Source organism: Physella acuta, unplaced genomic scaffold (genome assembly GCF_028476545.2).
Source record: "Physella acuta isolate Inbredline_101_S28 unplaced genomic scaffold, ASM2847654v3 ptg000058l, whole genome shotgun sequence".
In the NCBI taxonomy this organism is placed as follows: Eukaryota; Metazoa; Mollusca; class Gastropoda; family Physidae; genus Physella; species Physella acuta.
In genome coordinates this window covers 1340936-1484715 of record NW_026731578.1, presented here as the reverse complement: position 1 = coordinate 1484715, position 143780 = coordinate 1340936, and the positions used below count along the sequence as shown (strand labels likewise).

The window sequence follows — 143780 nt, the reverse complement described above, 5'->3', positions numbered from 1 at the left end:
TTATTTAGACCAACTGTTTATATTTAACATTATTTATTATTGATAAGGCTTAACTTCTATAACATTATGAGTTGTGAATATAATTATAACTTATGTACTAAACATCATCAGAGAAAAGATACCATTTTAAAAGAGCTGTATCACATGAAAAAAGCTAACACCTTGCTTGACAAACGCTTTGGAGAAAGTGATTCAACCCTCACTGCAGATGAGAAAATGGTACAGAGATTTGCCCTGGAGAAAAAGGTATGTACTCTCTTTTTCACTTTGCTTTATTAAATGCTCACAGAATTTTTATCCTATTCGCATTTTTTTTTGTGTTGATCAAGTAGCCAGCTGACAGAATATTAGTGTTTTTCTAGTGTTGACATTTGAAATTAATGAAATTGTGTTTTTTATTTAAAGAAACAAATTAGAAAGAGTGATTTTAACTTGAATGAAGAGGAAGAAGTTCTCACTCATTATGGCCAATCTCTTGCTGAAAACCTACAAGACACAATTGGGAGTGATTCTGATGAAGAGGATGACAGAAACCAAATTAAAACAGGTTAGTGGTTTTACCAACATCACTTAAAAATAGTTAAGTGGTCTCACTCACGAAAACATGACTGGTTTTAATTTGTTTGACATTTTTATAGGAGATTTTCAGTTTGGAGGGTTTTCTAAAGATGGAGAAGTGTCTTGGAAAGACAAAATGAAAGAAGTCATAGCTGAATCAAAAAAGCACAAGGTATGTTGTTTACAGTTTTTAAAAATTGGGTTTTGGAGTCAAGATAAAATATGTATCTGGTAGTGTAACAAACATTGAAGTTGATATTCTGACTTCTATAAAAATATTTTTTAAATTTTAGTTTAGTCTTAAAAGTATTGTCATGTATGTATTTCTTTGTTTACAATTTTTTTAGTATGAAAGACAAGCAGAAAAAGAAAAGACATTAGAAACAACCAACGAGCTGGACATGAAGTGGAAAGCTATTGTCCCCAGTTTGAACACATCTGTATGTTATTATTAGATTTTTCAATCAAAGACTTAGCCAGTATTTTACAGCCAGAGTTATGGTTTATAATCACAAAGTAATTTTGTTTTACATTTCAGAGAGATAATTTGTCACAAAGGAAGGTTACAAATTTTATGCAGCTGTTCCGTACATTGGTTTTGGATCAGAAGTCATCAGGTGTAAGTATTTTAAGTAGAAGTTATCAGGTATTTAATTTAAAAAGTCATTGAGTTAAGTATTTTAATTAGAAGTTATCAGGTATTTAATTTAAAAAGTCATTGAATTAAGTATTTTAATTAGATTTTATCAGGTATTTAATTAAAAGTTATTGAGTTAAGTATTTTGAATAGAAATCATCCTAAGAATTTAAAATACAAATTATTTGATCTAGACTGATTGTATTAGTATGATAATTTATTGATATTATTTTCATTCAAAAGAATGCAGAAATATTTTTCAATTTCTTTTATTCATAGGCTTCTGATAAGCTTAAAACAGAAGAAGAAAAAGCTAAGGAGGAAGCTGAGAAATTACAGATTCTCGAGGTTTGTAGTTTATAACATTATATTGGTGTTTTTTAAACATCTTAGGTAACATTATATTTTAAAATTTTCTCTAAAACTGTATGAAAAGTAAATATTTGACTTTTTATCTCTAGGCTGAGAGATTGTCTAGAATGGCAGCTAATTCCAACAGCTCAGGCAACAAACATGTCTCTGCAGATGACCTGTGTGACGGGTAGATAATTCATACTGTTCTCTTTGTAATCTTAACTAAGTTACGTCCATTTGTGTGATGGGTGGATTGTTCATACTGTTCTCTTTGTAATCCTGAGTTATGTTCATTTTAAAATTATATATTTTCTTTGTTTGACAAGCTCCTGTACTAAACTTTATGCATACTTTGTTTTAGATTTACATTCGACAATGAAAAGGATAAATCATCTCTTAAAAAGGCAAAACAGGCAGAAGTTGAAGAAGAGGATGAAGATAAAGAAAAGGTAGATGAAACTGAGGACAATGATGATCAAGAAGAGGGAAGTGATGAAGAGGAGGAGGAAGAAGATGATGATGAGAGCAGTGAAGCATCAGATGACTACTCTGATCTGGCATCAGATGACAACAGTGGAAGTGATGAAGAAATAGAAAATGAACCAAACAAGAATAAAAATTCTCCCACCCAGAAAGCTGTTCAACAAAAAGTCATTGTAAGTCCTTTTAAAAAGAATTTGCTTTTTTTTAAGTATATATTGCCTACTGAACTTAACTGCCAATTTTATGATCATTGTCACTACTATTTGCAAAGTTGGTGTTTATTGATATATTTAAAAATGTATATAATATACAACATTAAGGTGGAAATATCCTAAACATTTCTTATTATGTTTTACCAGAAAGACACAGCTCCATTGAGGGATGATCTGCCTTTTGTGTTTGCAGGTAAAATAAATCCTTACATTTTATATAACTTCCGCCTACATAGTAATGAAGTTTTCCTGCCGTTATCATAGAATTTTTTTTCCAACATGTTACACGATTATAAAGAAGAAATATTTTATATTGCTGAAATTTGATAACATTTTCAGCCCCTGGAAGCTATGAAGAGCTGAAAGCACTTTTACATGGTCACAGTGCTGATGAACAAGTTGTCATCATTTCCCGCCTTAGGAAATGTCATCACCCAAGTCTGGCAGAAGGAAATAAAGATAAATTGGAGGTAGGAAAATTAGATCATTAAGACTTTGCGTTAGAACATTTAAATTTAAAAAAAAAAATCTGTGTAATACTAGTACTTGATTCCACATACCACAAACATACCACTACTTGATTCCACATACCACTAAATTTTTCTGCTGATCATTTGGTAGAATTTTTATATTACTTACAATCAGTTTGTAACAATAGAGTAAAAAACTATCTAGTTTGGTAACTGAAAAAAAAACATTTTTGTTTTTTTCTTCCTCAGAAGAAACTATAATTATTTGATTTAGTTTATCTTCTGCCAACTTCATAGTAGGAATTATTTTAAGGAAAATGTAATGAACGTGACTGAAACTGCACTAAACTTGTATTTAATTTTTATGTATGGTGTATTGAAAGTTATAATAATTCCGCAGAAAATTCATCTATACCTGCTTCAATACTTTGGAGAGTTGATGAAACAAGAAATATTAGAAACCAGATTGATAGATAATGTTACAGCCAGTCTCTGGGAAATGAGCCAGACTTTTCCAGCTTCAACTGCCAAACAACTTCAGGAAATAGTAACTGAAAGGCAAAAAGATTATTCATCAAAGACGATAGCTAAAGGTGGCAAAGGAACATTTGTCGGATTGGATACTGTAATTTAATTTATTTTCTGTTATATGTTTAAATATCTGTATGTGCTAAACATCTAAGTTAATATAGGTTCAACATAGTTTAAACTAGACTGTTTATATGTAGAAATTGAAAGTATGTTGAATTTATTGAGTACATTTTCTTCATTTACTAGTAAATTTAACTTAGACCAGGATATTTTCTAAATTAGGCTATACTTTCTACACTTGTAATGGTCAAATTGTTCCCCTCTCATCCATTTAGCTGATGTATTTGAAGCTGATAGAGAGCCTGTTCCCTACATCTGACTTCAAACACCCAGTGACAACTCCTGCTATACATTTTATTACACAAATGCTTTCTGAGGTTAGCTGGTGTTAACTGTTTAATCCCAGTCATTTTATCCAACATATTGTGTATAAGCTGAACCTGTCATAGATAGTATAAACAGCTGACTCTAATAACAAAGGATGACCCTAGTAATACTTTTATTGACAATAAAAATAGCTCTTAAATTTATTTTTAGTGTTCAGTCAAGAGAGGCCAAGATGTTGTTGTTGACTTGTTTTTGATTTCCCTTGCTTTAAAGGTTGGTTCATTCTAAAATTAGTTATATTATAGATACATTCGGATAACTTTAATATTCTACAAATACTTCCGGCTTTAAATGTATACCTCACTAAACTTTTTGACCTGTAGTACTGAAACGTGCAAGAAGGCATAACACCAAAGTAATAAAAAAAAATATTGATTTTTCTAAATTCTAACTGCAGTATGTGAGCTTGTCCAAACGTTACATCCCCGAAGTTGTGACATCTCTGCATGGGTTACTGTTCTTGGCATCTGGAAACAAATCAGGTAACTTTGTGTTACTTGAGTGAGCGCAAGTGTTCTCTGTGATTGTTGGTTTACTCCAGTTGATGTTCTCTGTGATTGTTGATTTACTCCAGTTGATGTTCTCTGTGATTGTTGATTTACTCCAGTTTATTCCCTGACCCTTGATTGACATCAGTTGTTATCTTGTTTTCCAGACTTGCCAGTTTACCCACCCTTCAGGGCCACTCTTAGACCTTCCTATCATTTAAAACTTCAGCAGAAAAGGTAAAAAACTAACACACTTTTTCCCCCAATAATTCTTAACTCCAGCCCAAAAGGTAAATATTTTTACACAATTTTTTCAAATTATTTAAAACTTTAGCACAACTTTTGTTAGGTTATGCTTCACCATTGATTGTAAATATCACTTTATGTATATGTTTTTTTAGTCTTTCTATAACAAAAGAATGGTCAATTTCTGCCATGTTAAACAAGGAAGCAAGTGATTTAGACAATGACCAGTTCAGGTAAACAAGATTTATATTTTGATGTGCTGGTGTCAATATATTTTTCTGTTAGAAATTATTCATATATTGATTTATTGTGAACTCCATTTTTTTTAATGCTCTTTCAAAGGTGTGATGCTGTTTATAAATGCCTTGTTCTCCTTGAAAATTGCTTGAATCTGTGGGAGGAAATTCCTTGTCTTAGCCTGGTCTTACAGCCCCTAAAAGCTTCCTTATTGGCACTACCTAAAGACTTGTATCCAGACCAAGTTCAGGTTTGTTTCATGGTTTTTAAAAAAGTAAAGGAGTGATCTCCCATAAACTCTAATTCTTACATTACAGTAAGGGGGGGGGGAAGGGTTTTGCAGAGCAAATTGGTTAAGGTTATGATACTTTCAGTGCGGTTGGAAGTAAACACTACTTCAGTTTATCGAAAATCACTCAAAAATTGGTGTAAAACTATAAATTTGACATAATACTTGTATATGAAATTTCATCAATCTATTCTAACACGCACACAAGAATAGACAAAATTGCCAAACTAAATTTTTCTGGCTCTGGTTGTAAGAAGTCAAAATCTCTATTTGAGTGATTATAATACATCTTTTATATTCCGTATAAAAATAAAGTAGAGAGGTGGAAATCTGCCATAATATCTGTTAATTATTCTCGCTTTGTTCACAAGAAAGTAATAATTGACTGATTACATTTTTTCAGGAGAAAGTTCAATTAATTTTGTTGAAAATGAATGAGGCTGAATCCAAGAAACTTAAAGTGATGCAGAAGCTTACAGCTAAACCAGTTCCCCTCAAACTATTTGAACCACAAATAGAAGAGTTGTAAGTTTTATTGTTTACTATAAAGTTTGATAAGCTTTTCTATGCAGCGTACCCTTAAAATTAAATAAAAATTTTGTGGTAGCTGCAGCTATATTTTAACTGTTTAATATTTTAGCTGGGCTGGTAAAAATAACAAGTGTTTATTATTTTAGCTGGGCTGGTAAAAAGAAGAAAAAAGGCCCCAACAAAGAGGAGAATGAGCGCAAGAGATTGATCCACAAGTACAAGCGTGAGATGAAAGCTGCTGTCAGAGAAATCAAGCGTGACAATGAAGTGTTATCTAAACACCAGCTTGATGTAGTCATACAAAAGTGAGTACCCCTTGTTTGTTAAGTCTTTACTATTTTAAAGGTTCTACTTGTTCAGACCTTATAATAGAGGAAAAATATTTCACTGACATATAGCACACTTCTCAAATTTACTGACATATAGGTTACTGCCCTAATTTTCTAACTGATAGTACACTGCACTAATTTGATAAAAATGCAAGGCACTAAATTTTGAGTCGACTTTCTTTTATTTTATAGAATACATATCTCCTTAAGTAAATTTACATCATATTTTTTAAATATTTTAAAACAAGTTCAAATATTAGATACAAAACAAATTATTTTTAAAATATTTTAAAACAAGTTCAAATATACAAAACAAATTAGCATGTGGTAAACAGGAGTATATTTTTTAAAATATATACTTAGTCATCATACACTTAGTTTTATCTGTCATAATTAAGTTCTTTTTAGTTTTATTTAGTGTTTTTCTCACAAAAGTATGAACAGTACTGCTATATATTTGTTTAAATAAGTATGGAGCATGTTGCACCCCTATTGTGTATTTTATCATCTGACCATATCCTCTAAGTTTAAAAAGTATAGGCTGCCAGTGCATATACTTCACCCTCCTATCATGGCAACAATTTGACTGTTGATTCAAATATTTTAAATAATTTATTTTTGCAGGGACATTGAGAGAAAGAGAAAGACAAAGGAATTGATGAGCAGTTTAGCCAGTCAAGAAGGAGACTTCAAGGCTCTTAAGAAGACAAAAAAAGAATAAATAAGTCATAATTGATATTTAAAAATTGTAAAATACAAAAAAAAAATTATTAAAAATCACATTTTTGCTGTTTGACTTATTGTTAGCTACTTTTTTTCTATTCCATATTTCAAATTTTCCTAAGCAATAGCAACATGTTCTCCCATCCAGTTTTCACCACATACATGATAGTGTTAGAGATCTCAAATAAACTGCCTTGATAGTAATAAGCTTTTAAGTGCACTGAAAATAAGAAGATAAACTTGCTTTCTTTAATAAGAGCATTGGTTTAAAAACAAGTGTAAAGATTACATGAGTGCTCTTAAAAAGTTTTTTTGTTTTTTACTTTTCAGGTATTTGTTCTGAATTAAGTTATTGGCACATATACTAAAAATATTTAGCCAATCTCAGTAGCTTTCTATCTCTAAAAACAATTATCCACCCTTGTTAGTATATGGTTTTCTGTGACCAACAGTACACCCTGGTAGATTTCTAGTACTTGATCTTGTTCTCTCCACCTTTATTACTAAATTTGGTAATCTTTTGAATGCACTTTAATGACTAATTAGATTTTTAAAAATCAGATATTCTTGTATTGTCAAGGAAGACCAGTGTTTCTGGAAAGTTTGAACTGCATCAGAAGTGGGTTTTAAATGAGTTACAAAATTTAACACAAACTCACACCATGAACTAGAAATAAAAGCTTATCATTATCAAAACAGAAAACTTATACCTGAGTATCTAAATTTAAGAGACTGTTAGACACTAAACTTTAGGAAGGCTTGTATTACATGGTATTTAAAAAGAATTTTGAACAAAATATTACAATTTATACTTTAAAAATTGAACTAATAATACTAACATTTTTTAGGTACTAGAAATAATACACCAATAAATATACAAATAATGCTAACTATGGTACTATTCATATGAAACCTACTGTATTTGATGTAAAAAAAAAACTGTAAACTACTAGTACACTTCTTATACTCAGTATAGTTGGTTACAAAAATGAGTTTTGAACAAAGATATAAAGTAATGCTCAATGTTTAGTTACATAAGTATTTAATGCCAGCTTTTGCAAAAAAAATAATCCTTTTCTAAATAAAAATATTTAGAATAACTAAAAAGGAACTCCAATAGTGTCTTAAACTCACAAATACTGCAGGTAATCTCTTACAGTAATTGAATTATACATTAGTGTCTTCAAAGGCTCATTTGTTTAAACTACAGTGGTTCCCACAAAAGATATTATCTACAACCAGCGATCATCTGCCAGAACTCTTTGGCACTTGTTGATGTTTGAATCAAATGTTAATGTAAAAAAATTTAAATATCATACTGGCATAAAAGTCTTGTCTAAATCATTATTATTTATACCACGCAATACCACTGGTAATTCATTTCACAAGTACATTCCCTACAAAATTTCCTTTACTGCCATGACATGAAACACATTATTTACTTTAGCTGGTCTGGTTGATTAGAAACTCCAGTTATAAACTTTAATTAGAAACTCCAGTTATAAACTTTAATTAAAAATCCAACCACTGAAGGCAGGAGCCGTTCTCCAGTGTCATTAGCACTTTGGGTTTCGTGTTGTCTCTGTTCATTTGGGACAACAGCATGTGAATTAATTGAATTGTCTCGTGGGACAACAGCGTGTGAATTATTTGAATTGTCAGTTGAAGTTTTGGTGAGGTGGATATCTTGAAAAGATTCTTCAAGAGTGTTTGATGCACTTGCAGAATCGTGTGCTGACTCTTGGGAAACCTCCATGCTAGTTCCTTGACCGGCAACGTTAGAAATGGCTTTACTGACCTTTGGAATGGGTTCACCATGGTCAGGAATTGACTTGGTGACCTCATGTAGTGGTTCATCTGTTTCAATATCTGAAACTGTTGTAGGATTTCTAACAATTGTTTTGACTAAAGTCTCATCGGAAAGAGGGTCGTTTGTTTCTCTATCCTTGGTGCTTGTTTCCTGGTTCTGTAAATCTTCTTCACACTGAATAGCTTGATTAAAATTAACATGATAGAATGCTGTGTTTTGATTGATTTCTGTCAGGTGTAACTCTTTTCTAGGACTTGAATTGCCCATCGCTAGCAAATTGCTAGCCCCTCTAGCTAAATGCAGGGATCCCACTTTAAGAAGTTCAATTTCATGTTCAAAAGATTCACTGCTTAGTTCTGATATTTGTAAAGTAGGTAGATAACTCGTGCTTTGGTCTATTTCAATTCTGTTTACCATGTCTTTAGTTTCTGCTTTGAGAATATCAGTGTTTGCACTATTACTGGAGGATAGCTTGAGATTATCAATGAAATGGGCACCATCTTTTCTGATGTTATCAGGAAATGTTGAGGCAATCTCTGGCGTATCCAAAGCAAATGAGCTATCTGAGTCAGAATCATGGGACTCTGAAGTCTGCGCTGGTACATAATTCACGCCTTTATTCACATCTGTATTTTTTATTTTTCCATCCAGATTATTAGAGTAGCATTTTAAAGTAAGCTTGAATGGGGTCTCAGGAATGCTAGAAGGTTCTCCCTCAGCTGGGTATTTGCCACCTACCTCAGCAGTGTTGTTGGCAGGACCTGGTCTAGCTTCAGCTTTAATCTCACCAACACCATCAGCGGTGTTGTTGGCATGATGTTGTCTAGCTTCAGCTTTAATCTCACCAACACCATCAGCTGTTTTCCTCTCACATAAACCACCAGCTGCTCTAGGATCACCATGGTTACAGTCACCAGAAACACTAGCCTCATCATAGCAGCCGTTGTCAGATACACTGGCATCACTATGGTTACTATTATTTTCGTGGATCCAATAATGTTCATCAGGTCTTTCTCCAGTAGTTGTGATGCCATCAACATTTATTAATCTACTAGCTATAGACACCGACCTGCTGTCTACAGATAATGGGCTACCACCCACAGCTACTGTGCTACCAGCTGCAGTTTTACAATCTTCATCCTTAGAGCTACCACCAAGAGCCACTGTGCTGCCACCTCCGTCCTTTGAGCTACCACCCACATCTACATCCTTGCTAGCAGCAACAGCCATTGTGCTACCTCCTACAGCCTTTGAGCTACCACCAAGAGCCATTGTGCTACCTACAACATCCTTTGAGCTACCACCTATAGCCACTGTGCCACCTACTACATCCTTTGAGCTACCACCAAGAGCCACTGTGCTACCTACAACATCCTTTGAGCTACCATCTACAGCCACTGTGCTACCTACAACATCCTTTGAGCTACCACCTACAGCTATTGTGCTACCTACAACATCCTTTGAGCTACCACCTAAAGCCACTGTTCCACCTACTACATCCTTTAAGCTAACAGTTGTACTACTGCTGACAGTCGGTGGACTTCCATGTACAGCCATTGAATTAGCACCAACAGCAGTAAGACTCCCATCAACAGTTACTGTGGTATTGCCTGAGCTACCATCCCTTACAACCACAGGTTGGGCACTTATATCCATTGTTGTATCACCACCAACAGCTGGGCTGTAATCTGCCCCCCTCGGCTTAGATGGACGCCGTCCTGGATTAATAAAAAATAATTTGTGTTGGTATTTTATCTGCTCAATGTTTTATTAGATTAGCTAAAGCAAGTATCATTGGACATTTACTTTTTTAAAATGTAAGTTTTAAGAAGTAGTTTAAAAAATTTAAATGTTAAAATATAGGCTACATGATATATAAAAAGTGCTTTAAAACATTCACAACATTTAAATGGTGGTTATAAGTGGTTGTTTTTTGGCATTAACAAAATTAAAACATAGACTATAGATAACACTTAATAGTAGAGAGGTACAGCCGACTCACAAATTTGTTGTCCATATGAAATGTTAAAAATTTGACACAGAAAATTTCCTATCTGTAACATTGGCTACAGCTATAGCTATAACACAGGCTATAGCTATAAATCAAGGTCATTTCAATATTCCTAGCTACAACACTGACTAGAACCACACAATTTATGGGGCTCCTAAATTCTAAGTTCTAGAGAATAAAAGTTGTGTAAAGATTGATAAAGATTAGGATAAAAAAATTAGACAGAAACAAGTAAATAAGAGAGATAGATAATAGAAATGTATACGCATAACTAATAGGAAGATGAAAACAACCGTACAAAGCTTTCCTACAAAGCCTGTACGTAATTCTTGAAATCAAATTTTTCAAATGTATGCTATTCATAAAGGCATAAGTCATCTTACCAATTTGGCTTTCTATGAGTTCAACAAGGCTTTGGCAGATTTCTCTTTTGTTACAAAAATCAATAAACTTTCTCTCAAAGCCATCTATTTTCACCATTGCATCTATAAGGTCTGAATTTGCTTCATACTCCCCAAGGTTATCCAGTCGGCGTTTTAATTTCTCCTAAAAAGAAGGAAAATAAATTTCTGTTAGAAAAAAGTGCAGATTAGACATAAAATACTAATAAATATTTTTAAGACGTTGGTAGTTGTTTTAGAAATTAGTTCTAACCAACATATTTTTCTTTTTTTTATGCTCATAATTAATTTCAGATGATCTTCTAAAATCATAGAACTGAAGGTGCAAGCAACCCATTGAAATAATGAAATGAAATGAATGTAGTCATCGAATATTAATTAGAATATATGTTTAGTAGTAAAGGTTACAACTGATATATTTATAGATCTTTAATAGGCCTATATCTTGTCTAATACATTATATTGTATAAGTTATTAAACTATTAGCATGTATACCTTTAATTAAATTTTTAATTTAATACTTACTCTCTGATAAGCTAATAGGCCAGGAAAATCTTCAATAAATATTAATGTAGGCATTTTTTGGATGAATGACATTCTGTTGTTGTTTATCAGTCTTCTAATTCTTTCTCTATTTTCCATGTTTGTCCAACCTATATTTCAACCTAATGTCAAGATCTACAAAACTGTAACAAAAAAAATAAAATAAAGACAGTCGTAGATCTATAGTCATCATAAGTAACAGAATTATAGCAGGCTTTACTAAATAGAATAGTCTTATATATATATGTATATATATATATATATATATATATATATATATATATATATATATATATATATATATATATATATATATATATATATATATATATATATATATATATATTTATATATATACATATACATATAAGACTATATGTAATATATGGTAATATATACAATATACATACATAAAAAGATATACATTTACATACATAATAATACATTTACATATATATGTATTTAAATATAAATTTTTGTTATAGATCTATAAATTATTATAAATTCTATTTCTATAGGCCTAATCATTTAATCTATGTTTTTACTATGTAGTATGTAGATCTAGTACTATGTACTGTAGGCCCTATTAATTATTAGCTATAAATAAAGTCACAAAATCACAATGTGTGTCCAAATAGTTAAAAAATAATTGAAAAATTATTGTACAATGTATGTCCAAGTAATTAAAAAGTAATTGAAAAATAATTGTTAGTTTGTTAGAGTTTATAATAATTAATTAGGCATAGGCCATAGGGCGGTATAGGGCCTATTAATAAATTATTAAATGCTGATCTATTAAACTAATAATTAGCAGATTTCTTCCAGGCATCTACCCCTCCCCCCCCCCCCCCCAATAAAATGGAATCACTGATAATTAGTATTAATTACAATTAGTATTTAGTAATCTAGATCTATGTAAAGAAAATTCTTTTATTTTATAATCTTGATCTAGATTTCTAGGACAAGATCTAGACTAGAATATATTAATTATTAATTATAGGCCTAACGTCTAAGCCTATTTAAATTACTTACTCAATATTATTAGAGTACTTAATTAACTTATTATTGCCTGAGAGTTACGCATCTCAAAAGTCTAAATTCTGAAATAAAATGAAAGTACAAAGTAAGACGCTAGCGGCTAGAGTAGGCCAGCCTACTTTCAAGTATTTAGATCTAGTACTTACACACTCCAGACACTCCAGTATGAGTAAGAATACTAGGACTAGACTTAATGCTTAAATAGATCTAGATATCTACATGGTTGATATCTAAGGTAATTTCGATATAGATCTACTTACTATTTAGAAATGTAAGTATCAAGAGTCTTTTGCTTTAAAAAATTGATTGTCATGTGTAAAATTTAAATCTAGAAACCATGCGATTTTATTGGGGAAGGGGAATCCCAATAACTGTACCTTTTTCCAAGAAAAGAAAATTTCCCCAACTTTCAATTCTTAATTTAGATAAATAAAAAAGTAATCGATAAATCAAATGTATGTTTGTGGACAGAGGGAGGGGTAATTGGTCAACCAGCCGAGCATCATCGTTGTTGGGCTAAGGAGGTTTACCAAACCCGAGCAATTAGGCCTACATACTAGTACATACATTAACAATCTACATTTACTAGGCGTTTACAATAAAAGTTCTATAATTACCGTAGAGGAATTCTCAGTATATCCATTACACAGTTTCACCACTCACATACAACCCAACCAGACATACAGCGGCAGGTAGTGTGATTTCTGGCCGACAGGTAAAGATGTAGGCCTATCTGGTGACAGGTAGAGATATATCCAGTGTTTCTTCCAGACTTTTTTCTCCGGGGGGCACTTGAAATTTTCGGGGGGGGGGGGGCGGTAAACTTTCTTCGGGGGGGGGGGGGGGTGGGGGCGCTGTTAAAAGTATATATTTTCTATATAAATTATACAAATTTCATTTCGTTCGGGGGGGGGGGGAAGGGCGGTAAAAAAATTTCGGGGGGGGGGGGGGGGGGGGGGGGGGGCAGAGATGCCTGAAAGAAACTCTGGATATATCTGGCTGAAATGTGACATCTGGCCAACAGGTAGAGAGATATCTGCAGAGTTTCTTCCAGCATCTCGGGGGAGAGAGTGCGAAGAAAGTCTACCGCCCCCCTCCCCCAACGAAATGGAATTAATATAGAAAATATACAATTTTAACAGTGTTTGCCCCTCCCCCCCACCGGAGATTTAGTCGTCGTCGTCGTCCCCCCCCCCCCCCCCCGAAAATTTCAAGTGCCCCCCCCCCCCCCCCCCCCCCCCGAAAAGAAAGTCTGGAAGAAACACTAAATATCTGGCCGACAGATAGAGAGATCTGGGAGGTAGTGTCACATCTGGCCAACAGGTTGTGTGACATCTGGCCGACGAATACAGTGACATCTGGCAGACAGGTAGTGTCACATCTGGCAGACAGGTTGTGTGATATCTGGCAGACAGGTAGTGTGACACTACGTGCCTCCAACATAAAATACTGTCCACTGTAGGCCTGGCTAGCTTTCGCCGTTTTACTACTTTTTACACCTCAGTACTTCACCATATAGGGGACTTATTTTAATCGGGCAAACAATTCTATATCGAAATCTCGGCATTTTACGCGTAATCGAGTCGGAAAAACTGGACTTTGCAATTCTGTCCGTGAGTCTCTGTGTGTGTCTGTCTGCGAACACGATAACTTGAGTACCGTTACTGCTTGGTTGACGAAATTTCTTTTAGTATCATATCTAATTCGTAGTTCTGTATAAACTTTTCAGCGATTTCCGGTAACCGGAAGTGGAACTTATTCTATTTTCGGTTTTTCAATAGCTTTTGACTTGAGTACTGTTTCAGTTAGACGAAAATTCACATATAAATAAATATATTTCTCTATTTTCTATCAAATTTTGAGTAATTTCGGGTTACCCGTAGTGGTACTTTACGCTATTTTTAATTCCTCAAAACTGCTCTCCGGCAGTTCCACATCCACTTCTTGCTATCAGTTTCCTAAAGAATTTTTGAGCTTAAGAAATACTTTTGCTTTTTTGCTTTTTAAAAAAAAAGTTTAGTATTAAAACAAATGTAATTTAAAACATCGTTTAAGAAATGTCTTGCCCTGTTGATTCTGTCTAACGACATCATCGGTTTTCTTTACTTTCGATTTACTCTCCACATCAGCAGTTTGCCCTCAATTAATTCAAGAATAGCATATTAATCAAGCAGTCAAACTATTTCTGCCATTATGTAAATGAGACCGTTTTTTTTTTTAATACAATGAGGGAATAAAGTCTTACAAATTTTGAAAATAGTTGGAATTTATTTTTTATACTTTCTCAAATACTAGCGTTCCATTCACAAAGGAAGTCTAAAATAATTATCATTTAAAAAGTTTTTAAAAAACCCACGTTTTCTGATTGAACTAAAAAGTAGAAAATAAATGCTATACATCACAATAATGCAAGCGATCACTCTACTATAAGCGATGAAAAAACGTGGGGCGCCGAAGTAAAAGTTTTTTATCGGTCATTGTTAATTAATATAAGATGTAAAAGTTATATTACTATTGATTAGATAATATTGACTTTTATTTGGGAGCTTGTAGAGAGTCAACAGTATTAGAAACTGTAAGAAAATCACGGCGCCCCACGTTTTTCATCGCTTATAGTAGAGTGAATTCAGTGTTTATTCCAGACTTTTTTCTCCGGGGGGGGGGGGGGCACTTGAAATCTTCGGGGGGGGGGGGGGGGGGCGGTAAACTTTCTTCGGGGGGGGGGGGGCGGACACTGTTAAAAGTATATATTTTCTATATAAATTATATAAATTTCATTTCGTTCGGGGGGGGGGGGGGGCGGTGAAAAAATTTCGGGGTGCTTCGCCCCCCCCCCCCGAAGAGATGCCTGGAAGAAACTCTGAGAGTGATCGCTTGCATTATTGTGATGTATAGCATTTATTTTCTACTTTTTAGTTCAATCAGAAAACGTGGGGTTTTTTAAACTTTTTAAATGATAATTATTTTCTACTTTTTAGTCTTTGTCTGTTTATTTGCATTCAAATCTTGCTATCGATTTTATCTTCTCGCATTCACTTTTTTTTTTTGATAAACGAAGACAACTCGTAAAAAACACCTGCCTTTTCAAATCGACATTTCTTCTGTGTTGCCGTTGCTTTCACCACTTTGCCCTCGCGTGCAAACCATTCGACCATCAACTTTCTACTCCCTGATAAGTCAGATTTGCTTAGGTTTGTACACAAACACCGCGTGACCACTACTCAGCCAATCGCGTGCTCGCTTCAGTAAGCCACAAGAGGGAAAGTACCGAACCTTGTTTTCATCAAATAACAATTACTAGGTTATGTCCCTTTTTTGTACAAATATATAGGGGTCTAAAATAAATAATCAATAAAATTTTTCCATGGATCAATTTAGTAATAATAACAATTGAATATTGTATTGTCATCGGAAACAAAGCTTCCCTGAAAATTTCAGCGCGCTAGCTAACTGGGAAGTGCCCGAAATTTTCGATCGCAAGATTTGATTGGAAAAAACAAACAAACAAACAGACGCGAAAGCAAGTTAAAGAAGACGTGGGAAAATGGTGTGTAGTGTTCAGATAATGACAGAACCGCAGCTACCAGATTCTACAAACAAACAACAAAAAATACAGCTCACTTTATAATTGTTTACTTTTCACATTTGTTAAATACACAATTTTATGAAACTGTACCCATTTCAGCTTGAATTAACCTCACAAGATCTGAACACACTTCATGTTTTGTGCAGAACTGGATAAATTTGCCATAAAAGTCATTCACTCTCAAAATAGCATCAAGAAGGTAAGAATTAGCTATCGTGTTACCAGAATTCCGAAGTTTGCATCTTAACTCCTCCTAATGAAGAAAAATGTTTTAAAATATTTATAAGTTAAAATACTTCATTATTGATGAAGCCAACTTAAATAGGAATAATATACACTTTCCTTATCTTACATTGATCGGTATTTATCTTCAGAACATTTTGTAAACATTTAAATTACGTAGACTAAATAATTGACAATAATTCAAGATGTCTTATTGTATTACATCTTTGTTTTTAAGTTCAAGCAGATGCTGGCCACGAGCCATATTCTCTGCTCAACACAACGTTTTATAGTTTTACCGTTTAGGCTTATAACTTTTAATCATATAATAAGATAGTTCATCAAATAACTTTAATCATATAATAAGAGAGTTCATCAAATAACTTTAATCATATAATAAGATAGTTCATCAACTACTTACTCGTTTAGTAGCTTGAAGTCCAGGAAATCCTTCAATAAAAAGAACGCATCCATCTGATCAATAAACTTTGTTCTATTGTTGTTAACCAATTTTTTTATTCGACTTCTAACATCCATTGTGTTACTTATAGGCTACATGTAATGACTGAGGTGTTCGGTGACCTGTTAACTGAAAACACAAAATAGATCGAATTCAAAATATTGTCAAAAACAGTTTTAATTCTTGCTGATATAGTATGGAGTCTATTTTTAAAAAAGTAATGAGTAAATTATTTTAATGACTAATCAATGTGGCCTTTTCAGCACAAAGCATTATGAATGGGTAGGTTAGAAGTAGGGCCTGCTGTTTATTTATTGGTATTTTAACTTTATAAGTAATTTAACCGCCATGATTTCTTTCAGATATTTTTGCTCCGGGGGAGGGGAGAAATCGGACAATGGTTAAAATGTTGTTGTTTTTTTTAAAATTGGAACGTAATATTTTTTAAATGTTTATCTGGTGGGGTGAACTTTCTCCTCACCCCCCCCCCCCCCCCCACACACACACACCAGCGGAGAGATGACTGAAAGCAACGCCGCTCACCAATCAATAAGGATTTCGTCCATGAATGATGTCTTGGGGGGGGGGGGGGGAGTGAGTCAGGTCATGTGACAATGTGTGTTGAAAGAAATGGGTGTTTAAAAAAAAAACACTTCATGTTTGAGGGGTGTTTAATGGTAAGGTGTTATACCAATAATCAAATTTTAGACTATACACCGTCAAGCAAGACACATATGCGATTTTTAACAAAATGACGCCTGAGGTGATGTGTCAGGTGTATGTGCAGCCTAGTAGTCAGAGTTTCTTCCAGGCATCTCTTCGGGGTTGCAGAGCCTCCCTCCCCCTCCACCCCCCCCCCCCCCCCCCGAAGAAAGTCTACCCGCCCCCCCTCCGAACGAAATGAAATTTATATAGAAAATATATACTTTTAACAGTGTCCCGCCCCCCCCCCCCCCCCCGAAGAAAGTCTACCGACCCCCCCCCCCCCCCGAAAATTTTCAAGTGCCCCCCCCCCCCCCCCGGAGAAAAAAGTCTGGAAGAACACACTGCTAGTTGTGTCAATAGTGTGTCCTGCAGCGAGACCGTGGGACAGATGTTGAAGTTGTCACGAGTGAACGTCTTAGTGAAACAGCAGTGAGTGTGTTGTGGAGCGAGAATCTAAGGACCCAGATGAAAGGACACGGGGGAGAAAGAGTTTGAATGTGAAAGCGGGCTGTGAATGGAGAAAAAGTTGATTTAAAAGGCAGTTTGTTACTTCAAGCACAGCTTTGCTGTTACTGTTGAGAGACCAGCCTCAACCTTTTACAACAACCCTTCCAACACGTATTATAGTGTATTACTATGAAAGTAGTTTGGGATCGTCCATAAATGACATCACATTCCTAGGAGGGGAGGGGGGGGGGATTATTTCTGACTACGTGTGATCAGGGGATGAAGGGTTGGGTTTCAGAAAGTGGGACGTTACACTGTTGCATTTTTATAGTAATGTTAAAAGCTGAATTTTAGCCGTTCTGTCGCGTTTATTTTAAAGCTTTTTTTTTTTGTAAATTGTATTAGAAATTGATTAATATATCTATGCTGACCGAGCTCAGGCAATAATATAGAAAGAATTGATGTTCAAAAATAATTGAACTGCAGTTTTGAGGGGGGGGGGATGTAGGCTGACATGTGACGTCATTCTAGGGGGGGAGGACTTTTTTGTGATATTGACATGTATAAGCGTGAGAGGAGGAGCCAAAATTTAAAATTTATAAAAAAAAAAGCAAAAAACAAAATTGTGATTTCTTTAATGGATGACCCCCTTAAGTCCCTAAGTACAACTATATGCCAATGTAAGCACGTGAACTCATTTGCCTCATGGATTGCTTGACTACAATATCATATTAGTCTAATTATTTTAATTAATAATTAAAACTGCAAATGAAATTCAAATAATTGAATGACTGCATAACTGAGTAATTTAATACTGGATGGATAATACAATTAATGTTAATACTATTATCATTATCACAATATTAATAAGCAATACTTTTTTTTTTTTACATTTTGACTAGTATCCTAATAAAGGTAAAGATAGAAGTAGATCTAGATCTAACAATTATTTTTATAGCTTAGTATACTGACTACTTTTTTTTCAGTTGTGTTCATTATAAACGTCATACCGTATTATTAACATTATAAAACTTATTATATAAAGCCTTATTAACTTAAAGCCTATTTTAAGTAGGCATACTAAAGTAATAATAAATTAAAATTTAATTAATTTTAAAGACAGTTTCAGTTTTATTTTACTCTTTTCACGAGACTAGAGCAAAAATTTAGTACACTAGGCATTAGTGTAACATTAGTATTATTTACTTTACATTTAATTTTCTTATATATTTAGCCTACCTTTCTTAACTTTTTAATAAGCAATTTCTTTTATAAAATTCTTAGACTATTAATACTATTATGGATAACTTTATTCCTAGTAAACGAGAAAATCCGATCTGACTATACTTTTACATGGAAACTCCGATGTTCTACTTTTAGAAAACGATTATTATGATCCCAGGATGAATATGAACTTTACTTTGAAGATAAGGTTTACGAATGAAATGTTTGTAGTATTTTTGTCAATTTGTTTTTTTTTTTAAATGACTGCTTGGTATCGGGAATTATGGCTTGCGCCATGCAGTGTTTCTTCCAGACTTTTTTCTCCAATGGGGTGGGTGGGGGGGAAGGGTGACTAAAATTCCAGTTTGAATACTGGTAAAAGTATATATGTTCTATACAAATTTTATTTCGCTCGGGGGGGGGGGATAGACGTTTTTTGAGAGATGCCTGGAAGAAACTCTGGTGTCGAGTCTCGCTCTTTTGGTTGTGCTGTCGGTTCCAGTATTTAGAGTAGACTACATGTTCGAGATTTATTCACTTTATTTGGTCTTACTGAAAATCACGACCCCCACCAGAATAACACTAAAACCAACATACCTTCACTGTCACAGGTCCATACACGGATTCACTCATCTCTCAAATTCTACTGAAACTGTGTTCTCATCAATCATGTCGGTTTCTCGTTAACCCTAGATGTGGAATTATGGACAACACCACAGTCTTCTCTGGTTAAAGGCAGTTTCGTAATGTTAGTAATTGTTGTTGTGTGATACAGTTACAAAATTGTACATTATGTCCTCCATTACAATACCCTTCACCAGGCCCTCCCACACAATACCACCAGGCCCTCCCACACAATACCCTTCACCAGGCCCTCCCACACAATACCCTTCACCAGGCCCTCCCACACAATACCCTTCACCAACCCCTCCCACACAATACCACCAGGCCCTCCCACACAATACCCTTCATCAACCCCTCCCACACAATACCCTTCACCAGGCCCTCCCACACAATACCCTTCACCAGGCCCTCCCACACAATACCCTTCACCAGGCCCTCCCACACAATACCCTTCACCAACCTCTCCCACACAATAGCCTTCACCAGGCCCTCCCACACAATACCCTTCACCAGGCCCTCCCACACAATACCCTTCACCAGGCCCTCCCACACAATACCCTTCACCAGGCCCTCCCACACAATACCCTTCACCAACCTCTCCCACACAATACCCTTCACCAGGCCCTCCCACACAATACCCTTCACCAACCTCTCCCACACAATACCCTTCACCAGGCCCTCCCACACAATACCCTTCACCAGGCCCTCCCACACAATACCCTTCACCAGGCCCTCCCACACAATACCCTTCACCAACCTCTCCCACACAATACCCTTCACCAGGCCCTCCCACACAATACCCTTCACCAACCTCTCCCACACAATACCCTTCACCAGGCCCTCCCACACAATACTCTTCACCAACCTCTCCCACACAATACCCTTCACCAGGCCCTCCCACACAATACCCTTCACCAAGCCCTCCCACACAATACCCTTCACCAGGCCCTCCCACACAATACCCTTCACCAGGCCCTCCCACACAATACCCTTCACCGGGCCCTCCCACACAATACCCTTCACCAGGCCCTCCCACACAATACCACCAGGCCCTCCCACACAATACCCTTCACCAACCTCTCCCACACAATACCACCAGGCCCTCCCACACAATACCCTTCACCAACCTCTCCCACACAATAGCCTTCACCAAGCCCTCCCACACAATACCCTTCACCAGGCCCTCCCACACAATACCCTTCACCAACCTCTCCCACACAATACCACCAAGCCCTCCCACACAATACCCTTCACCAGGCCCTCCACCACAATACCCTTCACCAGGCCCTCCCACACAATACCCTTCACCAGGCCCTCCCACACAATACCCTTCACCAGGCCCTCCCACACAATACTCTTCACCAACCTCTCCCACACAATACCCTTCACCAACACCTCCCACACAATACCCTTCACCAACACCTCCCACACAATACCCTTCACCAGGCCCTCCCACACAATACCCTTCACCAGGCCGTCCCACACAATAGCCTTCACCAGGCCCTCCCACACAATACCCTTCACCAGGCCGTCCCACACAATAGCCTTCACCAGGCCCTCCCACACAATACTCTTCACCAGGCCGTCCCACACAATAACCTTCACCAGGCCCTCCCACACAATACTCTTCACCAACCTCTCCCACACAATAACCTTCACCAGGCCCTCCCACACAATAGCCTTCACCAAGCCCTCCCACACAATACCCTTCACCAAGCCCTCCCACACAATACCCTTCACCAAGCCCTCCCACACAATACTCTTCACCAACCTCTCCCACACAATAACCTTCACCAGGCCCTCCCACACAATACTCTTCACCAACACCTCCCACACAATACCCTTCACCAAGCCCTCCCACACAATACTCTTCACCAGGCCCTCCCACACAATACCCTTCACCAGGCCCTCCCACACAATACTCTTCACCAGGCCCTCCCACACAATACCACCAGGCCCTCCCACACAATACCACCAGGCCCTCCCACACAATACTCTTCACCAGGCCCTCCCACACAATAACCTTCACCAACACCTCCCACACAATACCCTTCACCAAGCCCTCCCACACAATACTCTTCACCAGGCCCTCCCACACAATACCACCAGGCCCTCCCACACAATACTCTTCACCAGGCCCTCCCACACAATAACCTTCACCAAGCCCTCCCACACAATACCCTTCACCAAGCCCTCCCACACAATACCCTTCACCAAGCCCTCCCACACAATACCCTTCACCAAGCCCTCCCACACAATACTCTTCACCAACCTCTCCCACACAATAACCTTCACCAGGCCCTCCCACACAATACTCTTCACCAACACCTCCCACACAATACCCTTCACCAAGCCCTCCCACACAATACTCTTCACCAGGCCCTCCCACACAATACCCTTCACCAAGCACTCCCACACAATACCCTTCACCAAGCCCTCCCACACAATACTCTTCACCAACCTCTCCCACACAATAACCTTCACCAGGCCCTCCCACACAATACTCTTCACCAACACCTCCCACACAATACCCTTCACCAAGCCCTCCCACACAATACTCTTCACCAGGCCCTCCCACACAATACCACCAACACCTCCCACACAATACCCTTCACCAAGCCCTCCCACACAATACTCTTCACCAACCTCTCCCACACAATAACCTTCACCAAGCCCTCCCACACAATACCCTTCACCAGGCCCTCCCACACAATAGCCTTCACCAAGCCCTCCCACACAATACCCTTCACCAAGCCCTCCCACACAATACTCTTCACCAACCTCTCCCACACAATAACCTTCACCAGGCCCTCCCACACAATACTCTTCACCAACCTCTCCCACACAATAACCTTCACCAAGCCCTCCCACACAATACCCTTCACCAACCTCTCCCACACAATAACCTTCACCAGGCCCTCCCACACAATACTCTTCACCAACCTCTCCCACACAATAACCTTCACCAAGCCCTCCCACACAATACCCTTCACCAACCTCTCCCACACAATACCCTTCACCAAGCCCTCCCACACAATACTCTTCACCAACCTCTCCCACACAATACCCTTCACCAGGCCCTCCCACACAATACCCTTCACCAAGCCCTCCCACACAATACTCTTCACCAACCTCTCCCACACAATAACCTTCACCAGGCCCTCCCACACAATACTCTTCACCAACCTCTCCCACACAATAACCTTCACCAGGCCCTCCCACACAATACTCTTCACCAACCTCTCCCACACAATACCCTTCACCAACCTCTCCCACACAATACCCTTCACCAGGCCCTCCCACACAATACCCTTCACCAAGCCCTCCCACACAATACCCTTCACCAACCTCTCCCACACAATACCCTTCACCAAGCCCTCCCACACAATACTCTTCACCAACCTCTCCCACACAATACCCTTCACCAGGCCCTCCCACACAATACCCTTCACCAACACCTCCCACACAATACCCTTCACCAACACCTCCCACACAATACCCTTCACCAGGCCCTCCCACACAATACCCTTCACCAACACCTCCCACACAATACCCTTCACCAACCTCTCCCACACAATACCCTTCACCAGGCCCTCCCACACAATACCCTTCACCAGGCCCTCCCACACAATACCCTTCACCAACCTCTCCCACACAATAACCTTCACCAGGCCCTCCCACACAATACTCTTCACCAACCTCTCCCACACAATACCCTTCACCAACCTCTCCCACACAATACCCTTCACCAACACCTCCCACACAATAACCTTCACCAAGCCCTCCCACACAATACCCTTCACCAGGCCGTCCCACACAATACCCTTCACCAGGCCCTCCCACACAATAACCTTCACCAACCTCTCCCACACAATACCCTTCACCAGGCCCTCCCACACAATACCCTTCACCAAGCCCTCCCACACAATACCCTTCACCAGGCCCTCCCACACAATACCACCAGGCCCTCCCACACAATACTCTTCACCAGGCCCTCCCACACAATAACCTTCACCAGGCCCTCCCACACAATACCCTTCACCAACCTCTCCCACACAATACCCTTCACCAGGCCCTCCCACACAATACCCTTCACCAACCTCTCCCACACAATACCCTTCACCAGGCCCTCCCACACAATACCCTTCACCAACCTCTCCCACACAATACCCTTCACCAACCTCTCCCACACAATACCCTTCACCAGGCCCTCCCACACAATACCCTTCACCAGGCCCTCCCACACAATAACCTTCACCAAGCCCTCCCACACAATACCCTTCACCAGGCCGTCCCACACAATACCCTTCACCAGGCCCTCCCACACAATAACCTTCACCAACCTCTCCCACACAATACCCTTCACCAGGCCCTCCCACACAATACCCTTCACCAGGCCGTCCCACACAATAGCCTTCACCAGGCCCTCCCACACAATACCCTTCACCAGGCCCTCCCACACAATACCCTTCACCAACCTCTCCCACACAATACCCTTCACCAGGCCCTCCCACACAATACCCTTCACCAGGCCCTCCCACACAATACCCTTCACCAGGCCGTCCCACACAATACCCTTCACCAGGCCCTCCCACACAATACCCTTCACCAGGCCCTCCCACACAATACCCTTCACCAACCCCTCCCACACAATACCCTTCACCAGGCCCTCCCACACAATACCCTTCACCAACCTCTCCCACACAATACCCTTCACCGGGCCCTCCCACACAATAACCTTCACCAACCTCTCCCACACAATACCCTTCACCAGGCCCTCCCACACAATACCCTTCACCGGGCCCTCCCACACAATAACCTTCACCAACCTCTCCCACACAATACCCTTCACCAGGCCCTCCCACACAATACCCTTCACCAACCTCTCCCACACAATACCCTTCACCGGGCCCTCCCACACAATAACCTTCACCAACCTCTCCCACACAATACCCTTCACCAGGCCCTCCCACACAATACCCTTCACCAACCTCTCCCACACAATACCCTTCACCGGGCCCTCCCACACAATAACCTTCACCAACCTCTCCCACACAATACCCTTCACCGGGCCCTCCCACACAATACCCTTCACCAGGCCCTCCCACACAATACCCTTCACCAACCTCTCCCACACAATAGCCTTCACCAGGCCCTCCCACACAATACCCTTCACCAGGCCCTCCCACACAATACCCTTCACCAGGCCCTCCCACACAATACCCTTCACCAGGCCCTCCCACACAATACCCTTCACCAGGCCCTCCCACACAATACCCTTAACCAGGCCCTCCCACACAATACCCTTCACCAACCTCTCCCACACAATACCCTTCACCAACCTCTCCCACACAATACCCTTCACCAACCTCTCCCACACAATAACCTTCACCAGGCCCTCCCACACAATACCCTTCACCAGGCCCTCCCACACAATACCCTTCACCAACCTCTCCCACACAATACCCTTCACCAGGCCCTCCCACACAATACCCTTCACCAACCTCTCCCACACAATACCACCAGGCCCTCCCACACAATACCCTTCACCAACCTCTCCCACACAATAACCTTCACCAGGCCCTCCCACACAATACCCTTCACCAGGCCCTCCCACACAATACCCTTCACCAGGCCCTCCCACACAATACCCTTCACCAGGCCCTCCCACACAATACCCTTCACCAACCTCTCCCACACAATACCCTTCACCAACCTCTCCCACACAATACCACCAGGCCCTCCCACACAATACCCTTCACCAGGCCCTCCCACACAATACCCTTCACCAGGCCCTCCCACACAATACCCTTCACCAACCTCTCCCACACAATACCACCAACACCTCCCACACAATAACCTTCACCGGGCCCTCCCACACAATACCCTTCACCAACCTCTCCCACACAATAACCTTCACCAGGCCCTCCCACACAATACCCTTCACCAGGCCCTCCCACACAATACCCTTCACCAACCTCTCCCACACAATACCACCAACACCTCCCACACAATAACCTTCACCGGGCCCTCCCACACAATACCCTTCACCAACCTCTCCCACACAATAACCTTCACCGGGCCCTCCCACACAATACCCTTGTCTTGGTACAACCCGTCCTACTTGATATACTATTCACTAGGTCCTCACATACCACAATAAGCAGTGGCGTCGCCAGGTCGGGTGTCACCCGGTGCAGCACCTAATGGTGTCTTTCCCCTCCCCCCAATTAAAAAAAGTATCAGTATATATATATATATATATATATATATATATATATATATATATATATATATATATATATATATATATATATATATATATATATATATATATATATATAAAGAGAGTGAGAGAGATATATTTAAAGTTGTAATATAAAAGTAAAACTATTTGAAAATCCCTTAACTTATTTTAAACTCATTTTTTACTTGATCGTATATAGAGTATAGAGAAAATGTTGTATCGTGCAAAAAATCGAAATCAAGATTTTGACGTTTTGCACCTCGTGGAATGGTTTGCAATTTTGTCTATATCACTCTCTGTGTGTATCTGTATGTGTGTCTTTGAACATGATAATTTGAGTACCATTTACGAAATGTCAAATTAAGTTTTATATTAAATCTGTAGTTCTGTATCAACTTTTGAGCGATTTTCGATAAACGGAAGTGATACTTAGTCAACGTTCGATTATATAGGCCTACATATTGCGTTTATTTGGTAATTCTTTTTCCTACTCTATTCTATTCATTTCTTAAATGTAACTATTTTAAAAAATAATAATTTTAAAACTTTTTTTTTAATTTCTATATCCCGATTGCATAAGAAGTGTCTTCCCCCTTACTACATACCAAAACGTTTAGGGGAGGTCAATCACGCTATAGTTTTAATCAAATGTATAATTCTTTTTCATTGAACAGCAGAAGGTTCAATCATGCATATTTTCAACAGATCGTTTATTGTACTTGAATAAAAGACAATGTGCACTTAAGAATCAGTGTTAAACACAAAATGTAATGAAAACTTGTATTACATGGAGTTTAACAATACGATGAATTTGGATCAATATTGCAATTTCTAAACACAAATAGTATAGCTAGTCTCAAGATTTAAATAGAACAAACATTAAATATTTTATAAGTATTACAAATTTAAAAAAAAACTACTAGTATACATATCAAAATATTACTAGCTATATCACTAATTAATAAGCAATCTACTAAAAATTATTTGTAAAATACTAACACACTACTACTGCAGTAAGCGTAAGGGCACAGTAAATAGCTTGGTACACATTTTGAGCTTTGAATCAAGATACACAATAGTGCTCAAGGTAAATAATAGCTAAAACTCAAAACGAGAATTCAATGACACAACCGGGTAAAATACCAGCACATATGATGCCAGCAAATAATATGATGACGCCAGCACATATGATGATGCCAGTACATATTAGAGGCTCCAGTTATAAAGCGTTAAAAATCTAATCACGGATAGAATTAACCGTTCTCCAGTGTCATTAGCACTTTGGGTTTCTGTCTGTCTCTGTTCAGGTGGGACAACAGCATGTGAATTATTTGAATTGTCACGTGGGACAACAGCTTGTGAATTATTTGAATTGTTAGTTGAAGTATTTGTGAGGCGGACATCTTGAAAAGATTCTTCAAGAGTGTTTGATGCACTTGCAGAATCGTGTGCTGACTCTTGTGAAACCTCCACGCTAATTCCTTGACCGGCAACTGGTACGGCAACATTAGGAACAGGTTCACTGACCTTAGAAACGGGTTCAGCGTCTGTAGGAATTATTTCGGTGACCTCATGTAGGGGCTCATCTGCCTCACTATCTGAAACTGTTGTAGAATCGCTATAGCTTGTCTTGACTAAAGTTTCGTCAGAAAGACAGTCGTTTGTTTCTCTATCCTTATGCCTAGTTACCTGGAGCTGTAAATTGTCAAAGAGCATTGTTGTTTTTAAGGATTCCCCTTCAAAGGACCCCATTTCAAGGTCGGGAAATTCACTCAATACCGTTGACACTTGTAAAGTAGAATGATTGCTCATGGTTTGGTCTAATTCATTTCTGTTTACGTCACCTATTGTTCCAGCTTTTAGAACATCGGTGTTTTCGCTGATACTGTGTGAGCGATTGAGATTATTGATAAAATAGGCACCCACCGAGTTACCACCCCTTACAACAATAGGTTGGGAGCTTCGATCCATTGTTCTATAACCACCAACAGGCTGATCCATTGTTCTATAACCACCAACAGGTTGATCCATTGTTCTATAACCACCAACAGGTTGATCCATTGTTCTATAACCACCAACAGGTTGATCCATTGTTCTATAACCACCAACAGCTGGGCTGTAATCTGCCCCCCTCGGCTTAGATGTACGCCTTCCTGGATTAAAAAAAAATTCTATTGGTATTTTATGTACTCAGACGCTGTATTAGAGTGAGTAAATAGAAATTTTGGAAATTTTATTTTAAGAAGTTGATAAATGATAAAATAGTTGGTAAAAATGTAGGCTATAAATAGTAGAGACACCGCTCACTCCCAGTAGTGTTGGCCCTATTTAATGCTACAATTTTGAGCTAGAAAATTCCCTAGCTTTAATATATCGTCTCAACACTTTCAACTCCATTTTTCAGGTAAATACAATTTCAGTTAGTTTTTAATTTTTAACTTAGATGGCATAAAGGCAGTAGTTTTGTTCTACATATACACATTATATATATATATATATATATATATATATATATATATATATATATATATATATATATATATATATATATATATATATATATATATATAATGTATGCATATATTTATATATATTTCAAGCTTAACCCGCACTTGTAAATGCATGCCCTATTACAAAATATCATCTTACCTAACTCTCTTTCAATACGCCGAATAGGGATTTGGCAGATGTCTCTTTCATTGCAAAATTCAATAAACTTCCACACAAAATCATCTAGTCTCATCATAGCATCTAAAAGGTAAGAATTGGCTATAGTGTCACCACTATTAACATGCTTGCATCTTGCCTCTTCCTGTTTTAGAAAAAATATTTTAAAAATTAAAATACATAATTGATTAGGTGTACTTAAAATGACCGATACTTTTTTCTTTTTACTTTCTCGTATACAAAGTGTTGAGTAATTTAAAGATATTTTGAAAGTTTCCGTAGTTTTACACCTCCTTCCTTTATCAAATAAGCAGTTTTTTGTTTGTTTTTTTTTTTTTTTTTTTTTTTTTTTTTTTTTTTTTTTTAAAAGATGTATTGGTATCGTGCAAAGAATCGAAATAGAGATTTTGACAAATTTGGAAGTTTACATCCTTCCAGATCCGGAAAAAGTTAGTTTGTAATTTGCTCTGTCTGTCTGTGTGTATGTAAACATGATAACTAAGTACCGTCCCATTCAGGTTGAATAAAATTTCAAATATAAGTATTAGATCAAATTTGTAGTTTCATTTCAGTTTTTTTTTATTAATGTCCATTATCCGTTATTTGTACTCGCTCTACTTCCGATATAAGAATCTACGAGAAAGATTGGTGGAGATCACTCTCGCTTTTTTTTTTCTCGAAGTATTTACAAATTTTGAAGCCACGCATTTTTTGGGCTAAGCTACAACCTCTATTTTTAATATATAGGAAAATGAGTTCCAAAGCGACAAAAAAGATTTTTCCCAGCGTTTGAATGCCCTAGAAGCTTTTTAAGGGTATACTAAAATTTAATCAGATTATTACAAATTTAGCTTTTTACATTGCAAAAAGAAGAAAAATTGAAGGAACAAACTGATTTAGTGCTTGAAATTGTTTCTAAACAATTCTCTTTTTTTTTAAGCTAGGGCTGAAATGACTTTGCAAAAACAAATGTTAAAAACTGATACCATGATTACTTTTTCCGACAAGGAAACTGCGTCAAAGTACACAAACATATTATCTCCCCCGCCCCCCCCCCCCCCCCCCGGTCTAACACTGAACGTATTTGCATTCTGGTATAACTTGGAAAACATTAACACAGAAAGATAAAAAGAATAAGTCGCAGAAATAGTCTTACACACAAAAAGTAATGTAAGATTATCAACATAAGTCGACGTGCACAATCAGGTTTACAAATATTATTTTACTCGTGTCCGACCCCATCCCATACAGACACACACACACACACACACACACACACACACACACACACACACACACACACACACACTTTCACACTCGGAGGTTATTTATGAGTAATTTAGCATTGATACAGTGCTTATCAGTCAGGTCCGAGAACTGAATGAGATGTTGATTTGCAATTTTCTGTGCCACCCTAATCTACTTAAATGGACGGGGTATTTCGTATCTGTAAATTGTGCGTGAAAGTTACGATTGGTGTCAACCCCCTCATCAGGCGTAGCGGAGGGGGGGGGGGGGGCGGGGGGCGGACCGCACCGGGTGACACCATTTAGGGGGGGGGTCAGGCAAAAAATAGCAAAATATATAGAGAAAAACTTGAGGAGGGGGGTGCAAATCGAAAGTTTGAGGGGGGGGGGGGAAGGGTGCAAATAAAAAAAAATGAAAGTTTGTCCCCGGGAAGGGTCGCTACGCCTCTGGGGGGTGACACCATTAAGTGCCGCACCGGGTGACACCCGACCTCGCTACGCCACTGACCCCTCCTCTGTATAATGACGTCAATTTTTATACACGTAATATAAATCCACCTATTAATTCAAGTGGAACAAAGTCAATTATTTTCAAAGTAAATCATAAGAAGTGGTGTCCCCAACCCCAGTCGTTGAATGTTCAACCCACTTTTTAATCATATGTAAATTTTGCAGGTGGTGTCAACACCCCCCCCCACCCCGTGATATCTTCTGTCAGTTATTTATCATTGTTTTTCTATTATCAAGTTTACATTATGGCGTCGACCCCCCCCCCCCCCCCCCCCCCCGCCACACACACACACACTAGTCGGGATCGCCAATGTGTACTTATAACACTATTTAACTTTAATTACATTAATTCATTTTACTGGCTTTAATCTTCTGTGCACTTTGCATTTTTTTTTGCTTTGGTCTCACCCGGAGCTGTCCTCACCCCCCCCCCCCCCCCCATCCCGCCCCGCTCGATGCCTCTTTATTTATGCAATATCCTTATCATAGTACCATTTAAACTTGTATAGGAAACTTTAAATTTATACTCACTCTTTGATAAGGTTCAAGTCCGGGAAACTCTTCAATAAATGTCAGGGCTGGCATTTCTTCCATAAACAACGATCTGTTGTTGTTTATAAATTTTTTAATGTATGTTCTATCTTCCATGTTTGTTGCAAATATACTTCAACTCAATGTGAAGATCTACACAAATGTAACAAAATAAATAAATTAAAGACAATCTGGTATTACTCATAATTAATTAAATACTAAATAAATACATATAGATTTTTATATTTTATATGTAAGACTATATAATTTGTTATTTTCATATGTAAGAATACCAACGTTTTAATAATAAGCTTTTACATAATTAAAAGCCGTACCGGGCAGGCCTTGCACTGGCGTTTGAGGTAAAAGTTATTTGTAACATGTCTTCATTAAGAAACATATAACTTCGGAATTTATAAAATCATCAATTAAAGGTCTATATGTAAGTATGGGCGTTTGTGAAAATATAAACGCAAACACAAACACAAAAATAAACGCAAACATAATCACAAACGTAAACATAATTATAAACGCAAACTCGAACATAATCGCAAACACAAATTTAATCGGAAACATAAACACGAATTTAAACGGAAACATAAGCACTAAAATAAACGCCAACATAACCATACACGCAAACACAAGCGGAAACATAAACACAAACTTTAACGCAAACATAGATGCAAACGCAAACAATAACCCAAAAACTAATGCAAAAACAAACATAAACACAAACATAAACGCAAAAAAGACGCAAACGAAAGCATAAAGCAAACATAGACTCAAACTATGACACAAACGGAAGTGTAAACGCAAAAATAAAAGCAAACACCGCAAAAACAAACTTAAACGCAAACAATAACGCAGAAAATAATGTAAACAATTTTAACCCACTGTGAATGCAGCGATTTCATTTAAACTTCACAGAAAATATAATGACTAGCTTACTAATGAAACTTAGTAAAGCTAGCTACAAATAGCAATAACCTACATATAAATTAGGCCTAATGTACCCTATACAGAAATTAGGTCTAATTTATGCCTATAATCATAACGAGATTCTGTTTTTAAAAAAATAGTAAATAGCAGGCTCAAGGGTCCTAAATGAAGAGAAGCCTAATAATTTTATGAAATACATAGATATGTATAAAAGTAAAGGGCCTAATATAATTAATAATTTATATTTTTAAGTTATAAATGTCAAAATTTAAAGTATAAGATATCGCTTGTCAAAAGGATTGCTGAAAGTAGACCATACCTGGGTGATAGATCTCGATCAGATTAAAAAGTTTTGCTCAACTAAAAAAAAACTTTTTGATTTGCATGTTTTAAAATAAAATTAGATCTCTACTGGAATTTATTTAGCGGGTATGGAAATTCCAACATCTGTATCATTTTCCAAATATTGAAAATTTCCCTAGCTTTCAATTCTAAATTTAGTTATAAATGATGAGATACCCGACAAACTTGAAATATTTGTCACGACTGGTTGGTCTTTGCGTTAGTCACGAGAGCGACCACGTAATGAGGGCGGATCCTTTAGGATCGCAAGCTAGTGATCGGGTTTTAAAGTTAATATATTTAGATGTATGCAATGTGGACTTTTCTCGGAACTCGTAAAAAGTGAGAAATAAATAAAATGTTAATAATAAGTCCTTTATAATAATAAGCATTTAAACTCACCGAAATTTTCTCATATACGGATTGAAATCGTGCAAAAAATTGAGATTTTCTTAGTAGGTCAAACATCAAGGTCAAACACAAAGACATACTAGCTGTCCCGGCCCTGCACTGGCTTCTATGAAAATCCTATCTGTAAAGGACTGTTACTTGTGTGTTTATTGAGCAGTATATACCCTTCGTTGCCCGGGTATAGGAAATACATTACTTTTAAAATTAAATGTCTCTATTCAAATTTGGACGTTTGAGAAAAAAACGCAAACACAAACGAAAAGACAAACGCAAAACAAAAACAAAAAACCGTCACATAAAAAGTCACATTATAGTATACTTTATAGTTATAAATGAAAGACTAACTTTGTGCATTGTTTATAACAAGGATGTATATAATAGTATATAATTTAAAGCTATAAAGACTAAAATCATCTTAATATTTATTTTATAATACACAACATATATAATACAAAGCTTAAATTCATATAATTATATTATTGGATTTGAACACATAATTGATAATTAATTGAAAAGTTAGTTATTATAGTTTATTTAATACTAGCGTACCCGTCCCCCGCGCGTTGCCGCGGGGATAGAAGTAAGTTTGACGAAATGTATTAGAAGGATTTCACCAACGCGTTACCAATCATATGTTCTTAGACGCGTGACCGTCTTTTCTAAAAGTGAGTTATTTAAATGTAAACAATGCCTGCGCTTGGATCATAAATAGCGGGACACAGGTTTACCTACACTACCGCATGAAAACATTGAATGTACATTAATCACTCACCGAAATAATATGGTAGAACACACTTCGGTGACCGCCCACGTGTCAGAGACGTAGAGGGGCGCTCTCAGGGCCCCCACCCCCCGATTACACTACCGCAAAGGCGCGGCGTACGACCCCTAACTCCTTAAAACTAACAGGCGCCATCGTGCCCAATAGCATCCTGTTAATAATGATGCTGATTTCGTCATTCGCTAAGGTGACACAAATGAACAGGATTTTTTTCTTTAACACGTAAAAAAAATATTTGACGACTGGATTGTCTAATAATGGATGCTTATTGCATCATTCGCAAAGTGACGAAACTCTACAGTAGGCTCCTCATATTCAAAAAGTTATTTTTTCATCTTTGGCAAGGTGACGAAACTGTACAGAAGGACTTCCACGCGTTACAAAGTTATTTTTATAAGCCTGTTGTAGTTTTACCGCTGAATATAGTAGTGCCCCTTACTCGCTATGCAGGACGCTCGATTAACGGATGCCAAGCGCCAACATCGTCGCTCTATAACTCTGGGCGCCAAACCGTGTATTGACGAAAGTTGTACCCTATATGGCGCTGCCCATAAGAAACTTTAGTTTTCTTTTTTGCAGAAATATTCTCGGGAGTATTCTCATCTACTCCCTAAAGTTTCATGACACTCGGATGAACCGCATCCGAGTTTTATTTTTTATATACCGTGTATAGAGAAAAAAAATCGCTCCCCCCCCCCCCACGGGGGCGCCGCCCTTGCAATATTAAACAATATTTTTTTTCAGAACCCTACCATTGAGTGATATAATCATCTCCCCAAAGTTTCATGGTACACGGGTGAACGGTGTGAAACCGAAATAGACTTTTATTTTTATAAACCGTATAAAGAGAAAAATCGCAGCCTCCCGTGGCGCCGCCCTTGCGAAATTAAAAAAAGGATTTTTTTTTACAGAACCCTTTCCCTGAATTGTTCTAATCAACTCCCCCAAAGTCTCATGGCTATCGGATAACGGTGTCACACCAAAATCGATTTTTATTTGTATATACCGTATATAGAGAAAAATCGCACCCTCCCGTGGCGCCGCCCTTGTGAAATTATAAATGATTTTTTACAGAACCCTTCCCTAGAGTTTTATAATGAACTCCCCAAAGAATCATGCCTATTGGCTGAACGGTGTCACTGCAACTCACTTTTATTATTTTTATATACTGTATACAGGGGCGGAACTACAGTGCCGCCAGACCCCGCAATGCGGGGGGGCCCACGCCATTTAGGGACCCACGGCCGACCCTAATAGTTTAAAAAAATCTAATTTTCTTGCAATTTTTTACTTGATGTTTGTTTTGTAAAACGATTACTATAGCTGCGGTTTGATTAGCTTTATTCTATAGACGCCATCCCCACGCTCTTGTATATTCTTTTTCCCTTTCTTTTTAAACCACTGTGAGAGCCAAGTCCTCTCTCTTCTACAATTAAACCTAACAAAGATAAGCAAACGTTAAAACCACTTCCATGACTTATTTCCCCTTTTTTAAATAGTCAAATTGGTGTGCTCATAAGCTCCTTTTAATAGATTTGTACTAAACAAATTAAAAAGCAATTAATTCTGTTACTAAATATTTTTTCATAAAGTACTTACTAAAGAATGACCTTGTATAAAAAGGAAATATATTTAAAATTAATAATATAAATACAAAAAAAAAACAAAAATAATCATAACACGAGACACCATTACTTCTACAAAGATTTCATGTTTTATATTCATTTGACCAAATAGATGTTAAGAGAACCCAAAGCAAATAAAATAAAACTGTTTTTCTAAAAACACACCAACGCACTTACACATGAAAATATGTAACAATTTGGTTTATTTGAAAAAAAAAACATTTTTATTTTCAAAACCCGAACAGGCCAGCAATGTGTAACCTATGCTGTGTTCGTATTTTGTATATATATATATATATATATATATATATATATATATATATATATATATATATATATATATGGGGGGGGCCTAAAAAATTTTTTTGCGGGGTGGCCTTTTTTTTCTAGTTCCGCCACTGACTGTATATAGAGAAAAATCGGACCCTCCCGTGGCGCCGCCCTTGCGAAATTAAAAATTATTTTTTTACAGAACCCTTCCCTAGCGTGGTATAATGAACTCCCCAAAGTCTCATGGCTATCGGATGAACGATGCCAAACCAAAATCGACTTTTATTTTTATATACGGTATATAGAGAAAAACAAATCGCGCCCTGCCGGCGCCACCCCTGCGAATTTGAAATTTTTTTTTTCGCAGAAACCTCCCCAGGACTATTCTCAACAACTTCCCAAAGTTTCACGGCGATGTGATGAGAGGTGTAGTAATGCATAAAGGACAAACACACATACATTGCTTTTTATATATATAGATAGATATGTTTTATTTGAATCAAAAGTATTTATGAAGTGAATCACACCTCTCTAACAATCTGTGAGGGAGGTAAAACAGTTGATGAAAGGTCAGCAACCTTGACTAACAGGCTACATTTTTTCCCGAACCAATTTTACAAAACTATAATAATTTGATTAATTCCTATTACAACTATATATTAAAAACCTTAACAATAATTATTTTAATAACTCCAATTGTAACTATTTATTAAAAACCTAAACAATAACAGAAAATTTTCTTGGGTATTTCTAGCTCTTTTAAAATGTTTTGTAACAGATGAAGGCACATTTTGTTTAGTGTTTTTGCTAGATGTGTTGTAGATGTCTGGTATTTTCTTAGTGCTGTGGACATCTTGAAGATCTTTGTGTGTGTGTGAAACGAATCTTGATGATTCCTGAACATCCAGGGTCATTTCTTGACCTGTGGCTGCTGCATCTGTTTGTTGCTTGTTTTTTACAATCATGTTGCTACCTTCATCTGCTGGTTGCTCAGTTGATACATCTTTGTTGCCAGCTGATTGATTCATGGCTACCATGTTGCTACCTGCATCTGTTGGTTCACTTATAGTTGCTACAGTTATAGTGCTACCTGCATCTGTTGGTTCATTTATAGTTGCTACAGTTATAGTGCTACCTGCATCTGTTGGTTCATTTATAGTTGCTACAGTCATAGTACTACCTGCATCTGTTGGTTCATTTATAGTTGCTACAGTTATAGTGCTACCTGCATCTGTTGGTTCATTTATAGTTGCTACAGTTATAGTGCTACCTGCATCTGTAGGTTTTTTAGTTGCTACAGATATGTTGCTACCAGCAGATATGTTGTTGCTACCAGTAGATACCATGTTGCTACCAGTAGATACCATGCTGCTATCAGTAGATACCATGTTGCTACCAGCAGATATGTTGTTGCTACTTGAATCTGTTTGACCATCAGTTCCTACAGACATGTTGCTGAATGTAGTTGTTTGTTGTTTAGGAACACTTAGGCCACCTGGATTACCTGAAGAGCTCCCATCATTTGTTCCAGAATTTTCTCTGGCAGTTCCATCACCATCTCTTGCTACAACATAGTTCTCTCCAGCAATTCTTGAGCTACCACCTAATATGAAATTTATTTTAAATAACTTTAGACATTTTTTTAATAAATCTACTTTTTTAAATGTTTTAAAACTATTTAACTTTAAAGATCTTTTTAATTAAAACATCTTTTAAGAAATGACTAGCCCAGCTGATTGTGTCTTAAGACAAAGTCTATTTTCTTTACTTTCTATTTACGCTCCACATCAGTAGTTTACTTTAATAAATTCAAGAATTAAATTAGTCTAATAGGCATTATTACCTCTGCCACTGTGGGAATGGATACACTCTGTAATAAAATAATAAGGCAATTAAAAATTAGTCTCACAAATTTTGCACATGGTAATAATTCATTAAAGTTTTACAAACACTAACTTTCCATTCATAAAGGAAGTATAACAATTATAGTGTAGTGTTAAAATAATGATAGAGCTGTAGCTACTATATTCTACACACAAAATACAGCTAAGAGATTATCACTGTTTACTTAAAGCATTTGTTAAATACACAATTTATAAAACTGTACCCATTTCAGCTTGAATTAACCTCACAAGATCTGAACACACTTCATGTTTTGTGCAGAACTGGATAAATTTGCCATAAAAGTCATCCAGTCTCAAAATAGCATCTAGAAGGTAAGAATTAGCTGTAGTGTCACCAGAATTCCGAAGTTTGCATCGTAACTCCTCCTGTAAGAAAGGTTGTAAAAAAAAGTTTTAAAAACTAAAATACTTAATTGTTGATTAGGCCTACTAAAAAATTAATAATATACACTTTCTTTATATTTATAAGTATTTTTTATCAGAACATTTTGTATTCAGTTAAATTACATAGACTAAATAATTTACAATAATTTGAGATGTAGGCACATTATTATATTACTATTTTTTTTTTTATGAGTTTGTGCAGATGCTGGCTACATGCTATACTTTATGTTCAGCTGTCAACAGCACATTTTAGAGTTTTACTTTAACATTAAAAAAAGATAGCTCATCAACTACTTACTCGTTTATTAGGTTGAAGTCCTGGAAATCCTTCAATAAAAAGAAATGCTGGTATCTCTTTAATAAACTTTGTTCTATTTTTGTTGACCAATTTTTTTATCTGACTTCTAGCATACATGGTGTTACATACGGCTACATATACAAATTGAGTTGTTTGGTAAGTGATATGTTTGCTGAAAACATAAAAAATACAAAATATTGTGTAAAAAATATTTTCAATTCTTACTGACATGACAGGGGCTGGGATGGACGACAACAAAGGTTAAAGTGGGAATTTTAAATTTGAATTTAATATTTTCAATATTTTGTCTAGGAGGAGTCGACCTACTCCATGCAGGTAATATCTGTGTGTGTAGTTATCCCCTCTGGACACCTAACATACTAACATGGTTAACCAAACATTAAGTAGTTGTCCATGAAGGCCTAGGAGAGGGGTTTTAGAAACTGAATTTTAGCAATTTAAAAAGGCTATTTTTGTTAAGTTTAATACAAATTTATTAATATATTCAATGTTGACGTAGCTATTTAAAATAAACATTTTAATAAACATAAAAGGCAATTTTATAGAGGGGGGAGTCAGTTGTAGGTAGGTAGGCTTGTGATATGGAGGGGATCAGTAAGAACAGTTTCTAAAATATGTGACGAATTTTGTAATGGATGACCCCTCCCCCCCCCCTTCTTATCCATACTTACTTATTATTTATAATACTTAATACTATAGTTTAATACTTTTAAATTTTAATTTTAACCATTTGTAAAATTAACTTTCTCGGCATATTCGTAATCAGTACTGTCAGTGTAGTTAAAGATTATTTTTAACAAAATGACACCTGTACCCACACTTATTTTAGTCAATTTTAGTGTATTAGTATATTAATATATAATAGATCTTGGTAATCTATCGTTTTGGGTACGTAAAATCGCCCGCGACTAGTAATGTGAAAAACAGGTGACTCCTTAAATTTTAATAATTATTTCACATTTTGAGGAGGATTTATGTTTTGAAAAATACAAAAATGTTTCCTTCTTTCATTTATGTACCTGTTTTTAAACAATTGAATTAAAACTTTTCAGTAATAAATGAAGACTAGCGATGTTTCCAACAGATGCAACCATGCTCATTTACTATAGCAGCCATCTTGTTTAAGTTTTTTTTTATAGCGGATATAGCGCGAGACAGGCGGAAGTCACTCTATTTTACAAATGGCTGCTGTTTATATAGCAAATCTTGCTTGCAAACACTGCTGTTTAAAGTTAATTTCTGGCATATATTGATATATTTAGCCATTGATTTAGGTTTATTATTCATTTATCTATAATATTTGACACAAATATATCACAATATACTTCTACTAAAGCCTTGACAATGAGGTAACTTTTTCGTACATTAATAGCCGCGGGCGATTTTACGTACCCAAAACGATAGATTACCTAGATCTTGAAAGAACCTTTAAAAAATGTTTAAGTGTTAGACTATAATATATGAAAGGAAAGTAATAATTTCTTTAATAGTACTCCTAGACTTTAGAATGTTTTAATTTTTAATATTATGGATTACTTTGTGTCGCTCAAACGGGAAATCCAGTTCAGTAAGTCTAGCGCTTTTTTTTCTTTATGGAAATTCCGATATTCTATTTTTAGAAACTGATTTTTTTTTTAATGATCGCAAACCAAAGGTTCAACTTTTAAAAAAATTAAAAGTAGTTACCGACTCTAGGGTCTTCGGTGAAATCCTGTTGATGTTATTTTTCAAAGTGTTCTTTGATGAATGGGTTGTTCCGGGTCGGTGAATATGACTAGTGCTACGTCTTAATCTTGGGGTTTTGGCTTTCGGTTCCGATATATTTTGGATGATCAGTTTCTTTCACTTTCAGGCATCTCTTTGAGGTGGCACCTCCCCCCCCCCCCCCCCAGAAGCACACCTACCGCCCCACCGAACCAAATAGGCCTTGAATGTGTATACAAAATATATACTTTAACCAGTGTCTCTCCCCCTCCACCCACGAAACTCCCCCCCCCCCCCCCAGGAAAAAAAATGTCTCAAAGAAACACGAGCGCCAACCCACCCCTCCCCATATACCGTGTATTTTTACCAATGGCCTTGTTAATATGCCGGCGCTATATTTTTTGGATCTTAGTTGTTATGGTGCGTGTTTGTCCACGCTCCTGCACAGACGCCACAGAGCATGATGTACTGTATACAAATTTTGAGTGTAGGTTAGAGTCACCCCTCGTGGTAGATAACCGGAGACCGCTCATGTTTCACTACCGCAAGTACGCCAGGTACGGCCTCTGGTTCGTTTAAATCATTGAATGCTGTGTGCCACCGTGTTCCTATTGTATGGTTTCTCTAAAACGAACGTAGGGGGGGGGGGGGTGTTGGCGGACACTGGTAAAAGTATATGCTTTCTAATCTACATAAATTCTGGCACCATGGGATAATGAAGAGAAAGAAAGTGGGGATGTATAGGGCTCACCCTCAGAAAGACAGTGCCATCACTAGACAGGCGTCTGAGTGAAATGTAACAGGAAAGAGGAACAGTGGTGAGACTAAAAATGTCAGGGTTGGTTATATTGAATCAAAAGAAGTTTAGATGTTAGTTAGCTGCAATATTCAAGTCATATCTCAATAACATTCTAGAATACAGAATATTTTATTATTATACAGTTGGATTATGAGTTGGACTGGTTGTTCAACAAGATATGTAATGGTCCCTCGAGTTTCACCTGTTCACAACTGATCAGAGCTACTTTCAGACATTCTTTCTCAGGTGGGGGGAGGCACTTAAAACTTTGGTTGCAGCGGGGGTGGACATTGGCTGAAGTTGCCTATATAATGTGTATAAAAATTCTATATTGTTTGATGCCTGAAAGAAACAGCGAGCGATGTAGAAGACAGGCAAATAAGTTTTTAAAACAGTGTTAGTATTTTTCCCCACCCCTTTTGCCATCTCCTAGCTACGCCTCTGATTCTAACCTGTAATTTGTCCCAATTCTAACTAAGCGAACTCTTTCATACCTTGTAATGTTCCTAGGGTAAGTCCATGTTTTCAGATTATTGTTAATGGTGTGTACCCAAAAGTGTCAACTTATACACAGGTATAGATGTATATAGTATTGCACCTAGTTTTTTTTTACGCAAATTAGAAAATTGGACAATATGCACTTCAAAAGCATAGCAGTCATTGTAAATGAATTAAAACGGTTTTAAAAGCCACAACATATCACTTTTGGAAGCTGATAACCTAAAAATACAATACCCAATCAAGAGCTTCTACATCTGTAATATCATGTAAAGTCACAAACAGTTACAAAACTATTGCATAACAACATTTAAATGAGAAGCGGTAGAGAGCTAGACTGGTAACCCGAGAGTCTCGAGTTCAAATCCAAGTCAGTGTTACGGCCCCAAGTCCACCCAGCTCTGATGGGAACATAACTAGTGTTAGGCAAAGTAAAGGTGGCTGGGCATAGTGCTGACCACGTTATCCCTTCATATGCAGAGGTCAAGAAACAAATGAACTCCATCTGCACAATGGGTAGCTAGGTCTAAAGAGGAATCTTTACTTAATATTATAAAAACATCCTGCATTCTCTTTTGTTTCATTTTCAGCTTTGACTGAAGACTCACACCAGTGACAACACAAATACCAATGGCCATATGATGGAGAAACTTTATGCTTTATTATACAACAATGCTAGTTTTTATTTTTACAACTTTTGTATTTATTTAATTAAAATAATTATACCACTGCATCTCCCGCACATTAGTGAACTGTCATTGGTGGACAAAGTTAAAGCTACTATTGTCATCAATCAGCAGATGAAACACTTGGCTGTGTTATCTCTGAAGATGACACAGTGTGAGCACCCACCCACCCTGTAGGGCCAACACTCAAGCCTTGATCACATAGATCACATATAAACATAATCACACACACAACAATTTATCATATCAAACAATAATAAGATTGCTATTCTATTTGTTAACTTCGATAAAAACTAGTTTTACATGAATACACTATATTTTTAAATAATAACTCTACTGCAATAATTTATAAATATCAGTAAAAATGTAAGATGTATCTTAATGAAATCTGCAACTGATTGACACATATATAGTGGTGATGCCTTATTTCATATACTTATTAAATTACTTCCATACACAAACCAACAAGGTCATATAATATAAAAAAAATAATTCTAGACAACTTAAAATGAAGTCTCCATTGATAGGAATAAAATTCTGTCCAGACAACAAAAAAACATCAAATTTAGAGACTAGCCAACACACTAGAGTGTAGTTACACAATCTGTGATCCTTAGAACTAATTAGTTATGAAAATAATCAAAAGCATAATGAGTATCTCTAAAATCAATAGCTGGAAGGATTTTTTTTTAGATATATAAAAAAAAAACTGAAAGAAAAAAACCAATGAATCACATTTAAGGTTACCACACAAAATGTGTTTTGAGCAATTTGAACCCCCACCACTAATGCATCATGTCACATAAAGCCAACAGCCTACTGCAAATAATATCTTAAATAAATCTTATACAAAAACATGCTCTAGAAACATTTTTATATTTTTATTCTTTAAAATCAAAGTGTAGGCTATGTCACATCACAGAATGAAAATCAGCCAATGAGGAGTGACATGGCATTTATTGACCAATCACTTACACCCTCAAGTGATACTTTACTGTTATATAATGTAATAAAGGATCCACAATGGCATTTATAGACCAATGATGTACACCTTCAAGTGATACTTTACTGTTATTTAATGTAATAAAGGATCCACAATGGCATTTATTGACCAATCATTTACACCCTGAAGTGATACTTTACTGTTATATAATGTAATAACGGAGCCACAACGGCATTTATAGACCAATGATGTACACCTTCAAGTGATACTGTACAGTTCTATTAATTAATGTAATAACATTGCCACTAGGTCCAGTGCTGTTGTTGGCAGCAATGAGTCATTAAAAATCAATTTTCTTCAAAATTCTTAACATTTTTAAATTTTACCTAACAATTTTATAGAAATAATCTTTTACTCACTTTAAGGTGAAATTAATAAAGTTATTAAAATTAGAAAAAGAATATTTAAGCAAAAAAAAATTCTAAAAAGATAAAAAAATAAGGTCTGGTTGTTCCACGTAAAATAAAATAATTTTTTTTAAAAATTTCTTTCGACAAGGTCAGCCTTCCTCCGCCTGAATTTTGCAAACATCTAAGACACAGAAGCGAGCTCTGCATGTTGGACATGGTGATTTACTGGACAGCCACGTCTCAGGCCTCTGCTGGTCTTGTCTGCTTGCAAACCACTTGCCCATGCACTCTAAGCACCACATCGGCCTGCAGAAACACTGGACACATGCAGTGTCCCCTTCATCAGGACCCTCGCAAAGCTTTTGCAGCTTGACGTCTGAGTTTTTCTGCATACATCCAATACACTGTTCTATTTCCTAAAAATTATTTATAAAAAAAAATATTTTACATTGCATTCCCCAATTATTATAGTTCAACAAATCTAGAAATGCCTTACATTAACATTTTTATATGTTATCTATGAAAAGTTAAACACCAAACTTTTGTGATTAGCTTTGTGTGAAAGAGAAGTAAAAAAAGTTTAAACATATATGATAATCTATTTTAAAATCATTTAGATTTAAAGTTGATACAGATCAAAATGACTAACATTTATACTCCGCTCTACTTATTCAACACAGATACATGAGCAAAATTTACTTTAAGGTTAAAAAGAACAACAAATAGCCAATTTTTTTTTTTACAAATGCTTTAAGTAAGGCACACAATATTGCATACAAATTAATAAAATGGTACATTCCTGAGTTCACCTATGATGAGCTCTACTTCATCTCCCCCATTAAGTCTGAAACAGTGCTTTACTTATTTAAGTTCAGTCCAGATGACTGTATTGCCTCAAACACATTAGTGTCTAATTACTAAATACATCAAGAACATGACCAATACTCACCATATTGGGAGGTGGAATGTAAACTGCATTTTTATCAACTAACTCTTTGAAAGCTTTTAAAAACATATCACTGAGCGACTGATGAATAACAATGTTCCTAGCGTTGCGGATTGGTGCCTGCAATTTTTCTTTCAGATCTCCCAATTCTAAAGAATTAAGCCTTTAAAGAGAAAGAAATTACTAGTGAAACACAAATTTTCTAAATGCTAAAAATTGTCATGATTATTAAAAGTAGAAGCTTGAGACTTCAGTGTTCATAATTTGTATTAATGGAGAGATTTCCTCCTACAATAAAGTTATAGGAGCTAACATGTCATGTATCATATTTTAGCCTGCATTTGTTTCTGGATTTTTCTTCCATAGTCTTTGTCCTCTTAAGAACAATCTTCAAGGCACCAGTTGTTTGATTTAAGAGTTTTCTCTCCAAGATGGGTTGATGTCCCCAGCTAATGAACCTCAGCTAGTCAGACCTCAGGACCACTCTCACCCGATCATGACATCCCTGTACTGTAATTTGTAACAAAAATGTATTTAAAAATGAGAATTGAAAAAATAATTGTTATACAATACCGTATACTGAATGGCTTCAATCCAGGCTGAATGCTTGCTACACTAATGTTAAGATATTGAACAGCCATTTGGTTCTGGTAGGACAAAGAGTGTTCTTCAGCATCTGACAGAGTCAAGTGAATGTCATTTTGATGAGCAATGTACACATAATAAGTTGAGGTCTTTATGATCCAAGAGTCCGTCACAGCCACCAAACGACTGTGGATACCGCTGGTGAATTTATCTATTCGCCTAAATTCTATGTTGATTGAAGATGCTACAGAACGCCATCCATTGTTCTCTCCCCCAAGCAGGGCTAGTTCTTTAGCCAGGGGATGATTATCACAATTCCAACGATGCCAGTATATAGCCAACATCATTGCTATACCAGGCAGAATTAAACTGACGATCAAAAAAGATGACCAGACAACACTTAGCTGGTCAATGTTGAAAAGGTTTAGTTCTGGAGCAAACAAGCCAAGTCCAACATAATAACCTGCAGAGAACAAAAAACATTTTGTGTGTAAACAGTAAATAAATAATAATGACAACAAGTAGGGCCTATTCATTCTTGTTTGACATGTTGTCCCTAGTTTTAAAAAAATAATTTCTACTGCTATACCAACTAGGATATACAATATGACCAATATATAATATAGTATTGATTAGTACTTAGGCTAAACTAGTTTTTAATGGGAATGGGATATAACTAATACAATGAATAATGCAACTATTTAAGGTTTTTAAAATTGAAGATAATTAAATTATTAGCAGTTAACTACACTTTGCTATTATATCTAGCTAGAATCTAGTCTAGTTATTTAGCCATGAGTCAGTAGCAGAAGCTGTAGCAGTCAGCCTGCCAACCACATGGACATGAGCTGCCAACAAACACCTTCCAAGTCAGATGGTTCTCAATAGGTTTCTCCAGTGGTAACTCATCTTTCCTGTGCTGGTGTCTTCAACTGTTCACAGTGATAACCCATCTTTTTAGAGGTTGTTTCTCTAAATATTCCCAGTGTTAAAAACCGGGTGTGGGGAAATTGCGAGACGCGAAAAGCGAAATGGCGAGGCGGGAAAATGCGAGAAGGTAATGCGAGACATACCTGCGGAATTAAGGGTAAATAGCGAGACACTTTTTGCGAAAAAAGTTTTTTTCTTTTTTTTTCCATCTTTATTTATTTAAATTATTTTTTTTTGTTTTAAAATAAAGAAGCATTTAGCCATACCCTTTAACACGAGTGTTGTATGTTGTTATTTTTTATCTAGATACTAAGTAGATAGATAGATCTATATCTAGATCTATCTATTTAGAAATCCTAACATCGTTGCTGTGCTACTGTCATCGCCCGCTCTTGTTAGCGAGAGGAAAATCCCGTCTCAGTCGGCATTAATTTAAAAATCTAGCCCGCTCATGTTTATACAAACGTGAGCTGTGTCATTGTGAATTGGTATAATCTTGTCAGCAGGAGAGATATTTTGCAACATATATTTATGGATTTTTGTACTTGCAAAAAGTGTAAAAGTATTAACAATTCTAAAAAGTGCAATTTTTTTTTTTAATTAAGTAATTTTAATTACAAACAAAATTTACAAACAAAATCTTCTGAAACAGTCCTCAAACACACCTCGTGACACCATCTTTCACACATAGTACACCCAACCCAGTTCATTAGACTCCCATTTATACATTTTTCTTTTGCTACTTCTTCCAATCCACATTCACAACATTTCACATTCTGATCACAGTTGACCTCCTCGTTCATCCCACAAACAACACTGGCACCCATGTTCTCTTCATCATCATCTGCACGCTCAACATCTGTTTTCCGTTTTTTATAATTTGTATTTTTTATCATTTCTGTAATTTTGGCAATGTCTTGCTCATTGTTGTCACCAGCAGTTGAGTTTTTTTAAAACATCGATATTTTCCCAAAATCTTGTCTAATTTCGGTCAAAATAGAGTATTTTAAGCAATTCCTATTACAATTAATACAATGTATTAAAACAGTTTTCTAAAACGCGAAAAAACGTCTAAAATTCTTTTTCTAACATTGCTTTTTATAGTGTGACTTCACATCTAACCCCTCCCTCCTCCCCCTCATCACACATCGTCATAAAATTACAGACCCCCCCCCCCCCCCTTCGAGTGTGATGTCATTTATGGAAGACCCCAAATAACACCACCACCAAAACCAAAAAATTCAGATAAGTTCAACTTGGTTTTAAAAATATTTGAAGTAGGCCCATAGCTTACGATATAGCACGAGCAACTGATAATATCGGTGACGTCACTTTATTTTGTTGTATCCAACTGATGTAGGCATTTCCTTGTGCTTAGATTTATATGGTAAAAAAAGCTAGAAAAAAATCGTAGGCGGCGGCTATAATACAAAATTTCTATGCAACAATAGAAAATATGTTTGCGGCGGCAGCGGATTCGGGCACTGTGATCTTCAAAGCCGGTAAATCAGGCGGCCTCGGCGTTCCACACAAAAGACAGAAGTTGATCTATCGACGGCGGTATTTCCGTCGGTTTCGAACAAGGTGGTATTCTAAGTCGACACAAAAGATGGGGGGAGGACAAATCATCAGTACGTCTAGCGACGGAAAAATCGGAAGTTTTAACAATGTAAACGAAACGTCTTTGAAGTCTAGACCAAATACCACTGAAAATCGGGTGCGGTAAATTTTTCGCATAAATCTTCGCATTTCAACACCACCCAGCGTAAGTATCGGCTGGTGGTAAAATGCGAGACAAAAAAGTCACGTGACCGACCGTTTTCGCGCCCTTCTCGCATTTTCCCGTCTCGCCATTTCGCTTTTCGCGTCTCGCAATTTCCCCACACCCTTAAAAACCTATCTATCTTGTCTCACTCTCCAAAATTAATAATTATGTCTCCAATATTAAATTAATAATAATTAATGCAAAGTTACAGTACTAGCTTGTACTTTAAACTTACAATACTATTACTAACTTCCTTTTAATTTTAGACTTTAGACATGTCATAGAGTAGAGTAGTATGTTATTGTATGGGTATGGATATGGGGGGGGGGGTACAAACGGAACATTATTACAAACCTAATGGAATAAAGCTGTGAACAATTATTGTAGCTGTTATCCTTTTGACATGGTAATAAATAAAACTGAAGTCTTCGCTGCCAAGCCAGGTTGAAAATAAATTTTGAATTGTGATTCCAGCTGAAACAAATTCTGTGGGTGGTGCTACGAAACAGCCAGCAAAGAAAACGTAAACAATGGTGTACAACACCAAAAGAGTGTCGTTTTCTCCGCCTGAAGCACGATAAAACATGATTCACGTAAATACTGAAGATTTAAAATGATGTAGAACTAGATCTCTAGTTGTTAAATCATGGTAATACAATTATCCAGAGGTAAGTTGATATAGCCTAACTTAACTCTAAATGTTGTGTAGCCTAGAGACTCTAGTCTTCTAACAATTAAATGACGACTTTCAATTTTTTCAAGCCTCTTTCCGCTTCCCGTCATCAAATAAGGGAAGTAATCGGGTTTTTTTTTTTTATTTATTCAAAACATTCGCACTTGTTATGTTAAGGGGGCAGTATCACCCTGACATTTGAAAATTGACGAAAAAATTTGCCAAAAAAAAACTATTATACATACACACATACATTTTTTACCATAATAGTAACTATCAAGGAGCTATAAAACAGCACATAAAAGAAAGTTAACGTATGATGCAAACATTTTTTATAAATAATTTTAGCAAAAAATTTTTACTAAGTAATTTTTGGATGCGGTTTTCCAACATGTAGGCCCTTCCTGCTGAAATCACTCTAGGACAGGGGTTCCCAACCCTGTGCCCGCGGGCGGCGCCCGCCCGCTGAACGATTCGTATGTGCCCGCCCCTCATTATTCGACAGAGACAGATTTTTGTTTCATAAACATTATTTTAAAATATGATTTATTTTTATTCATTTGTTACAGCTTTAATTTTTGTTTGACTGCCTAGGTTTATTAAATATGTTCAATACTTGTCCCAACTTGTCTAGCGGCGAGCCAGACTGCACTATTTACGTTTTGTAAATACATTTCTCTGTGTGTATGCAATTTGAAAAAAAATGCCAAATAATTTTATTATTTTGAAACAATTTTGTTTATTATTTATTAATACATTATGACTATAAGAAAATAAGAAAATAAATTATGGGAAAATGACAAGTTATGGAAGGAGTTTGTCGATTTAAAATAGGCGGTGCCCGCCACCCTACCGATATTTTAGAATGTGCTCTAGAGTAAAAAAAAAGGTTGGGAACCCCTGTCTTAGGCCCTATAGCAAAGTTTTTTCCACTAGAAATGTATAGTATACATGTCGCAAGTGTAAACGTGGTATAAGATATAGATCTAGTTAGAATGAAAAACTGTTTTTTCTCAGACTGTATAAACTGGGAGGGGTGCGCACTGGGCTGGAATCTGTGTTTCTTCCAGACTTTTTTCGGTGGGGGGGGGGGGGGGGTCAACATTTTCCGGGGGGGGGGGGGTGACGACGACGACGACCACACTAGTAAAAGTATGTTTACTAACTATATAAATTCCATCTCGTTCTGGGGGGGGGGGGGGCTTTAGACTTTCTTCGGGGGGGGGGGGGGCGAAAGTGATGCCTGGAAGAAACTCTGGCTGGAATATAGGCAAATAACTGGAAATTAAAATTACACCAGCAAAACAAAACAAAAAAAAAATCAATTTATAACATCAAAGTGTTTAAATCTCAGTCTATTTCGTTCAGATTAAAGACAACTTACGAGGAGTGGGCAGATGATTATGAGTAACATGCAAAATCCAGGTGGATAAAAAAAAACTGACAATATAGCAATGCAAATCGTTTTAATTATTGATATTATATACATAACTCACCGATCAGTGTTAGGGTGACATTACATAGAAAACTTTACTCAGATAGCACTCCCTTACACTACAGGTCGATTGGTAGGCTTCATTTTAGATTATTTTAGAATGTTGAAGTAGCATATTTCCCACCGATCTTGACCCTCCAGCGATGTTGGAGGGGGGGGGGGGGACAGAATGGCGACAAGTAAAATATAGAGGCATACAGAGAAAATAATGCTTCTACTTCTACCGGGATTAAGAATTTATAATGTGCACACATTTTATAAAAAAACGTTTTTAAAACAAGATTTTATAATAATTATATATTAATAAAGTGGAGGCTGAATAAATTCATATTTATTTTTATACTCGCCGAGCTGCGCCTTAAGCATACGCCGCTATTTAGTTGTTTTATTTTTTTACTTTTCAGTAATTCATAATTTGTGAATTCAACACTACCAATGCTGCCACTGAAAATATTTTGCTTTAAAACATTATAAGTAGCTCGCAAAGGACGATTGTCCTCACTCTCCCTCCGCCGTGAAAGCAGCCGTCATTGTCGACGGTTTACAGACGACAATGAAAAGATCAAGCAGAACTTGTTACCTCCCCTTAGTTTCAAATAGTTTAAATATAAATTGTCTGCCCCTAATAACCGTCACTAATTCGACCCGGCTCTACGATTTGGCATGAACCACAACTCACCAGACTGGTGGGGTGGTAGCGATATGCCTATAGAGAGCGAGGGAGGTGGCGGTTCGGCGTGCTTACGTGCAGAGGCGTAGCGAAAGGGGGGGGGGGGTACATATGTCCCAGGGCGCCGACCTTAGGGGGGGGGGGGGGCGCCAAATTGAAAGTTTGGGGGGGGGGGGGTGCAAATCGAAAGTTTGGGGGGGGGGGGGTGCAAATGAAAAGTTCGAGGGGGTGCAAATCTAAAGTTTGTCCCCGGGAAGGGTCGCTACGCCTCTGCTTACGTGTTGTCCAGCATGGTCCCTCCATGAAGAGAATTATATATATACGAGCCGACCCGCAGCGTATCATACGCCGCTATTTAGTTGTTGTTTTTTTCTACTTTACAGTAATTTATAATTTGTGAATTCGACAGCACCAATGCTGCCACTGAAAATATTTGCTTAAAAACACTAACATCCCCCCCCCCCACGTGAAAGCAGCCTCCTCTTAGTTACCTCCTCTAAGTTTAAAATAGTTTCAAACTAAATTATCTGCCCCTAATAACCGTCACCAAACCCGTCTCTATGATTGTAAAATGTAAACAGAGTGAACACCGCTCACCAGATCATGTGGGGGTGGGGTGGGAGTGATAGAGAGGAAGAGAGGGGACTGCAAAGGTGCGCTTGCAGCTTGTTTTGTAACTGATCCCAGAAGAGAATTATATATATAGATAGATTTGTGGGTTTTTTTTATCAACGTGTGAGCGATTTCTGGAGGTGGTACTTATTCTTTACGATTTCACATTAGCCGAGAACCTTTTTAGCTAGGTAGACGAAATTTTACAATCATTTCATTGTGTGCATTTGAAAGATTGTCAATTACCAGAAGAAGTACTTTATTTGCCTGAGAATTTCTTATGTACATGTGAGATCTTATACACTTCAGATTTTTTATTGATTTTCAATAATCGGGAAGTGGCACTATACTTCTTGTTTCTAAAATACTGATAACTTGATTATTGTTTGGGTCAGGCAGACCAAATTTTTTATACACGTATAAAATCCTATATGCTAGCTAGTTTCTAACAACTTTTGAGTGATTTCTTGTAAATGGAAGTAATATCTTACTCTACTTTTTTATGAACACAAAACTTGAGTACCATTTAAGTTGGAAGAAATTTCTTATATAAATATTTCTCATGTATGTTGATTTCTATCAACTTTTGAGCTATTTCCAATAACCTGAAGAGGTAGTTCACCACAATGCAATTTCCTCAAAATCCTTCATAATTTGATACATTATTGTATCATATTCTCATAAACATTTTGCCTCAGAGTTTTCACAAACTCATATTTGATTCCACTGGAAGTGTCATCCCAAATAATAAAGTTTAGGGGAACTCACTCCCGCTTCATTTGAAGATGAAAACTGAGTAGGTGAAAGTAATTTTGATCAGCTGAAAATGACTACTACACATTATGGCATTGTTCTTGGGTCCTTCAGAAGTAGTTTACTTTTTTGTTTCTTTCACCGCAATGAAAGGATTATGTGGTCAGCACTATGTCCAGTTAGTTTGCTTTGAATACTTTTAGGCAGGTTATTACCAGGAACCAAACCTAAATGGGTCCTTTATTTATAAAATATGTTAAACTACCACACAACCAAAACAAACTTTAGCTCTTTATTCAAAGACAAAAGTGATACTGTTAAACTTTGTTTAATGCATACTATCCTGTAAAACTTATAAATATTCAGGTTATTAAACAACTCATCCACAAAACAAGACAGCCAGTATTTTGGTACACAAGTATTTAGACAACTCCAGCCTCTTTTCCCAATGCACTCATTTCAGCTGGGGAAAAAAGTAACATTTTACGTATTTATAAATGGTAGAAGCTTAATATTCACTAAAAGTTTGGGTTCATTTATAATTATGTAAGTTATTATTGAAATCTAGTAAGATAATTTTTAAATTAGAACTAAAATAATTAAGCACAGCTTAATTGAAATTATTAAATCTGAATAAAAAAAATGTCTATTCTTATCTGCTGCGTATTTGACATATTAAATAGTTAAAACAAAAAATGAATTGATGGTAAATTCTATATAACTTTTACCATTTTCTTTTTCCTTTTTAATTGCCTCCATCTTGACTCTATGTTTTTCTTTAATAGCATTCTCGTGCTTCTGTATCTCTATTTCCCTGTGAGCCAAGTATTCTGAAGGAAAATAATTGAGCATTTAGAAAACATTAAATACATAATTATAGAATTACCCATAAGAATTTTTAAAAAGTGGATGTTTAAAATAAGAGTACTCACTATATCTATATACTCCATAAACAATGCCTGAAAAGAGGGCCGTCCACCTGGAAAACTAAAATTAAATTTTGAAACGTAATTAAATTTTTAGATTTATAAATAAAATTATATATCAATAGGATTTCTTTTGACTACTTGTTGTTTTGACAAATCTAGCTTTAATGTAAATTACATGAACATAAGTTAAATGTCCTGTAATCTTGGAGTGGTGACATAATTTTACTGACTAATCATTTTACATTGTTGTCAAATACACTATTTAAATATAAACTAGGATCAATTAGGCCTATCTGCTAAAGGCCTAATTTTTTAAATTGTAATATTACTGTAAATATGATTACTACTTGACTCAAGAGATCTAGTCTACTTACTTAATATTTCTTAATTTAACTATAGGCTAGAATCTAAGGGGTTCAGCAGAGGTCAAGACACACACCTAATTAAAAAATCTTATTTTATTTTTGTTTATTGAGAAGGGTTCAGTGAATGCACATGAAGCGGGCGGGATGATGTACCCCTAAAAAGGTTGGCAAAGAACGGTTCTTAACCAACCACTACAAACTGGGAATAATATCTTACAATAATAAAGTATTTATTGTGACTGGGGAGTGAGGTATAGATTAAGAGAGCAGTGCTATTTTTATTGTTTTATATTTAGGCCTATATTAAAAAATTATGTGGCTAGTAAGTAGGTCACCAACCAGTTCTACGGCTCAATAAAACCTGCATGAGCCATAGAACTGGTTGGTGACCTACTTACCAGCCCTATTAGTATTACCATTTTAAAATTATCAAAGAATAAATATCAGGCAAAATAGGCCTAAATAAATGTCAGAAACAGTCACGACTGTGAATAGCCCGGTAAAATTTTAGTTTAGCGTTAGTTATTATTCCAGGAAAAAAAACAGTAAAACAATTGCAAAGTCTGTCACACAGTTCTGGAATCCAACAGAAATACTGTAAATCATATTTTATTTGGCACCATCTTTTATTTATAATACAGACCGTTTAAAATTTGGATTGATTAATTTTAATAAAAATTGCATGTTAAATACTGCTTTACTAATCATTTTGTACAGCTAATTATTTTTAAAAATCCTCTGCAAGTCAAAAACATTAGGCACTAAACAAATTATGCTACTTATGTCATTTGAATTTATTATTATTCACTTAAGTATTTTAGAATCTAAAATTTAGATCTACTTTACTAACTACTCTAAATACCAACGATAGATTATAGATGAGAGTTTTATCTATTCGTACGTCACTACAAATAGCCTTCTGATAGCTATTTGTAGTTAAGTACCAATAGCTACAGAGGTTATTTGTACACTGACCAATCAGATTAGCGGAAGGTATCTGTACATTGGACAATCAAAGTAGTGTAAAATCCCACCCAGTTTAAGCCTTTCAACTCGTTATACGTCTAGAGCTGCACACTCGACAAGAAAGTATGCTACACGATGGACACCATGATTTTGAATAGTTTTGCCCTAAGCATGTTTTGACAGCTACGAAGAGTTAGAGGTTGCTATTAAAACTTTGGAGGAGTTTCAGAACAGTATTTTTATTTTAAAAAGTTCAATTATAAAAGCTCAATTTCTAAGTATGTTTCTTGTTAATTGTATATGAATAGTAGCAAACAAATATAACATGTATTTAACTTAACAAAAAATAGTTTTATAATTTAACAGTAAATAGAACAAATGAAATGGTACCATATCTATCAGACTGACCCCCTTTGAGTGCAGTGTAAAAGCTGTTCTGTGTCATCCTTAAAATTTTAAGGCGATTTCTACCTCCCTAATATCACAAATGCCAGAACCCTTCTCTTATCCATTAATTGATAGTTATAGACATTACAGCTAGGACTGAGTTAGGCGAACCTAGCCAAATGTTTAAGGGAGGGGGGGGGGGGATGTATCGCTCTGATTGGTCAGTGTAAAAATAGCCTTCTGAAGGCTATTGGTAGTAAAGTACGAATAGTTAGCCGCAGATTAGGCCTACAGATTTAGGATTAGATCATTAGATTAGGAATGTTGGGATATTTTTCCTAATTATCATAGAATGATAAAATGTACACAGATTAATCCTATAATATACCCCATTGATAAAAATACCAAATTTATCATTCTAGGCCTAATAGTTTTTTTTATGTGAATTTTTAAAGTTATGTATTAAACTTGTTATATATCACTGTAACATCATATTTAATTGTGTTATTTGCTTTAGGCTTGCATACCACTGCTGCTATTTGAGATAAAATTATAAAACTTTGCACATTAGTGCTAGAGAGTGTGGACAATAGAAATATGAAAGTAAAATCAAAATTTGATGAAGGATAATTAGAACTAATCAGGTCAAATTAAAGTGAGGGGTGCTGTTCTATATAGGTCAATATGCAGACTGAAAGTCTATGTTTTTTTTTTAATATTAAAATTGAAACTTTGCTAGAGGGTGGGGGCAATAGAAATATAGAAAAAAATTAGATGAAGTATGACTGCATATAATTAAAAAGTCCTATGAAAAGGTATTGCACCCTTTTATAGTAATTATAGTGACTGCAACAGACGTATGTCCAGAATGCTACTATAACAGATAGGATAAATTTGGTGATTGATACTGAAGCATGTAATAAGAAGAATGCTGAAAAATAAAACTAAGGATGGTGTGGTAAAGCACTCAACTACTAACATGCAAGTCTTAAGCTCAGATCTCAGACAAGTCTGTCTGTGCAGCGCGCAGCATCCACCAAGCTCAGATGAGTACCTGACACAAGGGAAAGTAAAGATAGCTTGGCAGAGAGCTAACCACACCATCACTTAATGTTCAGTGGTCAAGAAACAGATAAACTCTACTTCAGCTGCTCTATGGATGATGGATTGACAGGTCCAAAAGGGAAACTACTTTAATATACTAGGGTCTTTATCAGGCCCTATTGATATTATTATTTTGGTACAACTAATCAATAGAAAAACCTTAAATTCTTGTAAAAGTTTATTAAGTGTTAAGTAAGTTGTTCCACATCAGAAGTTACAGCTTCCCTGTCTTTCTGCTTATATGAATATATTGGCAATATGCTGTGATTTAAATACATGTTTGTTGTTATTTGTTTTTTGCTACTTTTTATTATTAAATGTAAAAATTGTATCCTAAATTATTATGAATAATAGCCTAACTATCATGCCTTTTTCATGTCATTCTAAATTCACTGCCTTATTAATTAGTATTCCCCCCCCCCCATGTCAATTGCTGCGCCTTTTGTTTATTATTTACTATTTACTAATGTCATAGGCATAATTATCACAAATAATTAAGTTTATCACCAAGCTTCTTTACTTATCATAACCAATAATAGGCCCAGACTTACTTTATAGTTATACTAAGAAATAGGCCTTATTTATTATTTATAGTAGGCCCTATAAAGTATAATTTAGTATTAACTTAATTAATAGTATAAGCCTTAAATCTAAGTAATAAGTAGATATGTGTGAAATGCTTGACACTAGTTAATGTAAGCCTAAGCTTCTTGCCTGTCGTTTTTAATAGATAACTTGATCAATGTATTTTATCTAGTTTTAACAGTGCCACCCCCAATTTAAATTCTTTCCAACTTCGAAAACTACGTCATTGGCATTAGTGCGCGTATTTTATCGATAATAGGTAATGCGGTGCTAAACCGACGCCATGGCGTTGTCAAGGCCGAAGTGCTAGCTCGGGGATTTGACATGTATGATAACTCGTAAACAGAAGTAGTAAGTGCCATAAAACCGTTATTATAATATTTGTTTATTAAATGGACACTTAAAACTAATGGCAAGACACTTATACAGTGTTTAATACAAAAACTTATTTAAAATGTGACAGCACCGTACGGGACATGTTCGCGAGATAAACTCATTAGAATCGTGCGATCGATTTCGGCTTTAAGATTGTCATAATGGCTGTAATTTTCTAATGGAAACATATAATACGACTACACTAGAATATCTATATCGAATATTTCTAAAAACTCGATTCCAACAGTGAGATTCGGTATTCTTCGGAAAAGGGCGAGTTTTTATAAAGTCTGCATCAAAAAGTCCGGATGTGGAATACCGAATCGAAACAGCGGAAGTCGGAATGCCTATCATTAGATGATTAGAGTTAGGCCTAATCCTAAAATTTTTTTTTAAATTATTAATTATGGCTATTCCCAATAATGGGCTAAATCTAGATAGACTAGATTTAGATCTAAAAAATACAATCAAAGCGACATAGGAGTCAGCACAGTATTTCACTTTGATAGTGAGCAGCCCGTCACTAAATCAGTCAGAGTTATCTCCACCGTCACCATAAGAGCCGATCCGTCTAGTCTAAAATAAATATTTGTAGACAAACTGTTTTGTAGATCTATAATAAAAGAATTTTATAATATCTTATTTTTAAAGATTTTTAATGGGATTAGATCAAATTACCCTTATAAGTGGAGAGACATTTAGCTTTGGAGCTGGCAGCGTTACAGGCATCTTGAATGTGGTATACAGACACTGACTGTAGGTCATAGAAACAAAAAGTTAAACGGGAGTCGGAAGTAGAATCTAGTCTAGCTAGATTCTCTCCCCATTATCTTCCCATCTAGATAGTATTTTAAAATATAGAATCTAGATATTTGTTACCATTTAAAATTAAAAGTATACGAAACATATTGTGTTAGAAATTAATTATTTAGTGCTTATATTTGGTTTAAAATGTTTGTCCTCATACAAACGGTTAAATTAGATGCCTACAGATCAGCTCACATAACCAATACAGTATTTTCTTTTAAATTTTGAGTGGCGACATTAAGACGGGTGTCATCCGTTGTGGTAAATCAGTATCACCTTTCCCAGCCCCCCCCCCCCGAACGAGATGGATATTATAAATAGAAAACATATACTTTTACCAGTGTCCGCCCCCCCCTCCCCGAAAAATATCAAGTGCCCCCCCCCCCCCCCCCCGCGGAGAAAAAGTCTGGAAGAAACGCTACGCTTAAAAGGCTGGCCTGAAAGTCACAATTTTGTCTGTTACAAGGGTTGATTAACGCTAAAGTGATCAAGTTCCTTAGAAGAACTTATGCCAAATCGTAGATCTTGGCTCCAATGGCGTAGCGAGGTCGGGTGTCACCCGGTGCGGCACTTAATGGTGTCACCCCCCAGAGGCGACCCTTCCCGGGGACAAACTTTCAAACTTTCGATTTGAACCCCCCCCCCCCCCGCTCAAGTTTTTCTCTATACATTTTGCTATTTTTTGCCTTGATGTCACCCCCTAAATGGTGTCACCCGTTGCGGTCCGCACCCCCCCCCCCCCCCGCTACGCCTCTGCTATAGGCTCATTCTATGATTTAAACGAAAAATAACCACGCATACCTTAACAAAACTTTTACCAAAGGTGCAAAAGTAGCCAACAACGAAAAAGCTAAAACAGTATGCCCCTAACGTATACAATAGTGGTGTTCTGTGGGCAGATATTGTTCACTTAAAAGGCCTACAATGGTATACATACATGGTTGCTAGGAAGAACGCATATCAATCATATAGGCTTATATATACAATATATAGGCCTATTAATTTCCCGTGTTCCGAGTAGTGGCTGAACTGGAAAAAATGGGCAACTCCTCAAAACAAAGTTCTGGGCCCCATATATATATATATATATATATATATATATATATATATATATATATATATATATATATATATATATATATATATATATATATATATATATATATATATATATATATATATATATATATATATACACACACACACAAACACAGAATACGAACATAGTATACTCATTTCTGGCCTGATCGGGTTTTGAAAGAAAAATGTCTCTGTTCTTTTTTAAATTAAAACATATTACAGCATGTCATGTGTGTGAGTGCATTATAGTCTGTTTTGAAAATCTCTGTTTCATTTTATGTTTGCCGTAATACTTCCTATTCTCGAGCCGGTCAAAATAATATAAAAAGTGAAAGCTGTGTATGTGTCATGTTATGTTGATTTCTATGGGTTTTTTTTTAAATTTATATTATTGATTTTAAATATATTACCTTTTTATTCTGTCATTATTTAATAGGTATTTAAAAAAAACAAGTTAATAAAAAGTCTAGTGACAATTTAAGCGCAATTTCCTTAATTAATTTTTTGTGACCGAACGAAAGGATATTTTTTTTGCGCTAAAAAAAAGACAACTATATTAACCTATATCAACGGAAATAGTTTTATTTTAACGAGTAGGCCTACACGATGCTCAGTTTAAACCACATGAGCAGAGCTAGTCCCCGCCCCCTCGCTTACCTCTCACTAGCGACTGCCTCAGCCGGTGTGCTTGGTTTGGAACTTCACCGCTTCGCTTCTTCCAGTATATTTGTATATTCTTAGTAATCTTAGCCAATACAAATTAGAAGAAATTATTTTTTTTGTGACCGAACGAAAGGATATTTTTGAAAACTTTCTTCGGCAATATTGTTCTAAATTATGGCAGGAATCGATTGGTAAATGTTTCAAGTCGCTAAGTGGTCTGGTTGCTGAGATATGGGCCAAAAACTGCATTTTGTCGAGGTTTTTTTGCTTTTCCGGGAAATCCAGGAAGGAATTCCGGGAATTTTTTTGGCCTATGTTCATCCTCGGAACTTGCTTAATATATTTGCTTTGGAACTAGTCCTCGATATTGCTTCGTTGAGGAGGAGATACGACTTAAAGCTGCGGACACGCTGCGGACACACATCCGTCCATCCATCCATCCATCCATCCAGAAATGACGCATTATTAAACGCAATTTTTTAGCGCAATTTCCATACTGGGGGATTGCGATTATTAACTCGTCAGGTATACCATTCGAATCGTCCTTAGAGGATTTCATAGTGTCAGCCGCCAACCAATCAAACGCGCGCTTTCTCCGCGTTTTGGTTGGCGGCTGACGTCACGGTGACGTCACGCGACGCGTTTTTGGAGCTAAAAAGGGCCGAAAAAGCCATTTTTTTCTACGTGTAGTTCGGATTTTTTTACGTTTTTTAAAATGGGCCCGAAAATGACACTTTTTCAAACTGGACTTAGCCATTTTTTCAAACAAATTTTTCGAAAAAAGGCCGTTTTGGGTGATTTTTTGATGTAAACAATGGCCTAGGTCAACACGTGTCAAACCACGTGAAGGCACCCAATCGACGATTTCGGTCACGCATGAGTGGTTTTCATACGTTCTCGTGAACTAAATACCAGTTTCTTGACAACAAAATGGAAAACGACAATTTCGTGAAAATAACGACCCTAGAGGAATGGCTCTTGAAGATTATTAAATAAAAATCGGTGTGTTGGCTCTATGTATTGATTCTAAACTTGTCTATAATTGACTAGTAGGGCATGCTGAAACAACGGCCTGAGGGCGCCGTGTAGTGTGTAGTTTTGCTAAATGTAAATTAATCAGCCCAGCCGCAGATCAATCGCAAACTGTTAAAATTAAAATGGTTGGATGTGAAAAGCTTCTACTTACAAATTACTTCTGAATAATCACATCACTCAAAATAATCCCAAAGAAAGCACAAAATAAAATCCTTTAGAAAAGCATCACCATGAAATTTGAAAACCACAGTTTGTCAACCTTAACCAGCCATCTTTGGCTCGATCTAGAGGTCATTCTTTAGCCTACACATGTGTCTTGTCAACCAATTTAGTTTCTGATGGTACACGACATTTAGATAAATATAATATAACAAACTAACTGAATTCCAACATTATATCCATCTAATCCAATATTGAAACAGAATTTGAAGCACAATGATCTAACGAATAAATCCAACTCTATGCGAGTGTCGCAGCTTTAGTCCTGGATACAACCATAGTGTGTAGTCGTGTTGTGAGTAAATTTGCACGAGATACAACACCGACCTAGACCTTCCTGATGTGTATGGCCCCAAAGTGCTGCGAGTAGGGGAGGGCAATTTAACGCCAGAATAGGTTTTTTTTCAATAGTTAGGTCATCAGTAGCTCACGCATCCTAACGGGGTTGAAAGTGTAACTTTAAATTGAACTAGGTGAGAGGAGGAGGGTGAGGTCATTAGAACAACGGAGCTATATTTCTAGTAGAAGAATACGGGGAAATCATAGCTTGAAGTTTGAAGCCGGCATTTCATTTTTTTCATTGTTATTGAGTACAGCCCTTTAATGCACAACTAGGCTACTCATTATGAAATCTAAAAATGTAGTTGTGCTACCATGCAAAAGTAGCCTAATAGGTCTTGTTTATTTAAATGCAGATTCTGTTAGCCTAAAAATATTTGGATACACATTTTAGTTATATCGTAATGATTAATGTTATAATACAATGCATATATTCTGATAGTCCTTCAAGTTTTTGGGCAATCCATAACTTGTATTTCAAATTTATAATGAGCGGGATGCACTCGATGTTTTAAGTGCTACATTCGGTAGCTGTTACTTTGTGTATGACAGCATCCCAATAGTTCACTGTAAATATAAACTGAGCTTGGCGAGATTCCCATCGCCAAGCAATCGTATGATAGACCCAGCAAGCATCACTCGTTAAATTCGACATCATGGCTATACCAGTCCTTGATTTTCATTACAGCCTTTAAACGCCTAGTTCTTGGTTTTAAAAAAAAAAGTGTCTCCCCCCCCCCCCTCCCCGCTTGCGCCGACGTCATCATAGGCCAATACCACGTTGCGATTTTTTTTAAACTGATATAACACACCCCTCTCCCCCTCACAGCAAACGCCAACAACGTCACCGAAGGCCCAAGGCCAATAACACGCACCACGGTGGATTTTTTCTTCAATGAGTATATACCCTACCCACCCGCCGCCTTACAACATACCGCATGTCTCTACGAACGGGGTTAAAAGTTTAACTTTGAGTTCAAGAAGGGGAGGGGGTGGTATTCAACAACGAAGGTGTTTCTTTAATAGTACAAATACATAGTTTAAAAAATTATACTTACCGTAACTTACCTACTGCTATAGCATCATACATAATTTTATAAATTAGCAAATTAATTAATTAATTAACTAATTAAATATATCTAATGATAATGAAGGGAGATAGTTTATTTTGGTTAAGACACGACACACAACACTGTGCGTGCCTGGTATGTGGCCTGACCGACCTAAAAGGAGATTGTTTATATTATTGTTTTGAGTTTATATTTAACTCAATGCAACGAGCCCGCCGGTTGGCTGAGGCCACGCCGGGGGGACGATCTGTCCGGGATTCAAAGGGACGACTCGAAATATCGTCCGAAGATCCTTATATTGTTATTGACAGTTTCGAGGAAGATATAAATATGTGGCCGAAAATTCAAAATAAAAATAATGTTAGTAATACTGTTTGCGTTTAGAGTTTAAGTAGACGAATCTGATAAAATGCAGTAATATATTATAGGTTATCTAGATCTGGTTAGTATAGAATAGATACACTACTGTAACAAACGTGAAGCCACTTAACTCCTACAAAACCCACACTAAAACGGCTAATATAATTCATGGGTAATAACCACTGCTGTTCTTAGATCTCAGCAAATCTGGGTGGCATGTTATAAAATTTAAGACCCTCATAATCAGACACATAAATACTGATGTTCCACCCTCAAAATTTCTTAACCTCCATGATGGCCAGCCCCCACCTCTTTCTAGCCCACCATAATTCATAATACTTCATCTCTTTGTTTGTAGGTAACAGTGTAGGATTAGTGTTCTTAGAACCTAGCCCAGCAGAGATAGTATGTTATGTAATTTATAACCATCATGGTTCAGCAGGGTTGAGACCAAAGACGAGTCAGTACCATTGCCCTCCCCTGAAAATTTCTCACCTCTGTGATACCCAGCCCCCACAGGGATTACTGTTCTTAGATCTCAGCAAACCAGAGATAGTTTGAACATTTTTCTGTTTGCAGTTTTCTTATTGTTTATGTTTCTGGGAACCGCCTTAGATGGACAAAGTCTATGGAAGCAGATCTAGAAAGAAATTGCCCCTTAAGTCGTAGACAACGGACCAAAAGGCGTTCAACAATAACATGTTGGCATAAATATAATTATGTTGGTGGAAATCAGTTCTGACGTAGGCCTACACTTAAGAACAAAGAATGCTTACCACAAGAAAATCAGGAAAAGTGTGCTGCATATTTTGAGAAAAAATACTAACATGTCTCTATCAAGAAAGCATTTAAAAATATAACAGCAGAAACTGGCAATGAGATAAACACATATACTAATATACTTAGTCAGGCTTCCCACTTGTTTCTAATGTCTATTGAGCATATGAATACTAGTAAGACTTTCCAATGTTTTTAAATGCGTTATATAACTTAAAAATGTAAAAGTCAGGCTTTCACCCATGGATTTAATTTATGACAAGCTTTCCACTGTTTTCAAACGTTATTATAACTATAACATGTAAGTCAAGCTTTCCATGGTTATCAAATGTACATAATTACATCATTAATAGGCCATCCAATCAAAGAAATATATGTTGTGTTGGACTTTGTGCTTCCTTCACTACCAAATTGAACATGTTATTTTTTTCTCCATAAACATGATCATAACTTATGCTATTAACATATACTGTAGCTGCAACATTTGATTAATTTTTATTCCGCAAAAAAAAAAATTTAATGAGCAGAATGAGTACATATTTTTTTAGAATTTGTCAAGCAAAAGCATTTTATTTACGAACAATTTTAGATGTTATTTTATTAGTTTTGGATTGATAATTCACAGGGCACAGCCTGATGTTTAGATTTGTAATGTACTCACAAAAATGTATTCATTTGGATGTCATTTAAGGACATTTATAATTATGTGGCAAATGTACAGTTTTTGATAGCAGAGAGTAGTACAATTTTTTTCCTTCAAATTATAGGCATTAAGCATATTAATAACCATAAAAGAAATCAATTGTAAGAAAATAATTAAAAAACACAATTTTTAAAAATACCTGTATTTAATTCCCTCCCACACTTTAATAAAATTACAATTTAATCAAAAGAATGGTTGGATGTTTAAAATACAGATAGAAAAGCTAAGTGTCATTACAGAAATGTTTATACAAAAAGTGGTGTACAAGTTTGATCATTAATTTTTTTTTTTTATTTATGAGAAGCTGTGTCAAAATACATGTCTATTAAACAAACATAATAATACTGATATTTATCACATCAAAGGCAAAAATATAAATTAAATTAAATATATTTTGGTGACATCATCAACACAAGAATACAAAGATATTTAAACTACATCTGATAGTGCTGATGTCTTATTTTCTGAATACTTTAGAGAAATAAGCTCATTTGTTTTTTCAGAAGTTACAAATATTTTGAAAAATATGAAACAAGTATTTAGTAGCAATATAATATTAATTGATTAATTTTTCCTTTTTACAAATTTAATACCTTCCAAAGTTAGACCTACCGTTTTAGTTGAGCAATTAGCTATAGATATAGATATACATTGTAATTTTCAAATCAGACTTAAGATACCAATAAAAAAGACTATTTCATTAGATTACAATGTAAAAAATGCATTAGTATGTAAAAAGTCCTATTTTGTGAAAAACAAAAGGAAATCACAGTCATAAAGGAATCTTTTTAATAAGTCTGAAAAGATTAACCCATAATCTAGTAACAAAAATATTAGCAATTCGATATTTATACAGAAGCTCACACAAAATGAGGCACAGACTGAAAGCTTGGGTGTCAATTAAAAAACATTTCCTATGTTATGTGGAAAAATTGTGTGAACAAGTTTGGAGTTTTTGTTGTTGTTATGTTTGACTTACAATAAAATTACTACATATTAGGGAATGATACTTTCTTTTCATATGTCCTTTAAACTAGCAAATACATTTTTATAATAGCACCTTAAATCTGGTTTACTGTTCTCCCTTGCTGAAAATTAAAATATAAAAAAAATATAACCTAGTTTTCATTTCTCATAATTTTTAAACCGCATACAATTTAATGACTGATGTAAGAACATCACTATTTCTCGTGAAACTAATAACACCCACGCTGCAACACCTTATGGTGAACAATGAGATTCTCAGAGTGATAAGGAACATCAGAAGACATTCACACCGACTTAACTTCCAACACTTGGAATGTGAGATTATTTTAATCAACAGTATCATACAACAAGGCAGAAATGGATCAGTAAACTTTGTACCATTTTAAACAGATTCATATTCACGCTGCCAGTCAGCGTATTTTTGTTTCATGGTTTTGGCAGATGGTTTTGTTCTTTCTAAGGCGGCCAGTACATCCTCAGTTTTAATTTTATCTAAATGTATATGGAGATCTTGTCCTAGGGAAAAGTAGTTTAAAAAACATTAATTTAACAAACTATGATGGAGTGAGGTAGAAACAAAGTGTTATTAACAATAAAAAGTATTACAAATAACAACTTTGTAAAACTACGTAAGTACGAACAGATATTTTTGGCAGGTTATTCTAGACTAGAAATTATCAAATAAAACGCTTTGAATCAAGGACAACTCACTTTTAATTAAAGGAATTAATTGTTAATTTACCATCCAATAAATGGAATGCTTTCAAAAATTGGAATGGCTTGTTATTTACCTTCTGTGTGATTCTCTAAAGCAAAAAATATTTTTCTGACTGGTCTCATGGCAGCTTCTTTACACAGAAGTCTAATATCTGAACCTGAATATCCGTCTGTTTTCTGAGGTTAAAAGAAATATTTTCTAATATTAATTTACTGTAACAATTTTATTATTTAATCACTATGCTAATAGACTGAAGAATGCCAAAAGAAAACAACAACACTCCCCCCCCCCATCAATAAAACAAAAACAGCCCCTGGTAATAAAAGAAAAAAATACCCCGTTAATAAAAGAAAAACATACCCCGTTAATAAAAGAAAACCATACCCCCTACCAATTAAAAAAAAAGCATATTCCACCAACAAAAGAAAAACACCTCCCCCAGCCAACAAAAGTAAAGCATACCCCTGCCAATAAATCATAATCAAGTTCTGCCAGCAGTTCCAGCCCTCCTTCTTTAGATGACACAACAGGTGGTAAGTGGTGTTTGAACATTGCCCTCCTGGCCTCGTGTGTTGGCAAGTCTACTAGAATCCTTTTTTCAAGACGACGCAACATTGCATGATCCAGCTCCCTGGATAATAAAAATTACAACTTTTAATTTAAGCAATTATCTATTCCACCAAATGTTATTCAAGGAGTCATCTGGGCAGCAGTTCAGCTCCATGTGGCATATTATAACTAATTAACTAAATAAAAGGTAATTTTTCCTGAATAAAAATATCTAAAATTTAAATGGCAGTGTTGAAGGCTAATTTTAAAAAGTAGACACGTGTGTTTGAGGAGAAGATGAAAAAACTATCTTATTTTGTGTAGACATCATTGATGGACGACCTGCAATTAAAATAGCAACTTAAAATAGACTATGCACCAAGTGAAAAACTGACCATGGCAAGTTTGATGCAGCCAGGAGAAACACCAGGTCATCTGTCTTTGATAAGCCATCCATCTGGACCAGAAGTTCTGTTTTCATCCTGCGACTTCCTTCATGTTCACTGAAAAAAACATCTTTTAGTCAATACAGGCCAAGGAAGAAAATACAGTTTATGTGTATTTTGAAAGCTGCTCAGTTTTTATAAAAATAGATGTTTATCTTATAAAGTTTAACCAAAAAGTTATGGAAAACTCAAGTAGATAGTCCAGAATTTAACATATACAAGGGCTAAAATAGATTTTTTTCATTTCTATAACAATTTAAAATCAATTAGGCCTTTTTGCTGATTGTAGAAGTATGGCTTTCAATTGTTAACACAAAAAATTAGTTACTGATACATTTGCTTGTCTCCACTCACCCCCCTCCACCTTGAGATCCTCGCTGACTCATCACAGACTCTATTTCATCTAAAAATATGGTAGACGGTGCGTGAAATCTGGCCAGCTCAAATAACACCTTTTTAAGGATGTAAATTATTTCAGTTAGATGTTTCAAAGACATACAATTAGAAAAGTATCTAAATACACAATATAGCTGCTTATTTAGACAGATTTTTTTCTTTAATAATACAATATTAAAATGTCTGAAAAATAATGATTAATTATCTTGTTCACTAGTAAGTGAAAAAAAAAATGAATTGTAAAATTTTGAATGAAACAATTTTTCTAGTAGCCTACCCTGACTAGTTTTTCAGAATCACCTCTCCATTTGCTGACAATGCTGGATGCAGATATATTGAAAAATGTGGTATTACACTCTGTAGCTACAGCTTTTGCCAGTAAAGTTTTTCCAGTGCCTAAAAATAAAGTTCTCTAATTATCTAAAAAAACATCAGAAATATATAGAACCATGTAATACTGGTTCAAATGCTTTTTGGGAAGTGCTAAAGAATTAAAGTGCTCACCGGGAGGGCCATACAAGAGTAAACCTTTCCATGGTGACAAAATTCCTTGGAAAAGTTGCGGATACTGTGGGTATAGAAAGATTAAAACTATCAAATTGTGAGTAGCATTTTACATACAGTACAATCTAATGGCATATGGAATTAGTATAATAATTTATCAATGTCAAGAATGATTTTAGAAGTAATGTTCAAATATCAGGAAAAAAAAAATTCTTTTTATCAACCAATACATTTGAGTGAAAATAGGACAAGCATAACTGGGTTTACCTTGATTGGATAAACGACAGCTTCTTTGACTAGTCTTTTAGCTTCATCAAGACCTATAATGTCATCCCACTTGACATCTGGATTTTGTAAATAAATGTCCTGAAAAATATTTGTCACCCATGATTCAACTAAACAGTCAATAAATGTCCTGAATAATATTAATCACTCCTAATTTAACTTAACAGTTGGTGCAACATTTCCAAACAAGAAAAAAGTTACATTACCCTGCTTATGACTTGTGCAAGTTCTCTCCATTCAGAATTGTAGCCTAAGTAGCCACCAAGAGGTTTTAATATTCTGTCCTACAAGACAAATATAATAACAGAGATATTTTAATAACCAACTAGAGATACAATTTACATTTTGCAATTGCTTTTTCAATCGTTGAGGATTGTTAAGTTTAAAATAATTATTACTGACTACTAAAAAGTAACAAAACAACTTAGTTGTGAAAATGTATTAAAGAATTATTTTTATTAATTCCTTGTCAACAATTTTTTTGCAACTTCAAAAAACAACAACTTACATTTCCTATGTTATCGCTGCCTTCTTCAACATTTAACTTTGTGATGTCATTGATCATTGAGCGTACATCTATAATCTGTCCAAACTTTCACAAAATTTGGAATATTTAGATATATATCATTATAAAGTGATAAAGTGTTGACTTAGCTGCTAAAAAGTTTTTCATTTTCAACTAATTTTTATGTATATAAAAACTTCTAAATTTTAAGACCATCTAGACATTGTGTAATTGTATATCTATAAAAATAACATACACTTAAGATTAATAAATGAAACTGTTTACTTTAATAGATAAATAGAGAACTTGATTTAGCTACTGTTGAGGACATAATGCAGGACAAGGTTTAGCTAACATTGAGGAATTAAATTAAGACTTGATTTAAGTAGTGTTGAGGACTTACTCTAGGATGTGGTTTAGCTAGTGTTGAGGACTTTAGGATGCAGTTCAGCTAGTGTTGAGGACTTTAGGATGTGGTTTAGCTAGTGTTGAGGACTTACTTTAGGATGTGGTTTAGCTAGTGTTGAGGACTTTAGGATGTGGTTTAGCTAGTGTTGAGGACTTACTTTAGGATGTGGTTTAGCTAGTGTTGAGGACTTACTTTAGGATGTGGTTTAGCTAGTGTTGAGGACTTTAGGATGTGGTTTAGCTAGTGTTGAGGACTTACTTTAGGATGTGGTTTAGCTAGTGTTGAGGACTTTAGGATGTGGTTTAGCTAGTGTTGAGGACTTACTTTAGGATGTGGTTTAGCTAGTGTTGAGGACTTTAGGATGTGGTTTAGCTAGTGTTGAGGACTTACTTTAGGATGTGGTTTAGCTAGTGTTGAGGACTATAGGATGTGGTTTAGCTAGTGTTGAGGACTTACTTTAGGATGTGGTTTAGCTAGTGTTGAGGACTTACTTTAGGATGTGGTTTAGCTAGTGTTGAGGACTTTAGGATGTGGTTTAGCTAGTGTTGAGGACTTACTTTAGGATGTGGTTTAGCTAGTGTTGAGGACTTACTTTAGGACGTGGTTTAGCTACTGCTCCATTTGATGCCTCTGCTGCTCCATTAGTTCCATGGACTGTGATACCTTGAAGCGATAAACCATCTCCATTTGCTGCCCCTACTTCTTTTGTCTAATTAAAAAAAACATGTATCATATTGTTGTGTTTTACTTAACATAAACTAAAATGAAACATGTAAATACCAAAATTTTTTAGAACCTGTATATTCCCATTCAGTGGGGCAGGGGGAGCAACCTTTCTTGTACTGGAAGTGTTGCGTCTGCCTTTTGTTGAGCCAGATAGTGGTCTTGAGCTTGGGGATTGTTGTTGTTGAGGGGGTGTTGGGGGTCGGGAGGTTTGAGGAATTCTGGGAAGGGACGGAGTATTTTTTACACTGCAAGTTAGAAAGGATAAAGAAAAATAAAATAGCAAACTATTAAAAGCTCAAAAGCATGTTAGTAGTAAATCATTTAGCCTAGTTAGAATTGTTATATCCACAAACTTTCAATGCAGTTGTGAAAAAATTCACTAGTAAAAGACTAATAGGTTAAACACTTTATCCTTGAAATTACTTAACTACCCAACATTGTTAAAAAGAAAAGAAAATCTGAAAACTATTAGTTATTATTGTCTACTCATTAGTGCTTGATTATGAATAGATTATGTAAATAAATTACCTATACTTTGTTGGTCAAATCTTAATTATATTAATTACTATATTATTTAATATAATTGATAATGAAGTAATTATTGTATAAAAAGACAAAGCCAATTTATATGATTACATCCTTAAACAAAAATACTTTCTAAATCCCCTTACTATTTATTATTGAAAATTATGTTCTGCATCACTTTCTTGCAGAACTTCACAAGGACTGCACATATAAAGCTGCACAACTAAAAGCTGATTAGAAGTCACACAGAGTAAATCAAATAAAATAAGTTCAACAAACCTGTTTGCTCTGTTCAATTTCACCTGAGCCCTTTTATCAGCAGCACCAGCTGTTAAGATTAATATTTGTACCATAATAAAAGTGTAATAAAAGAGTAGAATTAGAATATAAACATATAAATACTGTAAATACTGGAAGATCACAATGTTAATATTTTGATTTCATATTATTTATTATTATTCTATGACTCTAAAGATTGCATAACAGGTCAAATAAATTTTCTTTTTGACATGGTTTACCTACTAGTTTAAGATTAAACACACTGCAGTTGTTATGTACTTTAACTTATTTGATCATGGTTTTTTTGTTTAAGTAAACTATAATTAGCTAAATAAATCTACATAAAAATGCAAAAATAAGTCAAATATAAATTAATTTAGTCTTAGATCATCACATTTTATGTTGTAATTAAGTTATATTAACAAAACAAAATATACTAAGACATTTAAGAGTTAATGTATTCTGATAATTCAAATAAACTGCATGAAAACAGTAATATAAGCAATGAAACGGTGAAAAATGAAATTTTATATTAATAAAATTTGAGTAATAAGAGCGTGACAAATTAGTAATCAGTAAATAGTGATTTTACTTTAACAGAGTTCAGTGTAAAAGATTTTCCAAATATTTAAAGGTTGACTGTTTCACAGCATTCTCCTTAAAGCTTTAAAAACTATAACTACAGATAAGAAAATATGTAAAATAATAACCAGTGCTTTTGGCTACATTTATTATTGTATCGTAGAATGTTTTTTTTAATTTCAAAAATTCAATTTAAAAATCATTTTAAAAAGATGAACATAGTTTTTAATGAAAAAGAAAGTATTTGTGGTTATTAAAAAACATAAATAGCACAGCAATGAAACAAATTCTCAAAATTAAAAAGATCTATTTGTTAAATTGCAAGACACAAACGGAGATTTATTTTAAAATAAATTTAAACAATACCTTGAGCACCTGTATTGTAAAATCATAATACAAACAGTAAAAGTTTAATATAAAATTAAGAAACATGATAGTATTAAAGGGGGTCTTATAATCTAAAAGAAATTCAAGTGCCGAAAAATTATGATAAAATTATATAAATTGTGCACTAAGAAATTACAATGTATAAAATAATGTTACTTCATGGGTATTTGGAAATTATAATGTTTAAAATAATGCTATGATAAGACCTCAGTTACAAAAGAATATTTAGCTTTAAAAAAAAGTAATAAAAATGACCCTACAGTAATGTACAAATCGTCTCAGATTCTTATAATATTTTAGTGGTTATTTATGTTTTTAAAAATGTTTTTATTAAGACAGAGAATTACATCTAAAAAAAAAAAACAGCTCCGATAATTAACAATTAAATTAAGTTGGAAACATTATAATTTGAAAATAACCATTAGGTTTATATATGTGCAGTAATAAAATAAAATAGTAATATATATATATATAGGGCCTAAATTTTAATAAGAAACCTACTACTACTAGCATTTTAACAAACAACCCTCAATAAATTGTAAAGTATGATGAATTATGAAATACAAAAAGCTTACCACTTTGTGACATCAACTTTTTGGTGATTTTTGGGTATTTAGCAAATTTGACATAATAATATGATTCATATTCCATTAATATTGTCTCCAAGTCAATGTTATCACATACTTCATAGCGGCGTATATCGATATTAGTTTCCCTTGAAAGATTAGATGCTGAATCTAAATATCTGAATTGAAAATGCAAATTACTAATTAAAAATCCATTAAATGAATACTAAAATAATGATAAATAGTTAAAATTAAATTGCTATAAAATGCTTGTATAAAAAAGGTATAATACATGAAATGTTTCTAAAGGATTTTGATTGTTGTCATTAAAATTCTAACAACTTGTTCAAATTTTTTACCCTTCTTCATTTAAATATTTTAAGACTAGTATAAGAAGATTTTTCTTTCTTGAATCAGTACGAACTTCATCCTGTGAAGAGAATATCAAAACTAAATGAAGACGAGCTACTCAAAGTAAAATAAACGTTTGTAATATGCGATGTATAAAAATTCATCTTTATAAAATTTATCCAAAGATTGCAAAAGAACATAGCAGAGCTAAAATAGTTTACTTCATTCATAGCTAATTTTTTACAAGGATATATCATGTCTTTTTGTTTTCTTAATTGAAAAACTGTAGTCTATAGTTAGGTAAAACTTTAACTTCAAGATCTCTCAATTTGATCATTTTCTCATTTTAATTCTTGGAATTTATTATTCTGAAGCTTAAAAAAAAATTTCAAATGGAAAAGTCTACTTAAGGGGAAACATTGAATCATATCAAGTACTAGATCTATTTAATAAATAAGGTATGTGATTCAAAATTAAAAATGACGAGGAATGCTTTTTAGTTTTAAGTTAGTTTTAGCTGGAATAATCATTATATGAATTATATACCATAGTCACAAGGCATTGAAGTGAATGAACAGACTAGATTAGATTATGTCAATATAGATCTATGCGTAGCGCCGTAAACCGTAGATCTAATTGTAGTTTATTTAAGTTTATTGTAGGTAGACCAAGACCACTAAATTAATATTTGGTTGCAACATAAATAATTAACATTAATTAAAGATAAGAATAAGAGTCAAGATAAATTCAGCTACAGAAAAACTGTAAATAGTTTTCTGTTATGAATCGAGTACTGAGTACTGTCTTCGGTCTGCTGTCTCAGTGAACGCATTGAGACGATTGAGTGAGTGTGAGAGACCACAAGTTATTTCTGACAACTACTATTTACTAACGCCTGAGGGCCCAAACTATCAATAAATAGTTGAAATAAAGTTAATTATTTTCCCTTAAAAGTAAAAACGACTATATTACAGCTTCTCGAGCTTGATTAGCCGTTCTGATGGCTTGATAGCTGAGTTCCATTCTCTCTCATCTCTGTGGCGTCGTTGGTTGCGAGGGCTGCAGAAAAAATGGACGTCCCGATAATCGAAAACTTCCGGTTATCCGTTATAATCTTTTATACTCAACTACTTCGGTTAGCATTTTTTTAAAAATAAAAATCACTGACCATTCAATTTATTCATTAAATCTATGGCATAGGTTAAGTGTATTTTAAAATGTATTAAGGATAGAAAAAAAAACTAAATAAAAACAACAACAGCAAATGACAAATGTAATGTGCCATGAGATGGGTTGTTGGCAATTTACGTAATGAGGGGGGGGGGGGGGAGATAAAGGGGAGGAGGTCCGCACCAGTTGATCCTATTTATGTAGTGACACCGAATCAAAAAAGTGTAAAAAAATAATAATGTTTATCAGGTTTACATAATAAAGGAGTAATGGGGGGGGGGGGCACCATCTGTTAACGCACTGAGTGACGGCCGTACTAGTGACGCCATAAAATTACAGCCTGTAATGTACTATTAATGGGACGGAGTGGTTCAGCGGTAGAGAGCTGGACTGCTTACCCGTAGGGTAGGGGTTTGGGGAAAGGAGGGTGGGGTAGTATCGTCCTTAACTGATAGTGTTTTAAAGCAAATATTTTCAGTGGCAGCATTAGTACTGTCGAATTCACAAATTATGAATTACTGAAAAGTAGAAAATAAAACAACTAAATAGCGGCGTATGATATGCCGCGGGTCGGCTCGTACTATTATAATCTATAACAGTTAAATATAGAAACACATTATAAAATATTTAACAATAAAATTTTTGCACCAGAGAGTATGTGTGTTGTTTAGTAGGTAATCTATAATCAAGGCAGTGTTTCTTCCAGACTTTTTTCTCCGGGGGGGGGGGGGCACTTGAAATTTTAGGGGGGCGGACACTGTTAAAAGTTTATATTTTCTATATAAATTATATAAATTTCATTTTGTTCGGGAGGGGGGGGGGTAAATTTTTTTCGGGGGGCCCCCCGAAGAGATGCCTGGAAGAAACTCTGACTCAAGGGAGTATTTAGGTTTTTATAGTAGGAGGCATGGCAAGTCCAGAAACAAAACACAAAATAACATATTATATAAAGCAATATAAAACACAACACGATTTTGTAATCCTTATAAAATAAATTTTAATTTCACTTATGTAATATTAAAAAGAATAAATAAATAAAAGGGAAATAATGTCTCTGTTTAATTCATTCTGTAGGCATATTTAATTTTATCTTTTAAATTTTATTAGAGATCTACATAAAATAATTTACATTTTAAATATGCTTTATAGAATAACAGTTTGCAATTCATTTTTCAATTTATTTTGGTCTCTTTCAAAATTAAATTATGTGTTAAGAGTGAATACCATACATCAAGTTCATAAAAAAACTGAAACAGTATGAAAACACACTATGCTCTACACAATAAATTAAATAAGATCACAGTATGCAGAGATACAGGAAAGTTACAGATTTTATTTTATTCTGAGTTTTGTAATGAGACACAACCCACAATAAACACTGTGATTTAAACTTTTCCAGCCGTTAATATGCTTTAAAAAATAATCTTGTTTAAACTGGCAGCTGCTTATTAAATTCTTTAAGATTTTTGTTTTAAATATATGGGCTACATCACAGTACTGTTCACACATCTCTTTTCTGACAACTGGCAATTTTAAAAAAAACAACAATTTTCATAGAATGTCAATTGTTTCAAGGGCTTCAGTTGAAGTAAAAACAACAAAAAACTTTTGTTCTTTCTGCAGTATGAAAGCAGTTTTCATTTTTTCTAAATACAAATTTTCCCAGTGTGTCATTACTAAATATTGTAATACGCCCAATATATTTCACAATGATGAAGAAAGCTGCAGTAAAATCATCTGTACTTGCAGACCATCTTGAACCACGTTAACGCTCTGAAGTCTTTATGAGCCATCATATAGTCCAGACCAGTGGCTTGACAATAAAATGCAAACAGGTTCTGTGTAGTGTGTGAAAAAGAGTGTAGTCCACTACTTTGGATCCAGTTGCATAAAGAGTACAGAGTAAAAATTACTTGCAGGCCATATCATAATGAGAAAGAAACCAGAAACAAGAGGTCTTCAGCTCAAGCTAGTTAGCAAGCTCAAGGTGCCAAGATGCTAAAAAATTCATTTGTAAAAAAAACATTCCAACCAGTGAAAGTTGGAGATAATATGTTGACAGAAGTCATGGTATTACATGTGTAATGATTATCAAGGGTGCTTTCTACTAGCTAAAAACAACATGATGCTCATAGACCATTGTATTCTGGAAGAGAGTTTTCCATTCTGCATCCATAGGCACAGAAGAAAGATCACTATGAACAACTATGAGAGCAACAAACTGATGTAAATGGTGAAACAAACAGTTGTGTAACTCAAAATGTCATAAAAGTTCATCTGTTGTAACATGTGATTATTGATTGACAATTTAGTGATATTGTAATTTTGTATAATTAATAATCAATAGAGGCCTTTTGTGATCAACATAAAGCTAGACAAACACCCAAAATATGCTCAACCCTTTCTCATTCTGACTTTGGCCAATGGCCCTTAACCATTTTGCAAATTGGCTGGCCAAATTCCAAAAAAGATCATCCATTGGCCAGTCAATGTGAGGTGATATTACTTTACTAGCAATTTCACAATTTGGTCAGCCTGCTTTTAATGTGGCTGATTTTGGGATTTGGCTATAACATATACATACATAAATCAGTGCATATATTTAAATACTTTAAATATAATTGGTGAAAGGAAACACATATATGACATTTAAATAACAGTGTTTTATAACAATTATGCTAAAAATCTTATGGACTAAAAAAATCAATTAAATAATCTTTCAACAGTTAAAAATGTAAACTATCTTCAAGTTTATGCTATGTCTGCAGGATTCCAGCAGTAGTGTGTCTGGTTGTCCAATGAACTTAATCTATTCATTTGTTCCTCACTCAACGAGAAAGAAAAAATGTCCATATTTTCTTGTATATGCTTGGGATTGGTAGATTTGGGCAGAACACCTGGAGATCAACTTAGTTTTAATAATTTTTTAAAATCACATTCAAGTAACATGTTTCAATTTGTGTAAACAGAAATTGCAAGTTATATATTTAAATATCAGAAAATATTACTTAGTCTAAATATTAAAATAAAGCATTAAAAATGAAAATTTGGATGGAAATTTTTTAAATGCTATCATATCTGTGGTATGGCCTAAATTAACATAAAAATAAAGAGTGAAGTATCAAATGCTAATACCTATTCCTTGTTGAACAGCCCATCTAAGAAGTACCTGAGCCACTGATTTCTTTAACTGATGAGCTATTTCCACAACAGTTGGGTCTGTTAAAATCTAGACATGAGATACAAATTACACTTTATATGATAAACTATTACTTTTAAGAAAAAACTTTAAGCAACTAAAACAACAAAAAAGTCTATTAAATCAATAGTTATAATGAGCAAATAGTTCTGAAATAGCCCTGAGTTTTCTAACATCTTAATGATCCAACATACTACATAAATGTTAATGCCTAAAGTTGTTTTGTATGCATCTAAACTTTGTGTGTTTCAAATCAATCACTACATGTCTTATCCCTCAAACCTCGGTTAGTTAGATGAATATTAGACTGCTGAACTGCTGTGTAAACACTTACTTTATTTTCAGCGTTGGATGTTCCTAATGAAGAATAAGCTTGGAGATGGATGCCATACTTATCACAAGCTTTCTTTACATCTAGTTGAGTCAGATGTGGATGATATTCTGTCTAAACATCAAACAATTAAAAGTAAATATTCAATTCTACCTAGTTGAACAATACAAAAACTAATGCATCTTTGTGCTGGAATAAAAGTTCCTGATTTCAAAGATGTTTATTTAGTACACCGCAATAATTAGAAATAATTATTTCTTACTTGAAGTACAGATGGTTTGACATTACAATGTGATAGTAGCTCTTCTATGTGCTTTGGTAAATAGTTAGAAATTCCTAGTGACCTAATTTTTCCTAAAGAAAATATAAAAATAATTCTGACATCTCTGTTCAACAATTTAAGTTTAATAAATAAAACATCACTAGAAAAAAGTTTTAAAAACTTGGAATGGAATTACTGAGGAAGGAACATGGAAGAAATTCAACAAAATAAAATCCAGTTACCTTGTTTGTGGGCCTCCTCCATATCACGCCAGCTTTCCTGTCTAAGTTCTTTATGTCTTTCATCCTCTGGTTTAAATTTGTGAGTTCCTGGCCAATGGATGAGGTACAGGTCTAAGTATTCACAGTCCAGTCGCTGCAGGGAACCCAAACACGCTGACAGGGCATTTCCTTTGCCTTGCTCAGATGGACCTTTTAGCAAAAAAATGTCAATAAGAAGTTTTTTTCATGTAATTATAAAATGTTGCATACAAAGACTCTCATTAGTGAATTGATTTTTAATGTCAAAATTATGTGAACTAAATATGTTATTTTGTTCTATTTTATAAAGCTGTACACAGGTTGGTTTAATTTATTTTATCTTCAGTGGAATTTTAAACAATTTTTTACTCTATAGATTCACCATTAATGTTACTGCTAACCGTGTTCAACTTTTTAACCTATAACTTTTATAGAAAAATCTGTCATACCTAGCTTGCTGGTAATGAATATATCTTTACGTTGTAGGTTATATTTAGGTAGTAACACCTTAAAAATCTTTCCTATGTCTGTTTCATTACGATACACTGATGCAGTATCTGAAATAAAAAGCATCTTGTCAAAGTGCTTGTAAAAGCACAAATAAATTTTTAACTCTCTGATTATTGAATAATATATTATTTTTGTTCGTACTTTTATTTAATTTATGACCATTTTACAGAATTAGCATAATACAATACCAAATGAGCGGTATCCAGCTGCCAAAGCTGCGTCAAGTGCTGTATACAGAACATCATAACCTTGTATTCTGTATGTCCCAACTGAAAAATGTGTAACAAAAACAATGAAAAGCTTTGCCAAAAGAAATTAAAAACTTTAGGCTATACATAGTGTTCATGGGGGAGTCCTGGGGCGCTCCAGGTCAATCCATGCAAGGCTGCAGGTGGACATCCCTGTTGCAGATTGACCATTGATTGATGAATCTCTGGACGCAGGGGGAGGGGTTTGCCCCTGGTTAGTATGTAGTCCTTTTATATAGGACTTTTAAAAACAATTGCGCCATAGTGTTCATGGGCAGCCTAAGTTACTCTGGGTTACACTACTGCCAGGGCACTGGTGGATGACTATCGTGCAGTGTGACGCAGTGTGGCGGTTAAATCAAGTAGTACACATGACCACCTGTGTAGAGTGCCCAATCAGTGGATCGACACAGTACACTATCACTGGGGGAAACATTCTGAGCCATCCCTAGTGTTTTTCATATTATCAGCCAACAACCATCAAATGGACGCTTTCTCTGCAATTCAGTTGACAGCTGATGTTGCAATAATGGTGTTTTTAGGAGCTAAAAGGGGGGTCGGCGTAGTCGAGTCGGTAAAGCTCATGGTTGCTAAACTGAAAAGTCTCGAGTTCAAACCTTCAGGCAGATGAGGCTCGTTAGCTGGGGACAGCCACTCTTCTAGGAGAGACAACTCCAAATTCAAAACAACTGCTGCCTTGTAGTTTGTTCTTGGTTGGACAAAGGCTATGGAAGCAAATCCATAAGAAAAGCAGGCTGAAATCGGAGTCAATGGCCTCAATGGCGCATAACCAGTTGATATGTATCCTTAATTGTGATGGAGGCGTGGTCGAGTCGGCAAAAGCACATGGTTGATAAATTCGAAAAAGTCTCGAGTTCAAACCCTCTGGTAGATAAGGCTCGATCCCTTCCTACACTAAAAATTAGGAACGAAGAAGAAGGAGCTAAAAAAGGCAGAAAAGACCAATGTTTTACAAAATAAAAAAAAGACTTTTGTTAAGGCAAGACACATATCACTATGCTGGCATGTTATGTGGCCTGACTTATTGAAATGAGATTGTTTAAAATAGGCTATATTATTGTTTTGAGTTGATATTTATTAACTCAATGCAACAAGCCCACCCATAGGTTATGGCCACTCAGAGGGTTCGTTCTGCTAGACATACATACACCTAATTACCTCATGACAAAACAAATTTGCCCTAATTACTTGCTTTGAAATTTAAATCAATTATTTTTAGGACTTTTCTGAAGTAATTTAGTAATCATGAGTGAGATAGTAAATAATTAAATTAGTAAAGTAAAAATAACTAGGCCCGACTTATCAAAAATAAAATTCCTTAGGCCTACTCACTACTAGTCTAGCTACTATAAGTACTAAGTACTACTATTACTTTATTAAATTATTAAAGTACCTTTTAGGTGCGTAAAATCAGTGATTGATTGTGATACATTTTTGTCAAATATTATTAGGCTATAGTATAAACAAGTTAATAAAAAGTCTAGTGACAATTTAAGCGCAATTTCCTCAATTAATTTTTTTAGAATTCACAGACCTACTTAAAAATCCTTTCGAACCTCCGCTCATTCGCTATGGTAAAATCCTTTCGAACCTCAGTGCTTTGCGCTAAAAACCTACACGAATTAAAAATATCATCCTAGGCCTACACGATGCTCAGTTTAAAAATTCTTAATTAATTTTTTGTGACTGAACGAAAGGATATTTTTGAAAACTTTCTTCGGCAATATTGTTCTAAATTATGGCAGGAATCGATTGGTAAATGTTTCAAGTCGCTAAGTGGTCTGGTTGCCGAGATATGGGCCAAAAACGGCATTTTTCGAGGTTTTTTGGCTTTTCTGGGAAATACAGGAAGGAATTCCGGGAATTTTTTTGGCCCACAATCATCCTCGGAACTTACTTAACATATTTGCTTTGGAACTAGTCCTCGATATTGCTTCGTTGAGGAGGAGATACGACTCAAAGCTGCGCACATCCATCCATCCATCCATACGGAAATGATGAGTTAATAATCGCAATTCCTGTAAGGAAATTGCGCTAAAAAGTATAGTATAGACTACTAATAGTCTAATACTCTGTCTAATACTATAGACCTAGATTACTGAATAATAAACCAAAATCAATGGCTAGGCCTAAATAATAAATATAAATAATACTATAGGCCCTAATACTAAATATTAGTAAATATAGAATTATTAGAATCTATTAGACTTAGACTATTAATAATAACGAGCCGACCCGCTGCGTATCATACGCCGCTATTTAGTTGTTTTTTTTTCTACTTTTCAGTAATTTATAATTTGTGAATTCAACAGTACCAATGCTGCCATTGAAAATATTTGCTTAAAAACACTAACCCCCCCCCCCCCCCCCCCCCCACGTGAAAGCAGCCTCCTCTTAGTTACCTCCTCTAAGTTTAAAATCATTTCAAACTCAATTATCTGCCCCTAATAGCCGTCACCAAACCCGTCTCTATGATTGTAAAATGTAAACAGAGTGAACACCGCTCACCAGATCATGTGGGGGTGGGGTGGGGGGTGGTAGTGATAGTGATAGAGAGGAAGAGAGGGGACTGCAAGGCAAAGGCGCGCTTGCAGCTTGTTTTCTAACTGATCCCAGAAGAGAATTATATATAATAATTAATTATTATATTATATAGATAATAATATCATTTATATTACTAGATCTAGAAGTCTAGAAGTATTACCGTTTTTTGCCATTCCCTCTTCAATCTTCTCACCCACATTGAACATTGACATTACAGCATTACTACAATTAGTATTTAGTACAATAAAACAATTACTAGATCTAGAGATTCTAGATCTAGTTTTGGCCGAATTTATGACGCTAAACTAAGGTTTTACCATCATTTTATTTTATCGGCCTAACTTATAATGACTTACATCCAATAATAGGCATTTGATGACCGCTGACAAGATTAACAGTACGATTCATTTTAAATTAGTTTAATTCCGATCTAAATCTAGATCTAGATTAGACGAGATCTAGATCTAAACCTAGGAGTTATTTTCAGGCAGTAACTTGAAATCGAAAATGAAAGGAGCAATTTCGTACTTTAAACTTTTAAATTTAAGAGTTCTAAAATTGTTTGGTTACGTCCATCAATTCATATTGTTCTTAAATTTTAAAATCTTATACTTCAAAATTTCTGAAAATACATGAGTGAATTTAAAATGTATTAATTATATTTTAAAATTTTCACAAAAAAAAATAGTAAAAATTATGATTTGTTTTACATCCATTGGTTTTATTGTTGACCTTTACTGCTGTACAGCGGATCTCCGATACAAACATTTAGAAATTTAGAATCTACTTTTTGAATGAGTATTCCCAAAAGAGAACCGTAATGAATTAAAGAGCTTTACAATAAATTTGTTTAAACTGTTGCTTGATAGCGTACAGGTAGTTAAAGTTAGATAGATCTAGAATTAATTTATAGTCACAACATAGAGAATACTTTTAAACCATCGTTAATTTACTAAAGTAAAGAGAAGTTCAATATTCGACTTGCTTGGACCTGTTTTTAAATTTACAGCCAACGTTAAAATAAAATATATTATAGATTAATTAAAAACCACCCGAGAGGTTTAACAACCAACAGGTGTTTAATTACATATAGGGAGTCTATGGTACTCAGTTTTGGGCACTCCCTGAAAGTGTATCTACTACTATCTAGGACTGATTAAATACAGCTTCTTCAGTTTTTTTGTTTAATTGGCAATTCAATTTATTGCTTTTTTTTGCAATATCTCATGAATTTTATCATGGTTTGTGAGGGAGAGGGGGTGTTTTCTAAAAATGATAGATCTATTAGATTATGTTTGGTAGGGAATTGGGTAAAAGTAAGTAAGTAAAGCTCCCTTTCAAACCTGACGGTCTAGTATAGGGCAAGTGAAGTAGAGTTCACTTGTTTCTGTGACTTCTAAAGTCTAAATATGAAGAAATAGTGTGGTCAGCACTATGCCCAGCCGCCTTTACTTTCCCTAATGTGAGTTAGGTACCCATCAGAGTTGGGTGGACTCAGGGATGGTCTACTGACTTGAACCCAAATTTGAATGCAAGACTTATGGGATAGCAGTCCAGCTCTCTACCGCTAGACCACTCAAACCCTTAGGGGAGTTGGGTAAAATGTCCTAATTTTAAAAATGTATGCACAATCCCTTGCATTATATTTTCAGCTCTCTGTCAAGAAATGTTTACTGAAATAAGTGAACAATGTCTGTAGATATTAAAAAAGTTAGCCTTCACCTTGCACCAGAAAGTTCTCTAACAGAAGGAAACCCAGATATATCTCAGCCAAACACATTCATGCTCGAAAAGGTAAAAAGCCTTGACGGTACTTTGATAATGTAATGGAACAGTGGATCCTTTTCTCTAAACTCTAAGATAATAATCATATTAGCTGTTGATAACAATTTTGAATTTTAAAATTTCAGGATTTACAAGGTGGTGACTTTGCTACTTATATGGATGGAGCACTAAACAACGGCCAACTTGCCAATGAAGTCCATCGGTTAAGATTGAGTAATAAACAGCTCAAGCTTGATTTACAAGCTGAAGAAGGTACTTTTAGTGTTTTTGGTATTTTGTAACATTTTTTTGCTTCAAGATTAGAAAATTAAAAAAAATTCTTATACTTTTTTAGATTTTCAAATAGTTTCCCATTTAAGTTTAAAAAATATTTCTATAATATGTAAAAATTAAAATTCTTACATTAAAAAATGTGAAGAACAAGTACTTCAGTTGAAAAAAAGGCTGAGCAATCTAGAAGGGCAAAAGCTAGAGTCAACAACTAAAAGCAACCAAGAGGTAATTAGCTGTTTACTTTACTGAGATATTTATAGTATTTTTTAAGAATTACTTGAGCTTACCTAATTTAAATTATTTGTTCAATCTTTCTTGTTCAACTGCTTAAATAGTTTGGTGCTAAAAAAGAAAACTTTGAATTTTGAAATAATGCTGATAACATTTTTAAAAATTTTTTGTTTTAGCTTGCTGCACTAGAATCTCAGTTAGCCAAAGTACGGTCCCAGGTAGAGAAAGGAGAAGCAGTGAGGCAGAACTTGGAGTACGAGCTCACAAAATGTCAGAGACAGCTGAACCAAATCACACAGGCATCAAGAGAAAAAGAAAATAAGCTGTTGGATGGCACCAATGACTTGACTAGTAGGGTTTCTTATAGCTTATATTTTTATGGTTTATATCACATATTGTACTAGCTACAGACTCCTAGACACATTTATAAAAAAAATTATATATTTCTTAAACGTAATTACATCAGAAATGCATTTCACAACAAAATTCAGTCAATTTTGACAACGTAAAAAATGTTATTCTAGTTATATATTTGTGATTTGTAATTGATGTGACATTTAACTGAATTAAATTGACCAAATTAATTTTTCAAATTAATTTATGGTTACCACATACATTTACATAATTTTGTGCATGATTGGTTTGTGTTATTTTTATTATATTTGAGACTTAATACCTAGTCACCTAGGTTAACTCTAATTTTGTTTGCTTAATTAACCAGAAAAATTGAATGAAATAACAGAAGAAGTAAAGAGTTTGAAAACAGCTCTCCAGTCAACCCAAGCCAACGCACATGATGAAGAAACAAAACTGAAAGAAGATATTGAAGATCTGAAGGAAAAACTTGTCAGGGCTGAAAGAGATCTAGGCTCATCTCTCAATGAAAGGGACAAACTAACGGATTTGTGCCAGCAACATTCCAGGTGAAGCAGAGTCGGATTTTAAAAACTTGGCTTAAGAAGTTGAGAAATAAATCAAGTTCTAATATATGGGCCTTTATGTTTCATGTTCTTTTACTATTTTTCAGTCTTATTTCTGAGCTGAATGAACATCTTCAAGAGTATGAAAGTAAGTATTATATGTTATTGTAACTTACATTTATAAAAACAACCATTATGATATTTTTTATGATTACTTATTTATTTTCCCCAATGTTTTAGTCAATACAGTAACTCTACAAATCAAAATATTTTTATTTGTATCAGATGAGAAAAGAAGTTTACTTGATAAGCTTAGAAGAACAACATCTGAATTGGAATACACCAAAGAACGAGAAAGTAGATTGAGGACTGAATTGGAGGTGAACTTATTTTATCACTTTGTTTCATTAAATAGTCTCTAAGCTTTGTTTTAAACTTTTTAAACAGCTTATTTCTTGTTCTTTTATTAAACTGTATTGTACCCAAGATTGTTAAGTGAATTATTTAATTTACGTTTACTAAATTTTTATTTGTTTCCTGAATTTCATATTTTATTGAAGTTTTATACATTTCAGTCTGAGCATATATTGTAAATTTCTTACAAAATTTCAGAGCACTCAGTCAAGGACTAAATCCCTAGAAGAAAATATTGAAGCAGAAAGGTGTTCACACCTTGAGACCAAATTCAACTCAGAGATAGTTCAGGTCATTTTTAGTTTTTTTTTTTTTACTTTCAATATTTAGTTAGGTTAATTATTGGACTAAAGCAGAAAATTATTCATATCAAAATGCATTGTAATTACATTTTTTTACTGAATTATACAGCTTCGAGTGAGAGATTTAGACAGTGCTCTTGATGTAGAAAAATCTGCTAACCTGGAGGCAAACAAAGCCATTGAGCGATTAACACAACAAAACAGGTAAGTCACAGCTTAGTGCTACAGTGTCATCTTGTTTGTCAAGAAATCTCTTGTCAGTAATCCTCCTCTTCATTGGTCTAGAATTTTCTTCATTAGTTAAAAAATATTTTTATTTGACAAAAATTCTCCTCTTCATTTGTCATGAAATTTTTTTTTTACTTCAGAGAACTGGAAGATGTGTATGAGGAGGAGAGAAAGTTTAGACGAGAAGCTGCTCAAAAACTGGACAAGTAAGTCACAGGCTCAATCATATGCCAGGATAAAATATTTTACTATCACACAAGTTAACTTACGCATGTAACACACAACAACTGTTGATTACAGGGTAGAGAAAGAGTATGTCGCCCTGAGGAAGCAGCTGTTATCAGAACTGGAGGAGAAAAAAGCCATGATTGCCACCCTGTCCAAAGAATTAGAAACACATCAGAAAAATTTTAATGAACTAAAAACTGAGCTTTCAAAGGTAGGTAATCTAGTCTCAGATATTCCAACAAAGGTAGTTAATGTCTCAGAAATTCAACCAAAGGTAGGTAATCTAGTCTCATATATTCAGCTAGTTTAATGTTTTGCCTTACATCTGATAACTAGTGCTGACAATTTGTATTTTTATGACTAGTTATGACCTTGGTTTTGCAGGCGAAAAAACGCCAGCAATATCTTGAAGAAACTTACGATGGATCCATCAAAGAGCTGGAGTTTCTGTTACAGACTTTCCGTTTTGAGGTTAAGAAACAAAGTATGATAAAACTTTATGTTAGTTACCTTTTTTTTTCAAAATCCTCAACCCTGTGGTCCCCTATATCTCATCCAACCACCTAACATTTAAAATTATAGAAAGCTGAGCTGCAGTAGAAAAAGAGCTGATAGGCAAACATATTTAAAATCACCATTTGAACTATAGCCTGTGACTAGAAGCAGCACTGACTTAGATAAGTAACAGAGCAATCTGCCAAAACTAATAGAAAACAGGGTATAAAGGGAAGTAGCTTAAAGTAATTTTGCTACATAACAACTACATACAAAAATAACCAAAATTTAAATCTCTTCTCTGATGAGTAATTAATATATTTTTTAGGTAAAATTAAAGTAATTATCTTCTCACTTTAAAAAAAGTTAACTGTCAGTAATTTTTAACTTTGAGGTGGAATTTAATTATAAGAAATAGATTTTGTTTTTATAATCACTCGGAGAAATCCTGTGTTACTTATTATTTTATTTTTTAGCATTTTTTCATGTATTTAATACACATATTGTCAATGTGTCAATCTCGAAACACAACCAGTTAAATTATTAATTAATTAAATAAATATAGATACAATTATTCAAACCCCAGTGAATAGTACACCTGTATGTTAAGGGACAGAACAATGTTTTAAGAAGTTAAAACAAGGTCTGACAGCTGTGAAACAAAATAACTTATGTTAGAGATTAGAAGGCAAAATTAATTATCCAAAATTAATCTGAATAATTGTAATGTTGTTAGTCTTACATTTGACCATGACTCATTTTATTTCAGAAGTGGCTGCTAAAGAGGAGAGCAACACTGTCAAGGGGAAGAAACCCTCTAACCCCAGCATTGTGGTAGAAAACTTTAAACAAATGTTGTTTCAGATCAAAAGGAAAATGGACACACAGTCTGAAGAGGTAAGGCACATCTTTTTTTTTCTCTAGTTTAATTTTTATTCACATTTTCAGTGTCCACAAATCAATCATTGAAAAAAATAGTCTAAATTGTCAAAAATTTGACTTTTAATTACTCTGATTTTTATTCTCATATTTCTTGTATCATTAAATGAATTAAAAAAAGTGTGTAGTCACATAGATTCTTTATTTTAATAGTTTAACCCTAAACATTGTTTTTATTCTTACTTTGTTGAAGAAATATATATTCATTATAAATATATATTCAGTATATTATAATGAATAACTTATCTTTATGAATGCTAGCTTTTAAAAGTGAAAAAAAATGTGGAAAAACTAACAAAGGAACTTGAAGCCAGTAAAGAAATCATCAGTGCTAAAGACAAACTCATAGAGGTAGGTTTTTGTTTTTTTGGGGTGAAGGATAATTACAATTAAAATATTAATGAAACTGATTTATTAAAATCTTTAATCATCTTAACGCATAAAACACAAAGCAATGTTCCGCAGTTATCGATTTATTATGTACATTCACCTGCTGATTGGGGGATCGGCGTGGTCGAGTCGGTAAAGCTCATGGTTGCTAAACCGAAAAGTCTCGAGTTCGAACCCTCGGGCAGATGAGGCTCGTTAGCTGGGGACAGCCACTCTTCTAGGAGAGACAACTCCAAAATTAAACAACTGCTGCCTTGTAGTTTGTTCTTGGTTGGACAAAGGCTATGGAAGCAAATCCAAAAAGAAAAGCAGGCTGAAATCGGAGTCAATGGCCTCAATGGCACATAACCAGTTGACACGTAACGCTTAATTGTGTTGGAGGCGTGGTCGAGTCTGCAAAAAAAGTTCATGGTTGATAAATTCGAACAAAGTCTCGAGTTCAAACCCACTGGCAGATAAATCTCGATCCCCATTCAACACTAATAATTAAGAACGAAGAAGAAGAAGAAAGACCTGCTGATTAATTTTGAAGTTTATTCTGCAAAGTGACACACTATATTTAGACTTTTATATAGAAGTAATTAGTAATTTAAGATAAAAAAGATTACGGTTAAGATTGATATATTTTATAGGATGCACATAGAAATTATACAAAAACGGCAAAAGATTTGAATAAAACCAGAAACAATTATGCTGAGCTGGAGGCTACAGTAGGAAAACTGAAGACAAATCTCCAAAACAATGCCAGTAACCAGAACAAGGACAAGTCTCGCATTCAAGAGCTCAGTGACGAGGTAAGAAATAGTTTGCTAACACAACTATTTAAACTCCTATTTGATAGGGCAATAGAAGAATTGCCACAAACATTTTTGCTACAAACTGAATCTTGTTGATAAAGTGTTCCAGTCACTTTTATTTTGATACCATTTGTATTATTTTAATCAACAATAGGTTATGAAACTGGTCAAGCGACGGCGAACTGAAGAAGAGGTAATGCAATTAGTATTAAATAAAATGCATTAAAATTGATTGTAGACAATAGAATCTGTTGATGTTTAGACTGTAAAACAGCCATGAATGATGTCAAACTCTGAGTGGGTGGGGATTGTACTTTTGTGATGGTTGTGAGGGGTGTCAAGATTGTGGGAGGTTAGGCTGAATTTAAGGGTTTCCATTTTTTGAATAATAAAGAAATGATTTGATTGATCAATAAATCTAATATTGAGCTGTATTTGCCAGTGTTCAATGTCTTCAGAGGGGTGAAACTGTTTTGATGATTTGTGATGTGGGGGTGGGGGGTAGGGGGAGTAAAAATAGCTAAAAAAGTAAACAGCAGACATCATTTATGGACATATCCTTCATTGTAACTACAACAAATATCCCAGAAGTTTTAAAAGATTTTTTTTTTGCACAATCTCATGCTATATCAAATTGCAAAACCTGATGAGCTTTACTTTGTCTGCCCCTATCAAAACAGATCTGTAACAATATTTTACCTTTTTATTTTGTTATGCCAATATCTGCTGTACTTACTGCAAGCCATTTTTGTGCCAGGACCGGATCTGTTTCCTACAAAGTCTGTACCAAAAGCTTCTAGCTGCTCTACCTGTGCCACCTGCCCCAGATAAAAACCTGAACCTGTCCTCCTGGGATGACCTAGCTGATGTGGTCACTGAACATATTTCAACAATGGCTGACCTGCTGCAGGCTACTGATGCAAAGGTCAGAGGTCAAATGGTTAGCTTCCCATCTGGCTGTAGCTGGCACACACATTACTGGACTTAGTTGTTGTGTACCAAAAATATTTGGTAGTATTTACACTACTGTAGTCTTAGCTGTTGTGTACTAGAAATCTTGGCTAGTATTTACACTACTGTAGTCTTAGCTGTTGTGTACCAAAAATCTTGGCTAGTATTTACACTACTGTAGTCTTAGCTGTTGTGTACCAAAAATCTTGGCTAGTATTTACACTACTGTAGTCTTAGCTGTTGTGTACCAAAAATCTTGGCTAGTATTTACACTACTGTAGTCTTCGCTGTTGTGTACCAACAATCTTGGCTAGTATTTACACTACTGTAGTCTTCGCTGTTGTGTACCAAAAATCTTGGCTAGTATTTACACTACTGTAGTCTTAGCTGTTGTGTACTAGAAATCTTGGCTAGTATTTACACTACTGTAGTCTTAGCTGTTGTGTACCAAAAATCTTGGCTAGTATTTACACTACTGTAGTCTTAGCTGTTGTGTACTAGAAATCTTGGCTAGTATTTACACGACTGCTGTTTTAGCAATGTAGTATAGGCAACATAACCAAGTTTTCACTTTACTTGTCCATAGACTTTGACATTAAACTTGAGTTCCTCATGGAGCTATAGACTGTACTGCTACCACATGGAGCTAAAGACGGTACTGCTACCACATGGAGCTAAAGACTGTACTGCTACCACATGGAGCTAAAGACTGTACTGCTAACATGTGGAGCTAAAGACTGTACTGCTATCATGTGGAGCTAAAGACTACTGCTACCACATGGAGCTAAAGACTGTACTGCTACCACATGGAGCTAAAGACTACTGCTACCACATGGAGCTAAAGACTGTACTGCTAACATGTGGAGCTAAAGACTGTACTGCTACCACATGGAGCTAAAGACTGTACTGCTACCACATGGAGCTAAAGACTGTACTGCTAACATGTGGAGCTAAAGACTGTACTGCTACCACATGGAGCTAAAGACTGTACTGCTACCACATGGAGCTAAAGACTGTACTGCTAACATGTGGAGCTAAAGACTGTACTGCTATCATGTGGAGCTAAAGACTACTGCTACCACATGGAGCTAAAGACTGTACTGCTACCACATGGAGCTAAAGACTACTGCTACCACATGGAGCTAAAGACTGTACTGCTAACATGTGGAGCTAAAGACTGTACTGCTATCATGTGGAGCTAAAGACTACTGCTACCACATGGAGCTAAAAACTATTGCTACCTCATGGAGCTAAAGATTGTATTGCTAGTGTCCAGACTTTGACATTTATGTTCCCCATGGAGCTGAAGACTGTACTGCTACAGTGTCCAGACTTTGACATTTATGTTCCCCATGGAGCTGAAGACTGTACTGCTACAGTGTCCAGACTTTGACATTAAACTTGTGTTCCCCATGCAGCTGAAGACTGTAATGCTACCATATGGAGCTAAAGATTGTATTGCTAGTGTCCAGACTTTGACATTTGTGTTCCCCATGCAGCTGAAGACTGTAATGCTACCATATGGAGCTAAAGACTATAGTGCTAGTGTCCAGACTTTGACATTTGTGTTCCCCATGCAGCTAAAAACTTGCCAGATGGCACTGCAGGAGAAACAAGAAGTGTGCACAGAGCTGAAGCAAACACACGGTGACCAGATCACCCGGCTGACCAACGCTACCAGGGAGAGAGAGCAGGCCTGGCTTCTACAGAAGGAAGATCTGGAGCAGCACTACAAGCAGATCATCAATGACTTACAGTCTAGGTCAAAGGTCACACACTTTCCTTCATTGCCCTTTGACCCTAGGTGGTCACACTTTTTGTTGCCTGTCCAGCTGAGTATAAATGAAGTAATTGTACCCTATGATCTATCACATGTAATGAGAAAATTATTTTTCCTCTAGAAAACACAAGCCATAGCAGATCAAGCCTGGGAGAAAGTTCGAGCCACAGGAAATGTCCAGCAGGGTCTGGAGTCCGAAGTCTCACAGCTCAGACGCGAACTGGCTGAGTCACAGGTGAAGTTTTCATTCAGTTGTGGTCAGTGTCCTAACTTGATTGGTCACTCAGTGTCCTAACGTCATTGGTTGGTCTGTGTCCTAACGTCATTGGTTGTTCAGTGTCCTAACGTCATTGCTTAGGATATTTGATGGACATTCATTGAATCCACTGGTTAGCAGTTTTATCTCTTTGAATCTTGAGACAATTTTATATTTCTTCCTAATATGTAACACATTTTTTTTTATCACTCATGCTAGTTTAAAAGTGAATCACAGGTTTACAAATTCTATGAATAAATTAAATTTTGAAAATTAAATTTTTATTGTATTGTATTATTTGGTCAACACAATCTCCTTTTTAAAACATTTGCAGGTCAATGCGTCGTCGCTCTTGGCCGCGTGTGCCCTGTTGAGTGGCGTCCTTTACCCTCTAATGTCAAGGACATCCACACTAGCCTCAGAGTGCCATCTGCTGCAGGAGACATTCGCCACCTGGGAGAAGTGCCGGACCCACGCCATTTACCTGAGTCACGTGCTGAGTTCTGGCAGAGAGACGGAGCCAGACAAAGCAGATAAGAAACTCCAGAAGAAGAAGAGTCCCATTTTAAAGTTTCGGGTTCTAGTCTTGGCCGTGCTGGCATCCAACAGATTAGCATATCTGGGTCAAGGGTCATCCAGCTGTTTTGTAGCCTATGTGTTGTCTCTTGGTCATGCAGGTGTGAGGTTTGATGTTGGGGGACGGACAGAGACAGGCAAGTTTACAGGTGAGGTTTGATGTTGGGGGACGGACAGAGACAGGCAAGTTTACAGGTGAGGTTTGATGTTGGGGGACGGACAGAGACAGGCAAGTTTACAGGTGAGGTTTGATGTTGGGGGACGGACAGAGACAGGCAAGTTTACAGGTGAGGTTTGATGTTGGGGGACGGACAGAGACAGGCAAATTTACAGGTGAGGTTTGATGTGGGGGACGGACAGAGACAGGCAAGTTTACAGGTGAGGTTTAATGTTGGGGGACGGACAGAGACAGGCAAGTTTACAGGTGAGGTTTGATGTTGGGGGACGGACAGAGACAGGCAAGTTTACAGGTGAGGTTTGATGTTGGGGGACGGACAGAGACAGGCAAGTTTACAGGTGAGGTTTGATGTTGGGGGACGGACAGAGACAGGCAAGTTTACAGGTGAGGTTTGATGTCGGAGGACGGACAGAGACAGGCAAGTTTACAGGTGAGGTTTGATGTCGGAGGACGGACAGAGACAGGCAAGTTTACAGGTGAGGTTTGATGTTGGGGGACGGACAGAGACAGGCAAGTTTACAGGTGAGGTTTGATGTTGGGGGACGGACAGAGACAGGCAAGTTTACAGGTGAGGTTTGATGTTGGGGGACGGACAGAGACAGGCAAGTTTACAGGTGAGGTTTGATGTTGGGGGACGGACAGAGACAGGCAAGTTTACAGGTGAGGTTTGATGTTGGGGGACGGACAGAGACAGGCAAGTTTACAGGTGAGGTTTGATGTTGGGGGACGGACAGAGACAGGCAAGTTTACAGGTGAGGTTTGATGTCGGGGGACGGACAGAGACAGGCAAGTTTACAGGTGAGGTTTGATGTTGGGGGACGGACAGAGACAGGCAAGTTTACAGGTGAGGTTTGATGTTGGGGGACGGACAGAGACAGGCAAGTTTACAGGTAACTTTTCATCTTATGCGGAATTCTGTTGTTTAGGATTTATTTTATTTTAACAGAGATTTAAAATAATTTGGTTTTCAAAATCATGATGTTTGGGGAATTTTAAATTAAAATAAATAGACAAATATATATAGATCTAGATGAGCCATTTTAGGGTTAAAAATTTTAGTTTTTTTTTGTAGCTTTAGCTCAATATTAAATGCATTTGTTAGTTTATTAATATGGTCAAACAAGTGTTGGCCAGCTTTAGTTCTCATCTTTATTCATTGGTCAACTCTTTCATGTGAAACACAAAACTTGAAATATTTATCTTTCTTTCATTGTTCCTATAAAGTGTAATTGGTTTAATTGTTCCTCCTTACCTGCATGTTTTAAGGTCTGACAGGCAAGGATGCAGAGAACACCAGCTCAGCAACAGACTCAAATGAAAGACAAAACAGCTTGACTGCTTGGTTGACCAGCCAGGGCTTGCTTGATGCTGTGTTGAGTAGCGTCACAGAGGTCTTGGAGGTGGCCAGAAAGAAAGAACAAAGTCAGATTTGTTTTCAGTCAGATTTGTTTTCAGTCAGATTTGTTTTCAGTCAGATTTGTTTTCAGTCAGATTTGTTTTCAGTCAGATTTGTTTTCAGTCAGATTTTACCTAAGTGAGATTTGATTTCAGACAGGTTTTTTCAGTCTGTTTTTAAGTCAGTTTTTTTTTCAGTGAGGTATTATTTCTGTCAGACTTTATCTTAGTGGATTTTATTTCAATGCAATAGAATAATTTTTAATATTATTGGAAACTTATGTACAAAAAAGTCATCATGGGAATTTTTTTTAATGAATAATTTCTTTAATCTGCCTTCACTAATGTAACCCAAAATTTTTGTTTTAGCTGCCCACACTGACCAGAGAACACTTGTATCCGCTGCTAGATCATCGCTGAGTAAATTACTGGACAGAATTCACCGGTTATTTTCCAACTCACCTTACTTCACACAAACTGCACTGCGAGACAGATCTTCCCTGGCCAGAAAGCTGGAGAAATGTCTGTCTCACACACTGAATGATACACCCAACATCCTCAAAGGGAGCTTAATCTCATCTCAGGTAAAGCTTACAGTTACTGTTCTTTCCACTGTTTATGTGTACAAATCAGATCTTTTGTTTTTTATTATATAAGTGGAAGAAAATATTTCAAGAAGTATTGAAGTTTTTAAATACAGTTTTAATGTACAAATAACATTTGTACCACAAGAGGTTTTCTGACCAGCCCATGACCCAGTTAGCTGACACCTGGCTTGCACAATAACACATGGAAATCCATTAGCTCAGGTCATGTTGATCCTAACAGATGTTGATAAGTTTCTCAGCACTTTCACTAAATCATAGAAATTCCACATTAGACATATGTCTGTACCCTGCTGTTACTGGCACATTGTTGTGATGTTGTCATCTTGCTGTTGTTAAGTATCTAGTCATGCTATCACCATGTTGTTGTGATGCTGTCATTATGCTGTCATGATGTTGTCATGCTGTTGTTCCCATGTTTCTGTGTGTAGGAGCTGATGAGCACGTTACAGAACCACATCCTGGACCTGACCCAGAAACTGCACTCAGCTGAGAAGGAAAGGAGAAGACAACTCTCAGAGCTGACTGAGCTAAAGATTCAGATAGGGGAGACAACCAAATCAGATGAGGATGGTGGTGACAAAACTAATTCCAAGGCAAGAAACAGTTTTGTGACATTTTTAATAAACTTTAAAATTTTTTTATTCTTTAACAATGTCTGATGTTATAAGTTGGTATCATTATGTTTTGTTGTTATTTTTTCTTGTGTTTAGAACACCAAGTACGTTCTGGCGTCCAAGTTTGACAAGGTGTGTGTTGAGCTGAGTCTTGCCCTCAACCGTGAACAGAAAGCCCAGGTGTTGCTGCAGGAGCAGAGTGACCAGCTGACCGAGCTGACAGCCAGGCTGGAAGTCTGCGTCTCTGATGGACTGCACCAACAAAACAGCCTCGCTCACTTACAAGAGGTTTGTTTGATGTATTCTACACATTGGCTGTGACAAATTTGTTTTGCTAAACCTATTTAAGTTATAAAAATACACTTTCAAATACACTTTCTAAAAAATAAAAAAATAAAATAAATTTTCAGTCGCTAGCAGAAGTGGAGAAGGAACTGCGGCAGAAAGAACAGCACCTTAGACAGATGGGGAAACAATCCTCACAGTTAGAGTATGAGAGGGACTCGTTGGTGAGCAACCTTAAAGATGCAGAAAACGCACTAAGAGCTTCACTCAGGTGAGAATACTGATTGTGTCAGGTGAGAATACTGATTGTGTCACTCAGGTGAGAATACTGATTGTGTCAGGTGAGAATACTGATTGTGTCACTCAGGTGAGAATACTGATTGTGTCACTCAGGTGAGAATACTGATTGTGTCAGGTGAGAATACTGATTGTGTCAGGTGAGAATACTGATTGTGTCACTCAGGTGAGAATACTGATTGTGTCAGGTGAGAATATTGATTGTGTCAGGTGAGAATACTGATTGTGTCAGGTGAGAATACTGATTGTGTCAGGTGAGAATACTGATTGTGTCACTCAGGTGAGAATACTGATTGTGTCAGGTGAGAATACTGATTGTGTCAGGTGAGAATACTGATTGTGTCAGGTGAGAATACTGATTGTGTCACTCAGGTGAGAATACTGATTGTGTCAGGTGAGAATACTGATTGTGTCAGGTGAGAATACTGATTGTGTCAGGTGAGAATACTGATTGTGTCACTCAGGTGATAATATAGATTTTGTCACTCAGGTGTGAATACTGATAGTGTACACACTTTTTTAAATTAAAAAATTTTGTATCCAAATGTAGAGAGAGATTTTTTTTTTCAAATTTTATAACATTTAATTTTGTTATTATTGACTTTTTATTTTATTGCCACAGGGACAAAGAAATTTTAACCCTTTACATAAAAAATGTTGAAAGCTCTCTAGAACTGGTAGGTCTTGAAGAATTTGGCATCTGTATGTTTTTTAAATAACTGAAGCTTTAGTTAAATATAAGTTTAGTTTGAGGATTTGGTTGAACATCTGGAATATTTTTTAAAATCCCTTTTCAAAATATTTTAATTTAAGAATTCTTTTTTACCCCTCCCCCCATCCCCCTCTCTGCAGGTGAAGAAACAGTTTGTTCTGTTTGTGGACTCCAAGATGGGGGATGTGTCATTGGCCCAAATTCTGTTGAACCCTGAACTTATTCCCCAGGACATAGGGAGAGCTGGACAAGAGTTAATTGCCCTTCAGGTAAGTTATTGCCCTTCAGGTGAGTTATTGCCCTTCAGGTAAGTTATTGCCCTTCAGGTGAGTTATTGCCCTTCAGGTAAGTTATTGCCCTTCAGGTGAGTTATTGCCCTTCAGGTAAGTTATTGCCCTTCAGGTGAGTTATTGCCCTTCAGGTAAGTTATTGCCCTTCAGGTGAGTTATTGCCCTTCAGGTGAGTTATTGCCCTTCAGGTGAGTTATTGCCCTTCAGGTAAGTTATTGCCCTTCAGGTGAGTTATTGCCCTTCAGGTGAGTTATTGCCCTTCAGGTGAGTTATTGCCCTTCAGGTGAGTTATTGCCCTTCAGGTGAGTTATTGCCCTTCAGGTGAGTTATTGCCCTTCAGGTGAGTTGATCCCTCTTCAGGGGAGTTGATTGCTCCTCTGGTGAACTGCTTGGCCTTGTCAGAAATTAAAAAAATTTTTTACTAGATCAGCCATGTTATCTTTTACTTAATATTTCAGTTCTGTCCAAAATAATATACTTCATTAAAATGGACTTAATTCTTTTCTTGAAGATTGCTTATTAACATTTTTGTTTGAGTGCCAATTCTTTAGGATGTATACAATTTTTAAAAATATTTTGTGCACAGAATCTTGTAGGATGTTTTAAAAAATGTAATATTTTTGTGCACAGAATCTTGTAGGATGTTTTAAAAAATGTAATATTTTTGTGCACAGAATCTTGTAGGATGTTTTAAAAATGTAATATTTTTGTGCACAGAATCTTGTAGGATGTTTTAAAAAATGTAATATTTTTGTGCACAGAATCTTGTAGTATTTTTAATAAATGTAATATTTGTGTGCACAGAATCTTGTCGGATGTTTTGTTGACACTCAGCAACAAGCAGTCAACAAGATTACCTCCCTGGAGCAAGAAGTTGTCTCCCATCGCATCCACATCAACACCCTCAAGCAAGAGTTGAGCAACGCTGTACATAGGGAGTTTGTAGAGGAGGTCAGTTAGATTCCTCTTTCAATAACGCTGAGGTCAGGGCATTGAGTGATGAGATAAATAATGTATATAATTTACTATTTTTTTTTCTTACTCTAGGTTGATGATGCTACAAATGGCGCCTTCTCCTCATTTGAAGGGAGACAAGAATTTGTTCTTCTCAAGTGAGTTGTTTCTCTTTTGATTCCTTCTATCCTACTCATCTGTTCCTGTTTACTTCATCCCACCCTTATCCCTATCCTGAAACACTTCATCCCACCCTTATCCCTATCCTGAAACACTTCATCCCACCCTTATCCCTATCCTGAAACACTTCATCCCACCCTTATCCCTATCCTGAAACACTTCATCCCACCCTTATCCCTATCCTGAAACACTTTAACCCTCTCTACATGTTCCCCCCCCCCCCCACACACCCTGCCTTTATCCCTACCTGTTCCTTCACCCCTATCTCACTCCCCTCCATCTCTCCCTATTCCCTCCATTCCTCCTATATCCCCCTACATCCCCCTTCACACCACCTACTGTTGTTGTTTTACCAGGGAAGATCCCAACTTTTCTGCTGACTCAACAAAACCACTTCTAAAGTCTACTCCACCAGTTAGCCACAGTCAAAAATCTGCTTTTCAAATTGTCAAGTAAGTCAGTTATATCTAAACTTTTTTTTCAAATTGTCACATAAGTCAGCTTGATCTATTTTTAATTTGTTAAGTAAGTCAGCCATTAGTCAGCTATATCTGACATATTCAATTTATCTTTTAGGGTTCTGGTTGCCCTACTTAAATTATTTAATTAACTTTGAATAATATCTGCCAGCTGTATGTCTACATCCCATATGTCTACTATATATATGTATGCCTGTTTGTCTGTATGTCTGCATTTCTCCCACAGGTCCCGCCACACAGAGAAAAAGTCACCCAAAAAAAGCCAGTAACCCCCCCCCCCCCCCAAGCAATGATGGTCAACCAAATACTCTGAGATAGCATGACAAAAAGATAGTATACTCTGCCACTGTGTCATAGGAAAACTTGGGTTCAAATCCTGCGTCAATTTTAATTTATGTAGAAATGTTTACTTAAGTTATTACATACTTAAATAACATTGAATGTAAAAATGTAAAAATCAAAGGCTAACTTATTGTTTTAGTTTTATTTGTTACTCTCAGCTGACATTTTTTTACTGTCAGCTGACATAATGATGTTAGTGTCAGTTGACATTTCTGTACTAAATGATTGATGTAGCTAGGGTTGGCAATGTCTAGGGTGTAGTTATCAGCAATCTTTTCATGTTATTGTCAATATAATGTTATTGAAATGGCATTGTCATGTTATTGTAATGGCAATGTTATGGTATTGTAATGCTATTGTAATGTTATTGTAATGTTATTGTAATGTTATTGTAATGTTATTGTAATGTTATTGTTAACTACTTGGAAAAGTTTCAACCAACACTGTACAAACAATTGGAATGAAGACTTGAAATAATCTCTGAATTTAACAACAATCACAGACAAAATGAGAACAATCCTATACCTCAATCATACATGACAATCACAGACAACATTGTAACAACTTTTTTCAGCTGTGTTCAAATTTGTAAGAATTCAGCATTCATATTGTAGCACCTACATTGTATCTTTTTGTTTTATTGATTTCAATGTACCCATACCTTCATGTATAACATAACCTTACCATACAGTATACAAGAGTGAGTGTGCAGCATTATATTTACCTATCTCACTTACTAATCTCACTTAGCTGATGTACTTCACAAACTGCCTCACACTTATTGTATTTCTTTTATTGTTTATCTATTCAATCATTGGGTAAGTAGGTCATGCTATATTTAGATCTGACAAGTATGTATGAGTGAAACAAGTATCTAGATACTGGTAGAAGTAAAGGGAGAGAAAATGTTATATATTAAAGTAACATCAATTTTTTAGATATGCTTACTGGTTTTTATATACTTATAAATAAAAAAAAATTGTTATTTAACTGATTCAAATCTTTGACCAATTTTAAAGATTTGTCTTACCAGATATTGATTATATTATATTTTATAACAATAAATAATTGAAAGGCTTTGTAAAAAACTGGTTCACTTGTTTATCTGGTTTTGTAAACATTTTGAAAGAGTAAATTATGGTCTGATTCCTTATTTCAGATACAATACAAAAATAAATATGTATCATAAGATCTATGGAAAAAAAATGCATTACAAAAATTTTTAATAAATAAAGTTTAGAGGGATAAAATTAAGCTTCTAAAAATAAAGGGCAACAATATAAGAGAAAGTTAGCAATACATTACCGAGTTACCTTTCTTAGTTTTATCAAGCAGATGTGTTGGAAGCAGGGATTTAAATAAAATAACAGTGTAGACAGAAAATGTTATTTCAAGCCAAAAGGTAGACATAGGTAATTAATGCCAAAGTTAGGTATTCAATGCCAAAGACATAGGTATTCAATGCCAAAGGTAGACATAGGTATTCACAGTGCCGGCGCTACCTATAAGGCGAACTAGGCGGTCGCCTAGGGCGCCATCCCTTGGGCGCAAAAGGTATAATCGTTATTATCAAAAAGTACCTAATAATGAATAACTTTTATAAAGGAGTAGCGATCTATTTCGGCACCCAGGACGAACTATCAATTTTGCACCTCCACCCCAAAATTAGGTCTATATAGGTATATATTTATTCGCGATGGTGAATATGCAACCCCACCTCCCTAATTTGGAAAGGTCGGGGCGCTTTTTACCAGTCACTTTGCCTTTTTAATTTGGTGTCACATAACTGATGTAAAAAACGATTAAATAAGTTCGTAATTTAAATTTCGAACATTTTAATAGGGCTTGTAAGTCTCGTTTTCTCTGACTTTAAATTATAAATCTGTCCTGGTGTATAGGGTTTTGTATAGGGTTTTGTAATGACAGGGTGTTCAAAGTATTTTCACTTGTTTGGTAAGTTTTGATGACTCGTTTAGATTTGGGAGTAACGGCGGAAGGCTGTTGCTGATATGGTTTCATAGGTATAAAGTATCGAAGTGTTAAAGTGTCGTATTTTTACTTTCTCTTATATACGAAGTATAGAGAAAGTATTGTAATCGTGCAAAAAAAAAATCGAGATTTTTACAAATCTCGACGTTTTACACGATTTACGATTTACGATAACCGGAAGTGGTACTTTTTCTACTTTGAATTTTTCAAAAGCCTATAACTTGAGTACTATTTCAGATAGATAAATGAAATTTCACATGTAAGTAAAACATCTAATTCTCTACCTTCTCTCAAATTTTGAGTAATTTCCGTTGAACGGAAGTACTAATTTACGCTATTTCCGATTTCTCAAAAAACGCATGTAAATTTATAAAATACTAATAATATTGCACACTATTATGCACATTTTGTTTTGGCGTTCGCTTGGTGCGCAATTCTTTTTTCTATGAGATTCTATTCTATTTTTAAAAGTTAAAGTAATTAAAAATCATGTCTATATTGAAATTCCAAGTTATATAAGAATATTCGAGAAAGTTTAGGAGAGATCACTCCCGGTTTATTTATTTGGCTGTTGTGTAGTTGAAGGTCTAGTGGAATCTGATTGGTAGTAGAGAAATAAGAATGCAGGTGATGAAGTATCGTAGTTTTGGAGTTCGGGAGTATTGATTCTTGTTGTATTAAGGTATCGAATTATAATGACTGTTAAAGTGTAGTAGTAGGTCCAGTGAAATCGTTGTTGATAAGGAGTATCATTTGTAGAGCTTGGTGAAGTAAACGAGTTGGTGTCGTAGTTCTGGAGCATCGAGTCTAGTTATGTTTAGGTATCGAAGTTTGATATGTGTTGTGAATGCAGTAGGGTAGTCTAGTTTATCATAAGTTAAATTATTTAAGTTCAGGACGGAACACACTACAAAGAAAGGTAGGCGTTCTCTAGTTGAAAAATCTTCAGTTTTTTAGGAATCTATATTACCATTACTAAAGTATTAATATTTATTAAATAGGAAGGAATTTAATAAAAACTAAACTTTTGTTTTTTCAAATTAGATCTATATTTTAAAAAAAAATTAATAATTCTAGCAATGTCTAAACCAGGGGTCGGCAACCTGCGGCTCGCGAGCCGCATGCGGCTCTTTTGGTATCAAGATGCGGCTCTCCAGCTCCTTGAACAAATACTAATAATCTTAATAAAAAAATAACATATTTGAAATAAAAAAATGTTAGTGGCTCTTTAAAACCAGGGAAATTTTTAAAATTGTAACTTTTGGCTCTTCTGCTTCAAAAGGTTGCCGACCCCTGGTCTAAACCGTTACAAATGTTTGAATTTTTTTGAAAAGACATCCCTTTATTTAGGGGATCCAAAATTTTACATAGAAAATTTAAATAACGGCCCGCACTTAAACGTATGTCATCAAAATTGAATAGAAGTATGTTATAAAAAGCTACCGTTTTTAGACTTTCAAACAAAACCTATAGTTAAATATTCAATTGGTAAAATATATCGTTTTTACAAGGTTACATAGCTAGTATCAAAGATTTGTTATAAAGCTTACGTAATGAAATTTAGAGCGTTTTATTGTGCTTTTCCAACATATCTTAGTTACACTTGGTTAATTTCGCAATTCTTGTGAAAGTTATTTCCCTTGAATAAAATTTTGTTATTTGGATTTTCAAACTTTACATTCATTTCAAATCCCTGCACCTTAGCAGTGGCGGATTAAGGGGGGGGGGGGGGGGGGGTGCTGGAGGGCTGCAACCAGGGGCCCCCGATTTTTAGGGGCCCCCAAATTTCCTTTTTAGATCATAGTAAATTTCCCTTTATTGCTAAATTGTTGTTTTTTTATATATTTTTTTACTATAAAAGCCAATGTTTTAATATTCGAGCACACACTTTATTTAAATAGCGGTCAAATTCTGACTCATGAGTCTATGATTGACGCCTTTTGAAAAATGCTCAGCACTTGAAAGTAACTTAGATAGCGTCGGATCGTGTAGCAAGGTAGAAACAAACATTAAAATAATATAAATGTTAGGCATAGGGCCTACATTCTGAATTAGGTCTCACTAGCAAGCATCCAGACAAGCAACATTATTGACCAGCCTTAGCAATCAATGAAAAACTGCCTGACCGTTTTTGCTTACCCACTACACTACTAACAAATGTATGAAAGATGCTTTACATTTTTGTCATTAGAAATGAGGTTTTGGATATTATTTTTTTTTTTTAGGTACAGGATATACAGATATAGTTATTTGGATTAAAACTCCTTAGATTAAAAACTGCTTATTATGGCCTGGTGAGCATAGGGAATATTAGGTAGAGTTCACATAGTTAGTTTTTCTCAGCAAATGAGACATTCTGATCAGTTCTAGATTTATGCCTAACTTCCTTTAGTAGTTTTAAAATTTGAGATTGATCTAGATTCTAGGTACCCATCTGTGTTTGGTGTTCTTGGATCTGAACCTGGGATTAGAGCTCAGGACTTTTGGGTCAGCAGTCGTGCGTTCTACCCGATATTGTAAACTCGAAACTTTTAATTTTAGAAAAAATCAAAATAGGCCACAAACCGTTAGGTCTAATTAATTAGCTTGTACTTTCGTTGGCGTCAAGATAGATTTATAGAACTAAAACAATTGTGGAAAAGTGCGGACGGCGTATGGTTGAGGTAGGGAGGGCTATGTGGACATCACATTCATTGAATCATAATCTGTATTGTTTATAACAAAAACAAAGCTGTATAAACAAGGTAGGCCTAAAAACAAATACGGCAGTACCCGTGTTATTTTGACCCAACTCAATGGGCTGTTTAGTCGCGGCGAACCTATTTAGGCAACCGACATTTATGCCTAAATTAGGCCTAGACAGAAACAGGCCAGGGAAGGCTTCTTTAAAGGGCGACTGTGGAAATTCAACCTAAGAGGTTGGAGGTGTGGTTTTTTAACGCTTATGCCGTGCTTAGTAGTTTTAGTTGGGCCTAGTTTAACCTCTGTTATTTATAATTTTTTACATAGAGTGGTTTGAAATTCTCTTTTTACTTTCTCGTATATACGAAGTATAGAGAAAGTATTGTAATCGTGCACAAAAATCACTTGAAATTTTAACTATTTTCACCGTATTACACCTCAGTCCTTCATCACATCCGAAGTATAGAGGACTTATTTTAATCGGGCAAAAATTATCAATCCAGATTTATCAAAATTAAAAGGTTTTATGCGTATTCCAGTCTGAAAAACTGGGCTTTGCAATTCTGTCCGTATGTCTGTGTGTCTGTGTGTGTGTCCGTGTGTAAACACGATAACTTGAGTACCGTTACAGCTAGGTTGATGAAATTTCATATATAAGTATTTTATCAAAATCGTAGATCCGTATCAACTTTTGAGCGATTTCGGATAACCGGAAGTGGTACTTTTTCTACTTTGAATTTTTCAAAAGCCTATAACTTGAGTACTATTTCAGATAGATAAATGAAATTTGATATGTAAGTAAAAGATCTAATTCTCTACCTTCTTTCAAATTTTGAGAATTTTTCGTTGACCGGAAGTACTTATTTACGCTACTTCCGATTTCTCAAAAAACTAATGTAAATTTTAAAAGTACTAATAATATTGCGCACTATTATGTGCTTTTTTATTCGCGTTCACTAGGTGTGCAATTAATTTGTCTACGAGATTTTATTCTATTTTTAAAACTTTAAGTATTTAAAATGGATTAAAAATCATGTCTATAGCCCGAGTTCCCATCCCCTGTTATTTTATATAAGAATATTCGAGAAAGTTTAGGGGAGATCACTCCCGGTTTATTTTCTTTTCGCGTCTGCAAGCAAGCAAGTGCCAACAGTCTTTTTCGCCTGCTCTATAACATTATAATATTCTAATAGATATTTATATTTGTACAATGTTAGTCTGCATTTCCAGCTTTCTCATGCCCAATATAAATTCGTGAATGACTGTTCACTAACTATCGTGACACTGTATACCGGCTGAGTATGACTGCCATTAGCCAGGGAGGTAGACTCCAACTAACTGGCAAATAGTGGACTGAATCAGTCTCACGAAGATGTTGGTTTGAAACACTACATGTTGGTCGTTTAATCATCCATAGGCTCTGACCAGGCTTTACTTCCCCACCAACAGACGCAGGACATCGTCTTACCGTCTGGTACCCGGCTAGGTCGATGGTCAGAGGTCTAAAACTTCTACATTCATAAAGTAAACAGTCATATATTTAGTACTGCTGACGTAGCGGATGGATCTCGCCTCTCTGTTTTGTTAGTGTGTGTGTCGTGGTAGTGGGTGGGGGCAACATATAACCTTGCTAAAAATGAGTACATATTTGGTACATGTTTGTATCCAATTTATTAACACCAGTCAGATGTCCTTGGTCAAGTGGTGACACCAGTCAAATGTCATTGGTCAAGTGGTGACACCAGTCAAATGTCCTTGGTCAAGTGGTGACACCAGTCAAATGTCCTTGGTCAAGTGGTGACACCAGTCAAAATATCCCTGGTCAAGTGGTGACACAGTCAAAATGTCATTGGTCAAGTGGTGACACCAGTCAAAATATTCCTGGTCAAGTGGTGACACCAGTCAGATGTCCTTGGTCAAGTGGTGACACCAGTCAAAATATCCCTGGTCAAGTGGTGACACAGTCAAAATGTCATTGGTCAAGTGGTGACACCAGTCAAAATATTCCTGGTCAAGTGGTGACACCAGTCAGATGTCCTTGGTCAAGTGGTGACACCAGTCAAAATATCCCTGGTCAAGTGGTGACACCAGTCAGATGTTATTTGTCAAGTGGTGACACCAGTCAGATGTCCTCGGTCAAGTGGTGACACCAGTCAGATGTCCTTGGTCAAGTGGTGACACCAGTCAGATGTCCTTGGTCAAGTGGTGACACCAGTCAGATGTCCTTGGTCAAGTGGTGACACCAGTCAGATGTCCTTGGTCAAGTGGTGCCACCAGTCAAATGTCCTTGGTCAAGTGGTGACACCAGTCAGATGTCCTTGGTCAAGTGGTGACACCAGTCAGATGTCCTTGGTCAAGTGGTGCCACCAGTCAAATGTCCTTGGTCAAGTGGTGACACCAGTCAAATGTCCTTGGTCAAGTGGTGACACCAGTCAAATGTCCTTGGTCAAGTGGTGACACCAGTCAAATGTCATTGGTCAAGTGGTGACACCAGTCAGGTGTCCTTGGTCAAGTGGTGACACCAGTCAAATGTCCTTGGTCAAGTGGTGACACCAGTCAGATGTTATTGGTCAAGTGGTAACACCAGTCAGATGTCCTTGGTCAAGTGGTGACACCAGTCAAATGTCATTGGTCAAGTGGTGACACCAGTCAGGTTTCCTTGGTCAAGTGGTGACAGCAGTCAAATGTCCTTGGTCAAGTGGTGACGCCAGTCAAAATATCCCTGGTCAAGTGGTGACACCAGTCCAAATGTCCTTTGGAAAGTGGTGACACCAGTCAGATGTCATTGGTCAAGTGGTGACACCAGTCAGATGTCATTGGTCAAGTGGTGACATCAGTCAAAATATCCCTGGTCAAGTGGTGACACCAGTCAAAATATCCCTGGTCAAGTGGTGACACCAGTCCAAATGTCCTTGGTCAAGTGGTGACACCAGTCAGATGTCCTTGGTCAAGTGGTGACACCAGTCAAATGTCCTTGGTCAAGTGGTGACACCAGTCAGATGTCCTTCGTTCCCGGAGGTAACTTGTATTCGATATGTTGGTGGCATCCAAAATATTGGTTCGGGGAGAAAGAAAAAACAAGGTAAAAACAAGAAAAAAAAGAGTAAATATATTTGGAGAATGTAAAAATGTCGCCAAAATTAAACTCAGCAAGACGTCTATCATCAGAAAATGGATATTGGAACAAAAGAAAAATGGAATTTTCTGGAAATTCCATGTTTGGTTTGATCAAAACTCAGTACACAAAGTTCAAGTTAAAATATGCTGTGTTGAGCTGAAGGTCACGTGCTATACTTGCTCACAGGCTAGATTCAGTGTCACGTGATTCAACGGACACACGAGTCCCAGATATTTTGGAGCGAGTGTAGACCGACGCTCACGGAACTGCAGCTGCACGTGCTGTGTGAGCAGATAGACACCCCGTGCAAGAAACTTTAGTCTCGTGTCTTATTCTCAGACACAGCCTTCTTTCTTCTACACATTTTTTCACCTCTCCTAGTGCATTTACAGTACTCTATCATACATTTGTGTGCTTTGCCATTTTGCCATCTCTCTCCAGCACTTTCCCAATAATTGTCATGTCTTGTTTCACTTTCTCTCTGGAAAACTTCAGTTATATTTCCTCATCTCAAACGGTGCTCGATTTGCAGGACTTGCTTTCTCTGGTAGTAGCAAGCGTGTTCTTAGTGCTCTTAGTGCTGTCAGTATTTTGTAGAACTGGTGGCTTTACTCTGGTGGGTCGCTAGCCCACACACACATACAAACATGCATGTACGCTGTCAAGACACACATACAAATATGCATGTAGGCTGTCAACAACACAGCCATACAAACATACATGTAGGTTGTCAACAACACAGCCATACAAACATACATGTAGGTTGTCAACAACACAGCCATACAAACATACATGTAGGTTGTCAACAACACAGCCATACAAACATACATGTAGGCTGTCAAGACACACATACAAACATACATGTATTCTGCTAGCCTTTGGGCCTGACCCAACAGCCAGTATGACCCGCCACTGTGTCTAACCAGGATCTCGACTGGGTTTGTTTGCTCGTGGACATCATCGGCAAAAAAAATTATTCTAAAGAAGTGTGTATAGGGGGATGGGGGACGGGGGGGGGGGGAAGAACAAAGCTGTTTGTGTTTTTTTAATAATCAAGTCATAACCGTTCTGGTTTTTATGTTCTAATTCAGCTCATCTGTTCACGTGCATGCTGGACCCGAGCGTGAGTGGTCTAACCTACATGCAGACAAGAGTACAATCGTGGCAGGTGGCGCCTCGCACGTGTATCTGTCATCACTGATGGCGTCACACGGCTGTGAGTACATTGTAGGTCTGTCTGACGCCGCGTCACTCGTGGGATCGTGCGTCCACGCCGTGGCGTCAAGGGACGACGTCATTACTGTATCGGAGTCTATCGGGAATTCCCGGTCAACGCGGGTATGACGGACGGACAATTGACTTGGTCAAGCAGCTAAAAATAGCCATTCGAGAACGGTGTCGTTTTATTGTTTTCCTCGAGCGGCTTTGCTCAGAGCTGGGTGGGTTGATGATAGCTGGGTGGGTTGATGATAGCTGGGTGGGTTGATGATAGCAGCAACAGTGCTGGGTGGGTTGATGATGGCTGGGTGGGTTGATGATAGCTGGGTGGGTTGATGATAGCAGGATCTGGTGATGATGGCAGCAACAGTGCTGGAGGCAGGATGTCATGCCAGAACTCTGGTGTTTGTAGGGTGGGGTGTTTGTTGAACAATTAAAGAGCAAACAAATTGTTGTGACAATAGTCAGGACAATATGTGTGGCAGTAGCCGTGACAATAGCCATAGCTCTAGAAGCGGCATTTCATTTTACTGCCAGAGATAACGATTCGATGATGAGAATCTGTACGAGATCACGTCAGTCTGTACGAGATCACATGACTGTGCGAGATCACGTCAGCCTGTACGAGATCACATGAATCTGTACGAGATCACGTCAGTCTGTACGAGATCACGTGACTCTGTACGAGATCACGTCGCTCTGTACGAGATCACGTGACTCTGTACGAGATCACGTCAGTCTGTACGAGATCACATCAGTCTGTACGAGATCACGTCAGTCTGTAAGAATATGATCACGTCAATCTGTACGAGATCACGTCAGTCTGTACGAGATCACGTCAGTCTGTACGAGATTACGTCAGTCTGTACGAGATCACGTGACTCTGTACGAGGTCACGTCAGTCTGTACGAGATCACGTGACTCTGTACGAGATCCCGTCGGTCTGTACGACATCACGTCAATCTGTACGGGATCACGTCAGTCTGTACGAATCTGATCACGTCAGTCTGTACGGGATCACGTCAGTCTACGAATCTGATCACGTCAGTCTGTATGAGATCAACTCAGCATGTACGAGATATGAAACACCCAATCAATGTCTTGTACTTAGATTCAAACAAACTCAAGCGTTGACTCGAGACGTGCACAATCTCATATGTCACCACAACGTGGCATTAGCTCTGGCTGTCTAGCTACAGCCATACGACAACAAGAAAATAGCTGGAGCAACAACAGAGGACATGGCCCCTACCACACGAAGTCCAACAAACATAATGTACGACATGGCACCTAAAATCAAATGTCGAATGACATGGGGTCCGATAAATAAATGCTGTACGGAATGTGATACAATGATACAATGCTGTACGACACAGGACCTAAACACGAATGCCGTACGGCACGGGATACAGCGAGACAATGTCGTACGACAAACAATTTGTCATTCACGGTCGGTTGGTTACCTAGTCCGACGTTTCTGGCCGGGCCAATCAAAATCCACGATTAGTCTGGCTGGACGGGTCACGTGACGGGGGTTCTAACGAGGTCACCAAAAGACCATGTGGAACCAGACGGCAGAAATCTAATCTTGACCACTTGACCACTTGAAATGAGATTTACCCCCCCCCCCCCTCCCCCCACGCACATACACACAACCCCTTTATTGACAAACATTGTGTATCACTTCAAGATATAAGACAATATATTTTATTATAACTATCGTCAGAAACAAATAAATATAGTCGTGTTGTATCTAAAAATAGTGGGTCAATCCAGGTCAACATTCACGACCTACATGACTCAAGAATGTCCTTTCAAAATGACACATGGCAGACGGATTGACAGTGGAATGTGGCAGACGGCATGTCCAGCAGACGGCAGCAAGAGGCTACACAGTGTAGCCCGATCTGTTGCTAGTGTAGCACAATCTGTCACTAGTGTAGCACAATCTGTCACTAGTGTAGCACAATCTGTGGCTAGTGTAGCACAATCTGTCACTAGTGTAGCACAATCTGTGGCTAGTGTAGCCCGATCTGTCGCTACCTAGCTTTTCGCGTTGCCAATTTTAGGAGAGACATTCAAATCGCACGATATAATGTGTTTTCTTTTACTTACAAATTAATAAGAGATGACGTAACATGGAGATAAATGAATTCATTTGTCCTTAATATCCACAACCAATCTTAAGAAGTCAACCACAGACAACCAGATCTACCACTACATTTACTACGTATGCCAAACAATCAGCCGACACAAAAAGTAGATCTAGACAAAGAGTAGATCTAGACAAAGAGTAGATCTAGACAAAGAGTAGATCTAGAGTCTAGACAGACGTTGACCACAGACTACCAGATCTACCACTACATTTACTACATAGGCCAAACAAATTGTATTACATTAAGAACCAGATAACCCAAGATATCACGTGACACAAAAACTGCCCCATCCAGGGATAGGATAACCCTGATGTTCCATGTCCATCAGGCCAGCACCTCTGTCCATCTGACGTTAGACGTACAGGATCAGCTATAAATAGAACGCAGTCGTGCGTGAACTCCGCCATCTTTGAGCTGAATACCTTAATTAACAAGCGATGAGCGCATCCACCCCGCCCCCAATCACCTCTTACCCCAACAGACCGCTAACATCCAGAGTTTCTTCCAGGCATCTCTTCGGGGGGGCAAAGCCCCCCCCCGAAAATTTTTTACCGCCCCCCCGAACGAAATGAAATTTATATAATTTATATAGAAAATATATAGTTTTAACAGTGTCCGCCCCCCCGAAGAAAGTCTACCGCCCCCCCGAAAATTTTTAGTGCCCCCCCGGAGAAAAAAGTCTGGAAGAAACACTGCTAACATCTCATATGTCTTTAACATAGGCTAATGGACATTTAAATAACGTGCTGGTGTGTAGGAACATGGACATTTTAATAACGTGCTGGTGTGTAGGCACATGGACATTGAATGACGTGTTTATGTGTAGACGAATGGACATTTTATGACGTATTTATGTGTAGACGAAAAGACATTTTATGACGTGTTTATGTGTAGACGAAAGGACATTTTATGACGAGTTTAGACGAATGGACATTTTATGACGTGTTTATGTGTAGACGAAAGGACATTTTATGACGTGTTTATGTGTAGACGAAAGGACATTTTATGATGTGTTTAGGGGAAAGGACATTTTATGACGTGTTTATGTGTAGACGAATAGACATTTTATGACGTGTTTATGTGTAGACGAAAGGACATTTTATGACGAGTTTAGACGAATGGACATTTTATGACGTGTTTATGTGTAGACGAAAGGACATTTTATGACGTGTTTATGTGTAGACGAAAGGACATTTTATGACGTGTTTAGGGGAAAGGACATTTTATGACGTGTTTATGTGTAGACGAATAGACATTTTATGACGTGTTTATGTGTAGACGAATAGACATTTTATGACGAGTTTATGTGTAGACGAAAAGACATTTTATGACGAGTTTATGTGTAGACGAAAAGACATTTTATGACGAGTTTATGTGTAGACGAATGGACATTTTATGACGAGTTTATGTGTAGACGAAAAGACATTTTATGACGAGTTTATGTGTAGACGAAAAGACATTTTATGACGAGTTTATGTGTAGACGAAAAGACATTTTATGACGAGTTTATGTGTAGACGAAAGGACATTTTATGACGTGTTTAGGGGAAAGGACATTTTATGACGAGTTTATGTGTAGACAGAAGGACATTTTATGACGAGTTTATGTGTAGACAGAAGGACATTTTATGACGTGTTTATGTGTAGACAGAAGGACATTTTATGTCGTGTTTAGACGAATGGACATTGTATGACGTGTTTATGTGTAGACAGAAGGACATTTTATGACGTGTTTAGACGAATGGACATTTTATGACGTGTTTATGTGTAGACAGAAGGACATTTTATGACGTGTTTAGACGAATGGACATTTTATGACGTGTTTATGTGTAGACAGAAGGACATTTTATGACGTGTTTATGTGTAGACAAAATGACATTTTATGACGAGTTTATGTGTAGACGAAGGACATTTTATGACGTGTTTATGTGTAGACGAAAGAACATTTTTTAAAAAGTGTTGGTATTGTAGGCAAGTAATCATTTTTATGCGGTTTTGCTTATCCAGAAAAAAATGGACATTTTTATGGCGTGTTGGTGTTTTGCTCTAAGACATTTGTATAGCGTATTGTGTAGGCAACTAAATGTTAGTATGAATGGTCGCTGTGTTTGTGATGCATTGTTTGTAGTGCTGGGACGTATGTTGCATATGTTCTTAATACAAATCGTGTAACATTTTCTGAATATGGCTGCTACTTCATGGTTTCTTCAATTTTTCTTGCTCGGTCAAATTTTTTCTTAGATGAACTAAAGAAATATTTTCCAATCCACCTTAAATCGAATTACCGAAACATATTCGAGCCATACCAATGTGAAATCGACTACTTTGATGTATTGTATGGCGATACATCGAGGGTGAGTACCAGATTTAGGCGTGGATGGTGCGGACACAGGACGACACGACAACATCGGACTGGTGGCCCCTACACGTGAGTATCGATGGGAATTTCAAAAGCAAAGTGTAATCGATCCAACGGTCGATACTCACCCCAAGTATTCATACGACGGACATGCGCAGTGTCGGCAGCCGACAATATTCATCCCATCATTCAGTTGAGTTGTCGCTTCAGTCTCGGTAAACTAGACGTGATCATGTCACGCTGAGCATGTGACGTAATTAAAGCAAGCTTAGCATAGAGGTGATCACGGCACGCTTAGCACTGACGTGATCTTGTCACGCTTAGCATTGACGTGATCGTGTCACGCTTAGCATTGACGTGATCGTGTCACGCTTAGCATTGACGTGTGCTTTGAGACACCATACAGCAACGTGATCCTAACACCACAAGCCGGGATGCCATCACATACAAACCTATCAGAAACGTGATCATGTGACGATTAAGACGATAAACGACGACGTGATCATTAGAATGTGATGCAGCTAAAGTATAAAAACAAAGCTTTGGTTTAGCTCAGAGATTAATATTTTGTAACTAAAAATTTAAAAAATACATCCTCATAATGTAGGATATGTTTTTAAACTGTATATTAGATAAAAACCACAGGAGACTGTTCATGTCTATGTCACAGTCATTGTAAAACAATTTTTGATTGGCTGAGAGAAGCTGATTATTTTGAGTTCAGAAATAAATAGATGAAATAAAAAGAAAATGTTAGAAACTTTTTAACGGAGATTTTTAAACCGTAAACACAAAAAGTGGTGTCATTTCAGAAAAGCAGAAAAAAACTAATTAAATCTGGCTCATTGATTGTCAACACAACGAAAAGTTGGTAGAATGAACGGTTGGAAGAATGAACAGTTGCTAGAATGAACAGTTGGAAGAATGAACAGTTGCTAGAATGAACGGTTGGTAGAATCAACGGTTGATAGAATGAACAGTTGATAGAATGAACAGTTGCTAGAATGAACAGTTGATAGAACACAGTTCACAGAATAAAGCACACAATATAATAGACGATAGACCAGAATTCAAATCATTTACCGACCGTCTACCATCCATGTGAGGTATCTCCTGACCCCCCCCCCCCCACCCATCCATGTTGTCAAACGTATGTGCCGTTAGCTCACCCCTCATAAAAAAAAGCTAATTAGGTTTTAATGAAGTGGTCAGAACCTAGCGCCCGTGTCCACTCCATAGTTCCAGTAATTTTCAGGCCGACACCGCTTTGGTGCCAGACGATCGTGGCGGGAAGAACCAGCTCGCGTGAGTACGGTGGGGGCGGGAGGCGCTGGGCTGGCAGAACTACAGCAGACGTCCCGAACTCAAAGTTTGCTTGTGATTAAATCAGAGACTAAATTCATTGTGTTTTTTAAATTCGTTTTACCTCGTTTGCCAAGGTAAGTTTTTCATAAACATTGACAACCAATTTTAATATTTTGTGAACATTTTAATCATCTACAAAGTTGGCCATACAGTTTTTTAGCGCAATTTCCATTCTGGAGAATTGCGTTTATTAACTCGTCATTTCTGGGAATGGATGGATGAATGAATGAATGTATGGATGAATGTGTGTCCGGGCTTTAAGTCGTATCTCCTCCTCAACGAAGCAATATCGATGACTAGTTCCAAAAGCAATTATGTTAAGCAAGTTACGAGAATGAGCATAGGCCATAAAAATTCCGGGTTTCTTTCATGTATTTCCCGGAAAAGCCAAAAAACCTCGAAAAAAAATCAGTTTTGGCCCATATCTCGGCAACCAGACCACTTAGCGACTTGAAACATGTACCAATCGATTCCTGTCATAATTTAGAACAATATTGCCGAAGAAAGTTTTCAAAAATATCCTCTCATTCGGTCACAAATTTGTAAAATTACATAAACACCTACAAACCGATCGTTCTTCTAGCTTGAACGCACCCCAACATTATACGTCAGAGCTATTTTTAGATAACAAAAGGAAATTGCGCACAAATGTCACTAGACTTTTTAGCGCAATTTCCATTCTGGAGAATTGCGTTTATTAACCCGTCATTTCTGGATGGATGGATGGATGGATGGATGAATGTGTGTCCGCAGCTTTAAGTCGTATCTCCTCCTCAACGAAGCAATATCGATGACTAGTTCCAAAAGCAATTATGTTAAGCAAGTTACGAGGATGAACATAGGCCATAAAAATTCCGGGTTTCTTTCATGGATTTCCCAGAAAAGCCAAAAAATCTCGAAAAAAAGCAGTTTTTGGCCCATATCTCGGCAACCAGACCACTTAGCGACTTGAAACATGTACCAATCGATTCCTGTCATAATTTAGAACAATATTGCCGAAGAAAGTTTTCAAAAATATTCTCTCGTTCGGTCACAAATTTTAAAATTACATAAACACCTACAAACCGATTGTTCTTCTAGCTTGAACGCACCCCAACATTATACGTCAGAGCTATTTTTAGATAACATAAGGAAATTGCGCACAAATGTCACTAGACTTTTTTAATTAACTTGTTTAATTAACTTGTTTTATTCCAGAAGTACATAAGCAATAAAAGACATATTTTAAAATATTTTCGATAATATCAACATTTTATCTCTAAGTCATAAATAATGTAGGTTTTGTAGGCTTTGGTAAACATAAGTTTACGCTAGAATAAAATTGTTTTATTTTTTTGTTTCTCTTTTGTGACTATATCTTTACACTAAACACTCGATTATATTTTTCCCATTGAGTAGCCTACGCCCTTATGTTGAACATAAACAACAGCTGTATACATAAAGGGATTATGTCATTAGCGTCCAATGTAGGGTTATTTTAAAATTCAACGACGCCAGATATCATAGTCAGTGGCACCAAATATTATTGTTCGTGACATTAGGTGGTATTGTCATTGTCACTAGACGTTATTGTCATTGTCACTAGATGTTATTGTCGGTGACCCCAAATGCCATTGAAATGAGCGATGTGTCATCTAAAATAAGCGTGACTAAAATTACAATTTTAATTAATTACTTCAATTCACTTTTTAATTTAACCAAGAGGAATATTGTATTTCTCCTCCAAAACTATGTATGCATAAAAACAATACAAAATAACAGCTTTATATTGCGCTAGCTGATTAGTTTTAATTGTTCTAGTTTGTTCTTTAGTGATCTTTTGTGAGTTTTTGATCTTTGATGAGTTTTGTTCTTTGGTAAATTTTGTTCTTTGGTAAATTTTGTTCTTTGGTGAATTTTGTTCTTTGGTAAGTTTTGTTCTTTGGTGAGTTTATGTTTTTTTTGGTGAGTTTTGTTCTTTGGTGAGTTTTTGTTGTTCTTTGGTGAGTCTTGTTCTTTGGTGAGTTTTTGTTGTTTTTTGGTGAGTTTCGTTCTTTGGTGAATTTTGTTCTTTGGTGAGTGAGCTTTTGTTGTTTTTTGGTGAGTTTAGTTCTTTGGTGAGTTTTTGTTGTTTTTTGGTGAGTTTTGTTCTTTGGTGAGTTTTTGTTGTTTTTTTGGTGAGTTTTGATCTTTGGTGAGTTTTTGTTGTTTTTTGGTGAGTTTTGTTCTTTGGTGAGTTTTTGTTGTTTTTTGGCGAGTTTTGTTCTTTGGTGAGTTTTTGTTGTTTTTTGGTGAGTTTTGTTCTTTGGTGAGTTTTTGTTGTTTTTTGGTGAGTTTTGTTCTTTGGTGAGTTTTTGTTGTTTTTTGGTGAGTTTTGTTCTTTGGTGAGTTTTTGTTGTTTTTTGGTGAGTTTTGTTCTTTGGTGAGTTTTGTTCTTTGGTGAGTTTTTGTTGTTTTTTGGTGAGTTTTGTTCTTTGGTGAGTTTTGTTCTTTGGTGAGTTTTTGTTGTTTTTTGGTGAGTTTTGTTCTTTGGTGAGTTTTGTTCTTTGGTGAGTTTTTGTTGTTTTTTGGTGAGTTTTGTTCTTTGGTGAGTTTTGTTCTTTGGTGAGTTTTTGTTGTTTTTTGGTGAGTTTTGTTCTTTGGTGAGTTTTGTTCTCACCTAGAGCCTACTTGGAACATCAAAGGGAAGCTATTCAACTATCATGTTAGTACTAACGAGTAGCTAATCGACTTAAAACTAAACCTCCACTCATTAATGTCAATAGAAAATGGGGAAAAAACCTCGTATCGATTAAAGGGAAGCTATTCGTCTTAAACATTAAAGTGCAACTCAACAATCGACTTTTGAATAACAGGGAGATAATCGACTTGCACAATGAAGGGAGCTAATCTCTGCAAATAGTAAGGGGACGCCAATTTTGAGACACAGCCCCGAAAATGATGAGCCAACAAAAATATTTCCCGCTGCGCGCCCGCTATGCGTGACCACTGAATGGAACGCGATCATAATTTTATTTTGACGCGAACAAAAAACTGTTGATTCCTCCGGCCAGATGCTGATCCCAACAATTCAAGAACCGGAAGTCTCGCCATTTTTTCCGACCGGCATCAATTCCTAGCACGCATCAATGAATGAAATTAAAATTGTTTATCCAAAAATTTAGCTCCAACAAGCTACGTGGGTTTTATTGCGCACCGAATTTGGGTGTGGAATTTTGTGACAGTAAAATTATTGTTTTTTTTTTATTGCGCACCGAATTTGGGTGTGGACATTTTATGACAGTAGAACTGTTTTTTTATTGGGCACCGAATTTGTGTAGAGAAATTTTGTTACAGTAGGATATTTTTTTATTGCGCACCAAATTTGTGTGAGGACATTTTGTGAGAATAGCATTTTTCAATGCGCACTCCATTTAGGCGCATACATTTTACAAGAATATAAATTTTTACATTTATTGACGGTAGTATTTTAATGCTGCGCATACCATTTGTGAGGAGCCTTTTTTGCGACTGTAGATTTTTGTTTTATTTTTTTAAATAATTTATTTTTCACGAAGAGGCTGTTGTAAGCGGCGTCAAGAAGTATCAAGATAAAAAAATGTGTGTTGGTAGAAATGTTGACAAAAATAAAACCAAACAATTGCTGGAGTTGGTGCGGAAGATTTGGTTGTATGGGTACCATCATGTCATCGACCCTTTCACATAGACGCAACTTCTGGCATGTTTTGGTAAAAAATAAAATCATCTTTTTGTAAATATGGGACAAAATAAACTAAAATTGGAAAACTTTAAAATTAACATTGCTGGTTTTTTATGTTTTAAGTCTAAAATAACAAAAAATACTTCGTTTTTCATCATGTAATCATTTTTTTCCCTCTTTGTGCCTTCTACATGGGGCCACTGTGTAAATCTTCCTCCATTTTTGTCGGTCATGTTTGGTCTAATCTAATTTTGGTGCAATACTTTCAATGTTTCAATGTTGAGCCTGGTTGATACGTTGATACACAACAGTTGTGTTGATAGGTTGTCAACAGCAGTACAACATACGACTAGATCTGGATTTCTGGTTTTCCAATTAAATCTGTCTTATTGTGACTTTGATGTGGTAAACAGATTCTAATAAAACTAGCCAATTATTATAATCGGTGTTTTTTAACAATGCAGTCACAAAATTGTATTAAAGTAATCAAACAGAACATAAACTCTACCGGGATCTAGGAGGTGATTTGTACCGGGATGATTTGTACCGGGATGATTTGTACCGGGATGATTTGTACCGGGATGATTTGTACCGGGATGATTTGTACCGGGATGATTTGTACCGGGATGATTTGTACCGGGATGATTTGTACCGGGATGATTTGTACCGGGATGATTTGTACCGGGATGATTTGTACCGGGATGATTTGTACCGGGATGATTTGTACCGGGATGATTTGTACCGGGATGATTTGTACCGGGATGATTTGTACCGGGATGATTTGTACCGGGATGATTTGTACCGGGATGATTTGTACCGGGATGATTTGTACCGGGATGATTTGTACCGAGATTATTTGAACCGAATTATGTTGTACCGGGGTGTGTTGTACCGAGGTGTGTTGTACCGAGATTATTTGTACCGATTAGTGTTGTACCGTGGTCGGTTGGAGCTGTTGATCCGTAGTAGGATCTTAACAAAAAACAAACAACTGATTGAAAAAAAAAGTTCAGTGACTTTAACAAAAATACCGGACGGATAAGCTGACCGAGCAAATATTACATCTTGTTAATCTGGTCTTGTCGTTATAACTGATTACACCGTCAGGTCTGTACTCACACTGTCACGTCAGTGATCACACTGTCACGTCAGTGATCACACTGTCACGTCAGTGATCACACTGTCACGTCAGTGATAACACTGTCACGTCAGTGATCACACTGTCACGTCAGCGATCACACTGTCACGTCAGCGATCACGCTGTCACGTCAGTGATCACACTGTGACGTCAGTGATCACACTGTCACGTCCGTGATCACACTGTCACGTCAGCGATCACACTGTCACGTCAGCGATCACACTGTCACGTCAGTGATCACACTGGTTCACCTGGTAATGCAGGTATCAGGGTGATCACAGCGAGACCCAGGCTCTGTGTTACATGAGACTTCCCGTCAATTAGAACCCCACACACTTAGCGTGAGGTTTACGTTTAGAGCTGGTTCAAATAACGACGTTTTCGTTTTACGTTTTGTGTCAGATCTTAAGCTTTGATCTCCGCCAGCTACCAAACTTAATCCCACCAACATCAACAACATGACAACTAACAATACCACGTTAACAGTATCAATATCACCGTAACACCAATAACCCCACCATGACACCAATAATCCCACCATTCCACCACCATTCCACCACCATCCCACCACCAATCCCACCAACCACACAACCCGTTGCCACTCATCTTGTCCGTGTATTACGAGACCAACCTCTCAGAGACTTGGAATAGATCGGATTGACAAGGTCATCTTGACCCAGATAAAGCCTTTGATAATTCAATTTGTGGCCGGCATATACTGGATTGTCTCGCAGAACTGGGTCAGGTCGGTTGTAGCCATTCAAAGTTCGGGCCATTCAAAGTTCGGGCCATTCAGAAGTTGGTCAAACCTTTTGATGGCAGAGTTCTCAATGTCGTGTGTAGATCGGGAATTTCTGAATCACGCCTGTATATCGGGACGTTGTGAATGTTAGAATCACGTCAATATATCATGACGTTATGACGTCTATATATCAGGATGTTATTTATTACCAATTTTCAACGCATCAAGATGTGTTTTGCTGTAGCCTACAGACTAAAATGTAAAAAAAAAATCACTAAGATCTGTTTACAGCGCATATTTCATTGTTTAAAATTTTTTTGAGAGTTTTTATGAGTCCGGTATGGATAGCCTAAAAGAAAGTTACTGCTGGAGGATTATAGCAGTGGGGATGGGGTGGGCCTGGATGGAATGGATGAACATGTTTTACCACTGCAAGTATTGCGGCCACCATGTACACAGAGTTTCGATGTAACTTGTCAAGCCTCACTGTATAGCGGTATATCAACTTCAATTCCGTTAGACGGCCCTTAAAGGTGTTAATGCGTAGTATTTACAGATGACCGTTGATGTTGTAGTTTACGGTAAGCGTTAGGTTTAAAGTAATGTGGTCATTTACTGATAAAGAAGTCTGAAAAATGCACTGGAAAAATGTTTGTGATTTATGGATAAAGGTCGGTGGTCGAGAGCATTGTCTGAATGTATACAATGGATAAAGGTCGGTGGTCGAGGGAATTGTCTGAATGTATACAATATTTATCTGTAAGATCTCCGGCTATCTTACACTTCCACGAATAACCGTAAGAGCGATAACTCCTCCCCTCCCCCTGTGCAATGTAGAAGGCTGTCAGAGTTAAGGACCTTGACCTTTAACCTCCAGACCAAAAGTCACCAAAAGTTATCTTTTTTATATTCCCCACCTACGAAGCGGAAAATTCTAGTTTTAATTGACAGGCGGTTCTAATCGATAAATTGTGAGACCTTACAGAAGTAATCGATAAATTCATTTGACCTAAAACGCACTTTCTAAAAAATGTGTTAAAAAATCCAATTAACTTATGAACCCAACCATGCAACTTAACTGTGACCTGATTTTGCCTTTAAAAAATCGAGTAAAAAATAGCAATTTCTTCCTGCAATAAATCTGCTATCTCGAACCTGAGACAAACTTGGTCAAAATATAATGCAACAGATCTTTTATGTACCCCCACACCCCCACACCTACACCCCCACCCCACACACTTCCCACACCCCACCCCACCCAACACCTACACCACTCACAACTTCAATAGCTCGGAACCTACACCAAGTATCGGAGTTTACAAGTTAATGCTCGTCCTTCTCTCCCCCCCACACCCCCACACCTACACACCCCACACCTACACACCCCACCCCACACCTACACCACTCACAACTTCAATAGTTCGGAACCTACACCAAACTTCACCGTTGTCTTCCCAAATCTGTCCAACTACTCTCTGTCTTTTCTACGTTCTGCCCTACTCAGACCCCTCTGCCCGTACCCTCTCTCTGCCCCTGTTTTAACTACCCTCAATCTGCCCCCCCTCCCTACTGCCTCCAGTCCACCCTCCCCCATCCCGCCCCTCTCACCACTTTAAAGGTTCCCTGCTAATCTTTGCTTCCCCTTCTAAACCATCAATATCTTTAATTAAGCTACCCGATATCGCTTGCTTAAAAAAAAACCTCAGCAAAAAAAAAATCTATTCGTAAACAAACCGCCACCCATGATTCAATTCACATATCATTTCTAATAAGGTTCCACCACCCCCTCCCCCACCGCACAGTTCTGTACTTGTGCCTTTCGTATTGACCCTTCTGTCATAGCTGAGATCAAGAAGGGTCTAAATCAGTGGCCCGCATGTCTCTAGATATGTGGGCCGCATGTCTCAGGTATAGATCTGTGGGCCGCATGTCTCTAGATCTGTGGACCGCATGTCTCAAGGTCTAGTTGTGGGCCGCATGTCTCTAGATCTGTGGACCGCATGTCTCAAGGTCTAGATCTGTAGCCCGAATGTCTCAAGGTCTGTGAACCGGATGTCTCAAGGTCTAGATCTGTGGCCCGCATGTATCAAGGTCTAGATCTGTGGGCCGCATGTCTCAAGGTCTAGATCTGTGGGCCGCATGTATCAAGATCTAGATCTGTGGGCCGCATGTATCAAGGTCTAGATCTGTGGGCCGCATGTCTCAAGGCCTAGATCTGTGGGCCGCATGTCTCAAGGCCTAGATCTGTGGACCGCATGTCTCTAGATCTAGATCTGTGGACCGCATGTCTCTAGATCTAGATCTGTGGACCGCATGTCTAAAGGTCTAGATCTGTGGACCGCATGTCTCAAGATCTAGATCTGTGGACCGCATGTCTCTAGATCTAGATCTGTGGACCGCATATCTCTAGATCTGTGGACCGCATGTCTCAAGGTCTAGTTGTGGGCCCGCATGTCTCAAGGCCTAGATCTGTGGCCCGCATGTCTCAAGGCCTAGATCTGTGGCCCGCATGTCTCAAGGTCTAGTTGTGGGCCGCATGTCTCAAGGTCTAGATCTGTGGGCCGCATGTCTCAAGGTCTAGTTGTGGACCGCATGTCTCAAGGTCTAGATCTGTGGGCCGCATGTCTCAAGGTCTAGTTTTGGGCCGCATGTCTCAAGGTCTAGATCTGTGGGCCCGCATGTCTCAGGTCTAAATCTGTGGGCCGCATGTCTTAAGGTCTAGATCTGTGGACCGTATGTCTCAAGATCTGTGGGCCGCATGTCTCAAGGTCTAGATCAGTGGGCCGCATGTCTCAAAATTCTATGACATGTAACTGTAAACTACACAACTTTTTTACATGTATTGTAATTGTCATTACTTTCTTCTATCTGTTACACAGTTACATAACTTACTTAAAATCTAAGTTCCCTGTAAGCAACACTCCATTCTTACATCTATCTTACCCTACATAATACAAAATCTTACAGGCTTTGAACACCGAATAGACTTCTGATTTAACTCACGGGTTATCCTCTATAACATCAATTATGCGATGTAATCATGTAAGTATTCATGGTGTAATGACGAAGGTGTCAGTACAACGCAGCGTCATTTACTGGAGTATTTTTGATGTTACAGACTAGTTTCTATTTGAGCATTATTGTTATTGTAGGGAGTAAATTCTAACGTTTGTTTGTTCTAACGTTTCTAGGTTTTAATGCTTTGAAGGTTCTAATGCTTCGTTTGTAGGGAGTAGGACCGTAGCCGCGGAACCTTTTAAGAGAGGGGGAGGGGGGAGGCTGGCACCTATGAAAATTGAACTGATCAGAAAGACAATACGTGTTTGTGGCAGCGGGTAGGGTGTTTATAATTCCAACATTAAAAAGTTCGGCGTGTTCACATATTATTCAATGCGTGGGCGTGGCGGCAGTGACGACATCATTTATAAATAGTTTTACAACCGTCAGTCTACTAGAGTTGGGGGGGGGGGGGCGGTGTTGTGACATATTGGGTACGCTAATTGGCTTGATTCAGATGGCTTTGTAAATACACGTTTGTCAACCTTAGGCTTATGGTTATCAACATTTATAAAGGCAATACATTATTATTGATATGAGGGACGCCTATTTGCTTAAGTTTATTGAAAAATTTAATTTTCGTTGAGACTTTTTTGTAAATAAATAACAGACACAGACACAACAACAGGTAGGGTAGCACACCATGAGTTACTCTCCAAGTGACGTCACAGTACGGGGTAACACCCTGTGACGTCACAGTACGGGGTGGGGGAAACACCCGATCGTGTGACGTCATAGTCCTCACTGTGGTGCGAATGTTCCCCGCTCACTTGGAAGATTTTCCCAGCTTTTAAAGACATTTTTTGCTAGTCACGTGATGCTTTATTTGAAAGCCTTCTCCCCGGGCTAAAAGACCCCCAGCCCTCCCCCACCCCCAGCCATTGTCGTGTTGTCACAGTAGTGGTAATGAGGGGATTAGGGTGATTTGAATACCGGATGTCATGTCATGATCTTTGGGATAATTAGCCATCCATTGATTGGCACATGAGCGCGAGAATGGGGGATCGAGAGTTTCAATCTCAAGAAAGGTCAAGGCCGAAGTCAAGAATCGTGTTACTAAAACAGTGCCCAGGGGATCATGGGGGTGGGGGTGGGGGTATTTGGTTGCTTTATTCTGCAGCTTAAAATCTCATAGCAAAATATATGAACATGTTAGACGTGACAGACGACTCTGTGAACTGATGCCGCAGGAATCAGTTGATCTTTCAGGCACTTAGGTATTCCCCCCCCCCCCCCACCCCCACTCCGTCTCATGGAGCACAACCACCTCCGTCAAAATTTAAATTATTTAAATTTTTAAAAAAATTAAATAATTTAATAAATATTACATAATCCCATCATTTTTTGTAATTGCCCACCCCCACACCCTGGCTTCCAAAACCAATATTACCCCCCCCCCCCCCCGTCATTTTTGTTGCCTCAGACGTATACTTTAGCCGAAAAAAGTCACAAAATATTCTAAGAAATATTTTAATTTATTTGTTGATGATTAAAGCATTTTGGGCGTTTATAAATGAGGGGGGTATTTTTTTTAGTAACATATTTATAAACTTTAAAAACTTTATGGTTTTTAATAATAACCCTACTTTTATCTTCTTTACAATACTACAACATAATTTACACAACAGACCCAAATTTTGTACATATTTATTTGAATACCAGGTAGAAAAATAATTAGGCACATCTAAAAGTTTTGTGTTTTTTTCTTGTCTAGGCCTTTCCTTGGTCACCTTGTCCGTCCACATTGTATATTGTTGATGTCAATGACAGCCTTTTCACCGTGTCGGCTTTTTGTCTTGATTTTCTGCTTTATTATGTAATGAACGTAAAGAATGTGGGCAGTAAACGAGGTGAATTATTGTTCCAATGATTTGAGGACAGCTTATCATATTAACTGTGAGTTCCCATTTCACGCTAATTCAAAATTAATATTAAAAATACACGATGAAAACTGAGTAGGTTGGAACATTCTATTAAATTATACTTAATTCAATTTACTGTTATGTGTATTACTGAATTGAAACATTCATACTTCAGACTAAATTGTTTACGTGTGTTATACTATTTGACCATAAAGTTCAACCTACGCACATAAATCTAAGATTTTTACATTTCATTTAATTCATAGTGTGTTGATTTGCTTTTTCTGAATAGGGCCTGCATAGAAGAATTATTAAATTCCATGCTAATACACATATGTAACTTAATTTTGTGTTACTTAATTTCCTGTGACTTTATTTCCCGAGATTTTTTTTTTACTGTGAATTTCTACCAGCGGCTTTTTTTTCCCCTTTTGATTTTTCCCCGTGATTTTTTCCCCAGTGACTTTTTTCCTGTGACTTTTTTTTTCAACAGTAATTACAGCATCGCTTTGCATGGCATCTTGTTCACTTGGTCAGTACAAATTTCATCATGGACTTGTGCGGACTGATACAGATTTACAATAGTAGCACTTCTCTCTAGCATTTACTTTCATTCATTGAACAAGGTTTTCTTCTACTATACCAACCGTCTTATTTCAGTTTTTTAAAACCTGAAAATTTAAAAAAAATAATTCAATTTGTAATTTGATATCCTGGGGAGATTTAAAAACGGCAGATAAGGTCTCAGATATTGAACCTGAAAATATATAGGACATTTTTAAAATGGATCTATGGGATTTTTGGTGGCGCTGAAATAAATAAATCCCATTGTATCAACAAGGATAATAAAATACATTACCGTGTAACGCTGTGTCATGGAAATATAATTCTAAATTTGTTACTGTCTTTATTTACATGAATCAGCGCATTAACTAATTACCTGATTGGTATTTTATGTGTCTTTGTCTCGAGATCCCCCCCCCCCCCCACGCAGTCCAGATATCACCTAGACATTCATAGACAGACGTGGACAGACCGCCATATTGTCCAGCGGCCCCTAATGCGGGGGAAATGTTGGGTCGTGTTACATGATTGCGTGCTGGCGTGAATGATTGTCTCCCCTCTCTAAAGAAGGACATACTTTGCTAGACGGATATGAATGTCAACAGAGTGGCTTCTAGAGACTCAAGGAGGGTGGGAGGGGAGGGAGGTGGGGGGGGGGGAGGGAGGGAGTGGGTGGATTTTCACTTACTGTAAAGGAGGGTTGGGGAGAAGTGTTATTTATATTCGGAGTAGAGGGAATAGTGAATTTCTTAGCTTTTTGTTGGTGGGGGAGGTTTCTAGCTAATCACAGAGACGTGAGGGGGGTGGGGTGGGGGGTTATAGCTAATCACAGAGACGTGAGGGGGGTGGGGTGAGGTTTATAGCTAGTCACAGAGACTTGAGGGGGTTGGGGGGGGGTTATAGCTAATCACAGAGACGTGAGGGGGGTAGGGGTGCAGGGAGGGGGGTTATAGCTAATCACAGAGACGTGAGGGGTTGGGGGGGGGGTTATAGCTAGTCACCGAGACGTGAGGGGGGTGGGGTGAGGTTTATAGCTAGTCACAGAGACTTGAGGGGGTTGTGGTGGGGGGGGGGGTTATAGCTAATCACAGAGACGTGAGGGGGGTAGGGGTGCGGGGAGGGGGGTTATAGCTAATCACAGAGACGTGAGGGGTTGGGGGGGGTTATAGCTAATCACATAGACGTCAGGGGGTGGGGTGGGGGGTTATAGCTAATCACAGAGACGCTAAGGGGAGGTGTGGGAGGAGGTATTCATATGTACTAAAATTATGCTGGGAGAGGGGAGGGGGAGCGGCTTCTGATATGGGAGGTGGGGGTCGAATAACTTATTACATTTATATATATGATTGTAAATAGGCTAATTTGGAGTTGGGGTGGGTGGGGTGGGATCACAGATGGTTTGGGGGTGGGGTGGGATCGCAAATAGTTTGGGGGTGGGGTGGGATCGCAGATGGTTTGGGGGTGGGGTAAGATCGCAGATAGTTTGGGGGTGGGGTGGGATCGCAAATAGTTTGGGGGTGGGGTGGGATCGCAGATAGTTTGGGGTGGGGTGGGATCGCAGATAGTTTGGGGGTGGGGTGGGATCGCAAATAGTTTGGGGATGGGGTCGCAAATACTTTGGGGATGGGATCGCAGATAGTTTGGGGGTGGGGTGGGATCGCAAATAGTTTGTGGGTGGGGTGGGATCGCAGGTAGTTTGGGGGGTGGGGTGGGATCTCAGATAGTTTGGGCGTGGGAGAGCGATAGATGAGAGTGAGAGAGGGGCGGCGGTTGATCTGCACACCATAACTGGGGGGTGGAAGATACCTTCATGACCCTCGCCGTCAATTGATACATTGGTACACATAGCGCTAATGAGAGGAAGAACACCAGAACACGACTGTCTACATATGGAGGAGACGATGTTTGTTTCTCAGTTACGTCCCTTGAGAGAGGAACATATTACCATCGGGGAATCCCAACATTCACCTGATAAATGTTGACCTTCTACCGTCTAAGGTCAAGGCCAGACAACTGATCATGGCCTTCTCTAATAGCATATATAAGATCTTATATTATGTATTAAATTGTATTAAGAGAGGTATTTAGACCAGTGTAGATGAAGATCACATGACCAACTTGGTTGTGGACCTTATGAAACAAAACAAGATCTTAGTTATTGTCACGAATTCTGTGACGTTTTTCTCCCCCTCCTCCTCCCCCCTTCCCCAAAAAAAAAACAACAACAAAAAAACACATGTATTTTCGATGTTAGGCGCTCTGTAAATAAGCATTAACTGGAGAAAAAATCAAAATGTTTGCCGAAGTGGGTTACTTAGATAATTTCGTTTACTGTCTGCAAATGAAAAACACCCATGCGATTTCTCCAAAAACACCATTGGTTTATTTTACGCCAATCAAAAGCGTCCCACGTGACAATTTTTCAGCCCCTTCTTTATTTACCGGTAATAAAAAGACCAAACCGGCAAGTCGGATGAACAACGTGCAACCTGGCAACATCAATCAATGCCAGATTTTCACTATCACGGCCGCCACTGTACTTGACCTCCTGGGTAGGTGAGCGATCATGGTCATGTTAGTCATCAATTGACGTCTGCGCCGAGTGCTCTAATCGTCGCTTGGGCCGACCCAGCCGGCACATTAAGGGATACAAGGCTAGATAAGGGACAGAACTCTCGCTTAAGTCTAGACCAGAGTGTAAACAAAAGCCAGCCAAATATAATATTTGTAGTTTGGTTCTTTTAGGAGAATTGTTCTGGCTAGATTAGAGCTTTGTGCTTGATCGTATGATCCGCAGCTTCAATACTTTATTATATTAACTAAATAATTTAGACAAGTAAGCTGTTGGGGGTGGGGGGGGGGGGGGGGGGGGTGATAGAGGAGATTAGTTCAAGATGACATTACTGTTGCCAATGTACCTTTAATTAAGCTTTTGTTAAGAGTCCTGTCTAGCCTGCCTTTTTTTTTTTATTGGAAGCTAGACTGCCATGATTTGATTACTTCTGTAAATGTCCACTTTATGACGATTACTTCTGTAAATGTCCACTTTATGACGATTACTTCTGTAAATGTCCACTTTATGACGATTACTTCTGTAAATGTCCACTGTATGACGATTACTTCAGTAAATGTCCACTGATTGACGATTACTTCAGTAAATGTCCACTGTATGACGATTACTTCAGTAAATGTCCACTGTGACGATTACTTCTGTAAATGTCCACTGTAAGACAATTACTTCCGTAAATGTCCACTGATTGACGATTACTTCAGTAAATGTCCACTGTAAGACAATTACTTCAGTAAATGTCCACTGATTGACGATTACTTCAGTAAATGTCCACTTTATGACGATTACTTCAGTAAATGTCCACTTTATGACGATTACTTCAGTTAATGTCCACCTTCTATTAAGCAGACGTCTGAACGTGACAGTGGCCAAAAGCACGCATGCGCTGAGTACTCACTGTCAACATAACCTTTGAACTTTGGCCGGAAAAAAATCGAAGTATTGGCTCGTCTGATGAAAACTTTCCACAACAGGAATGTAAATAGTTGGCCCTAGGAAATGGTCCTTAGGCTCTAGGACATGGTCCTGAGGCTCTAGGACATGGTCCTTAAGTTCTAGGACATGGCTATTTAAGGCTCGGGGACATGGCAGTTTAAGGCTCGGGGACGGGGATCTTAAACTATAGGACAGGGACCTTAAGCTATAGGACATGGACCTTAAGCTATAGGACATGGACCTTAAGCTATAGGACAGGGACCTTAAGCTATAGGACAGGGACCTTAAGCTATATGACAGGGACCTTAAGCTATAGGACAGGGACCTTGGAATGGGACATTATCCCAGAGACCTTAAGCGCCAGGAAGCACAGGGGGCCAGCTAGATTGATACATTATGTTGTGTAGAACTATCGCAACCACTTTAGAAACTTTCCCTGAACACAATGGGTAGAGAATATCAAGTTCGTTTTTTTTTTCCACAAGAACATTGCCAGAGAACTTTCTTCCAAGAACATTGCTAGAGAACTTCTTTCTCCCAAGACATTGCTAGAGAACTTCTTTCTCCCAAGAACATTGACAGAGAACTTCTTTTTTTCCAAGAATATTGCCAGAGAACTTCTTTCTTCCGAGAACAATAGCGTGAGAAACATAAACCCCGCGCTAAGGCTTGACAAAAATGTCGGACGTGTCTGAGTTAAAAGCCAACATTGTGGGAACATTCTAGAACTTTTATCTCAGTCATTCACCGCATGTATGTCGACCAAAAAAAAAAATGCACATAAAAGTTTTAAAGACGTGCTAAACGGCCGATACCCTTCCCCCCTCCCCCGTTTACCAAGCCCCCTTCCGCTTCCTTCACAAATTCTATCCTATACAAAAACAAATTCTATTTTTTTTTCTTTTCAATCTTGTTTTTGAATTTTCAATTTATTTAATTTATCACCCCTCCCCTCCCCATTTATCTATGACGGCTTGTAAAAGACGCGCATGCGCCTTGACCAAACTGCCGGGCGCTTTCAATCTGTTGCTTGAGATCTGCTCAGCCTTCTGCTGTGTGGGCCGCTTTCTTGTCCCGCTAGGCCGAATGTCTGTTTTAGATCTATTCATCTATTGATTCGGCCGAATGTCTGTTTTAGATCTATTCATCTATTGATTCGGCCGAATGTCTGTTTTAGATCTATTCATTTATTGATTCGGCCGAATGTCTGTTTTAGATCTATTCATCTATTGATTCGGCCGAATGTCTGTTTTAGATCTATTCATCTATTGATTCGGCCAAATGTGTGTTTTAGATCTATTCATCTATTGATTCGGCCGAATGTCTGTTTTAGATCTATTCATCTATTGATTCGGCCGAATGTCTGTTTTAGATCTATTCATCTATTGATTCGGCCAAATGTGTGTTTTAGATCTATTCATCTATTGATTCTATTGACCCGCCTAGATTTGGACAGCGATGCATATTGATTTCACACAAGTACAGTTCCCTTACACCCACCATGGTGCTGGGTGCTGGGTGCTGGTGCTAGTGCTGGGTGCTAATACACAATGGGTTCGAGCACCCAGAAACTGAAAGTATTTGAAAAGCGGAAGTGTTTACATTCAAATATCGATTTTGGATCAAATTTCGACTTTTTCCAATTTTAGCACTTTAAAATTGGCAACAGATGATTTTTCCACTGAAGTAAGCGTCATTTAAATATTTACACAGGCTGATAGCTAGGCAGGTATTCTAGCTAGTAGCTAGGCAGGTATTCTAGCTAGTAGCTAGGCAGGTATTCTAGCTAGTAGCTAAGTAGGTATTGTAGCTTTTAGCTAAGTAGGTATTGTAACTTTTAGCTAAGTAGGTATTGTAGCTTTTAGCTAAGTATGTATTGTAGCTTTTAGCTAAGTAGGTATTGTAGCTAGTAGCTTAGTAGGTATTGTAGCTTTTAGCTAAGTAGGTATTGTAACTTTTAGCTAAGTAGGTATTGTAGCTATTAGCTAAGTAGGTATTGTAGCTAGCAGATAGGCAGGTATTGTAGCTTTTAGCTTAGTAGGTATTGCACCTTTTAGCTAAGTAGGTATTGTAGCTTTTAGCTAAGTAGGTATTGTAGCTTTTAGCTAAGTAGATATTGTAGCTAGCAGCTAGGCAGATATGTAGCTAGTAGGTTGTAGGTATCTCGGCGTGGTAGGGAAGGCTACTGTGGTAGAGAACAAAACCCGGACCCAGACATATTTTCTATGAAATAAAAGGAAACCGCATCTACTAAATTATCTTGACCAAATCGATAAACAAAAATGGGATGTGTTTTTATTTCCATAGTGTTTTGTTTCAGCTAAATGTTTGCCCGCAGAAAAAAATGCACACGGCAGTGATTCAATGCATGCAATTTTTCTTGAACAGGGGCGAAAATGCGCAAGAATTTATTGACGATTGAATGTTGGGACACTTTGCTCCTCTTTCCGGTTCTACCCGATTCATTGCGCGCTAAGAAAGAGCGCAAATGCGAGCTCGCGAATTGAGAGACGATTTTTTTCCTGGCAAAGTGCTGGTCTGGTGGAGGCATAACGCTGGATGAATGGATACATGTGGATATTTGAAGGGGATGGATTAACGGATACATGTGGATATTTGAAGGGAATGGATTAACGGATACATGTGGATATTTGAAGGGGATGGATTAACGGATACATGTGGATATTTGAAGGGAATGGATTAACGGATACATGTGGATATTTGAAGGGGATGGATTAACGGATACATGTGGATATTTGAAGGGGATGGATTAACGGGTACATGTGGATATTTGAAGGGGATGGATTAACGGATACATGTGGATATTTGAAGCGGATGGATTAACGGATACATGTGGATACTTGAAGGGGATGGATTAACGGATACATGTAGATATTTGAAGGGGATGGATTAACGGATACATGTGGATATTTGAAGGGGATGGATTAACGGAAAGATTTGGATATTTGAAGACTTGAAGAGATGGATTAACGGAAATGGTCACAGTGGCGTCGCTAGATCGGGTGTCACCCGGTTCGGCACTTCGTGGTATCACCCCCCCCCCCCCACAACCAAAAACTTAAATATATGCCGTATTCGCGTACATGCATGTGCATAAGCTTTAATCACTGCAGACTTAATAGTAACGATGTTAATCCATAGTCTGTTAATAATACAGTTAAATATAGCATTGTTTCTCTATTGTTAGCGCGGTTACGTCATGGTGTCACCCACACCGACGTGTTGCAACTGTCGATTTGTACTTAAAAAAACTATTTAACTTTCATTAATCAGTAATGGAACTGGCCAAAAGAATTTTTCTTCTGTACATTTTTAGCACATTTTTCATTTTTTTGCCATGGTGTCACCCCCCCCCCCCCCCTCGCCCCGCCCTAGCTACGCCTCTGGTCGATCAGACAGGTGTAGTTTGTGGCTTGTTTTATTCGACAGTTTGTGTTACAACTTACAGCGTCAACAAAATCAACACCAGCAACGTCAATAGCACCAACACCAACAACACCAACATCCAACACCCAACACCAACAACATCAACATCAACATCAACATCAACATCAACATCAACATCAACACCAACAACATCAACACCAACACCAACAACATCAACACCAGCTACGTCAACACCACCAACTGTATCAACACCAACACCAACTGTATCAACACCAACACCAACTGTATCAACACCAACACCAACTGTATCAACACCAACACCAACAACATCAACACCAACACCAACAACATCAACACCAACAACATCAACATCAACATCAACATCAACATCAACATCAACATCAACATCAACATCAACATCAACATCAACACCAACAACATCAACACCAACACCAACACCAACAACATCAACATCAACATCAACACCAACAACATCAACACCAACAACATCAACACCACCAACTTTATCAACACCAACACCAACAACTGCACCAGCACTAATACCGACATCAACAAAAGCATACAAGACACCAACAACACCAACATTACCACCATCAAAAGCAGTTGTATCGCAGTAACGTCAGTAATTAAATACAGCTGTTGTGTTTAAAAAAACACCGTATTGCTGAGGTTTAAATAACAACTTAAAAATAATTGAAAATGAGATTAATTAATTAAATTCTTCATAATGATTTTTTACACTATTCTAGCGAAGTGTTACAAATTCGATTGATTTAATCTGCGACAGCAAGCAGTTTACAGCTCTGGCTGTACTCGACTTTCAAATGATTGTTGATTCAATGATTGTTGATGCAATGATTGTTGATACAATAATTGTTGATTCACTGACTGTTGACTCACTAATTGTTGATACAATGATTGTTGATATAATGATTTTTTATACAATGATTGTTGATTTACTGATTGTTGATTTACTAATTGTTGATTCCCTGATTGTTAATGCATTGACTGTTGATTCACTAATTGTTGATTCACTGATTGATTAATACACCGCTATAAGCTAACAGTTCCCGCATGTATTTGTTCCCTCGGGATTTGAACAAATTTTAACATACACCTTTACGAGGCGGCATGTTTGTGTTGCATCTCTGACGTGAAGTTAATTATCTTACACTTTAATGAACTTCTACAGAGTAATGAATAACCTTTAACCTCGCCATCACAGAACTATGTCCCCTTAAGACCTTGCACCAGGAGCCCTTAAAAACATGAAAGTGTATCCAATTGTAACCATGACGACCAAATATATCAACAAAACAAACCAAGAACCAGAATGCTTCCTTTATCAATGCACTACAGTTGGAATGTAATTTTAGTTTAAAATAAAATGTTTACAAAAATACAAAAAGAGACTTTTTTTTTAATCAGTCCAGGACCTTGACCACAGTCTAAAAGTTTTTAGACACTGGACTAACCAAGATTGGCCTCTGCCTAGACAGAGACAGTGGGTCTAAAGTTAGAGGCTAGACATGCACTAGATTTCACACAAAGCCCCAGTAGGCACTAGATCAAATACAATTTTAACGTGAAGTCAGAGTAATCAAAACTAATCAGTTGTACGTTTTAACTTTAGCCAATTAGTTTTACTTTTTAATTAACTATAACTAATGAAGTCTACTTTAAATAAAGACATTCACTTTAGATGTCTATACAGTTAAAGCATTTTAAAACAAGAAAGGGAAGAATTCACCTACTTTTCCTTAAGCCTAAAGTAAACGAATATAAATTAACACAGTCCATCATATCAGCCACATTTGTGATGTCGACGATTCAATACCATCAAAACCCTTTATATTACTTGTTATAATTACATGGAAATGATATATTCGTGAGGACAATGTATTTGTAAGAAGGATGTATTTGTGGGCAGAATGTACCAGTGGGAATAGTGTATTTGTGGGAATGATTACTTTCTCGTAGATCTATATACGAAGTATAGAGAAAGTCTTGTAATCGTGCAAAAAAAAAAATCGAGATTTTTACAAATCACGACTTTTTACACCTCACTGATACGGAAAAACATAATTTTGCAATCTTGTCCATATGTCTGTGTGTCTGTGTGTGTGTCTGTGTGTGTGTCTGTGTGTGTGTCTGTGTGTGTGTCTATGTGATTGTAAACACGATAACTTGAGTACCGTTACAGCTAGGTTGATGAAATTTCATATATAAGTATTTTATCAAAATCGTAGAGCCTGATCAACTTTTGAGCGATTTCCGATAACCGGAAGTGGTACTTTTTCTACTTTGAATTTTTCAAAAGCCTATAACTTGAGTACTATTTGAGATAGATAAATGAAATTTCACATGTAAATAAAAGATCTAATTTTCTACCTTCTGACAAATTTTGAGTAATTTTCGTAGACCGGAAGTACTAATTTACGCTATTTCCGATTTCTGAAAAAACGCATGTAAACTTATAAAGTACTAATAATATCGCGCACTATTATGCACATTTTGTTTTGGCGTTCGCTTGGTGCGCAATTCGTTTTTTCTACTAGATTTTATTCTATTTTTAAAAGTTTAAGTAAACAAATATCATGTCTATATTCCGAGTTGCCATCCCACGTAGTGTTATATTAGAATATTCGAGAAAGTTTAGGGGGATCACTCCCGGTTTATTTATTTAAGGGAAGGATGCAATAAAAATAATTAAAGTTGATCAGTATACTTAATTTTGACATTAATGTGTTAGAACTACATTTTGTTTCTGCAATATAAAGGTAGCTAACAGTTAACAATAGCCATTTATTTCATGTATTGTTCACAAGCCTAAAGGGGAATATCTTTAATACATTGAAAATAAATTTCTGTTTTTTAAATGCAGAACAAACAAAAATCTTAACTCGTTACTATATATCTACTCCGATGTTTAATTTTCTATTTAACTGTCAAAGAATCGCGTATATTCAAGAGATGTGTTGGAATGACCCCCACGTAATTCTGAAAGCGATGTATTGCGAGTGGCCCCAGCTGGTACCAAATGTTGAGAACCATCGCTCAAGGAACTCAGAAAATCTCCAGATCGGCTGCCGATTAACGACCCTCTCACCGTTTAGCGACTCATCTGATCCACAAGTCCCTGACTTTCATTTCACTTGGCCCAGTTGTGTTCTCGCCACAAGCGTCGGTAAATTTACTCCGTTAAAAGTTTTTTGTTTGTTTTTACAATCAATTTTATTTCCTCCTCCATTAGAGAGTCGGAGGACGTCCACTGCTGACGTCACGAGTACCACCGAAATCACCAATTTACATTTATTTATTCAATCTTCAAATTGAAAATATTCAAATGAGCTTGTAGCCAGTGAACTTTTCATTTGGTCGCCTGGTACTGGGATGTTGTGGGCTGGGGTTGAACTTTTCAACATCCTTAACTGTTCAACATCCTAAACTGTTCAACATATCCATTATTTTTCAACACATCCGAAACTTTTCGGCATCTAAACTTTTCAACATATACCGAATCTTTTAACACATCCAAAACTTTTCAACATTAAGAAGGTTTAACATCTAAACTTTTCAACATCTAAACTTTTGAACATATACCGAATCTTCAAAACATCCAAAACTTTTCAACATCCACAAGGTTTCAACATCTAAACTTTTCAATATCTAAACTTTTCCACATATACCGAATCTTTTAATACATCCAAAACTTTTCAACGTCCACACTTTTCAACAAAACCGAATTTTTAATACAACCAAACAAGTCAACAATCAGAAGGTTTCAACATTTAAACTTTACAACACAAAACTATTCAACACACCTGTTCAACATGTAGAAATTTTCAACACATGTATCATATAGTAGGGGAGCAAAAATCGTAAAATAGCATGTGCCAGGACACAAGAAAACGTCAGGCCCTTGGGCAAAACAATCATATATATGGAGTTTATTTTCATCGCCAGAAATATGACGGAAACAGTACAGTAGAGTGGTGTCCCCTCCCATCTGACTGAAACAATACAGTACAGTGGTGTCCCCTCCCAGTCACTGGATGAGTTATGTCCCTTATCATCCAACGCCAATTAAATTAAACCATGCAGGCGTTTAAAGCAGGGATTATAATCATTTCGTGTTTCAGTTTTTTCAAGCCGTCCCGTCACTCAACCTTTCGTTCTGGTCCGTGAGACATAAATGGTCTGTCTCGGGAGGGGGGTTGGGGGGGGGGGAAGCAAGTGGGGGGCGGGGGGGGGGCTTAATTTCTTTACTAAAACTAAATTTGGGCTGGCTGGAAGTTTTATAGACCGCTCAATGTCTGGTGGCTGTTTATTTTGTTGGGTTTTAGCACACTGATCAGCACCATGAGATAGCACCCTGACCCAGCAACATGAGATAGCACCCTGACCCAGCACCATGAGATAGCACCCTGACCCAGCACCGTAAGATAGCACCCTGACCCAGCACCATGAGATAGCACCCTGACCCAGCACCATGAGATAGCACCCTGACCCAGCACCATGAGATAGCACCCTGACCCAGCACCATGAGATAGCACACTGACCCAGCACCATGAGATAGCACCCTGACCCAGCACCATGAGATAGCACAATGACCCAGCACCGTGAAATAGCCCACTTACCCAGCACCATGAGATAGCCCATTGACCCAGCACCATGAGATAGCACACTGACCCAGCACCATGAGATAGCACCCTGACTTACCACAGTTAACAGCACCCAATATAACACTTTGTCCTACCACCATCACACAGTTTCGTGAGTTAGCACAATGGCATGACATATGATACAGCACCCAGACTTGCACCATTATATAGCACGCTGGCACACCATTCCAACATAGCACCATGAAAAAGCACCCTATCTTATCTTCGTTCATAGCTCATGACTTAGCACCATGAGACAGCTCTATGACCTAGCACCATAGCACAATCAGACACTAAACCTAGGACCATGACCTAGCACCATGACCTAGCACCATGAAATAGCACCTCGATACAGCACCATGACACAGCATCAGGACCTAGCACCATAGCACCACCAGACACTAAACCTATGACCATGACATAGCACCATGACACAGCACCATGACATAGCACCATGACACAGCACCATGACATAGCACCATGACACAGCACCATGACATAGCACCATGACATAGCACCATGACATAGCACCATGACACAGCACCATGACATAGCACCATGACATAGCACCATGACACAGCACCATGACATAGCACCATGACACAGCACCATGACATAGCACCATGACATAGCACCATGACATAGCACCATGACATAGCACCATGACACAGCACCATGACATAGCACCATGACACAGCACCATGACACAGCACCATAACATAGCACCATGACACAGCACCATGACATAGCACCACTACTCAGCTCTTTGACCTAGCACTATTGCACAATGTCACCACTACGTCAGATAAAGTTTCACAACTGACATTTACCAAAAGACATTTTTCAAAAATGTGTCAACCTGACCCAGTGATTATATTTTGTAATCCACTTCCTATCTGCCCCCCCCCCCCCCACCCCTACCCCTATCAGGTCCAAGGAAAGACCGTTGATTTTCTACATAAATACCCCAAACAAAAGCGCTCCCATAAAGCTGTACCGGGCCACCCACAGAAGCACCCCCTCGCGCCCGTGTGGGGCGGGCGACCACGTTTAACCTCCTCCCCAGAATGGTCGCGAAGATTTCGACCGGATTGGTCTATTGTGAGGGGTCGTTACGGTAATTCACGACCCCCAGCGGAGGTTCAAATACCAAGGCAGACGACTCAGGGGGGACTAATCATTTCCTGCTACTGCTAGTTTTGGCGGTGTCGATTGATGAAAAATCGAACCGCCAAAATCAATGGGGGTATAAGATAAATTGGGACCCATCAAGTTTAGATAAAGACGTAAAGTTGTTTATCTAAGTAAGGAAAGTCACCACACGCTCGTAAACTGTACAGAAATTTACAAGTGTGTGCGCTTGATTTCAGTGAAATAAATGCAAAGAACGACTAATCCTATTATATCTAGCTCTACGCTATTTTCAATAGACATAAATAATCGATTGGATTTGAATTTTCTTATTTTCTTGAGATTTCTCTAGGATGCAGCCAATCAAATATCTATCTCAAGGGGGATGTTGCTACCTTCTCTTACCATCCCTAGAGAGATGTTGATACCATCTCTTACCATCCCTAGAGAGATGTTGATACCATCTCCTACCATCCCTAGAGAGATGTTGCTACCTTCTCTTACCATTCCCTAGAGAGATGTTGCTACCTTCTCTTACCATCCCTAGAGAGATGTTGCTACCTTCTATTACCATCCGTAGTGAGATGTTGCTACCTTCTCTTACCATCCCTAGAGAGATGTTGCTACCTTCTATTACCATCCCCAGAGAGATGTTGATACCATCACTAAACATCTTCAGGGAGATGTAGATTACATCACTGCATATCAAAACACATCCAAGCGCACACATTTTCTTTTGAAGTTGTGCAGCATGTGGTGATGGTGATGGGGTGGGGGGTCGTTAAACCGTGCCAGCGATGAAGTGAGAATAAAAGTTGCCCTACAAAGACGTCATTCAGTGGGTCGCGGATGTCTGGATGTTAGGATACATTAATCAATGATGTCTAGATGTTATTCCAGAAGTTTCCAGCTTCTGATGTAGCTAGGCCCGGGATGTGGGTGGTCATTAAAAAAATCTGATGGTCGTAAAATTAGCTTTTCTCTAGGTAAGTGCTTTAATTGTGTATCGATTACATGGAAACATCAGGAGTTACAGCATTAAGTTCTTTCTTGTTGGTGTAACGTGAAGATTAACGATACGTTTCTAAGTCCGTCGGTACTCAACACACTAGCTTGTTACCGTGTGTGTGTGTTTGTGTGAGTGTGTGTGTATTGATGGGCTGTCATTGTTACACAGTGACGTCACAAGATCGGGTGCCACCCGGCGCGGTCCTCACCCCCTCCTCACCCCCCCCTAATGTGACGCCTCTGTTGTTGCATAACGTGAAGCTTGTCTTTATTTATTGAACGCTTGTTGACACCACATTTCAACACACTTTCAACACAACACCACGTGATCACACTGTCAACACAACACCACGTGATCACACTGTCAACACAACACCACGTGATCACACTGTCAACACAACACCACGTGACCACATTGTCAACACAACACCACGTGATCACACTTTCAACACAACACCACGTGATCACACTTTCAACACAACACCACGTGATCACACTGTCAACACAACACCACGTGATGACAGTCGACTTCGTCAAATGCTTCTAAATAGTTTCAACTCGTCTTTTGATAGGACGGGGCGTAGCCTTGTTGTTGGTTTACTTGTGTTTCTAGATATCACACCATCAGATATAAGGATATGTAACACATCATACCAGCACACATGGGATATGTAACACATCACACCAGCACATATATGGGATATGTAACACATCACACCAGCACATATATATGATATGTAACTATCACATCAGAACATATGGGATATATAACTATCACACCGCACATATATCGGATATGTTATTAGACAGAACATGACCCGGTGTCGCACTGTATGACCCCATATTTGAGACATTTTTACAGCCAATCGATTGGTCACGTGATCTATTGGACGTCTAAATGTCACGCTTGATTGGCTCCCTTGTGTCAGTGACTGACATTTGATCGCATAGAGAGGCTTAGTGTGATGTGGGCTGGGGTCAAATGCTTCACGGGAACAGGTCAAATGTTATATATATATATATATATATATATATATATATATATATAAACTTTTTTTTCCACTCACTGTGTGTTTTAACAATTTATTCATCTAATTATTACTTGTAGCGATGATGTTTTAGTAAAGAAAGTATACGAGTACAATTTTCTTTAGCACTTACATTTCATGAGCCATAATTTCTCGAGACAAATTTTCTCGCTTGATATATTTTCGGGAACCTTATAGTCGGGAGTCAGTTTGTGAGTGTGTCTGTGGGGGGTTGGGGATTTTCGAAATATGTGGGAGAGATATGTGGGGAGATTTCTGTGGGAATAATTGTGTTGGCGATATTTCTGTGGGAATAATTGTGTGGGGAGATTTCTGTGGGATTGTGGTTGGTGTTTAAAAATAGCCAGTAATTTTGATAAAAACGGCGTGTCCACTACATCAGCCAGAGCTTCTAATACCCCATGTAAACAAATTATCACAAACTTCAAATATCCCATGTAAACAAATTATCAACTAAACATTACAATACATTTTCCCCTTTCGTTTTTTAATTGTTCAATAATTGATCATAGAGAATGTTAACAGGAAATCAAAAGCACCAGTTAATTAATTGGCCAACCAATCAAATCACTCATGGCTTAGATGTATGTTGGCACTAGCTAAGTGCACACGCCGTTCATTAACGCGACGACCTCAACTTCTGATAAATGTTGTGTTTTTTCGCTTTCACCGAATCTCAATAAAACGACATTCAGAGTTTTATCGTCTAAACATTAAGCTCTCCTGCAGATAAACATTTAGCTCTTTCTTCTTGTCCATCATTTATTTGATTGATCTGCATGGGACCGTCAGTAAATGACGTCAAACTTAAAAGGGGGGAGGGTGGTCGGACTTCTGGCGAGGGGAGGACGCTGGTTAAGGAGTGTCCAATTTTCAGCGACTTTTTTGTACCCGTTATTTTACTAATTTTGGTTTTGTGTAATAGTAAGATTTTAGAACTAATCACAAGAACTAATATCAAACGCCAATGCCAACAGCTAAAATTGAGTACAAATGTCTAAGTATAGTTTATGAACCATTGCCATGTATTAAAATTGCCAAGTGCTGATGTGTTGGAACTAGCAGGGAACATGTTCTGGCTACAAGTCCACATCAGCTGACCACACCGCGGGTTGACGGTAGATCAAAGCACACAGACACAACGCCTACATATTTCACGATGACACACGATGACCCACGATGACCCACGTTGACCCACGTTGACCCACGATGACCAACGATGACCCATGTTGACCCACGTTGACCCACGATGACCCTCAACCCCTGCTACATCTCAAACTGCACTGGTAACCAAGTACTTAAGGGCCGCAACAAACCCATCACACGGGTATGTACATGTAACGGCTACTCATCATCCAACAAAATACGACGAATTGTTGGTGATGGTGGGGGTGGGGGTTGATTCAATCTGGGGGGGGGGGAGGGGATCACACTCCAGTTTTTTGGGAAGGAGGGGGGGAGTAATGAACAATGAAATATGTCCTTGGTTATATTTATATTTATAGCCGCGATATTTGCATAGCTGGTATCGCTGACAATTATAATTCAGAAATTAAGTATCGATATCAGTACGGTGGATTAGATTCCAATTATTGACTTTCCAAACAGTGAATCTTAGAATAGTTTACTATAAGAAATCATTTGATTAGCTGTCTAAGAATAGTTTACAACATCATTTGATCTAATGAGACCTTCCGTGTTTCTAAAGATTAAAAGTCAAACTTGAGTTTAGAAAAAATGATAATATTTTCCGTCTGGGGTCGGACCCCCCCCCCCCGTCCGTATGTACGCTACTGGGCTAAAAAAAAATAGGACAAGTTGAGGACCAGGGCTAAGCTGGAGGGGATGGTCAGTACCGCAGACGTCCATTTGACGGTTGGCCTGAGGCTAACCTGATTAGAGCGCTCTCTGCTCCCTCTTTCGGCCAGATCTCGTGCTGGGGAGACTTTTAGCGAGATCTCGCGAGAAAGGCGCGCCACTCAGGTACCTACCACCCCCAGGGGGCGCCATGAGTAGGTCCTAACAATCTCCACGTCTGCCGTTAATTGGTCAGTTTGTCTCACTTCTGCACAGACCCTGCTTGTATCCCCCCCCCACTCTCCTTGTCTTATACAGTAGCACCAAGTTCACAGTAGCACCACGTTCACAGTAGCACCAAGTTCACATGTCCAATACAGCAGAGGCGTAGCGACCCTTCCCGGCGCCCGGGGACATAATTTCAATTTGGCGCCCCCTTGGGAGCAAATTTTCGATTTGCACCCCTGCCTCGAACTTTTCATTTGCACCCCCCCCCTCAAACTTTCGATTTGCACCCCCCCTCGAACTTTTCATTTGCACCCCCCCCCCCTCAAACTTTCGATTTGCACCCCCCCCCTCGAACTTTTCATTTGCACCCCCCCTCAAACTTTCAATTTGGCGCCCCCCCCTAAGGTCGGCGCCCGGGGACATATGTCCCCCCCCCCCGCCCCCCCCCCTCGCTACGCTACTGCAATACAGTAGCACCACGTTCACATGCCTAACACAGTAGCACCAAATTCACTTGTCTAATACAACAGCACCACGTTTACAGTAGCACCAAGTTTACACGTCTAGTACAGGAGGGTGTGATGATGGCTAAGGGGGTGACCATCTCACCCCTCCACCAACACCCCTCCAACCAACACCACTCCAATTTAACACCCTCTCCTAAAATTGAGTTAAAATTGGGGCTAGTGAATTGACCTTGACAATTCGATTACAAGCTGTAAGGGTGGAACGGTGCGATTTGTTTACTCGGCCAGTCCGACTGTTTGGTTTTGTGGGGGGGTGGGGGAGTGGGGGGGAGGGTTTGTGTGGGTGGGCTGTAAGAGTGTGGGGGAGGTGTTCTTCATCCGTACACTGGCAGGAGTGGGGTGCAGAAATTAATCGAGCCGGAGTTTTTAGTACGTTGGGGTTGAAGGTTTAACTCGTTTCAAACAATCTTTGTCCAAAACTTGATTTAGTTGGACATGTACGCTGTATCTTGTGCCACAGAATAATAAAACAGTGGAGGGCCTAATATTTGTAGGACCTAATATTTTTAGGACCAAATGTTGTAGGACTTTATGTTGGCAGGACGTAATGAATTTTATTTGAGTGAACTCAAAGTCAAGAAATAAACCTCCACCCATACATCCCCCCCCCCACCTATCTTCGTCTTTTTCTTTTTGGACAGCGGAATTTGGGTGGCGGGTGTGGGGCGGTTGTTGGTGAAGGTTGGTGTAAGTTGATGTAGGTTGATGTAGGTTTGTGTAGGTTGGTGTAGGATGGTGTAGGATGGTGTAGGTTTGTGTAGGTTGGTGTAGGTTGGTGTAGGTTGGTGTAGGTTGGTGTAGAATGGTATAGGTTGGTGTAGGTTGGTGTAGGTCGGTGTAGGTTTGTGTAGGTTGGTGTAGGTTGGTGTAGGTTGGTGTAGGTTGGTGTAGAATGGTATAGGTTGGTGTAGGTTGGTGTAGGTCGGTGTAGGTTGATGTGGGTTAGTGTAGGTTGGTGTAGTTTGGTGTAGGTTGGTGTAGGTTGGTGTAGGTTGGTGTAGGTTGGTGTAGAATGGTATAGGTTGGTGTAGGTTGGTGTAGGTCGGTGTAGGTTGATGTGGGTTAGTGTAGGTTGGTGTAGTTTGGTGTAGGTTGGTGTAGGTTGGTGTTTCAACATGTATGTACGTGTGTGGAGTGGGTAGTTAAAGATCCAATAGAATTGTGTGAGTGGGGTGGGGGGTGGGGTGTATGTTAGGAATATAACTGTTGCAGGGGTGTGGTGGTGGAGGAATGCTAGTTGAATTAATTAAACGCATTTAACCAGTTCTAATGTCAAACATGGGTATGATAAAACGGGTATTAAAATGTATAATTTACGTCTTAATGTGTGAGATATGTGTGATATTTTCATGTGCGGTTTTTGTGTGGGTGTTTGTGATACTGTATGTGTTGAGTGTTATATACGTTTGTGTGAACGTGTGTTATCTACAACACTGTAGATTGCGCGTATGTGATATATGTGTATTGAATGTTAGATCTATTTCTAAAAGAAACCAGTAATTATTTTGAAATGTGTGTGTGTCTGATCTTGTGTGATCTACAGCATAATTGAGTGTGCGTGTGTGATGTCCGAGTGTGTGTGTGATGTGTGAATGAAAGATGTGATACATCTCTTGAATACCGAGAAACACATCCATCCGTCTCTATCCCACCCCTCCCTCTCCATTTGTTTACATGGCCATCAATTACCTGTCTGCGCATGTCCGTATTGCGGAGACGTACGCCATTGCCTGTCCGTCTATTTATCAAACTTTTTAAAGCCACCCCCGGGACATTTCGCTTCCACCCAGCCCTCATCCCAGTCCACCCCACCCCACCCAGCCATCGCCACACTCCACCCCACCCCTCCCTCTTAGACACACTTATAAGACGTTTCTACGCGTGGACAAAGATCTGTGTATCCACTCTCCCAGCAACACTCCCACGCCACACTCCCAGCCACACTCTCACGCCACACTCCCACGTCACACTCCCAGCCACTCTCCCACGTCACACTCCCAGCCACACTCCCACGTCACACTCCCACATCACACTCCCACGCCACACTCCCACGCCACACTCCCACGTCACACTCCCAGCCACACTCCCAGCCACACTCCCAGCCACACTCCCACATCACACTCCCAGCCACACTCCCACATCACACTACCACTTCACACTCCCAACCACACTCTCACGCCACACTCCCACGTCACACTCTCACGCCACACTCCCACGTCACACTCCCACGCCACACTCCCACGCCACACTCCCAACCACACTCTCACGCCACACTCCCACGCCACACTCTCACGCCACACTCCCACGTCACACTCTCACGCCACACTCCCACGTCACACTCCCACGCTACACTCCACTCCCGTACTCGACTCTCACACTCAACCTATCACACTAGACTAGCACATCACGCTTCTCCACGCACCTTCCACGCTTCACCTTTTCGTTCTACCCCACACCCAACCCCACGCATTTCACACCACTCCACTCATAAACTCCACCCGCGCGTCCTCCGCTCCACTCCAACAAACACATTCCTGACAATGCCAGACTTCTAACCCACATTGTTCTGGGTCTCAGTGGTCAGCCTGCTGACCACGACTAAAGATGACCGCTTCCATTCCAGTCACGCCTGGCTTTGGTCAGCTGATGTACGCTGGGTGGTCAGTCAACACCACGTCAACCTGAGCATCTGTGACGTCAACAGATGACGTCACAACACCGTCCAGCTGTCCGATGGAATAATCCCACCCACACACGTACACATCCTGTACTTTAACTGCTCGCTCGTGACCTTGAGGGACCAGTGACCTTGGAGGGATGTCCAGTCTAATTTATTGTCTAAGTTAGTGACCGGAAACGTGTTACTCCCGAGTCTCTCGCGGCACGATAAATAAACAACAAGAGTAGTCGCCCCTGCTGTCTGGTTGTCCACGAGTTATGTAGACTTAGATACATCACGATAAGAAAATAAAATGTCCATAAGATTTTTTTTATAAAATAATTTAAGTGGAAATTAATTTAAGGAAATACAAATCTGTTCTTTGGCTATAATTTTACGAGCTGGTGGCTTAAGTTGTAGGAGCTGTATAACATCTTTTGATTGGTGAATGGTGAACTTACGTAAACAAAACCACGTGATGAGCTTTAAATCATAAACACAACCACGTGATGTTATCCAATATATATATATATATATATATATATATATATATATATATATATATATATATATATATATATATATATATATATATATATATATTATGAAACCTCTTTAATGAAATAAGTAAACCAATGATACGATTGGTCGACAGCATGTTGTGTCATGTCCTCACGTCACCTAGATAATTGTCTCCCCTTGTCTACTCCCACATAACAAAAAATATCTCGAGTTATCAGCCTTTAATTACTTCCCTTGATGTCACATTTTCTGTTCGCGGGGGCCACGGGCGACACAAAGAGGATTCTGGGACATTCACCTTCCATATCACGTGACTGGTCAGAAATGAGGGATAAAAATTAATTATAGCTTTCCCAGCAATTACCGGGTGGCTTACAATATAAGAGGCATGCTGGGTAGTTTTTGTTGCAACCGAATGGGATTGTGTTATGTGAGAGGGAGGGGGTGGGGGGAAGGTGACGGGAATGTAGTGCAATGAGGAGAAGGTGTGTGTTGTTGTGGTGATGTAGAGGGGGGCAGTTGCAAGGTTTGGGAAATGTACTCTACAAACGAGTTGAGGAACAATTTCAAGTCAGCTTTTGAGTGCACAGAATAACATGTAGCCGTGGCCAAGTATTAGTGGAAATCGTTATTTGTACCTAATTGTCAAGTTCTCTTG

General features: G+C 37.4%; 9 protein-coding genes and 3 long non-coding RNA genes across 23 annotated transcripts in view; 4 read left to right on the top strand and 8 right to left on the bottom strand.

The window, feature by feature from the left end:
• LOC131948091 (nucleolar protein 14) overlaps positions 1-6608 on the top strand; it is a 10067-nt gene extending 3459 nt beyond the window's left edge. For all 4 annotated transcript variants that reach the window (XM_059309603.1, XM_059309620.1, XM_059309612.1 and 1 more), the window contains exons 3-22: positions 112-246; positions 406-547; positions 639-730; positions 906-998; positions 1097-1177; positions 1475-1543; positions 1657-1736; positions 1911-2205; positions 2392-2437; positions 2584-2714; positions 3115-3339; positions 3581-3682; positions 3843-3905; positions 4090-4174; positions 4348-4417; positions 4582-4659; positions 4769-4913; positions 5356-5477; positions 5630-5788; positions 6437-6608. In XM_059309603.1, the coding sequence (XP_059165586.1) occupies positions 112-246; positions 406-547; positions 639-730; positions 906-998; positions 1097-1177; positions 1475-1543; positions 1657-1736; positions 1911-2205; positions 2392-2437; positions 2584-2714; positions 3115-3339; positions 3581-3682; positions 3843-3905; positions 4090-4174; positions 4348-4417; positions 4582-4659; positions 4769-4913; positions 5356-5477; positions 5630-5788; positions 6437-6533 (2310 nt within the window). In that variant the 3' untranslated portion in view covers positions 6534-6608. The remainder of the gene's footprint in view (positions 1-111; positions 247-405; positions 548-638; positions 731-905; positions 999-1096; positions 1178-1474; positions 1544-1656; positions 1737-1910; positions 2206-2391; positions 2438-2583; positions 2715-3114; positions 3340-3580; positions 3683-3842; positions 3906-4089; positions 4175-4347; positions 4418-4581; positions 4660-4768; positions 4914-5355; positions 5478-5629; positions 5789-6436) is intronic.
• Positions 6134-13047, bottom strand: LOC131948118 (uncharacterized). Of its 3 annotated transcripts, none has more exons than XM_059309637.1 (4): positions 12956-13047; positions 11283-11443; positions 10740-10902; positions 6134-10063 (listed from the first exon to the last, which is right to left on the bottom strand). In XM_059309637.1, exons 2-4 carry the CDS (start codon positions 11397-11399, stop codon positions 8022-8024), a joined length of 2322 nt encoding a protein of 773 aa, XP_059165620.1. In that variant the 5' UTR covers positions 11400-11443; positions 12956-13047; the 3' UTR covers positions 6134-8021. The 3 variants fall into 3 exon arrangements, with proteins under 3 accessions (XP_059165620.1, XP_059165628.1, XP_059165637.1); XM_059309645.1 differs by lacking the exon at positions 12956-13047 and adding an exon at positions 12599-12689; XM_059309654.1 differs by lacking the exon at positions 12956-13047 and adding an exon at positions 12333-12406.
• Positions 13048-15893: 2846 nt separating this feature from the next.
• Positions 15894-19061, bottom strand: LOC131948185 (uncharacterized). The gene is made up of 3 exons (XR_009387986.1): positions 18998-19061; positions 16568-16735; positions 15894-16177 (listed from the first exon to the last, which is right to left on the bottom strand). It is a non-coding gene; the product is annotated as an uncharacterized LOC131948185 (long non-coding RNA).
• Positions 19062-26516: 7455 nt separating this feature from the next.
• Positions 26517-30953, bottom strand: LOC131947766 (uncharacterized). The gene is made up of 4 exons (XM_059309066.1): positions 30809-30953; positions 28503-28665; positions 27112-28006; positions 26517-26571 (listed from the first exon to the last, which is right to left on the bottom strand). The coding sequence occupies exons 1-4, from the start codon at positions 30923-30925 to the stop codon at positions 26517-26519; spliced, it is 1230 nt and encodes a 409-aa protein (XP_059165049.1). The 5' UTR covers positions 30926-30953.
• A 4410-nt stretch (positions 30954-35363) lies between these two features.
• LOC131948139 (papilin) lies at positions 35364-39336 on the bottom strand. Of its 6 annotated transcripts, none has more exons than XM_059309702.1 (5): positions 39210-39335; positions 37763-37893; positions 37284-37446; positions 37020-37046; positions 35364-36779 (listed from the first exon to the last, which is right to left on the bottom strand). In XM_059309702.1, exons 2-5 carry the CDS (start codon positions 37877-37879, stop codon positions 35860-35862), a joined length of 1227 nt encoding a protein of 408 aa, XP_059165685.1. In that variant the 5' UTR covers positions 37880-37893; positions 39210-39335; the 3' UTR covers positions 35364-35859. The 6 variants fall into 6 exon arrangements, with proteins under 6 accessions (XP_059165685.1, XP_059165670.1, XP_059165657.1 ...); XM_059309687.1 differs by having other exon boundaries at positions 35365-36779; positions 37763-37934; positions 39277-39336; XM_059309674.1 differs by having other exon boundaries at positions 35365-36779; positions 37763-37934; positions 39193-39334.
• On the top strand, positions 37306-41452 carry LOC131948190 (uncharacterized). The gene is made up of 4 exons (XR_009387987.1): positions 37306-37392; positions 37873-37918; positions 38075-38098; positions 41375-41452. It is a non-coding gene; the product is annotated as an uncharacterized LOC131948190 (long non-coding RNA).
• Positions 41420-47816, bottom strand: LOC131948176 (E3 ubiquitin-protein ligase TM129). The gene is made up of 4 exons (XM_059309712.1): positions 47404-47816; positions 44343-44817; positions 43773-43932; positions 41420-43239 (listed from the first exon to the last, which is right to left on the bottom strand). The coding sequence occupies exons 1-4, from the start codon at positions 47633-47635 to the stop codon at positions 42973-42975; spliced, it is 1134 nt and encodes a 377-aa protein (XP_059165695.1). The 5' UTR covers positions 47636-47816; the 3' UTR covers positions 41420-42972.
• Positions 47817-51564: 3748 nt separating this feature from the next.
• On the bottom strand, positions 51565-56774 carry LOC131948244 (ATP synthase subunit e, mitochondrial). Its single transcript, XM_059309779.1, has 4 exons — positions 56642-56774; positions 52185-52239; positions 51981-52082; positions 51565-51715 (listed from the first exon to the last, which is right to left on the bottom strand). The coding sequence occupies exons 1-4, from the start codon at positions 56726-56728 to the stop codon at positions 51675-51677; spliced, it is 285 nt and encodes a 94-aa protein (XP_059165762.1). The 5' UTR covers positions 56729-56774; the 3' UTR covers positions 51565-51674.
• Positions 56775-63160: 6386 nt separating this feature from the next.
• On the bottom strand, positions 63161-72294 carry LOC131948363 (katanin p60 ATPase-containing subunit A-like 2). Of its 2 annotated transcripts, none has more exons than XM_059309963.1 (16): positions 72204-72294; positions 71240-71310; positions 70890-71059; positions 69346-69394; positions 68612-68786; positions 68408-68524; positions 67410-67493; positions 67108-67185; positions 66884-66982; positions 66617-66680; positions 66390-66508; positions 66071-66168; positions 65666-65773; positions 65184-65352; positions 64795-64897; positions 63161-64519 (listed from the first exon to the last, which is right to left on the bottom strand). In XM_059309963.1, the coding sequence occupies exons 1-16, from the start codon at positions 72252-72254 to the stop codon at positions 64386-64388; spliced, it is 1689 nt and encodes a 562-aa protein (XP_059165946.1). In that variant the 5' UTR covers positions 72255-72294; the 3' UTR covers positions 63161-64385. The 2 variants fall into 2 exon arrangements, with proteins under 2 accessions (XP_059165946.1, XP_059165954.1); XM_059309971.1 differs by having other exon boundaries at positions 68612-68759.
• Positions 72295-72368: 74 nt separating this feature from the next.
• Positions 72369-76438, top strand: LOC131948359 (uncharacterized). The gene is made up of 3 exons (XR_009387998.1): positions 72369-72431; positions 75946-76066; positions 76335-76438. It is a non-coding gene; the product is annotated as an uncharacterized LOC131948359 (long non-coding RNA).
• Positions 73390-80263, bottom strand: LOC131948353 (glyoxal reductase). The gene is made up of 8 exons (XM_059309940.1): positions 80133-80263; positions 77152-77232; positions 76903-77010; positions 76436-76624; positions 76194-76285; positions 75935-76045; positions 75537-75630; positions 73390-75298 (listed from the first exon to the last, which is right to left on the bottom strand). The coding sequence occupies exons 1-8, from the start codon at positions 80182-80184 to the stop codon at positions 75153-75155; spliced, it is 873 nt and encodes a 290-aa protein (XP_059165923.1). The 5' UTR covers positions 80185-80263; the 3' UTR covers positions 73390-75152.
• Positions 80264-80520: 257 nt separating this feature from the next.
• LOC131948262 (coiled-coil domain-containing protein 171) lies at positions 80521-97757 on the top strand. Its single transcript, XM_059309803.1, has 32 exons — positions 80521-80652; positions 81429-81570; positions 81687-81813; positions 81980-82059; positions 82242-82416; positions 82787-82988; positions 83093-83133; positions 83271-83365; positions 83598-83690; positions 83811-83905; positions 84070-84135; positions 84230-84368; positions 84542-84641; positions 85422-85549; positions 85853-85942; positions 86614-86775; positions 86933-86971; positions 87536-87703; positions 89310-89498; positions 89631-89744; positions 90100-90490; positions 91786-91941; positions 92284-92498; positions 92951-93115; positions 93233-93424; positions 93547-93692; positions 94341-94395; positions 94571-94699; positions 95525-95671; positions 95768-95832; positions 96211-96306; positions 96560-97757. Exons 2-32 carry the CDS (start codon positions 81466-81468, stop codon positions 96600-96602), a joined length of 4008 nt encoding a protein of 1335 aa, XP_059165786.1. The 5' UTR covers positions 80521-80652; positions 81429-81465; the 3' UTR covers positions 96603-97757.
• Positions 97758-143780: the final 46023 nt, after the last annotated feature.

Excerpts from the sequence above, each read along its gene's own strand:
- LOC131948363 (XM_059309963.1), bottom strand. The coding sequence starts at position 72,254 with ATGGAACTCAGCTATCAAGCCATCAGAACGGCTAATCAAGCTCGAGAA. Across the intron at positions 68,787-69,345 it reads AAATTGAACAGAGCAAACAG|TGTAAAAAATACTCCGTCCC; the intron begins GTTTGTTGAACT and ends TCTAACTTGCAG. Across the intron at positions 66,509-66,616 it reads ACTCTTGTATGGCCCTCCCG|GCACTGGAAAAACTTTACTG; the intron begins GTGAGCACTTTA and ends CTTTATTTTTAG.
- LOC131948118 (XM_059309637.1), bottom strand. The coding sequence starts at position 11,399 with ATGGAAAATAGAGAAAGAATTAGAAGACTGATAAACAACAACAGAATG. Across the intron at positions 10,903-11,282 it reads GCCTATTAGCTTATCAGAGA|GAGAAATTAAAACGCCGACT; the intron begins GTAAGTATTAAA and ends CCTTCTTTTTAG. Across the intron at positions 10,064-10,739 it reads ACTCATAGAAAGCCAAATTG|GACGGCGTCCATCTAAGCCG; the intron begins GTAAGATGACTT and ends TTATTAATCCAG.
- LOC131948353 (XM_059309940.1), bottom strand. The coding sequence starts at position 80,184 with ATGAATCGTACTGTTAATCTTGTCAGCGGTCATCAAATGCCTATTATT. Across the intron at positions 77,011-77,151 it reads AGCTGGATACCGCTCATTTG|ATACTGCATCAGTGTATCGT; the intron begins GTATTGTATTAT and ends TTTTTATTTCAG. Across the intron at positions 76,286-76,435 it reads GGAGGAGGCCCACAAACAAG|GAAAAATTAGGTCACTAGGA; the intron begins GTAACTGGATTT and ends TATTTTCTTTAG.
- LOC131948139 (XM_059309687.1), bottom strand. The coding sequence starts at position 37,879 with ATGTATGCTAGAAGTCAGATAAAAAAATTGGTCAACAAAAATAGAACA. Across the intron at positions 37,447-37,762 it reads GACTTCAACCTAATAAACGA|GAGGAGTTACGATGCAAACT; the intron begins GTAAGTAGTTGA and ends CCTTTCTTACAG. Across the intron at positions 36,780-37,019 it reads CCATTCCCACAGTGGCAGAG|GTGGTAGCTCAAGAATTGCT; the intron begins GTAATAATGCCT and ends ATTTCATATTAG.
- LOC131947766 (XM_059309066.1), bottom strand. The coding sequence starts at position 30,925 with ATGGAAGATAGAACATACATTAAAAAATTTATAAACAACAACAGATCG. Across the intron at positions 28,007-28,502 it reads GCGTATTGAAAGAGAGTTAG|GAAGGCGTACATCTAAGCCG; the intron begins GTAAGATGATAT and ends TTTTTAATCCAG. Across the intron at positions 26,572-27,111 it reads GCTAATGACACTGGAGAACG|TACAATAAACGATCTGTTGA; the intron begins GTTAATTCTATC and ends CTTTTATTCAAG.
- LOC131948262 (XM_059309803.1), top strand. The coding sequence starts at position 81,466 with ATGTCTGTAGATATTAAAAAAGTTAGCCTTCACCTTGCACCAGAAAGT. Across the intron at positions 84,136-84,229 it reads GCTGCTCAAAAACTGGACAA|GGTAGAGAAAGAGTATGTCG; the intron begins GTAAGTCACAGG and ends TGTTGATTACAG. Across the intron at positions 86,972-87,535 it reads GACGGCGAACTGAAGAAGAG|GACCGGATCTGTTTCCTACA; the intron begins GTAATGCAATTA and ends TTTTTGTGCCAG.
- LOC131948176 (XM_059309712.1), bottom strand. The coding sequence starts at position 47,635 with ATGTTTTATCGTGCTTCAGGCGGAGAAAACGACACTCTTTTGGTGTTG. Across the intron at positions 44,818-47,403 it reads TCACAGCTTTATTCCATTAG|GTTATTATGTTGGACTTGGC; the intron begins GTTTGTAATAAT and ends TGTTCTCTGCAG. Across the intron at positions 43,933-44,342 it reads TTGAAGCCATTCAGTATACG|GCTTAATTCTTTAGAATTGG; the intron begins GTATTGTATAAC and ends TTCTCTTTAAAG.
- LOC131948244 (XM_059309779.1), bottom strand. The coding sequence starts at position 56,728 with ATGACCTACAGTCAGTGTCTGTATACCACATTCAAGATGCCTGTAACG. Across the intron at positions 52,083-52,184 it reads TTATGGAGTATATAGATATA|AATACTTGGCTCACAGGGAA; the intron begins GTGAGTACTCTT and ends ATTTTCCTTCAG. Across the intron at positions 51,716-51,980 it reads TAAAAAGGAAAAAGAAAATG|CTGAAATGAGTGCATTGGGA; the intron begins GTAAAAGTTATA and ends TTTTTTCCCCAG.